Here is a 143,313-nt window from a genome sequence, read left to right as displayed (position 1 = left end):
GAAGGCAGTCGCTCAACCAACTGAGCCACCCAGGCGCCCCTCATCAGTACATTTTTAAGACCTGGGGAAATGGTACTGCTACATCTACTTGGTCAGCATTATATATCATATTTAAAATACCTGGGAGAACTTAAAATAATTGCAGTGGAGATATCTACAGTTAGGCAAAGAAAGGGCTTCTAGAAGCCTGGCACTTGTCTGTCTCCGCTCGAGCAGAATGGGGTACTCCCATCCCTCGCCCCAGCACACCCGCTGTCAGAAACACCCTTCCCTGTCTTCTCCCTCTCTTGATTAAGTTGGCCTCCTCCTACATGGAACTCATGTTTTTGAGTCATCTCCAGGGAAGAAAAAATACGTTCACTTTACAACACACCTTTCGATGAACTCAAAAATGTTGTCTTTACAGTTTGGGCGTGTACCATTTCCTCCCAATGCAAGACATCTTCCTATGTGGGTGGGAGTGAATGTTATTTTCTTTAGGGACCCTGAGAATTATGGCGGAATTCCTGTAAGCTACATGGCTGGTGGGCTGGGTGGGAGATCCTCAGCCGCCTCTCTGGGGCCTCTACTGTTGGCTCATCCATTTGGAGGCACGATGAGCATCTACTACATGCTCCCTCCCCCCCAGCAGAGGCCCTTGGAGAAGGTGCCCCCACCACAACCACCACCACCAGAGTTGTGCACCGATGGCCTGTGGGCAAGGGCCAGAGGGAGGTAAGGCTCTAGACCCTTTCATGTTTGCTGAGTGGAATTCTAGCCCCCATCCTCTGGGTGAACAGCAGGTATGTGGGAGGCATGCATGGTTTCCAGCCATAGGATTGTCCCTTTGGGGTTAATTCAGGCTGCAAATTTCCATTCATGCTCCTGACTTGCCCCCTGGGGGCCCTCTCCAACTGCAGCTGGAATTCCCAGGATTCTTTTTAAAATATTTCCCCCAGACCTCCCTTCCAACAGCCGCTGTTATCTCTGACAGCAGACTGGCCTCTGTCTCTCTCAGGCTGGACAGGCTCAGCCCCAAATCACTCTCCAGTTTCAGAAGTCTCCTGGCTGATGGGAGGGTGAGGGAGCGAGGGAGGGAACTACTCATGCCTCCCTTCCCCTCCCCCCTCCAACCCCAGATCCTACACCAAGGGTTACTTCCTTTGCAAAGTCCGTGCTCCCTCTGCCTTTGGTTTCTGATCATTACCTGGAATGCAGGCAGGCAGGTGTTTGATTAGCCTGAGTTTCTAGTAGCTTCTCCCTGGAAGTGCTCATTCAGGCACCACAACTTCCAAATTTCGCAATGCTTGTTGGTTGGTTCATAAAATTCAGTTTTCCTGGAAATGTCAAAAAATTGGAAGTAGTTTTAGTCAATGTAACAGAATTTTTTAAAATGGCATTTTGAAAAGAAAATAATGAATCCCTATAAGTAAGCTGCTTTGTGACTTTAAATGGTTTTTCACTCACACTTACCCGATCAAATCCTTACAGTAATCCGGTTCAGGAAACAGGTGCATTGATAAGGTCTAATTTTTGTACTGTTAAAAAGCAGAACACTAAGACAGAGAGGTAAAGGTATGCACTCAGGTTATGTGTCTGGGCCGGAACTCTCTCTCTCCGTTCTTGTGGCGTGTGCGTTCCACAATCAGATCATACATAGAGCCCAGAGTTAACGGGTCTCAGACAGCCCACTGAAGTCACGCGTTCCAGAGTTACTTATTATATGTGCATAGAGATTCTACGAGATGCTCAATGCCCTGTTGTTTGTAATACAGAAAGTCTGGAAACAGCCTCAGACCTACTGCCAAGAATTTGGGTAAATAAACTACTTAATACTGTGAATTATTCTATAGTTATGAAAACAATGGTCTATAAGTACATTTGCTGATATGGAAAACTGTTCATCATATGATAATAATTATTGTTACAGCTATCGTTTGGATAATTATAGGTATAAATAAAATGCATAAGAAATGGTGTGCAAGGATACATACTAAAATATGAATAGTGCTTGGATTACAGATGATTTCATCGTTTTCATTTCAGTTACCTGCATCTTCTAATTTTTCTACAGCAAAAGTACGTTTCTTGAGTACTTTGAAATGGACCGAAAGTTCTGTCGCTCCCAAAATTCATGTTGAAATCCTACCCTGCTGTGTGATGGCATCAGGAGGTGGGGCCTTCAGGAGGTGATTAGGTCATGAGAGTGGAGTGGACCCTTCATGAATGGGATCGGTGCCCTTTATAAAAGGGGCCCCAGAGAGGCCCCTTGTCTTCTCTCCATCACTTGTGGATACAGGGAAGAAACAGCTACCCCCAGTCAGGAAAAAGGGTGTCCCCAGAACCTGGCCATGCCAGAGCCTTGCTCTGAGACTTCACTTCCAGCCCGCAGAATTGGGAGAAGTAGATTTCTGGTGTTTAAGAGCCACCAGGTCTCTGGTATTTTGTTAGAGCAGCCCAAACAGACTAAAACATTTTATTTTTGTTAAGTAGACTCCACGCCCAGCGTGGGGCTTGACCTCACAACCCTGAGATCAAGACCTGAGCTGAAACCAAGAGTTGGACCCTTAACCCACTGAGCCACCCCAGGCTCCCCTAAAACACACCCTTTAAAGTTTTAAGATTATTTCATCAGGAAAGCTCATCTGGTTAAAGAACAAACATGGACGCTTACACCCGAGGTAAGTATATTTAATATTATAAAAGGATAGCCTTTTTGGTTTATTTTCTCCTATCATTAGCTTGCTATGTATGGTATAAACTCAGCTTGCTTTTCCGAGGATAATAATAAACATATTTCATAAGCTTAGTGATGCCCACTCTTAGTGAATTTCTTTAGGAAAACTGGACTAATTGTAAACCACATTGTTTTCCTATGTATTGCGTTGGGATTTTTTTTCTCCCCAGAAACATTACGTATTTCCGTTCAAACATAAATCGTATTTACTATACTCTTTACTGAGCAAAGTCACGGAACCCCTGACCGGGGCCACCCCAAATTGTGCTCCGTCAGAGACCACCTCAATGCCCTGTTTGTTCACTTCTGTTTGACTCCCAGTCCTATTTCCTCAAACTCTCCCATGTTTCTCGGCTGCTCTATTCGGCTCCCCCCGTCCCCCCGCCGGCCGGATCTCATCTCACGACCAGGACTCTTTATCGCTGGAGCCTGGTGATTGTCCATCTCCACGGGCAGAGGGGCTCTTTGTGCCAAGGACTTCTTAACCGCACAGCACACAAGGTAGGGTGACATGTGCTGGCTTGCCTCAGATGGTTTATGGCCATCATCCCAGCTTCAGTGTGAAATCTCCTCCTGTCCCTCTCTAATGCACCCTGGTTTGGACAATACATTGTACAGTCTCACTAACAATGGGGTAAACAGGGCAAGACGGGGGCTTCTCTGGTTGGGGACCATCCCTAGCCCTTTCTCTGCCTCTTGGCTCCTGCTCATCCTCCCCCCAACCCCCCCCCCCCGTGTAGTGACAAAAATTATTTCTTTTTCCTGCAAGAATTCTGACTGTTACTTCGTCGTTGGAAGGTCATCCAGGGATTCTCAGACCGGTGGTCTGTGTATATTTTTAATATGCTCTCAAAGGCCTACACCCCCCCAACAAGTCAATTCCAATTCACATCCTCATTTCCAGAACTGGAGCAAATAAATGTGAGTCAGGCTGCTTCTCCCAGAGGAAAATCAAAAACAGGACTGGAACCAGAGTCCTCGTTCACAGATTGTTTCACCCCGTGCTGGTTCTCCTCAGAGCCACGTCAGGACAGACTCTCGCAGGCTCCCGTCCAGCCTGGGGAGAGAGGCAGCAGGGGTTGCCTTGGAAACTGCGGGGTGGGCTAGCATCCCGGGGTTTTCGGCTCGGCCTGCTCTGTGGCTGACATCCAGCCCTGCCTAATTCCGGTTCTGCTTGGTTCTGGCTTTGCTAAGGGGATACAGTGATGGGCGTTGGAGGGGGCACAGGAGAAGAGGCAAAAGTAAAACGACTAGAGCAGGGCACACGTTTTTCACAGAAAGCGTGAAAATGACTAAAGGAATCACTCCTGTATCTGAAGGATTGATATTCTTGGAGCGCCTGGGTGGCTCAGTCAGTTGAGCGTCTGACTCTTGGTCTCGGCTCAGGTCTTGATCTCGGGGTCGTGAGTTCAAGCCCTGCGTTGAGCTCCATGCTGGGTGTGGAGACTGATTTAAAAAAAAAAAAATTAATCTTCTTAATGAAACGGTGGTGACCAGAGATGTTGCTGTTAAATAAAGTGTTCACGTGCCCACGTGTTCATTCTATTCAGAATTCCGTGAGCTGATTCAAGAATATCTTCAAGACGCGCCACCCGCCAACCACCTACGTCCGACTAAGCAGCGGTAGCGAATGTGGGTGGCGCTTCCACTGTGGTCTTTGTTCTTCAAAAGGGAGAGTATTGTCAATGTCTGTCTGATTCCAGATGCTTTGTATGATCTATCTGCCGTGAATCAAGTTTGCCATTTCAAGTCAATGCTTAATTAGAACAAAACTTTTAATTGCTTTTACTAATGAAAGGAAGAACCTTATCAATCATTCCGGTCCAGCCTCCTCATTATATGGATGGAGAAACCAAGGCTCGGAGACAGGAAGCCCAGGACAAGACTTGCTCTGCTAGTCTGAGTCGCGGCAGGACCCAGACGCCCAGGCCCCAGGCTTCCCAGTCTGGGCTGAGCTCACAGCACCTCTTTGCCTGGGCTACCTTCTGTGGGGTAAAATATTTTAATGCTCGAATATATACACACATACCTAAAAACTTCTGTTTCAAGTCTGACTTCAAATGGGATTGTCCGGATTTACTCTTAAGGTTTTGGAAAATGTATTAATCTGAATAAAATGCTTTTGATGCCTCATCCCATAAAAAGATAATAGCGTTCCTTCTTGTTTCCAGAGGAACAGATGGCCTTAATACAGGCTAGGATTCCTGGGAAGTCCTGCGAGTCAGACAGATCAGCCAGGTGACCAGAAATGTGCTTTTTCAGGAAGGCCGGCTCCTCTCACTTGGCAATTCCAAAGGGCTCTGGGAAACACTCCATTAAGGACTGGGAAATCCTCGGGGAAGGGGGTTTAGTGATGAACCTGAGTCATGGAAACTCCAGAAGTGACTGCAAGAGAAAACATAATTAACTTCTCAGTGTAAAACTTCAGTCTCTTGGGGAAAATGCTCGTGGGAGTGTAGGTGTAGACAATTTCAGGAATGAATACTGAGTAACTGAAGCTGTTGGCAATCTGGTGGGGGTTCACGGGAGGGGGGCGGCTCTTGAATGGGATTTTAATTAAGGAACTCGGTTACTGAGAGGGATAAACTCCAGGTCGAGATGAGGCAACCCACCTGGGGAAGGGGCCTCCTGCCGCCAGTCAGCCACCGTGGGCTGGAGCAGGCCTGACACGATGAGTATTTCTGTGGTAAAATGCGGCCCCTTGTGGTCAGATTAGGGAAAAATCCAACTCCAACGGGACAGTACTAGGAACCTGCTTCAATAGGGTGTCAAAGGGAGGCACAGCGAAAACTACTATGGGATTCAGAAAACTTAATAATCGTGACAAAACACAACTAATGAGCTGTTTTATTCACTATCCTCTAAACTAGCGCATCTCAAATCCCAACATACGTGGGGCCCCCCGGGGGTCTTGCTGAACTCAGGTTCTGGGGCAAGGCAGACTAATGAGCTCCTGGGCGGTGTGCACCTCCCCCTCCTCCCACCCCGTGAGTCTCCCGGGGCTGCAGAGAAGGCCCCTGCCCTTGCGTGGGCCAGGCCTGCACCATCGGACCCCTTCGCTGAAGGGACCATAGGTCCCTGGAGAGCATCCCCCCGGGGGTCCCAATGCCCTACCGTCCCAGACACCAACACACCTGGATAGCCACTTTCCTTTTGCCTCTGCAAGCTCAAGGGGCTGTCTACCCCAGTTCCACAGTTATCCTTAACCCCCAACCCCCAGAAAAGTGTCCTGAGGCAAAGCCCACCCCCTGACACCTTCCTATCAGAGAAAGCAACTATTTTGGGTTGCCATAGGACCGCGCCTGTTGGACGTCCACGTGATTAAAAGCCAAGGTTTTCTTTCAGGGCTTTCCTGATCACCGAACATCACTGGCGGGATGTTTCCAGGGCCACTGACTTCCAAGGCTCCCCTCGTGCACCACACGTTTGAAGGCGGCTTACAGCGTCCACCTGCGAGGCTCCCCACCCACACCGCCGGCGCCCGGAGCGGGGGCACCGTGAGTCCGTGTCTTGTTTCAAGCAGTTGGGCCGCCTTCACACACACACACCCGATTCCAAGAATTCATTGTATTGTTAGGGAGAAAATGTTTGATACAAAGTATTTTTAACTTTGATGTGGGAGGAGAAAGAGGGAGTAGATAAGACAGAATGATCACAGGTGGGTAATTACACATGTAAATGAGTTCAATTTGGTAATTTCCCCTTTAATTCCTATTTACATGGTTAACAGAGAGTTCTAACCCCACACCACCACTGCATTTTGGGATAGTTTCTTTTTATTCTTTTTTTTTTTTTGAGATTTTATTTGAGAGAGAGCGCGCGCGCACACGCAGGGGGAGGGGCAAAGGTAGAGGGAGGAGACTTCCCTCACGACCCGAGCTGAAGGCAGACGCTTAACCGACTGAGCCCCCCACGCGCCCCATTTCTTTTTATTCTTATATGTCAATTCTGAAATATCGAAAGCAATTTAGAATGCTTTGGCATAAACATTTTTCGCAGCTTAAGTTTTTTTTCAGATTTTTCCATTTACCATCATAACTGTACAAAGTAGACAGGGGATGAAAATTCTCTCTTCATTTAACAAATATTGCCTCCAGCATACGAGGCCTCACAAACATGTTGGGCCTCTGGAAAAAACAGCAACAACAACAGAAACATGTTAGTCTTGCAGGAAAGTTTCCCACATAACTATAGTATGAAATCAAAGGAGGCAAGAAAAACATCCTGAAGTAATTTAGGAATGATGAAGGGGGAGAAATTACTTCTGAGAGAAAACAACTAGGGCTTCCTGGAGGAAGTGGCATCCCAGCAGGACCTTGAAGGACAAGTAAAAACTGTACATATATTTTTAAATGGCATATGTGAGACACGGAGTGTTCTGATTGGCAAAAGCTCAGAGTCCCAGGTAAGAAAAACGGGAGATAGAGCCTGGAAGCCATCCGGGGCCAGGCCAAGAGGCTGAAGTCTCAGATTAAGAGACCTGTATTCCATGTGTTATGGAGTAATGCCGAGGATGGGAAGACACCTTGGACAATGGTGTGTTCATTGGATCGGGGAGTAGAGGATCAGAGCATGAAGACCAACTAAACAGTAGTTCAAGTGATAATGAAGCCTAAGGCAGAAATGGGCGGGGACAGATGGCCTTGGGAAAGGCCGAGCAGACAGGACAGTGGGGTGGAGGTCGGGCAAGGGATATAGGGTTCATGTGACCAGGGTTTCAGGTCCAGGGCACAAGAGGGAGGACAGTGTCACGTGCAGGGCACTTGGGGGCATCTGCAGGTCGCTGAGAATTCAGAACCAGGGCCTGAGGGAGACCGTCAAGGCTGTGGGGACATAAAGACGCAGGTTGGTCACTGAAGTCATGGCAGGGCAGGATGTGTCCAAGAAAGACTGGAGAGACAGGAGGGGAGGCAGGAGGAGGGAGGACAGCCGGGAAGGGTGGCAAGCGGGGAGGGCAGGAGGGCAGGTCAGATGCCCTTAAAGACGGAGCACGAGAGCGCACTGGTGTTGGGGTTTGACAAAAACTTGCAAACATACACAAAAGCAAAGTCATAATGATGTCTCCATTCCCCCTCAGCGATGACCAGCAGCGATCAGCGACGTTGGCCACACGACCGCCCCCCTTGCTGGGTGGCTACTTCCCTGGCGTATTGTATGGGTCCCAGGCCTCGGGGCATTTCGGCCCTGCGCATTTCATCACGCACCGCTAAGAAATACGGACAACCGAGAAGAGAATTCTAAAGGGGTGGGTGATTTTAAATTGTTGGCAGTTTCCGGGATTTCAGGCCGACAGGAACACTTTGGTGGGAGCATTCACTGGCAGCCCTCAAGGGAGTGGTGGCAGCAAAACGTCTGGAGCAGACGACCCAAAGGCTTGTCATGAGGTAGGTTAGTGGTAGGACCACAGACCGCAGGAAGGATGCTTGCCACCAAAGACACCCGAGCACGCTTGTAGGGCAAGCGTGGAGTCCACAGAGTGGACAGTGGCTGGAGATGTGAGTAAATGGGTAGGTGATGCAGCAATACTCACCCCGCTGGGTGCTCCCTGAGCACCTACCGTGCGGCCGCATCCCTTCCGGCACAGGCCACAGGACTGCGGGGATGACCGTCTGACAGAAAGACGATGAGTGAACGGACAAATGTAAAATCTGATGTCTGGAGGGGTAAGTGCGATAAAGGGGGAGAAATAACACAAAGGAGGTGGTCCGGGGGAGAGCCGAGACATGAGACAGCGAGAGAGGGAGAGCTTGTCCCAGCTGGGGAATCTGAAGGTACAGACAAAGGGAGTGGAGGGAAGCCACCACAGAGGGGCTCAATTAGCTTCGTTTTCTAGAAAAGGGAGGCGTTCATGACTTCTAAGCCCTTCTGGACACTAAGGCTGCTAACACTCCAGGAAGTGATTCACCTTCCCTTGGGTATCTGACTGCTAAGAACCAAGGAGGCATCCCAACTGCAGCTCGGGATAGAGCGAGGAGGCAGCAATGCGCTGCAGAGCCCTGGGAATTCGGGCCAGGATTTAACTTCTCTGAGCCTCAGTTTCTGCACCTATAAAATGGGAGGAAGGATTCCTGTGAAAAGGGTTTTGTGAGAAGTGCGTGAACTCCCAGCTCCCAGCATGGTGCTTGGTACGCAGGAAATGATCATTTAAAGTGCTTGCTACCAAAAAGCAGAAGTCATCCCCCAGGGAAGCAGCTAGGAGGCAAAAACAGCTGTCTGTCTGTCCCCTTCAGGGAAAACCCTTTGAAGGCTTCAGAACATTTCTCTTCAAAATGGAGACCTACTCTTATATTTGGTCTGGAAAATGTTACTCAGTCAAACTTGCACCCTACTTTTCCAGATTTTCTGTTACTCTCGGGAAGCCTCTAGAATTCTAAGCCCACAGCTCCTGGTAACAGTAGTGCGGTCAGTGGGCGGCACGTGAAGGTGACAGTGTGTGTGGGGAAGAGAACTCAAGTCTGCAAAGTTAGCTCAGGGATTCTCATTTCCCCCCTTTGAATTATTTCTCATCTCCCTTTTCAGCTCACATGAACTAGGAGGCTGAAAGGGACCTTGAGGGGAGCTTGTCCATCTCTCTGCCTTAAAGTCAGATGGAGGATATTGAAAACCATGGTGGTAATTGTTTAGGGGGGAGAAAATTAGGCTTAATTTTGTCAAGCTAGCAGAAGTCAATCAGAGCTGACTTGAATGAAATGAGGCTAGTTCTAGTTCAAATCACATGTGGGACGTCACTCCTCTGACCCCTCACTTCACGCTGCCATCTAGTTATTATCACAAGAATTTAGACAAGTGTACACATTCTGGAGACTACACTTATATAGATTGACCTTGACTGCATGCCACCGTGATCACCTGCCTAGATAAACCTCCGCCAGATAGGTGGAATTTGGCTCTTATTAAACAAAATTAATGATCAGTACCCAAAACAAGTCTGGGTTAGATCAAAGAATAAATGATCTTCCCTCAGTTCAAAGCAATTGCAAAGGAGCTTTCTCTGCTTGTTCACAGGCACGCAACTGCCCACCTATTTATCTTATTCAGGAAGAACAACAACAATATATATATATATATAAAACATTGACTATTTAGACAAAATTTTAAGTCATTAGCTTTCAGGTACCTCTGCTTTTTCTCCAGATGGTGAAGAATGTGGCTGTAATCACTAAAGTCTTAAGAATACAGTGTTTCATTTTAGATTTATTAAATAAAAAGATGTTAGGATGGAGTCTTCTGGGTGATGAAAAGAGAAACCATTTTCTTTCTCTTAAACTTTAAGTCAAACAGTATGGAGGGAGATTCAAAATACACAGTAATGTCCTGGGAAACCAGCTGGTGTGTGTGTGGGGGGTGTATTTCAGGTTCTTCAGCACGTGCTGATTTTTCAGGTATTAACACTCCCAGCCATGGCCAACTCGAAGCTACCAACAGTTTAACAACCAGCTCACAAAATTCCTGACAATTTAACAGCTGGCTCTCAGCTCCTGCATGCCCTGGAGCCAGACAGAGGTAACTGGTTTAAGATTTCTCTCACGCCTTACCTCTTACTTGACAAGTAAACTCAGCTGTTAAGCCACTAAAAAGTGTGCATTTCATACCATATGATTACACTGAAACAGGTTTTAAAACAAATGTTTCCTTAAAAATAGGTAGTCACTAAAAATCAGGTTATAAAAGATATTTAATAATGCAGAAACATAGTTATGAAGTAGTTTAAGTAAAAACAGTATGTTTGGTATGGTTCCAAATTTGCATATAAAAATGACTACAAAGATATACCCCAAAAAGTGAATAATAATTCTTTTAGTTGTGAGATTTTGTGCTTTATTTTCTTCTTTGTGCCATTCTTCTATTTTTCAAAATTTCTACAATGTTCATATGTTGTATTGGTAATTGGAGAAAGAAGTAAATTCAAAAAATGGTAATAGATGTATTTTTATTATGGTGTTTCAGATTTCTCCCTTTACATCCCTAGAATGTTATGGCTATACTAGGTAGGAGGGTGAATCAGATCAACTCTATTTTAAACAAGGCTAAATCATTGTCATTTGATTTTTGTGATGCTTTACTGTTTTCAAAGTACTCTCATAAGCATTATCTAATTTGATAATCTGTGATTCAAGTGAAGGTTATTATATCCTCATTTTACAGATGAGGAAACAGAGGCTTAAAATGATTAAATAATTCGGGCGCCTGGGTGGCTCAGTTGGTTAAGCGACTGCCTTCGGCTCAGGTCATGATCCTGGAGTCCCGGGATCGAGTCCCGCATCGGGCTCCCTGCTCAGCAGGGAGTTTGCTTCTCCCTCTGACCCTCCCCCCTCTCATGTGCTCTCTCTCAAATAAATAAATAAAATCTTTAAAAAAAAATGATTAAATAATTTGCTCAAGGTCACATGGCTAAAGAAGGCAGTTAAACTGGGATCCTGATCCAGGATTTCTGCTATCTGTGAGACCATCCCTCAAAAACAAGCTGAGGGATGTTTCACTCACAGCTTCTCTGTTCAAGAATTTCCCACTAAATGCCTAGACCCAGTTCTTCAAGGAGAAATTCTCCTGATTTTGCCCATTTAAATGTCCAGAGCTTGACTAGAATCACCCAGGTAGGGTGCATTCCATCCAAGCATTGATGCTACACAGAGCAATGACCTCAGTGGGCTCTTTAGCTTGGAAATTTATAAACATGATGCGAGCATTTGCTGAGAACAACAGAACCCACACTCTGGGATGAAACTCTATATAATGTTCTATACCTACACAGTTAGAAGAGCCTAGAAAGGCCATGTAATGGGTTCTGGCATCAGTTTCCATAGCTTCTCCCTAAAGAACTGGGGAGTGTCCTTTATGGGGATAGCTGAAGGAATAATTTCTGGGTAGATCTGCCTGAAGGCTCTTTTCTTTGCTGGGTCTCATGCAATTTGGACTGGAAGGTCCGTTTCTTGCTCCAGCACCCTCATTCCTGCTCACAAGCAGTGCTTTACCAGAACTTGATAATCAGAAACAAGAGCACACTGTTTTTCAGTTACAAGGAATAGAAACAAGAACCCACTGCCTCAAGTCTTGTAGGTTTTAGGATGTGGATATACAGGATGAGTTTTAAAAGTAGCATCTGATGAGACCTCATGCAAAGCCAGAAAAGCCAGGCTTCCCAGGCCTTGGGGAAACAGGTGGCCCCAGAACAGGCTGGCCCGGAATGCGGTAGGGGAGACCCCCTCCTCCTGCAGGTGTCACAGAGCAGCATGCAGGGGGATGACAAAGCAGTCCCACTTGGAGCCCTCAGGGTGAGCAGTTTGGGAACCTCAGGATCTCCCTCTGCGGCAGGGGCATGAACATCCCTCAGTGACATCACGGGCAGAGGCCAAAGAGGCAGACCCTACCTTGGGAAATGCAGCTGTCTCCTGGGATTTCCTTTCAGGTGCTTCAGTGAAGAGCATGTGTGTGAACTTTCCATCTGTACCCAGGAGTGGTCAGTTAACTTCATCTGAAGGACTCTGGAGGACCTAATGAAAAAGACAACTCCGGGGACGGCTAATGGAAGGCCCACCCTAGAGGGAGCCCCAAGCACCTGAGCTAGGCTTATCTCCTGATCCACAACAGAGGCTTAGTCAGCGCTGTGGATGTTAGAAATTATTTTTCACTGGTGAAAGGAGTAGTTTTCAAGATGCGTGGATTGGCTAGAAATCCTGCCCCAGTATGAGCAGGGTAAAAGGAATGAGGGAGCCAAACCACCTGTCTTTGGAATAGCCCTGAACATGACTGCTGGCGTACTATTACCCGCACAACCAGAGAGTTAGGGGAATGCTGCGGTTACCATACTCATCCATCTGTTCTGAATGAACTTCCATGCAAGGTGCCGCGGAAGCACAGAAGGGGACAGACACTGGGGACTGCATTAAGCCTACCAAGGCCAGATGACTGTCTTGTTGCTAGCAGTGACCATATTCTACCTGGTCGCAAGTCTGTGAGAGATGAGACCGAGAGGGCTCCCTAATTTCTAATTATCAGGGGCTATTGCCAATCTATTAAAAATAACTCACGGGCGCCTGGGTGGCTCAGTCAGTTAAGCCACTGCCTTCAGCTCAGGTCATGATCCTGGAGTCCCGGGATCGAGTCCCGCATCGGGCTCCCTGCTCGGCAGGGAGTCTGCTTCTCCCTCTGACCCTCCCCTCTCTCATGTTCTCTCTCTCTATCTCATTCTCTCTCTCAAATAAATAAATAAATCTTTAAAAAAAAAAAAAAAGAAAAATAACTCACTAACTGTCAATGAGTCAGTTGGTTTGACTGAGGACCTTCTTTTAGGATACCTTTAAGTATTCTCAGAAATAATTAGGGAACTTCTGAGCAGAAACTGAGTTGAGTTACTCATACATACTGAGTACTAATGTTATATAGCCTCATCCGTACCCAAAAACAGAAAGGTGCCTGGAGAAATCTGGGGTTACATTTATGCGCCTGAGCAGGCTTTCCACAGCAGGTTAAGTGTGTGGAAGTCATGGCATCAGGATTTCTGAGTTCAGTTAAATACCACAACTCAGTTTTGTAAAAATCAATCTTAAAATACTTTGTCTTAATCTTTATTCTCCCCCGATTTTAAAAAATAGCACATGCTTACTATAAGCCTCACATTATAGAAGACTGAAAATTCCCCAGAATCCCACCTGCAGAGATGACTACTAGTCTCTTTGGCAAATATTACTCCAGACTTTGGGGGGCACAGAGTAGTAAACAAACAGATCAAGTGGAATTCTACTACCACCAGAATACATGCTATTCTGCTCCTATGCAAGTTTTCAAACGGTTCTGACAAGTAATTCAACGGACCAGTTTCTTCAGAGAGCTTTATGCTTCTGTTTTCAGAGAGATTCAATCACACAGTGGGTGGAAAAACCTCTAAGATTTTCATGCCATTCAATATGAAGTATTTCCCAAAGTATTAAAGGTGAATGAATTTTTTTAAAGGAAATGGAATAATGAATTCGATACAGAGATAACAGTTCAGAAAATCATGGCAGTTTCTTATCAAAGCAAAAACTACTAAATTCCAATTTCAGCAAGTATCATAAAATGGCTTTGAAATTCAACTTCAGGAAACAACCATTTCTTTACCACTGACTATATCATAGAAGTAATTCTACAATTCTTCTCACTTGATCAATACAAGAGAATACCACATATACATACGGGCATTGAGAATTCCTTCCATTCTAGGTGAAATCAAATGATAACCAGAATTGCTACATATGAAAGAAGTGTCCATCAGCAGGGAGTCCAGAGCGGGGCACTTGGAAGAGATTTCAGCTTTTGCAACTGGGAAAGGACAATTTTGATTCAACCTCCCACAGCTTCGTTTGTAATGCTTTCAAAACATCTTCCATCTATTGAATTGAAAAAATATTTTCAGATACACATAGGATTATGATTAAAATCACATGATTAAATGATTAAAATATGTATCATTAATAAAATTTACGAATGTTATGCATTACACGTGAAATTATTTAGAGGCATAAACTAAATTTTATGTAAATAAGGCAGCATTCTTTTTTTAGACTTTATTTATTTGACAGAGAGAGAGAGAGAGAGAGAGAGACAGCTAGAGAGGGAACACAAGTAGGGGGAGTGGGAGAGGGAGAAGCAGGCTCCTTGCCGAGCAAGGAACTCGATGCGGGGCTCCGCCCCAGGACCCTGGGATCATGACCTGAGCCGAAGGCAGACGCTTAACGACTGAGCCACCCAGGCGCCCCAATAAGGCAGCATTCTATTATCAGTAGTTCTCAACCTCTAATGTGGAGCTCTTTTATACACTCATGGATATGTTGCCGATCAGGCCATGAGAAGATGTTAACATTCAAAAACATTTGCAGGTTGTTTATACCATGAGAATTGAATCAAATGAAATATAGTTTACTAGTTTTAGAATATATATGGTTTTGATGAGACATGAAATGTCTTATAATTTTTTTGATAAAGCTTTAGCTTAAGTTGTAGTTTGGCTAACCCCCAAAATCAACTTTACTAACAACTGAAATAAAATCAGCACTCTCTTACCAGGAAAGTACTAAGATCAAAACAAGTGCCATTCTGAGGATTATTTGTGGAGGAGCACTTGCTCACTAGCAGGAAATTGTTCATACAAAGATATAAAAAGTACAGAATTACCTGCTTTAGAGACTTTTCTATTTCAACTCTGCTTTCAAGATTAAAAAGTTCTTTATCTTCTGACACTATTTGCTTTTCCGAGGACCCTAAAATATAACTGCAGTATAACATGGTACAAAGTTAAAATATGAAAAGGAGGTAAATATGAAAATCATGTTAATTAATAACATTAAAACTCTATCTTATACTACATATTTGTACCAAATGAACACAAAATAACTATTTTTGTTAATAGCAACCACACAGGAAGTTGTACCACAAAAAATCGAGTTTTTCTCCATAACACCTTGGTCCAGGCATTCCTACATATTGTCCAATATTCTAAGTACTTCATTACTGGCACAACCTTACTCTTTAGTTAACCGAGTGGCAAAACATTCACACTCATAGCTCAAAATTCTATGATTAAAAAGTTTTAAAAGATCCCGAAGAAGCCACTGCTTTTTTGCTTTCTATAATTTGTTGGGAACATGTGTACTTTCAAATTTGACCTTTAGTAAATAACGTATGGAGTCAATTCTCAGTTACTTTGATTTGGCAACACCAACAGTTATCCTCCAAGTTATGTTTTGCTCTGCTCTCTGGAGTTAGGAGATGCTGTGGTGTAGAAAATATGAGATAAGATAAATATTGGCCTGGAAACAAGGAAAACAGGCCCAGTGTTGGTAACCTAGTAAATCTAAATGGGAAACAAGAAGGGGCTAGTATTTCTCCAAAAAGAAAACTTGATTAATTTGCATTTCTTCCAAAGTCCTTCATCACATGTAGCAACTTCAGCAGGTCACTTCTTTTGTCAAGTAAGGTCAAGCTTTCCTTGGAAGCCTTAGTGATTTTATTTCTGAAAAATGGCATGGAAGGCAAAATGGCAGAAGTCAATCAACATCCTGTTTAGGAAAGAAAAATGAGATGAGGTGGGAAATGAAGGGGCACTGAGTAATTTACAAAACTGTAAATGGGGGCGCCTGGCTGGCTCAGTCCTTAGAGCATGCGACTCTTGATCTTGGGGTCATGTGTTTGAGCCGACAGTGGGTATAGAGATTACTTAAAAATAAAATCTTTCAAAAAACCCCAAAACTGTAAATAAATCCTTCCAAAACCAACCAGGTTCCTTGGCATTAAAATTCTTTTCTTCTTTTTCTTAAAGATTTTATTTATTTATTTGTCAGAGAGAGAGAGAGAAAGAGCACAAGCAGGAGGAGTGGCAGGCAGAGGGAGAAGCAGGCTTCCTGCTGAGCAGGGAGCCCGATGCGGGACTTGATCCCAGGACCCTGGGATCATGACCTGAGCCAAAGGCAGACGCTTAACCAACTGAGCCACCCAGGTGTCCCAAAATTCTTTTCTTCTTAAACTGTTCTTCTTTCCTGATATATAAGGATTTTAGGCATCTTTAAAGTCTTGAGGGTTACATCTTTTGCAGGATAAGTGAAAATACACTGGGGTCAGATGAGTCACTTAATTTTGTATTTCCTATTTAAAAAGGCTCATGAATTAGAAGGCCATTAAGATATCTGAAACTCGGGCGCCTGGGTGGCTCAGTTGGTTAAGCGACTGCCTTCGGCTCAGGTCATGATCCTGGAGTCCTGGGATCGAGTCCCACATCGGGCTCCCTGCTCAGCGGGGAGTCTGCTTCTCCCTCTGACCCTCTTCCCTCTCGTGCTCTCTCTCTCTCAAATAAATAAATAAAATCTTAAAAAAAAAAAAAAGATATCTGAAACACCTGAGCACCTGGATGGCTCAGTCGGTTAAACGTCTGCCTTTGGCTAAGGTCATGATCCCAGGGTCCTGGGATGGAGTCCCGCATCGGGCACTCTGCTCAGTGGGGGGCCTGCTTCTCCCTCTTCCTCTATCCCTCCCCCTGTTCATGTGTTCTCTCTTTAAAATATATAAAATCTTTAAAAATAATAAATAAATAAATAAATAAAAGCTATCTGAAACTCTTTAACTGACATCTGTCATCAGCCTCCTATTTGCCTTGTTTCCAAACGTTTATTTTTTATAGAAATCTTGGAGAATGAAGGCACTTCCTTGCATCAGAAAAAACAGGTGATTCTTTACCAGATGCAAGAAAATAGTTGGACTTTATATTTCTGCTTTTCTAGAACACCAAAGGGACGGACTTCCTTCCTAATCAGTTTTGAAATTCCTAATTCTTCATGATATTCTAGGTGGCTAAAAACTGGGGTGGGGGGGTAATAAAATGGATGACACATATTGATCCATACAACTGCTTAAAAAATCCTATTAAATTCAATTTTTAGGGAAAATTGAACCTATTTTTACTCTGAAAAATGTTCTCACAGTGCTTTCTCCTTACAATTTAGAATGTCTAATTTTCCAATACCAAATACATCAGGTCAAAACAAATAAACAAAAAATCACACTGGCTTTATTGTCAGAAATTATTACTTGAAAATATATTTTAACCAAATAGTGTTGATTTAGTTCTGATGTTTTCATTATCAATTTTTCTGCAAACAACTTTCCAAGAAATCATTTATAAGGTATCCATTTATTTAGCACACTTACCTTTCAATGGCTTCAACACTGAGGCAAAACAAGTCTCTCTTGTAATCTAGATTCTTGGGTGTGCACCTGTATATGTAGCCAAGCCTGAGTGAGCATCCTGTGCAGGATAGAGCCTCCAGAATGCTGCAAGGAAGAAGGGCCATTGCTTTAGCAAACAAAGTAGCAACTTGTTACAACCCATAAACGCTTAACATTTAAGTTGCTAAAATATGTTATTCTAACCCTACTAAGTCATATGTATAAAGAAGGAAAAAAATGATAGTAAAATGTTGACATTAGAAATGTAGACAGTCACCTCCAGGCTACAGTGCCTTCAGCACCTAGTGACATGGGACGTACAGAAAAGTGACAAGAGAAGATACCGATGTGGTGTTTTTCTAGACTGTAAATGCCTCAATCTGGTATTAAGAAAAATTATCTAAAATTTGAAAATAAGACAGGGATTCCACATGCCCTTTTAATGTCATATTGTCCAACAAGCCCACCAAGAATCATTAACACTCTGGGGCAGGGAGGCAGATTTTTTTCTGTAATGATCCAGGGAACAAATATTTTAGGTTTGTAGGCCATGTGGTGTCTGTTGCAATGACTTGCCTCCACTATTATAGCACAGAAGCAGCCACAGACAATATGTAACTGAATACACAACGTGTCTATGTCCCAGTAAAAATATATTTACAAAAATAAGTGCTTGGCCCATGGGCCATACTTTGCTCTACTGGAAGGTAACATTGGTTGCTCACTACTTACTATTGATTAGGGCCCAGACTCTCTGAAGTTAGATGATAACTTACAGAAAGAAGATTAATAAGACTGATAATTTGTAAAATTATAAATAATTTTAGTCTGGTAGAGACACAAATGTTCTCTGCTAGTAGAAAAGGTAACCTCAAAGGCTGAGGCTCTATTGTCCTATAGGACAGTAACTAGATTTGTTCTACAGAGAGCATCCTTCTCTAAACCAGCTTTGCCATGTTCTGACTCCCTCGGTGATGAGTTAAATAAATCTCTGATGTGTGCTCTTCACGTATCTGTTAGGGTTGCCTTTCTCTTTTTAATTATACTTTGACCTAACACTCTTCTACCCACTACGGATATGTTCCACACAGGCAACTCACAAATATTTTACTTAATGATCCAAGTTCTCCACATAATTGTTCCTTCATTATAGTTATTTCTCAACTCAGGCTCTGCATATTTGAATATAATCTCCCCCACCAATGTCAATTCATGTCTTCTTTAAATCTTAGAATCCAGTCACCTAAATGCCTTGTCAAGTTGACCTATCCAAATTTGCCATTCTATAAATATCTATAATAAATTAGTCCCAACACAGAGCAAATTGATAACTGAAGATCTAAATCTAGTGATAATATACATTACAAAAGATAGCTATTATTTCAAAAGAATAATATAATTCCTATTGGTATTGAGCCACTTGTGATAACTACAGAGCTATTCCTGTTATCAAAAAAAATGGAGCCAACCAAAACTCAAACATATTATAGACTGCATTATTGTTTACCTAAAGATACTGACTTTTTTAACTACTGCAGCTACATAATGGAACAAAGAACAAAATGCCTAATAAATTATAAGTTCTTACTGGTGATATAATTAGCTAGATAATATGCCACTGATCATATATTAAGCTTCCATATGCTTTTATATTGAAAACCATATTTTATATTTTTAGTATTTTAAATTTATATATTTTTTTATATTTCTTAGTAAAGCCCAGGAGGGAACCCTATCCATACTACCAACAGTGAACAGGAAAATGTCCATGCTACATCTCGAACCTCATAATCTTTATGAAGTGGCCATACACAATTACCAAGATTGTGAACTAACATATAATGCAGGTGTAATCAACCAAAAAGGATACAAATACAACACTGATCAACAAATAATATTGTTTTATCCCAAATTACCCAAATCAAAGTAAACACCACTGACGAATACACGCAAACCCATTCACACTTCCAGAGTGATCTTGAGAAACCATGAAGAGAGTAGCGACAATTATTGCAATGTCTTTCCGTTGTCACCGCTGGCAAGGATTTGGCCAGAACTCACCCTTAACACTGAACAACAATATTGAGAAAGCAGTGCGGAAATCCTAGGATGATTTTTCGACAAGAAATGAGTTAGTGTGTAAGAACCTTAACGAATGACAGAAAGAACCCAGGAACAGCGCTGCTACCTTCACGACACATTTCTAAAACCCACGCGTGCTCTTGCTGGCCGGCTGCCGGCAGGTGGCTATTCAGTCAGGCCTATCAAAAACTTAGGAGCATCCCAAGGCAATACGGTATTTCCCCAAGTGTGGAATATGGGACCCTAGTGAATGTCTTGAATTTGAATTTACGTGGCAAAAATGATGGGTTCAGGTGACACAAGGAAACAGGACTAAATAACACTGGCTCCCAGAGTTAAGAGTCAATTCCCCTTTTCAGTTCCCCATCAATCCTGATTATAAAAAGAAGAAAGTCTCAGTCCAGTGCTAGGAAGTCTTTAACTAGAATCTCACAGCTGCAAATCTTTTAACAGTGAGAAAACAGACTTTAGGCTCAGAACCAGCCAGGTGATAGCATCTCTGCTAGAGTTTAATAACATTTGTTTTCATTGTGGTTAATTTCTAGTTCAAGCAAATAATATGGCAGTAATATATTGTATTCCTTTTTAAATAAATTTAAATAAAAATCCTGAGTCAATGTAATGAAAGGTATTAAGTAGATGACAGCAAAGCCGGTATGTGGATATGGCAAAACTGGTGAAAGTGGCATCAAAATGACTAAAACTGGAAGGAGAGAAGAAAGAACACTTTGCAAGAAGGAAGGAGAAACACAGGCACCATCCTCGCTCTAACTACTAAACAGTCCTGTGGTTTTAGCAAACTTCTAATCTCCCCAGGCCTTACTTTCTTCATCTACAGAAGGAGAAATGATCTAAGGCTGGTTTTCCAAACTGAGGTCGCCTGCGTGCCAGGAGCACCGTTTCCATCACATACACATACTACCTGTACTGTTGTTAATTCTCCTTAAAAAGAGTGATTTTTTTTAAATTGAAATACACTTTATTTGAAAAGGAAACTCCAGCATTACTTTAAAATGAAAAACACACATTTTTAAATGTATTTTTAAACACACATTAAAAAAACATACATGATTATTAATTTCTGTTTAGTCGTCTGTATACCACCTAAAGTTACTTCACAGATCAGTTAAGACACATTTTTGGCAACAATTATATAAGGCAGAGCCTCCCATTCTGTTTACTGAGGATGCCACTTGTAGCAACGGGTGGCAGGTACGCCAAGATGGTGATCCCTTCAACTGTTGGAGCGGCAGCACAGGCCTGGGACTGCCGGAGCCCCCGTGCTGGCTGCTTCTGGCCTCATGCAGCCTTGTCTGTTTACCTCAACAGGCCACATGTCCATGTGTGTGAGTGTGATACTAGCATTTTCTATGTGTAACATGACATTAAAAAAAGTAGGTAGCGTTGGCCTAAGGCACACTTTGGCTGAGATTTTATGATACAGGTATTTTCTTTTTCTATTTTTATTTTCAATTTGCTTTAGCACTAAGCCCAAAGACCCAAAAGAGAGTGTGAGAATGTGACTTCAGAAACTCTTTCATCACAATATCTAAAAACGACCACCATCACTCAAGAATTGATACATTAAAATGACTGATTCTATACTGATCACCACGAAGAAAGTTTTATCCCAATTAATCTTACTGGTAATGATCTTATTAAAGATTTTTAGTTGAAAAATAAACATTTTCTCTAATACACATATTCACACAGATAAAAGCCTTACTCACCAACCATTTTCATTTTTACGTTTGGATAGTATCTGTTCTTTATCCACAGAAACATTACAGGAAACACCTACAGCAAAGTAACAATAATGTATTAATGTGGTTTGCTATAATACACCTGCAGATATTTAGAGAACGTCTAATTCAATTTTTACTTTTTTTTTTTAAGATTTTATGTATTTATTTGAGAGAGAATGAGAGCACGAGAGGGAAGAGGGTCAGAGGGAGAAGCAGACTCCCTGCTGAGCAGGGAGCCCGATGCGGGACTCGATCCCGGGACTCCAGGATCATGACCTGAGCCGAAGGCAGTCGCTTAACCAACTGAGCCACCCAGGTGCCCCAATTTTTACTTTAGAACTCAGAGAACCAGAAAAAATAAGAGCCCAGAGTCACATATACACAAAAGTGGTTCAAAACTAAATGTACAGAGGTCTTCTGGAAAAAAGATGGCAGAATGAGTGTTATTTCTTTCTCTTCCCTGAAAACCACTGATGTTAATAAAATGAGTAAAATTAGAGGGGAAAATTCAACTGCCAGTAAAACTTGGAACAATTAGAACCTCAATCACAGACTACCAAGAATACCTGCAAGGTATAATAAAATTGGGATAAACCCAAGAATAATGCTAAAAGCCAGTGTATACATCCCCAGGCTTCAAATGCAGAGCTCTCAGGGACCTGGACAAAAATCTTCTATTTAGACCATGACTTGGATGGGGTCACAGTTGACCCCAGAAGCAGGAAACATTCCCAGAGGATCCAGGTCCAGGATACACTAAATGAAGGGATAGGGGATGGAGGGAAATGAAGAAGGGACATCACACCTAAAATGTCCATACTAGCTTCAGGGCCTTTGCACTAGCTGCTCCCTGCCTGGAAAAAGCAAAGAGCGTGATCCCAGAATTGTACATGTAGTCAAGTTGCCATTCATGTAAAAGAGAACAGAAAGACATTTTCAACCACTCAAAACTGAAGTTTTCTTGGAGATTGGGGAGGGGGCGTGGGGAGGGTCTACTGATGATAATGAAATAAACAACTCAGAAATGAGAACACTATTAATAAGCTTTCTTGTATTAATAAGAGTCCTAGAGTTGAAAAACAAATTCATACAAATGTTACATTAAGGTTCAATGACCATGCTATGGCTACAGAACAGAACTTAAATGTTATAAACCTTGACAAAGTAAAAATAATCAAACTAACTCAAACTGAGGCAGGAGGGAATAGAATTAACCCAAGAGTTCATTTCGTTATCTTTCATGGCAGCAGTGCTGAACGGGGGGAGTAAATCAAATTGTCTAAAGCTGAGAGTTTTTAAAACTTAAAAACTGATACAGAAAAAGTAAATAACAGAAGTGTTTTTATATATAAAACAAAAGGAAAAAGAAAAAGCATGTGGCAAAAGATAGAAAACAGGCTGTAAAAACAGAAAGTACAAGCAAAATGAAAGATTTAACACCAAACATACTATTTCTTGCCTACTAAAAAAAAGAGATGAGTCCCACATCAGGCTCCCTGCTCAGCGGGGAGTCTGCTTCTCCCTCTGACCCTCTTCCCTCTCGTGCTCTCTCCCATTCTCTCTCTCTCAAATAAATAAAATCTTTAAAAAAAAAAAACCTTTACTTTAAAATAAATAAATAAATAAAATTAAAAAAAGAGATTCTCCTACAGTATCAAAAATCTCAACCCATGTACATGCTGTTCTAATGGCAGCAACTCTGGAAACAATCTAGACCTCTATCAACAGACACAGATCAGGCGGCACCTGGGTGGCTCAGTCGTTAAGCATCTGCCTTCGGCTCAGGTCATGATCCCAAGGTCCTGGGATGGAGCCCTGCCTCAGGCTCCCGCTAGGCGGGAGGTCTGCTTCTCCCTCTCCCCCTGCTTGTGTTCCTGCTCTAGCTGTCTCTCTCTCGGTCAAATGGGTGAATAAAATCTTTAAAAATAAATAAAGCTGCTTATAATCATTTAAAGAAAAAAACAGACACAGATCGGAAGGATTAACGGTATCTCCCTGGTGAATTTCTGCCAAAATATTTATAGAATTGAGAGCATAAACTTGATCTTGAAAGCCACAAGTCCAAAAAGAATAGCCATTTTTACACCCATTCAGAAAAACATATGTGAACCACTCCCCTAAATAAATACTATGAAATCAACAATATGAGAGTAGAGCAGAGAAACATACAGGTAACTGGCAGAGCCAGTATTAGAAGCTAGAACTCAAGCCACCTTCTCGACTTTTTTTACTATTAACTCTTCCTCTCCAATTTTGAAGAGGTTGTTGGTGTTATTACAAGTTTCCTTTTAAAGAAAATTGATAGTAATGTGTTCTGACAACTCTATGGTTGTTAACACTTCAGAATAAAGGCATCCACTAACACAACTAATAAGAAAAATCAATCCTGACATCCCCCTGCAGGAATCAGGTAGCTGAACAGCTTAATTTCCTAAATAAACCATTAACAATATTATTTACAATTAACACTTAGTTAATTTCTGTGGGGAGTAATACAGAGTGGCAACACCCCAAATGCTTACGGTTTAGTAGGTCATTTTTTACTGAGCAATGTTAACAAAGATGCCGTTTGAAGCGCTGCTCTTCTGGGCTGGGGGAACCCCAGAAAAGGACCCATCACTCGTGAGCCCAAGGTGCAGGGGTGACCCTCCTCCTCCCCTTTTCCTGGGACAGCTCACCTTCTCAGATTTTTCTGCTTTTAAAAACACTGGACAGCCCCAAAACACCGCCCCCCCTTCTCCCGGGCCGTCCAGGTGAAGCACACCTGGAAAGAAGGCTGCCCCAAGCTCTTCCCCACCCACTCACCCCCGCCCGTACATCCCACCCAGGCGCGGCAACTGACAGCGCAGCAAGATGCAGTTGGTGTCCTCCTGGCTCGTCACCCAGCTCAGCGAGTCGCCCAGCGGCCGCCTGCAGCCGGAGCACAGAAACACCAGCGGCCTGTCCTCCTCCTCGGCGGGGTCTGCAGCCTCCTCGCGCCGCGTCCCCTCTACACAGGGCACCGACGCGTCCCCGCTCACGGAGTTCCACATGTTTGCCCACTTCCGCAGCAGTTGGTGACGGCTCGAGTCTTCCGAGAGCCGCCTGCCCAACAGAGAGGAGTCGCCCCACTTGCCCTTGTCACCGCCACACGCACAGCTAGTAGAAGAACATCCTTTGCAACAACTAGATGACCAAACGCCCGCCATTCCTGCAAATCTCCCGCGCCGCGGAGCGCCACGGGAAATGCGCGCCTGCGCCTGCGCCTGCGCCTGCGCGGCGCGGGGCGAGGAGGCGGAAGCCGGAAAGGGGCCGTGGCCTGAGGGGCGGAGCCTGCAAGAGAACAAACAGCTGGCAACCCGCTGGTGCGCATGCTTCTTGTCGAGCTGAGCCGCAACAGTTTATCTCTGCGTCTGAGTCAAGATTTTCCATTTTTAGGAAATTGAAGCTGCTAGAGGTCTGGCGGCCAGTCAACTTGGGGAGCGGTGTTGGGCCCCTTTAGTTACTAAAGTGAATACGCCGCCCCACACACCGCCCAGAGAAGAGGAGTTGGGGAACACACCTGCTTTCTTCAGCCTCATTCCCCCACCCCACCCCCATGCTACAGCCCCTCAAATTTTAGCGTGCCTAAGAGTCACCGGAAGCTGGTTAAAACAGATTTCTCGGCCCTGTCTTAACAAATCTAGTTCAGTAGGTCGGTGTGCCACAAAGTGGTAACCATGAAGCAAACTGTGGAAAGGCTATTTGCTTTCCCTGTGTCTGATTCTTGATGGATTAAATGGGTCAGGACTGCACCGGGATTGTCAACGAGGATCAAGTGAGACGATATGCTTGAAAATGCTTTAACTCTAACGTGCCGTGTCCACGTCACTTAGCCTCCAACTGGAGGAAAATTGCCTTCCCTCCTTTTTTGTGTGCAGGAAAGCCTGACCTCCCTGGACTACTGTAGTATCTCCCGTACAACATTGATACAACCCACATCTGTTCTTTAAGTAAATGGGTAATAACCTCGGAATTCAAAGGGATGATCTCCTTGCCTCAGACCTTGGGTTCTTATTGTCAACAATTAAATTCTGTGGTGAGATATCACAGTAAAGAAGGAAAGCAAAGAGGGGCTGCCTGCTCAGTTTCTTACCCATGCACTTTTGCCTTAGTAGGCCCATTTCCCTATTAATAATAATTATAATACAAATTATATTTTACAACTGTATTACTATAAAGATGAATATATAAATATTGTATGTTAAAACATTTTCTTTGGCCTTAAAGTTCCTTTTTTTCTTCTGATTTTAAAAGAAATTGGGGCACCTGGGTGGCTCAGTCGGTTAAGCATCCGCCCTTGGCTCAGGTCATGGTCCCAGGGTTCTGGGATCGAGTCCTGCATCCGCCTCCCCGCTCAGCGGGGAGTCTGCTTCTCCCTCTCCCTCCGCCTGCCGCTCCCCCTGCTTGTGCTCTCTCTCTTGCTCACTCTCTTTCTCTTTCAAATACATAAATAAAATCTTTAAAACATAAAAAATAAAAATAAAAGAAATTTAAACATTTTCATGGGCTATAAAAATACCATGGGCCCTAGGTACTGTGCCTAATGGAGAAGTCGGCCCCAGTACAAAACGAACCCCACAAGTATGTTTGTATTATGAATATAAAATATTTAGAACCCCACAAAACCATATTTTATGTGGGGACAAAATTAGATGCTTGAGTAACATGACCTTGGACTGGGTGGTGGCAGGTGCTTCCTGAACAACCATTCCAACCCTTCCTCTTAGTTACACAGCTGGGAGATCTGCATAAAGTTGAGTGCAACCCTCATGTCCATTAACATCACCCCTAATTCCCAGAATGGATCCCCAGAGGTTTAACCCAATCAGGGTAACCCATCTCTCTTCCATAATCACTGTGCAGTGATGGCTCCTACCCAAGACTTGAGCCAATCAGCACATTGTGCTCCCCTGGTGATAAGGATTGGCTCAAGTTAACAGCTTGACCTAAGTTAGCAAGTTTGTCCAGTCAGAGTAAATCTCAAGACTCTTGCTCAGTGGTTGAGGTAAGAGATGTCCTCTTTGTTCCCTGGGTATGAACAAAGAAGCACATACCCAGATTGCTTCAGGCAGCCCTCTTGAAAACATGGAGAAGGGCAGAACCGAGAGATCACAGAGAAACTGAGCACGCAACCTCTGGACTCTTTCAGTTATGTGAGCCAACAAATCCTCTTTATAGTGGAAGACGGTTTGAACTGTTTTGTTTTATCTAGCAACAAAAAGTGTATGTAATGGTCTGATACAGTATGTTAAAATTGAGATTTTGACCAAGATTCCAAGATGAGGTAAAAATGACATACCAGAACATGTGTGAGACAGATTGCCTCCCTCCCCTGGAGGGATCCTCAGAGTGGATGTTGGAGAATTAATTCCCTCCCGCCCTAAACTGCCTCCCACATTTTGACAATATTAAGGACTGGAGAAAATGGTGACCAAGATGACTTCATAAGAAGGATTTCTTTGGAGACGGGCTGGGCTGTGAGTTCCACTTCTCTCCAGTAGAGAAGGTGGAGGGTATCTGCCCACTTGCTTCAATTCAGCTGAGAGGAGACTTTGAGGAACCATTTGCAGGGCCTGTGGGTTCCCAGGTGTTTGGGGATACAGTAACCAGCAAGAGAGTCGGGCTGTTGAGCTGTTTTGGTGGCACAACAAAGATAAGCCAGATAGGTTGTCAACCAGATGTGAGTTTGCTGGTTCAAACTTCCCACCTGGAATCTTAGATTCTGCCCAAGATAACCTGGAAGGATGAAGATTCTCCAGAAGTGAGCATCCAAATGTCAAACCTTCCTGGGTTTCGGTGAGCAGCTGGGGGTGAGAGTGCAGGGAGTTTCTGAGGGGCCAGGAGAGAGTTGGTTCTAACTATTGCCAGGCCAGAGGTACATAACCAGGCCAGGTTATGATAGAACCAATTCAAGTGAAAAGTGAAAACCATTTTGTCCCTTTTGCCCCCCATTTCAGCCCAGGAATGGAAGTAGCAGGGAACAGGTAAGATGAAAAAGAAAGTAGGGCCAGCCACACACCCTTCCCCCACTAGAGGAATACACCTACATGTCCCACCTGCAGGAGGAGGGTAACAATTCTTGTCCTGGAGAGAAGACTGCAGTGTTGATTAATATCTTGGACTGGATACTATCATTCTGTCACTGAGATTCTGTCTGCAACTGACGTAGCTGCATAATTGTTTATTCCCTAAGATAGTACACTCAAATTGCAATAATACAGGGAAGGTTTTACAAAGTGTCAAATGAGAAAGGTATAGACAGCATGTAGGAGAGATCCTCAAGGGATCAGGGAACCCATGTTAACAGCCTTGACCCACAGAGATGTGAAGAAGGCATTCTCCCAAAGGAAAGAGAGCTATGAAGAACATACCATCTTGGGGGGATCACCCTTCCATCAAGGGATGCAGCCAGCTGAGTTGACCTCACAAGGAGAGAGGCAGGAGATCAAATTCCTTGACCTTGTTCTCATTTCTTCCTCCAGTTTCCTGCTGGGGCTCCCCATTGCCCAAGTTCAACCAGCATTCATAGGGCACATAGCATATTGATGTGGTCCATACAAGTCTGGTTGGTGAGTGGATCTGGAGAGGCAAATGGAGGGAACCCCACACACAGACTTCACTTGTCCTCATCCAGGGGCAAAGGAAAGGCTGTCCTTACCAAATAAGTTCTAAGGTCATAGTAGGAAGCAACATTCAAAATAAGATTCCATTTTGATTCCATCCTTCTATCCTTCTTGCTCAACATACTGGTTGCTCAGACTACCTGATTCAACCCTCATTTCTGGCTGGGTTCAAAAGCCTTGACGTCATTCACAAACAAATGCTAGTCTAATAAATATCAATGGTTAGCAGCAATAGAAAGAGACAAAGCAAGAAAATATAACTAGGCGAGAGAAGGAACAAAAAAAAAAAGGAGGAGAAGAAACAAATAAGATCTTGACAGTTTTGCGGGGAGAATTTATGCCCTTTGCAAAGTGCATTGGCAATTGAGGAAAATCAGAAATTAATGGCTGCTAATTACAATCACGAACTAGATTTTAATTGCTACACTTCCTTACCCTTACACAAGAATGACAATGAGGAGTGATTGCAGGTCCCTGGAGTCAGTCAGCTGGTTCCGTTATGTAGAGAGCTGGCTGCAGCTGCATTTGAGGACCACTTTGTCCAACTCTTACTGGTGGAGAATACTGGGAGCCAAATGGCATCCACAGCTGCCTTCCCTGACCAGCTGGTACCAACAGAATGCCACGCTGGGCACTCAGCCCCCGGAGACCTTCTGGCACAATCAGAGCCCTCCTCAGGGGGATAAAATGTGCTGTGGGAAAAGTTTGGTTAGATATTTCCATCTGTGCTTCAGGGGTGAAACGACAGGAATATGCTTCACCTTCTTAAAAATCCTCCGAGGCAGGATGTTCTTTAAATAGTTCTGTTTCCCTCTCCTATTTAATGTGTGGAATCACACTTTTCTGGTCTTTAACAGAGATATTTAATTCTCATGCAAGTTAAAAAAGAATAAGGAGAAAAACGTGATTTTCAGTAAATTCATAATATATTTGGGCTGGGAGAGAATCATAGAGATGCTTCTTCTACTTGTCTCACTCCACAAATAGAAAGGCTGAGGCCCAGCCTGGTTCAGGGTCACGGATCTAATTAGTGGCAGAGATAGTGGACATCTGGGCTGTTATATGTCCAGCACTCTTCCCATCTTCTTGGGAAAACTGCTCCACTCCCTCCCTCATTCCAACAGCGTGGCTGTGGGCGGGGCTTCCCATCCTGAAGGTCTTCCCCAATGCATACCTCATCCCAGACCAGCACCTTCCCAGCCACAGAGATTGGTTCTAGGGGACCAGGTGTCAGAACTAGAGCCAGTCTGAATCCATCCCTGGAACTTTTCATGCCAAAGTTTGGAGGGAGAGTCCCCTGCTCACTCAATTCCTGAGTTATGACCCAGCGCTGTCATCAGCCATGCCCCCAGCTCTGTGGAACATCCTGACATGACACTGAGCCTCAGAGAGAAACAAGATATGAGGTGCAGATCAAGAGTAACAGCAACATCCCCACTCCCACTGGTCTCCCTCCAGTTCTGTGGGTACCCCTCACAGCATGTTCCCATTAAGAAACCTGCTGATGTTTAAGCTAGTTAGAATCGGGTTTCTGTCACTTACTACCAAGAGGCCTGACTAATACACAGATCTCAGTCTAGAACATAGGTCCCTGGACCCCAAGAACAGTAGTCACACCACTACACCAAATTGTTGAAATATAATACCATGTATTTAATAGTGCCTTGTAGTTTTCAAAACACAGTCTTTCAAGGGGACTAATTCAGGACAATTACAATGTCATGTAGGAGAAGAACACCTTTCCAGTATAAAATTCTTAAGTCAGCCTCTCACTTTCTTTCCAAGCATTCCTTTGTTTCCCCAGGTTCTTTCCTTTTTTCTTTTCTTTTTTTTTTTTTTTAATATACAGCCAGAGGAAGGTCTCAGGGAATAAGATTCTTTAATGCCTGCACCAAACACCTATAAATCTCCCTTTTAACTAAGAGGAAGTTCTCTAAACTTAACACAGACTGATCAAAAAGTGAAGACTGTAACTCCTGAATCTGGAATAATACTAAAGAGACCATATGTATCAAAGATGCAAATTATGTATCTTTAGAGAGTTTTGAGGAATTGTTGCATCCACAGTAGAAGAACTGGAAGATAAACTTTAAGAAAATTCACAGAAAATAGAATAAAATAACTAAGAAATATAAAAGGTGGGAAAAAAGATCAAATGCATAAGCAATCAGTCCAGGAGGTCCAACATCTGACTAATAACCAGATCAAGTAGACAGGGAAGATGAAATAAAGGAGAACAAATAATCAAAGAAATAATACAATATAATTTCTCAGAGCTGGCGCACCTGGATAGCTCAGTCGGTTAAGCATCCAACTCTTGATCTCAGCTCAGGTCTTGATCTCAGGGTCATGAGTTCAAGCCCTGTGTTGGGCTCCAGGCTGGGCATGGAGCCTACTAAAGTAAAATAAAATAAAATAAAATAAAAATAGCCAACTGTCCAGCCCAAGAAATGAAATAATCTCACACCAAGACTTACCGTTGTGAAATATCAGAACCCCAATGCTTCAGAGAAGATTCCAAAATTTCAAAAAGAGAAAAATGTTGCAAGAATCAGAGTGGCATTACACATCTCAACAGCAACTCAGCTTCAGAAGCTAGAAAATTCAAAATTCAGAGGGCAAATAAGTTTCAGACAAGAATTACATACCCACTCAAATCATGATCCAGGTACGGTTGACATTTTCAGACATACCTGAAGGTAGAAAATATATCTTCACCACATCCTTTCTTATTCGAAAATGTACTGCAACAAGAAATGTGAGATGTGAGGTCTCACTAAAAGAAAAACAAATATTTAATATATGAAAAGATTCTCTGCCACATTTATTTTTAAGCCACACTGAAAACCAATAGCTCACCTATCGATTTGATAAAATTTAGAAGTTGGACAACATAATTTGTTGTCCAGGAAAACAGTTTGATACACTGCTGATAGAAATAGCCTTTGACAGAATTTTCAATTTCAGGAATTGATTCCAAGAATACGATAAAAACATGAACACAAGGAATTACAGCACATCACTAAAGGTAATAGCTATAATGGATTGGAATACAGCAAATAGATTTAATTGCATGAGCTCATGATGACTTAAAAAAATCCTCTCGGGCAACTGGGTGGCTCAGATGGTTAAGTGTCTGCCTTCGGCTCAGGTCATGATCCCAGGGTCCTGGGATCGAGTCCCACATCCGGCTCCTTGCTCAGCAGGGAGTCTGCTTCTCCCTCTCCCTCTGCCTCTCCCTCTGCTTGTTCTCTCTCTGTCTCTCTCGCAAATGAATAAATAAAATCTTTTAAAAATAAAATCCTCTCATTGTTCACTGGGAGGGGCTAGAAAACCCAATCATTATTTTGAAAACAGGCAATTAAATAGACAAGCAAATCAAACATTTATCCTACCTTGGGGCGCGTGGGTGACTCAGTTGGTCATGTGTTGAACTCTTCGTTTCGGCTCAGGTCATGATCTCAGGGGCGTGAGATGGAGCCTTGGGGTGGGGCCTCTGTGCTGGGCATGAAGCCTGCTTAAGGTTCTCTCTCTCTCTCCCTCTGCCACTCCCCACCATCCTCCTGCTTTCTCTCTCTCAACAAGCAAACATTTATCTCACCTTGATATGAATTGTTCCTCAGGTAACAGAATAGTTCATGATGGAAGGTTTTTCTTTTTTGTTTGTTTTTAAAGGACAGTAGCTAATAAATGAAGAAGGCACGATAGAGGAAGGTGATTACCATTTTCACAATGCTTAATGCATTAAAGAATTGCAGCAAGGATTATCACTGGCTGGTAATATCACAAAAAAAGAGACAACCAAACATTTTGTGTCTCTTGAAGGAAGGACACCACCCACCTATGAGGTACTTTTGCCAAAAAAATCAAACCAAAGCCTCCAGATCTAACTTCACTTTCCAGGAAATACAGGGAATGGGGAACATGACCACCTCCACCATGGCATCCAATTGGCAAGCTCTTCAGGGCAAATAACCCATTTCCTCAATAAATAAGTTGCAAGTTCAAAAAAAAAGAGAGTGGGAGGAAGGAGAGAAAAATCTATGGCTAGACTTCAGAGCCATAGCAACCAACTACAACACATGCACCTTATTTATTTGCTCCTCATTTGGGCAAATTAACTATAAAAGCAATTATGAGCCAAACTGGGAAAATCTGAACATCGACTGGAAATTTGAGGCACTTAGATAATTATTATTAAATTATAGATGGGATAATAGTATTATGGTTTTATTTTTTTAAAAGAAGAATCCTCCTTGAGAGATACATGTCAAAATATTTACAGATTAAATGATATATTTAGAATTTGCCTCACAGTAGTCCAGAATGGGGGGGGAGTGGACGGGAGTCCAGACAAAACTAAATAAGCCATAACTTGATCATTGTTGAGGTTGAATGGAGGTTGGTTACATGGGGTTTCATTATGTTATTTTTGCTGCTTTTGCAAATGTTTGAAATTGTCTATGATTAAAAAAATGTTTAAGTCATGTAAAACTTGCATTTACTGTTATATACCTATGCTGGTTTCATATTAAAATGTTACTCTTTACCAAAAAAATCACTGTTATATTCGTATGCTTAAATGTAAATCTTTACCAAAAATCTTTGGAGAAAATGGACACTTTAGTGAAAAATGCTGTGTTTAAGGATTTGTATACCCACAACATAACATTGTCTGCTCAGGTGTGGTAGGCTGAATAATAGCCCCTCAAAATACCCCTATCTTAATCCTGAAACCTGTGAATATTACTTTACATGGCAAAAGGGACTTCACAGATGTGACTAAATTAGGGAGTTTGAGATGGGGAGATTATCCTGGACTCTCTGGGTGGGCCAAATGTAACCCTAAGTATCTTTATAAGGAGGAAGAGCGCTATCTGACTACAGGAGAAGGTGACATGACAACAGAATCAAGGGGTAAAAGATGATGTGATGTGGGACCACAAGCCAAGGAATGAGGGCAGCCTCCAGAAGCTGGAAAAGGCAAGAAAACAAATTCTACCCTGGGGCCTCCAGAAGGAACTAGCCCTGGCAACACCTAGATTTTAGTACCCTAAGACTCATTTTCAACTTCTGACTTCCAGGACCATTAGATAATAAATCTGTGTTGCTTTAAGCCACCAAGTCTGTGCTAATTTGTTACAACAGCCACAACGCACTAATACACCTCGGTTTGCAGATCCTGGGGGTACTGGGCAGGGCATGGAGGCTGCCCCACCTGGCTGTGTTCCAGCTCTCTGCCTGGAAAATGGGGCTCCCAGCAGCTGAGGCGGAGTATTTAAGCATCACACTAAGCGCATGTAAGGGCGCCTGGGTGGCTCAGTTGGTTAAGCGACTGCCTTCGGCTCAGGTCATGATCCTGGAGTCCCAGGATCGAGTCCCGCATCGGGCTCCCTGCTCAGCGGGGAGTCTGTTTCTCCCTCTGACCCTCCTCCCTTTCATGCTCTCTATCTCTCATTCTCTCTCTCTCAAATAAATAAATAAAATCTTTTAAAAAAAAAAAAGCACACGTAACACAAGAGATAGCTCAGGTCATCGTTCAATAAATGTTTGTTCTCCCTTCTTAGGTTTCTTCCTTTTATCGTCTCCTCTTCACTTAATCTGTAGTCACAGTGACAGATAACAAGTGTTCACATTTCCTATAAAAGAAAACACCATCAAAAAAACAACTTCACCTTCAAGCTTCGGGTTATAAATTAGAGTGAGAAGAAAAACAGTGCCAACAGATAAGGTCTTTGAGGTATTTGCTAATAAATATGTTGTTGCTATCTCAGAAAGTTGACCTTGATGGGAGTGTTAGTTCTTACTAATGTCAAAGGGGGAACACATTATTTTAATCTGTTTTTCTACCAGGGTACTTTCATGGGCATTTTAACGTCAAGTTTAGGGGCCCCTGGGTGGCTCAGTCATTAAGCGTCTGCCTTCGGCTCAGGTCATGATCCCAGGGTCCTGGGATGGAGCCCCGCATCGGGCTCCCTGCTCTGTGGGGAGTCTGCTTCTCCTTCTCCCACTCCCCCTGCTTGTGTTCCCTCTCTCAATGTGTCTCTCTCTGTCAAATAAATAAATAAAATCTTTAAAAAAAATAAAAATAAAGTCAAGATTAATGCCAAACCAAGAAATTCATTTCAATCATCAGTATTTGTCAGGTAAAAGAAAATTTCAAACTAATGGAATTAAATTATGTTCAAAGGAAGGAAGGAAGGACAGAAGGAAGGGTTAGAGACAGTTATTTAGGTTCTAACAGGATACCTGGAGGAAACCAGCTAACAGGAAAGTCAAGGGGCACCGGGGTGGCTCAGCCGGTTGAGTGTCTGTCTTTGGCTCGGGTCCTGATCTTAGGGTCCTGAGATCAAGCCCCACATTGGGCTCCCTGCTCAGCAGGGAGTCTTCTTCTCCCTCTGCCCCTCCCCCGGGCTCATGCTCTCTCTCTCTCTTTCACATAAATAAATAAAATCTTAAAAAAAAAAAAAAAAAGGGAAGTCAGAGGCCTGTCCTGGCAGCATTCCACGAGAAGCTATCAAACCAGACAGGCCCAAGATGGCGGGTCCCATGACAGGAAACCCCTGACCACATAAGGAAGAGAAGGCAGAAAACCCAGCGTCCAAGAAATCCCCACCCCAAGTAATAATAGTCCACCTCCTCGTTCACAACTGTCCCTGAACAATAGAAACCCATACCCAGGACACGCAGCGCTCTCTCTGGAGCTCACCTGCTCTCACAACTCAAGAGTGTACTTTTGCTTTAATTAACTTTCCTCCTCGGCTCGTGTTACTCCTCTGCTGTATTGTGTCTGACCCTGAATTCTCTCTCCTTACAAGACCAAGAGCCTTTGGTGACATCTTTGGGACAGGCTTGGTCAAGGCCCCAGGGCCCAGGATCTCCCCATCTCCCCAGTCCACTGGGCAACAGGAGGAAGGAAGGAAAGAAGGAAGGAGGGAGGGAGGGAGGGAGGGAAGGAAGGAGGGAGGGAGGGAGGGAGGGAGGGAGGGAGGGAGGGAAGGAAGGAAGGAAGGAAGGAAGGAAGGAAGGAAGGAAGGAAGGAGGGAGGGAAGAAAGGAAGGAAAAGAAAGAAGGTGCAAAGGTTAATTTTATGTGTCAACTTGACTGGATCACAGGATGCCGTGATATCTGGTTAATCACTGTTTCTGGGTGTGTCTGTGTGTTTCCAGAAGAGATTAGCATTTGAATCAGGGGCTTGAGTAAAGCAGATGACCCTCCCCTATATAGATGGGTGCTTTCAATCCACTGAGGGCCTGAGTAGAACAGAAAGCTTGAATCCATTCCCTGTTCAACAGATGACCGGGGACATGGATCTCCGGCGTGGCTCTCAGACCTTCAGTTGTAGTCTGGAATCTATACCATCCGCTCACTGGCTCTCCGGCCTTTGAACGATACCGCTGGCTTTTCCAGGTCTCCAGCTTGCACACAGTGATATATATATTATTGGGATCTATCTATATGGGATCTATCCATCTATCTATCTATCTCTCCTAAGGCAATTTATTCCCTTCTTAAATATCTTGGCTCCTTCAGTATATTGGCTCTGTTTCTGTAAGGAACCCTAACAGAAGGAAATAAATAATACAGAAGGGAAGAAAGAAAAGAAAAATGTAAATTTATCCACAATTCCTTGATTTTTATTTATTTTTTTAAAGATTTTATTTATTTATTTGAGAGAGAGAGAATGAGAGAGAGAGCATGAGAGGGGGGAGGGTCAGAGGAAGAAGCAGACTCCCTGCCAAGCAGGGAGCCCGATGTGGGACTCGATCCCGGGACTCCAGGATCATGACCTGAGCCGAAGGCAGTCGCTTAACCAACTGAGCCACCCAGGCGCCCCACAATTCCTTGATTTTTAAAAAAAGTCTACATAAAGATGTAAAAATCCTCCCCTAAACCCAACCAACCTCCTAATTTCAATCCATAGATTTACTTATATAAATTTGACGACCTTTAGAAAAGTCTATAAACTTCTGAAAGCCTTGTCCCAGCCTCAGTTCAGAGGAGATGGACACGGGGAGGAGACTAGGTTTCAGACCCTGCAACAGGTGGGCTCAAGCATGTGTGGAGCAGTGTCAAGCAGAACTCTGCAATAGCTTACTGACAAATTGTACCCATGGAGAAGAATTCCTTAAAATCAAAGTGTAAATTCTGATAATTTACAGACATAATTCTTTAGAGAGAGGTAATTGACTTAAGTTGTTTGGTTTTTGTGGTATTTTTGGGGGAAATGGCTCTTTCTTAAAACAGCATTTATTTTGTTTACAGGTCAGGTAAAATTTACATACAGAGAAAAGCACAAATCTTTTCGTTTGTTTTTGCTTTTTTTTTATTTTAGAGAGGGAGAGGGAGAAATAGAGAAAGAGCAATGGGGGAGGGGCAGGAAGAGAAGGAGGGAGAGAGAATCTTAAACAGGTTCCATGCCTAGCCCAGAGTCCCATGCGGTGCTCCATCTCACGACCCTGAGATCAGGACCTGAGCCAAAACTGTGAGTCCGATGCTTAACTGACTGAGCCACCCAGGAGCCCCTGGAAAGCACAAATCTTAAGGGTACAAATCGATGAGTTTTGAAAAATGTATATACCTATGTAACTCACATCTCTGTTGAAATAGAAAACATTTCTATCACCCCCAGGAAGTTTCCTTTTGTCTCTCCTTAGTCTCTCCACAACTGCTACTCCCAGGGGCAATTAAAAATTATGTTTTTTGCTAATTTTGCCCTTTCCGGCATCACACATACGGAATAGTACTGTACGAGGCTGTATGTGCTTGGCTTCTTTCCTTCAAAGTACTTGTACCATTTTGCATTCCCTTCCTTCAAAGTAGTTGTACCATTTTGCATTCCCATGAACAGTGTTTGAGATTTCCAGTTGTTCTATATACTCATCAACATTTAGCACTGTCAGTATTTTTTTTTTAAAAGATTCATTTATTTGTTTGAGAGAGAGAGAGAGAGAGAGAGAGAGAGAGAATGGGAGGGGCAGAGGGAGAGAATCTCAAGCAGACTCCTCCCTGAGCACAGAGCCTGAGAGGGCTCGATCCCATGACCTATGAGATCATGACCTGAGTAGAAATCAGGAGTCAGTGCCCAACCAACTGAGCCACCCAGGTGCCCCAGCACTGTCAGTATTTTTAATTTTACCCATTCTTTTATGTATAGAGGTATCTCTTGGTTTTATTTGCATTTCCCTGATGACTAATGATGTTAAGCATTTTTTAATGTATTAGCTCTTTGCGTATCTTTCTTTGTGAAGTGTCTGTTCAAGTCTATTGCTATCTTTTAAATTGAGGTTGTCTTCTTATTATTGAGTTCTATATTCTGTATAAAAATGCTTTACTGGGTCTATACTTTGTGTTTTCTTACAGTACCTGGCTTGCCTATTTGTTTTCTTAATGGGCTTTTCTGATAAGCAGAATTTCAAAATTTTGGCAAAACAATTTATCACTATGCCAATTTCTATTTTTTAAAAAAGCTGCTGAGATTTTGATTGGCATTGCATTGAATCTCTAAATCAATTTGGGGTCAACAGACATCTTAATAATACTGAATTCATATGGTTTCACCCATAGATGGTTTCTCTCTCTTAAGTTTTAGTTCTTACTTAATTTCTCTCAGTAATATTTTGCAGTTTTTAGTCTTGCACATCTTTTGCTAATTTTATTCCTATGTCTTTAGGAGCCTTTTTTTTACACTAGCAGTAAACATTTTTAATAGTATCTAAAAGTATAAATTATACTTGAAAGATGTGTATTCTGCAGCTTTTGGATATTCTATGCAATTAGATCAGGATGATTAAAAGTTGTATTAGTTTGCTTGGGCTGCCATGACAAAATACCAAAGACTGGATGGTTTAAGGAAGGGAAATTTATTTTGTCACAATAGTGGAGGCTTGAAGTCTGAGATCAAGGTGTTAGCAGGTTTGGTGTCATTCTGAGTCCTCTTTCCTTGGCTTGCAGATGGCTACCTTTCACTGTGTGTTCACATAGCCTTCCCTTGGTGTGTGTCTGTGTCCTAAACTCCCCTTTTCAGTAGAGTATGCCACTCCTCATCTTGGGGTTGAGTTCAAGCCCCACAGTGGGGGCAGAGTTCACGCAAAAAAAAAAAAAAGTAAATTAAAAAACCCCACTAAGGGGCATCGGGGTGGCTCAGATGGTTAAACATCTGCCTTTGGCTCGGGTCATGATCCCGGGGTCCTGGGATCAAGCCCTGTGTCAGTCTTCTTGCTCAGCAGGGAGTCTGCTTCTCCCTCTGCCTGCCGCTCCCCCTGCTTATGCTCTCTCTCTATTTCTCTGTCTCAAATGAATAAATAAAATATTTAAAAAGAAAAACCATTAAAAGAAGGTTTGTGGCATGAGGCACCCAGTGTGGGCCTTCTGCCAAAGAAGTAGGGGCAGGGGGATGTTTAGGAGTTGAGGAAAGAAAACTAAAGAGTGTGAGGAAGTAGCCCCACACACACCAAAAAAAAAAGAAAAAAAAAAGACACCAGCATATTGGATTAGGGCCCACCCTAAGAGCCTCATTTTAATTTAACTACCTCTTTAAAGACCCTATCTGCAAATATAGTCACATTCTGAGGTTCTGGGGGTTAGGGCCTCCACGTATAAATTGGGAGGGTACACAATTCAGCCCATAATAATAGTGTTGTTTACATCTTCTATACCATTTCAGGTTTTTTGTCTAGTTATTCTATCAAGAGATTGGCATTGCGTTGTTTAAAACCCAACTTTGTAGGGGCGCCTGGGTGGCTCAGTCAGTTAAGGGTCTGCTTTCAGCTCAGGTCATGATCTCAGGGTCCTGGGATTGAGCCCTGCAGTGGACTCCCTGTGCAGTGGGGAGCCTGCTTCTCCCTCTGTGCTCTTTCTCTCTCTCAAATAAATAAATAAATAAAATCTTCAAAAAAATTTTTTTAAACCCAACTTTGTAGATTTTCCTTTCTCCTTTTAGTACCCTAAGTTTTTGTTTCACATATTTTGTACTCTGTCATTAAACAGCCACAGATTTTTTACTGTTATGCTTTCTTGGAGTTAAATTTTATCCCTGCGTAGTATGACATGCTTAGGTGTGATTTTCTTTCTATTTATTCCCTTTGGGGTTTGCCAAGTATCTTAGATCCCCAAATTAATGTTTTTCACCCAATTTAGGGAATTTTCAGCCATTATTCCTTCAATTTGTGTGTGTGTGTGTGTGTGCCCCATTCTCTCTTTCCTGCCCTTTGGAATACCATTTACACATATGCAAAGCTGCTTTATCTATCCCATATATCACAGAGTCTGTCCATTTTCTAAATCCTGTCTTGGTGTCTTGGACTGGATAAGTTCTAATTATTGCTCCTCATAGTCCCCAACCACACCCTCTGCCATCTTCATTACTGTGTTAAGCCCATCCAGTGGATTTTTCATTATAGACTCCATACTTTTCAAATCTGGATTTTCCATTTGTTTTTTGTCTTTGTTTTTAGGTTACCTTTCTCTGCTCAGATTCCCCCATTTGTTCATTATTTTAGGTCATATTTTTTATTTAGGTCTTTGATGGACATATTTATAATAGTTGCTTTAAGGTCCTTGTCTGCTAATTCCAATATCTAGATGACCTTGGAGTTCTTTCAGTTGACTTCCTTTTCTCCAGACCAGAATTCACAGTTTTCCTGTGTCTTTGTAGTTCCAGGGGTTTTTTATGGGATTCTGAACACTGTGGATGACAAATCTTTTCCAGATTTTGCAATTGTTATCTGTGATCCAGTTAGTGTGATGCATGCCTCTCCACAATTATTGAGAACCATTTGGTTGGGCTTTAATTTCATAATTTTGTATGCCAAGGACCTGGATTAGTTGACAATTACATAATTCTTTGCAGCCTTAAGATTTCTGGTTATTAGGAATAAGTTTTGTTTGTCTCATCTTTTGGTATGATTGATGCTATCAACAAATACTGATATTACAGCTACTGTGTAAAGCGTGGTCTTCGTCTTCAAAAACTTTTATTTTTTTATTTTATTTATTTATTTTTAAAGATTTTATTTATTTATTTGACAGAGAGACACAGTGAGAGCAAGAACACAAGCAGGGGGAGTGGGAGAGGGAGAAGCAGGCTTCCCGCAGAGCAGGGAGCCCGATGTGGGACTCGATCCCAGGACCCTGGGATCATGACCTGAGCCGAAGGCAGACGCTTAATGACTGAGCCACCCAGGTGCCCCATGTCTTCAAAAACTTTTAAAAGTAGCTAGGGAAGTTAGGACGTGTACAGAAGTGAATTTTAAAATGTGGTAGACCTTACTAGAATAGCTATGCGTGAAAAGGATTGACAATAACAAAGGCTGGTGAAGATGTGCAGCAACTGAAACTGATATATTATCAATTACATTTTTCTTAACAAATCACCCCAAAATTCGTGGTTTAAAGGAAAAACAATTCATGTAGCTCAAAATCTCACAATTCTGAAAACTAGCTCAGCAAAGTGGTCATTGGATTTGTGCCATGCTCACTCATGGGGCTGCAGTTAGCAGCTGGTCAGCTAGGGAGCTCTGCTCTGAGGGGATAGTTGGCTGTTGACTGGGTAACAGGTCTCAGATCATCCAGCAGCCTAGCTTGCTCTTATTCACACAGGGACTGGGCAGGGGTATGGGAGAGTGGACACATGGAAGGCTTCGGCTGGAACTTCTCTCTCTTTTTTAAGTAGGCTCCATGCCCAGTGTAGAGCCCAAAGCAGGGCTTGAACTCACGACCCTGACATCAAGATCTGAGCTGAGGGGCGCCTGGGTGGCTCAGTCGGTTAAGCGACTGCCTTCGGCTCAGGTCATGATCCCGGAGTCCCGGGATCGAGTCCCACATCGGGCTCCCTGCTCGGCAGGGAGTCTGCTTCTCCCTCTGACCCTCCTCCCTCTCGTGCTCTCTATCTCTCATTCTCTCTCCCTCTCAAATAAATAAATAAAATCTTTAAAAAAAAAAAAAAGATCTGAGCTGAGATCAAGAGTCAGACGCTTAACCAACAGAGCCACCCAGACACCCCTGGCCTGGAACTTCTTATAACAACTTCTTAATAGTTGTAGTAGTCAAAGCCAAAACAAGTCACAAGGTCAGCCCACATTTGAAGGATGGAGAAATGTGCTTTTCACTTTGATGGGAGGACATACAAGGTCACAGTGTATGTAAGGAAAAGAACTGTAGCCATTCTTGCAATATGCCATACATATCTACTACTCTGGGGGAGTGTAAATTGGTACTGATGCTTTTGAGGACTATTTAGCTGTACCTAGTAAAGCTATTTATCAATTCCACTTCTAATATATACTCAGGAGAAATTAGTGCTTATATCCACCAAATACATGAAAAAAAATGTTCATAGCCCATTTATTCATAATAGCCAAGCCCAGAAAACAATGCAAATGTTCATCAATAGAAAAATGGAGAAATACATTATGGAATATTCATATGATGACATACCATATGGAAAATAAAAGAACAAAGACCGCTACGTGCAGCAATATGGTGAATGAAAGAATCAGACACAAAAGGATACATATTGTGTTATATGATTAGATTTAGTTGCGGTTTGAAATTGGGAAAAACTGATCTGTGATGACAGAAGTCAGGACAGTGGTTTCCTTGATATGTGTGTGAGGGGGGAGTGGGGATAGTTACCAGGCAGGAAGGAGCATGAGAGAGCCTGCTGGGGCACTGGAATGTTCTATATCTTGATGTGAGTGATGGCTGCATGTGCGTATGTGTGGGGTGTGTATGTGATATTCATCAAGCTCTATCTGTAAAATTTAGGCATTTAATATATTGTAAGTTACACCTCCCTGTTAAAATAATTTTTTTAAAGATTTTATTTTTTTAAGTAATCTCTACACCCAACGTGGGGCTTGAACTCATGACCCCAAGATCAAAGGCCTCATGCTCCTCCGACTGAGCCAGCCAGATGCCCCTAAAATAATTTTTTAAAGGGTGGTGGTGATGACAAATACATGTGATTGGAGTAGAGAGGAGGGAAAGGTGCTGGGGCCTGGCAGGACCAGAAATTGTTGTCGGCCAAGGGGAAGTTAAACTTGAAGGAGCCAAGACGGAGGACAGTTTGGGGACTGGCAGAGATAGAGGCAAGCGCTCTCACCTGACTCAGCTACTCTCACACTCTGCATTCCATTCCACCTGCCAATCTTGTTTTTGTTTTAAGATTTTATTTATTTATTTGAGAGAGAGCGAGCGAGCACGAGCAGGGGGTGGGGCAGAGAGAGAGAAGCAGACTCCCTGCTGAGCAGGGAGGCCCAGTGTGGGGCTCAATCTCAGGACCCTGAGATCATGACCTGAGCCAAAGGCAGACACTTAACTGATTGAGCCACCCAGGTGTCCCTCTACCTGCCAATCTTGCAAATCCTCTTGACTTCAAACTTCCAACCATCTAAGTTTAGAATGAGAAAAAATATATATTATATTGACTTGAACAGAGATACGTTAAATAGCTTAAAAGTATAAAAACACATACAACCCAAATTAAGGATGAGCTGGTAGAAATGTTTCTGTTCAACACATCCTTCAAAGTCAGACACATCAAAACCTGTTGTCCCGGCAAAAGCTTTATTACCAGGCTGGGGATACAGTAAGGCCTCAGCAAATGCGGACGGACAGGGACGTGCACACTATCAATGCCCCCCTTTACTCTGGAGTGTAGACCAGAAACAGTACTAGTTGGTATATTGGAGGGAAATGCCCCATCATTCTGGGAATTTTGACTTCCTTACTGATTCTCACAGGCTAAATTCCAGGGCTCCTCTCACATTTAGTCCCGCTCTTCCCAAATATTCGGAATATTCCTCTCTCGATCGTGTCTGTGGCTCTTAGAAAAATGAATGGGTAACTTACAGTCACTCCCTACAGAAACCTCGAAGAATCCTCGTCACACGTGTCGTCAGCCAAGGGCTGGGTGAACCCTCAGGTCCTTATTGCCCAAGAGCTGGATCCGAGTGGGATTCTGGCCCGGGCAAACAGCCTCTTCTGTCGGAATAAATGCAGCTGACTGGTTCGTTCATGGGGGCTTTAGATAAAAGCTGGGAGGTGTTCTCAGTTGGGACAAGAGGGCTCTTTCAGTTTAATTAATTGGCGACACGTACATGAGAGAGGCTACAAGTTCAGGGCTGACATCACTCAATTTCTGCCCTCAAATATTAAATCTAAGTCAGTGATTCGCTGGTTGCTCAATAGCACCAAGAATCGCCTTAATGTAAGTCAAGGGCACCTCCAGCCTTTTATTTTGGTTTTATTAATTTTTTTAAGTAGTAAAGCAGAGAGCGAGTGTCTTTCCTAAGCCCTATTTGGCATCTTGTCTTTCAAGGGGCCCAGGTCCCCGTTTTCCCCTTCTTACATGGAGGGGCATTCTTGAGCTTCACTGGAAACCCCGGGCTCCTGCCTCGCAGCTCTGTTTGTTTTGGACTTTTATCAAGGAGGGGCGGGGTGGAAAGTTCTACGTGGGGGCAGAGATGTCAAGCACAGCCCCCTGGCCTTTCTCCCAGCCAAACAGCTCTGATAAGTGGGCAGGCCTTGAGCCCGGAGACCCATAGACACACTTGGATGAAATCAGTTGGCCAGTCCCTCCAAGGGCTCTGACCAGCTCCGGATGCGCCGCCCCCCCCCCCCGCCAGCACCACAGACATGGCCAACCAGACCAACGCCTCCACCCTGTACAACAGCTACGAATACTACCTGGACTACTTGGACCTCATTCCCGTGGATGAGAGGAAGCTGAAAGCCAACAAATGTGAGTCCTGATCTGGGAAAGCCGGCCAGGCAGAGGCTGGGGGTTGGCCCCAAAGACTGTCTCCACTCACCTCCAACTCCAACAGGTGTCAAAGATGAGTCCACAGAGATAGAAGTAAAGAGGAGTAAAATAGCATCGGTTATCTTCTGTAATAGGCTTGAAACTAACCTCCAAAGAAACTCAGACACTTTGGGAGCAGAATATGCTTTTAAGATAGATTTCCTCGATAGAGTTTGATTTGTCTGGGGTTCCAATAAGCTAGGTGAGTTTCTTCAAATTGTTGATTTCACATTCTCTCTTGCTCTATGAAGATTTGGGAGAGGTTATTATGTCCACCCCTAAGATAAATGACTTACTAATCTCTATGAAAATAACAACTGATTTTTTTTTAAAGATTTTATTTGTTTATTTGAGAAAGAGAGAATGAGAGACAGAGAGCACGAGAGGGAAGAGGGTCAGAGGGAGAAGCAGACTCCCCGCTGAGCAGGGAGCCCGACACGGGACTCGATCCCGGGACTCCAGGATCATGACCTGAGCCGAAGGCAGTCGCTTAACCGACTGAGCCACCCAGGCGCCCATAACAACCGATTTTAATCTTCATGGTCTCAGGAAGGACCACCAGAACAAACCAATATCCTTTTGCTCATCTCTCTCTCAGTCTTTCTCTCTTGGGTAAGTTGGTGCTTTGTGGACAATCTTCTCTGATTATTCCAGCTACTCAGTCAAGATAACAAGTTAGCTGAGGAAATGAGTATGAAAAACAAAACAAAACAAAACAAAAATCAAAGTCCCAGTACTGGGGACCCATTGTCTGCTAGCCCCATGTCTCAGGCTCCTTGGGTATTTCATGCCCTATAATCACAAAATCTGACAAAAGATAAGTGCAGTCACTGGAAGGAACAGGATGCTTTTTGTATGAAAAGCCAGAGAACCTGGTCACACACCAGCTCAACACTGAAATCCATTTCCCTTGGAGGAAGTCATCTAAAATGTCTTGCTAGGAGGGGTTCCTGTTTCCGGTTTCCCTCACAACTTCCAGAAGCCCAGGTACCCATCCATATTTTCATCCGTCTCAACAAGCCCCACTTCCACACCATACCACAAACACACCATACCTGTCCTCCCTTCTTGCTTTTGCTCATGATTAATGCAACAATCAAACTTTTGTAACTATCCGTGATAGGCCAGGTATTGCACTAGCAGGTAGAGGCACAAATGCCAAAAGACTCAATCCCTGTCCCTGATTTTTCTCAAGAGTGATTTTATTTTATGACCATTATCGTCTATTTTCTGATGATGCTGTATTTCCAAGTAGGTTATCACAACATCCCCTCACCAAACCTGGGAAAACAGTAACAAGTAAGAACATGACACTGTATCTAAACATTTCCATAATGATGTCTCAGTGTCATCTAACACTCAGTCTACATTTGACTTTCCCCATTTCCAGTAAGGGGGCAGATACAGATCCTTAATAAGCTGTTATGTGATTCATGGTGTTATGCTGAAGATTTGCACAAGTCGCTGGCAGAGCACAGAGAGGGAAGACGTAAGGAAGGCTTCATGGGGAAGATGGGCTAAGCTGAGTCAGAAGACCCAAAGGGACTGCCTGATCCACAGAGGGCCAGCCCAGGGGCGGGGGGACCAGTTACCCTCTGCTTAGGCAGGAGGTGCTTCTGGGAAGCATGACATGGAGGGTGTTTTTGGGAAGATTGACGTGGGGGCCAGATTCTCACAGGTCAGCCTCAGAGGATTCATGGGAGCTGCAGGGAGTCATTTAAAATCGTAAACAGAGAAGAGACAAGGTCCGATTTGCTTGCTAAGAGTATCGCTCTGGCGAATATATAAATTTGAGGTTTGGGTGTGTGGCGGGCGACACAGAGGCAGGAAACAGCCACATGCCGGTCCTGGAAACATACATTTGCAAAGATCTCTACCCTGGGGAGTTGACAATCTAGGAAGGAGGGGCCAGCAGAAATAAATGAGGGTGCTTTGGTGTTGCAGCCATGGGAATAAAAGGGGGGGGCGGGGCCCAGAGAAGCCAAGTGACTTTCCCCAGGTCACCCAGCGAAATATTTGCAGAACTGGGACTTCAATTCCAGGCTCTGATCCCTGAGGACTCTTTCCAGGACACTAGACATGTTTAGTGGGCAGATTCTCACCAGACAGGATGAACCACCAGAGCAGGAATCCTGCTCTGTCTTGCTCTCTCTCTCCCCAGCTCCTGAATAGTGCCTGGCACAGTCTCCGCGGGATGAATAAATAAACAAATGTGAAGTAGGTAGCTCTTGCACACACCGTTAATTTTCATGATGGATATCTGTATCAGTTATCAATTCTTTGCCTTCAAAATACGCTCTGTGATAAACGATGGTATTCCTTTAAAGTGAACAGGGAGTTAAGCTTTCTCTGGACAGGACTGTGGGGGGTCGGGGGGGCGGTCTGTAGGAGGGCTGGGCTGGGGTTGGGGGTCGGCAGGCGGCCTGTGAGGGCTTGTGGGCAGTCAGCCTGTCACTGTCACTGGCCCAGAACACAGTCCCTCTGAGATCTTGTGGCCTCACGTGGCAGCCATCTCAACCTGGAACCCGAGGCCCCTGGGCATTCTGTGGCCCACAGAGGGCAGGAGTCACAGGCCCCTGACAGGGGCACCCCCTACCAGCTGTTGATCATTTGCACCCCGCCGGTACTCTGGAGGGTTGTCTATGGTTTCTCCAGCAGCTCCAGACCAGCCCAGGCCTGGCTGAACCAGCCAACAGCTCTGCTACCCCATGGCCGAACCACATCTCCTTTGAGGTCTGAACCTCTCCCAGCTATGTCCTTCCCTGGTGTGATGGGCTGGACTGTGCCCCCCCAACCCAATTACTATATTGAAATCCTAACTCCGGTACTTAAGAACATGACACTATTTGGAGAAGGGGGTCTTGAAAGAGGTGATTAAATTATATTGCGGTCATAAGGGTGAGTCCTAATCCAGTATGACCAGTGTCCTTAGAGGAGGAGACCAGGACACAGACACACGCAGAGGGAAGACCATGTGAGGACACAGACCGAGGACAGCCATCTACACGCCAAGGAGTGAGGCCTTGGAAGAACCAACCCTGTGGACCCCTTGATCTTGGACTTCCAGGCTCCAGGATTGTGAGAAAATAAATTTCTGCTCTTTAAGCCACTGTCTTCGTCTGTTCAGGCTAATATAACAAAATACCATAGACTGGGTGGCTTAGAAAACAAGGATGTATTTCTCACAGTTCTGCAGGCTGAGAAGTCTAACATGAAGACACCAGCGTGGTGGCGTCTGGGTGAGGGAACTTCTCCTGCTTCAGAGCTGGTATCTTCTTGCTGGGTCCTCACGGGGGGGGGGGAGGGGGGTGGTGGTGGTGGTGAGGGCATGTCTGTGCAGCTTCTCTTCTAAAGGCACGAATCTCATTCACGGGGGGCTCCACCCTACAACTTAAGCAGCTCCCAGAGGCCCCACTGCCCAATACCATCCCACTGGGCATTAGGGTCGGACAGATGAATTTAAGGGAACACAAATGTTCTGGCCATAGTGCAGCCTGAGCAAATGAACTCGCCTGGGGCCCCTCCCTCAGCCCCGGGGCACCTTATGTCTTCACAGATGTTCTTTTATCCCCGTGAATAATTTTTCATACTAGACTTCCTGTTTGTCCTTCTGTGTGATTTCTACCTCCTGGATGGGGCCTAGGCTGCCATGATGTCCCCTCCAGTCTTTCTGCTTCTGCTTCTGCATCTGCAGAAACGCCTGGCACTGCTACTTTGAAAGAGGAAGTCCATGGACTGCAGGTGGAAAGCAGCTTTAATTTTTCTCTGGTCACTCCTGCAAACCTACTTGGTGGTGCTGGCTCTTTCCCTGCCCCTGGGTGAGATCTGGAGCAGGACTCATGTTCCCACTTACATTTTTAAAAAAGTGTCTACCAGTCAGTCTCCTTAGCAAAGCGAATGTCTAATCCTATGAGATAAATTTCAAAAATGTTTAAAAACAAACCACTTTCAGGGCGCCTGGGTGGCTCAGTCGGTTAAGCGTCTGCCTTCGGCTCAGGTCATGATCCCAGGGTCCTGGGATCGAGCCCCACATCGGGCTCCCTGCTCCACGGGGAGCCTGCTTCTCCCTCTGCCCCTCATGCTGCTCATGCTCTGTCTCTCAAATAAATAAATCAAATCTTAAAAAAATAAAAATAAAAACAAACCACCTTCCAACTTCACTCAAAGGGAGAACTTGCTCTTTCCCTGGCTCAGGACAGGAGTGCTCCTTCCTTCTTTGCTCTGCTGGCTCCTTTCTCCGGGCCACCTGCCCCATCCTGGTCTGGGACACCTCTTCGCTGGAGCAGGAGGGATGGAATGAGGAGAGGGGCAGGGAGGAGAGCGGGGTTTGTCAGTGAGGCAGCTCAGACTCTGATCTGGAGGCCGGCCGGGCTCAGCAGCAGACACCTGCCCGGGGCGGGGGGCGGGGGCACGGAGGGTGAAGACACAGCCCATGCGCCCCAGCAATGTCCGCTACCTGACTCCAGAACTCTGCTCCTGTCGATCTCGCCTCCCCTCCTCACATCAGCACCGGGCAGTGGGGCTCCTCCGTGGGCTCCCTGGGACGGGGGTCTCCCGCCCCGACGACCTGTGTGTGGGAAAGCGACTTTGCTCTGTAGCAGCCGTTACTTCTCTGCTAAACTCTTGTACTGGCCTCTTCACTGGCTGCCCTGCCCCCCAGCTTGACTGGCACTGGTCTAGGCGGGGGGGGGGGGGGGGGTGTCCTCTTCCCTGGGGGCAGCATGTCAAGCCGGCTCCTTCTCTCCTGGTGGGAGCTTTGTGAGATCCTCCACCAGAGGGGATGCTCCTTCTACTCTGCTGATGCTGATTGCCCAGTCTCTCGCTATCAAGATTTTCTCGAGCACACATCAGACTCCAGCCTGCTGTGTCCCACCAACTGCAAAGGACACATGCAGAGTGCCCTGGAGTGGCCCCTTTGCCCCTCGAGTGGAGGGCAGGGCGCCAACTACCCTCTCATACAGGGTGAGGGCATGGGGGACTATCTACCATCTCTAAACAAAATCCCTTGGAGGGAAGCCTCCCCAAACCAGACTTTAAGTAGTCAACACGTATCTTAGTCTACTCAGGCTGCTGTCACAAAATATTATAGACTGGGAGCTTAAACAACGGACATTCATTTCTCACTGTTCTGGAGGCTGGAAGTCCAAGATCAAGGTGGCAACAGATTTGCTGTCTGGTGAGGACTTGCTTCCTGCCTTGTAGACAGCCACTTTCTTACTGTGGGCTCACAGGGCCTTTCTTCCAGATCTGTGAGTGGAGAGAGCCTGGGGGGAGATGCAGCGGGAGGTGGGGGTGGGGGGAGAGGGAGAGGGAGAGAGGGTTTCTTCCTTTTCTTATAAAGACACTAATCCCATCATGGGTACCCACCCTCGTGATCGCTTCTAAACCTAATTACCTCTCAAAGTCCCCACTTCCAAATACCATTAGTCTGGAGATTAGGGCTTCTGCATTGGGAGGTGAGGGGACATACTCAATCCATAGCACTGCCTTGCTACAGAGTCCACTATGCTCATCCTGTCTCCCCTAGAGATTTCAAATAGCATCTGGGATATTTCAAATAGGATATGGCTGTATATATATATATATATATATATATATATATATATATATTTTTTTTTTTTTTTTAAGATTTTATTTATTTGAGAGAGACAGAGAAAATGAGCCCGGGGGGGGGGAGGGGCAGAGGGAGAGAGAGAGAGAGAGGGAGAAACAGACTCCCCGCTGAGCAGGAAGCCCGACCTGTAAGTGCTGTTTTGTACTTTGCTCTTATTGACTTGACAATATTTTGTTTTCTTGTGTTGTTAAATATTCTTTTCACAAAAATTTTGTAAACAACTGCATGGTGTTCTAGAAATTTCTATTTTTGAACATCTAGAATGATTCCTGGATTTTGCTGGTACAAGCAGTGGACTCGGGGAGAAAAAAACTTATGTTGTGTGTCAAGTAAAGATATCTTGCCTACTTTTGTCCCTGGTATTTGAATTCAAAGAAGTTTACTAAAAAACAAACAGGGGCACCTGGGTGGCTCAGTTGGTTAAGCGTCTGCCTTTGGCTCCTGTCAGGATCTCAGGTTCTTTGGCTCAGGTCATGATCTCAGGGTCCTGGGATCGAGCCCCGTGTCAGGCTCCCTGCTCAGCTTGGAGGCTGCTCCTCCCTCTGCCTCTGTGCTCTCTCACTCTCTGTCAAGTAAATAAATAAAATCCTTAAAAGAACAAACAACAAAGCCCCCCAAAATGCAAAAACAGAAATCTCCACCATGCACACTCTGTGCTACTGTTATCACCGTGTCACTTTTGTTTTCTGTAATGGTCAGCAAAAGGCAGTGTCAGGAGGTCTCAGGGATGCTCTGTTACTTGGCTTTGAAGGTCGGGTAAGGTAAGCATGAATCCAGGTGAGGATGGACAGAGTCACACTGTGGAAAGCAGGTGAGCTTCTCTGCTGACAAATGTACCTTTCTCTCCTCGCCAGTTCCTCTGGGTTGGATCTCTGACCCAGTCGAACAGACCAGAGAGATTCACCTCCCAGTTCCGTGCAGAGGTACACATCAAAGGCAGAAAGAGGCTGGGAATGGAGCCATGAACCAGGGATGCTTTAAGGTGAGACAAAGGCAAAGCTTCTGGAAGGTCACCCGGGGTGGCTGGTTGAAATGTGGAAGACCAGGCTGGGTTTGACTCCTGTGCCAAGTAGAGAAGGAGGGAAACAGAAGGGAAAATACCTAGGCTCATGCATTCACCCAACAAGCCCGGAGGATTTTAAGATTTTTGTGTTCATGCCCATACACTGGAATTTATTCCATCATGGGTGGGCAGATCACTGGAAACATCCAGGGACTGATATACATATTTTATGGAGCATTCAGTGCTGACTCTAAGGCTCTGGGTCGCTCTTTCCCAGGGTTGGCTTGAAACCTGGTGTGATTTTGTTACAGGGACTTCACAAGGATTTTTACCCTTGTGATTTTCAGATATGATTTCTGTTTCAGGGAAAGATTAAGAATCTCCCCAACAGTGTCAAAAAGGTGGGAAAGGCCAATCTGTTTCTTGAGGCTCTGCCTGAATGAATTATATGTTTGCTTTTCTATCTGTCCCCTTTTCAGAGGCTAAGCTTAGGGTAAGACAGTCCCATATACCAATGTTACTGCAGCAATATGGATTATGTATGTATTATGTATGTATTATGTATATGTATTATTCTAATGCGATAAATCTCCAGATACAGCTCGGATGCTCCCTTGCAGGGAGCAGCAAGATAGATTGATTTCCTGTGGGTAGTGCCTGGCTTTCACGCGCTATTAGTTACTTCTCGGGTCAATATGTCTTCTTCCTTTAATTATGGCTTAGGAAAAATCTGTCACAGCCTGTATCGACTTCCACTGATGTGCCGGCTCTGGCAGCTTCAATAATAAGGTGGTCTGTTCATCTGCTGCTCCCACAGCTGGGAGAGGAAGAACAGAAACATGCCACTAACCCAATCTCTTCTGAACACAAGGCAGAGAACTCAGTGAAAAGACCGAGCAAAAGACCTACATGTAACTCTTTTCTCACATCAGAGCAATCGATTTTATGTTACAACTTTAACCGAGACTTGTAACTCTTCAGCCAACGGTCAGCCCTATGGATAGGAGGACATAAGCAGTGAAAGTGATTTTTTTTTTTTTTTAAACAAGGTATGAGACTGTTGACCTCGGAACGAATTTCCCATCGAGGTAGCCCCACCTAGAGGTGCTACATGTGAATGATTCCATTACTGCTCAAAAACTGCTTGGGGCTCTTCTTTTGGAACTGATTTTGGTAGTGACAGCATATTCTATGCGACATCTACAGTGATAAACTATGTATCTCTTTCGAGGGTGGATTTGCTTTGGGGAAATAGTTAAGAATCACTCATAAACCAATCAGGTGAATGGAAGGGATGATTGAGCTGATTGGTACTGCCTGGGTGTTGAAAATAAAATATGATTTTACAAAGTAGCAAAACGTGTGTGTGTGTGTGTGTGTGTGTGTGTGTGTGTATGATAATTCCAAAAGAATAATTTATAAATATTTATGAATCTTTGGTAAATGTTTATAAATGTTTAATCAAGATACGTATTTTAGGAAAATTTATATGCCTCTATGATAGAGAATGATTATTGTGGAAGTCAGCATTCATTTGGATTTGTAAGTTTTGGTACGCTCATTTAAAAAGTCAGCTCTTTTTACTGATTCAAATGAAGAAGACTGGTTACAATTAACAGAGTATCAGACTCAAGAGAAGTTGATTTCTCTCACATGAAAGTCTGCAGGACCGGGTGCTGGGTCCGCTCCCTGAACTCCTCAGAAGCCAGCTTCCTTCCAGCTCCTTGCTCTGCCGTCCCCCGGACATGTCCCTCATCCTCACACTCCAAGCTGTGCTTTGGCCATCACATCTACGTTCCCACCGCAAAATGTAATTCGGAATTACGAAGGGATACAAGGTTATTAGAAATCTAGCCGTCTCTGCAGGAGGACTTCCGGTAGCTGTCCCTAACAGCCCCACTCACATCTCATTGGCCAGAACCTTGTCACATGACCATATCTAGCTGAAAGGGAGTCTGGGAAACGTAGTCTTTATCCCAGGCAGCGAAAGGCGGGGCTTCTATTGCTATGAAAGCACCTGTAAGCAAACATGAGCATGCACAGCTAGCAGTCTATACTGCAGTTACCTTTACTCATATCTCACATTTCAGTGGAGCTTGAAGGACACAGTGATATCACTTGCCTAATACCCTCTGAACAGAAAACATAATTTTCGTTCTATTTATATATCATCTCACAACCATTTCACAACAAGGAACTGTGCCATGTGCATTATAGATACATATTATTTTATTTAATCCACCTAACAGTCTATCTAACACACACCATCGTCCCCATTTAACCGATTTAGAGGTGTAAAAATCTCAGATTGCCTGAAATCCCATGGCTAGAAAATGGCTAAGTCAGAACTTGAATCCAACACCACCCACCTGCAGCGCTTAGGCCCTTAACCTGGTTGTTGTTCCCCAGGAAGGGAAAAATCTTGGAGGTAATCTCCTATCAGGACTCGGGGACCCAAACGTTAGTAGCATTTGGAGGAAGGCTAAAACAGAGGTTTAGCAGTTCACAAAACTGAACAAAACCGAGGTGCCTGCCATGAGTAGGGAGTATCTGGATCAGATTACTTTCTCAGCTCCAGGGTAGGATGAGAAATCCCCCGGTGTGAAGCCCCACCATTGCCATTGGAGCCTCTTCTTGTCAATCGATTGTGGATGCCTAACTCCCACAGTGTGGACTCCGGAAAGGAAGGAAGGAGGGAGGGAAGAGGGGAGAGGAGAAAAAGGAAGTAAATGAGGAGGGGGGAGGGGAGGGGAGGGGAAGAGGAGAGGGGAGGGGAGGGGAGGAAAGTTTTCCATGGCTGGACCAGTTTCCTTGTCAAGCCAACCTGGTGCTCCTCAGGGATGTTTAAACATTTCCAGCCCTGGTGGATGACATCTCTTGCCCTGGAATGAAATGTTCTCTCCAAGCACTTAGACTGAATCTTCAGTAGGAAGAGGAAAAAGAACCCTATTTTTTTTTAAAGATTTTATTTATTTATTTGAGAAAGAGAGAATGAGAGATAGAGAGCACGAGAGGAAAGAGGGTCAGAGGGAGTAGCAGACTCCTGCTGAGCAGGGAGCCCGATGTGGGACTCGATCCCGGGACTCTAGGATCATGACCTGAGCCGAAGGCAGTCGCTTAACCAACTGAGCCACCCAGGCACCCAGAACCCTATTTTTTTTGGCCATCTTTTTCAGCAGAACACAAGGAAAGAGAATTTAGTACAGGAAATGGCCAGTGGCTACTGATCACCTTCTTGGTCTGAAAACAATTCAAATTTCACTTCTCTGAAGACACTGTGTTCTGTGGAAAGTGTTGCTTCATTTCCTGCTCAGTATGTGGGGATAGTTGACCAAGGGCTAAGCAGATGCTTGTGAGCCCAGGAGAAGGGGGGCGGGGGTTGTGTCTCAGCTGCTGAACTTCTGAAGCTGTTTTCTTAGAGGCCCTGATGGAACTTCTCTAGGTGCTGAAGATCTCAAGCCCTGTGTGATTTTTATGAAGGAGCTAGAGCAGTGGTGTCTGCCTAAATCCAAAACATCCTTACAGAGTAAAACCAAACCTTCTGAAAGCATTTATACTGTCCCACTTCGAGGGTTATAAAATAAATTGTGACCAGCTGGTGGAACCGAAGCACATGTTCTAGAATAATGTGCGGTGAGCAGTCAGGGAATGCTGAGAACTCCAGAGCCTCCTTTCAAAAGTCCTTCAGTTTCGGACAGACAGTAACAACCTCATTCCCTGTTTCCCGGGAGCCCATACACCCCCTAAAACCGGTCAGTGTTCTGGGGCACCACCATCTGTTTCTCAGCTCAGGGACAGAGAGGAGAGAGGATGTGGGAGCCAGCCTGGGGGTCTTTGTTGTCCTTGTCTTTCTGGATCGTGGAGGCTAAGTTGCTGATGCTTCATTACAAGGTAGTGGGGGCTCTGATTCCTTCAGCAAGTGCTGCATCTCTTCCTATAACTGTTTTTGATGCTGTCAAGGTCTAAGATGAACTCTTAACAAGCTTTTTGTTTCTCTCTCTACCTGTCTTGGGTCATGGAGAGTAGAGGTGACACCCTTTACTCAAGTGTCATTACTTACCCCCAGGGCCTTCACTTCCTGGCTCTATGTGGATGACACACAAATCTCTAACACCCCATTCATTCATTCTTTCTGTTCGTTTCCTCATTTGCTTACCCATCATAAACATCTTTTTGTTTAACAGAGCACAACACAAGGCTGGGCAGGCTTATCCCCGAAGTACTCCGGGAGCTCAGAGGAGGATGTAGGAGAGGAGCGTGCAGGAGAGAGGGGGCAGCCATTTTGCCGTGCTAGTGTGGCCCCCTCTGAATCCTTCACAGCCCCTGGCAGTGCCTGACTTGAGTGGGCGCTTAATAAATTCCTGTGGGGTGATCACCCTGCAGTAGCCTCCTTTGCTCACACACGTAGGTGTTTACAGGTCCAGCTGGGGGCATCTGCGCGCGGGGGCAGCAGTGTGTCTGGGATAAGATACTCGCACACACTAATCACCAGCCTGCTGAGCGGTGCCCATAGCCATCGTTCACCACCAAGAAACACTACCGTATTGCAACAGCGCCTAGCAACTTGCAGAAGGTTCCTGATCTGGAGCCCCAGAGAACAGCACCTCCTGGCCTGCCAGGTTCTACCCAGAGCCCCAGAGAGGCTAACTATGATTCCATTTCCCTGCCCCTTCAGCCTCTGGCCACAAATCCAGGCCCAGGGCTGGCTACACAGGGGATCTTCCCTCCTGTCACTGCCCCCCAGCTGGGCGCGTGCCCCTGAAAGAAAGGGGCCAGTGAGGCCTCGGTTAAAAAAGTCCGCCTTGCCCACCACAGGAGGGTTCCAGCCCCCTAGTCGAGCTCACCTCCTCCTAAAATCTCTGAGTCTTGGGGTCTCTGAGGCTGCCCCTGATGGAACAGTCCCCACAGGCCCCTGCTGCCCTCACAGGGGAGGGGAGGTTGGCTGTCACGTGAGCTGCCCACAGCCCTTTCTTCTCCCTCTGTGGAGAAGGGGAAGGAGGGAGCACCAGGAGCCGAAAGAGCACATCCATGGGGTGCCACCCAATTTCATGGACCAGTTTTCCCTCAGCAGCCCTGCCGCCAGCTGCTCAGGGAAACAGTCACTTCCCTGCTGCCCTGGTCCTTCCCAAGTTACTGTTCGTGGAAAAGTCTTCCCACTGGTCACGGCTGAGAGGCTGGAAGAGGAGAGAAACGCCTCTCCCCAGGGCCCTGTTTGCCCTGGCTGCGGGCTCTGGCGATGTCACGCTGATGTTGAGATGCTCCCCCCCCCCCCCCCCACAGATTTGATTGTCATCACCTTCTGGGCGAGTCTGGCATTCTTCGTCATGCTTCTCTTCCTCATCCTGCTCTACATGTCCTGGTCAGGCTCCTCACAGGCGAGGTGAGTACGGAGGGTGTCAACGCAGGTAAGTCCCGGGGCTAACCAGCTGGTGACCGCAGGCCACGCCGTGGAGTATTACTTGGTCACAAAAAGGAACGGGTTCCTGATTCCTGCTCTGACACGGATGCACTTCCAAGACTCTGTGCCAAGTGAAAGAAGCTAGACACAAAAGGCCCCCATGTTGGAGGATTCCATGGATATGAAACATCTAGAATTAATAAAACTCTATAGAGACGGAAAGCAGATTAGTGCTTGCTAACGGGGCCGGGGCTGCTCGTTCGGATGCCAAAAATATTCTAAAGCAGATTGTGTGGACGGCTGCACAGTTTTGTAAATATACTGAAGATCTTTGAATTTTCCATTTTAAATGGCTGAACTTTACTGTATATAAAATATATCTCAATTAAGCTGTTAAAGAAAATAAAGCCAGAATGACCCCACATAGCAGTTAGGTCTTGCCAAATGACTCAGCAGGAAAAGGGGACCCAAACGTAGGCATCTATGACCACCATCTGTTACTGAATACCTACTGTGTGCCTTAGTAGCTAAACTGGAGGTAAAATCCAGGGGCTCCAAGCAGTAATTAGCTAGTAATTAACCTAGCTCATTATAGGTTAAGTCTCCTGTGCTAGACAATTGGCCCACCATATCCAATCTCCCCTTCTAGCTTAATCTGCCCCCCAATAGCTACTGCTGTCCTAATGAATGTTCTAGCTGAGGACCCTAGACTACCTTTCCCTCTGCTTCAGCTGATGGGACCAGGGGTGGGCAACTGACCCCAGAGGGCCTGCCCAAAGCCCCTTGAAACGCATGGCCTGACAGAAGAGCTGGGGCCAGGGAGCGCTGAGTGGTCCAGGAGGAAGACGGGCTGGAGGCCATCAGGGACCAAGCATTCTGGGGGAGTGGAAACCACGAGTCAGCATAGGAAGCTGGCAACGGAGAGTCGAGCAGAGCTGTTCTGGGAGAGGAAGGGAGGGAGGGCAGAGAAGAGAGGGCAACACCCCCCCCCCCCTGCCCCGGTGGGGTCCCAATGCTGGTTCAGGGCGGACCTGCACATCTGCACATGTCCAGATCTACCTCAAGGGGGCTCTGTCTCTCTGCCTCCACCCTGCCCTGCCCAGAGTGGCTCACAAGTCACTTCTGGTTCCCTTTGGTCATACGGGGAGGCAGGGGCCAGCTTTTGAGCAATGAAGAAATCCATTCTTTTTGTCTAGTTTTAAGAACTCACACTGAATTTAAGCAGATTTATATCCCAAGAGGCACCTGGAGAGGGGGCAGTAAATGAACACACTCTTCTGAGGGGACTTGTAGCAGCCCTGTGCTAGGGACAGTTTACAAGAATGGTTGGTCCTCCCCCCGTCCCCCCCCCCCCGCCCCTGCCACCAGTGGAAAGCTCCCCGGTCCGGTGGGCTCACAGGAGGCTGTAGCTGAGGAATCTTGCATGTTTTTCAGGGCTACAATTTTACGGGGCAAATGGATGATGCTGTTCGCCCTGACACCAAAGAAAGCACTCTCCAGACATTTTAACGGGCATGGGATGCTCAGGGGAGCCAAATGGATCTTACTGTAAGATTTGGGAAGGAGATGCTCAGTGGCTCCCTGAGGAGTTGCTCTTTCTATGCTTAAAAATATTATGCTAGCATCATCTGAAAGGAGGGCTCTGCCCTATCAGGCTCCCTTCCTGACCCTCTTCATTCATGTTAGAATTAGAACTAGTTGAAACTAGTTCTCTAGCTGAGTCTCTACCAAGGCATTGCCTCATGTTATCCTGACGACAGCTAAGAGGTGATGAGGGTCCCATTTCATTGATGAATCGGAAGGCAGGTGGGACGTGGTGGGCTGGCTCACGCCAGGTGGGGTGCCCACTGCCCCCAGCACCTCACGTTCATGAGAGGCGTCCAGAGAAGATGGGTTTCTAGCTAAGATACAAGTTTGGCTGGAGGCACAGATATATGAGCTATCTACTCAAACGGGTGGCTGAATGGAAGGTCCACTTGCCCACTCCCCATCGTAAGTGGATAATGAGGGAGAAGTGACCTCGGAGGGAAGGACCGAGGGTCAAGGTCACCATCAAGCACAGCCTATTATCTTCCCTTTCTCCACAGTGGTGACCTTTGTGAGCTGGGCTGTGGAGGTGGTCCTGCCCCGTGAAGCCTTCTCTGTGGGTTCTGGGCAGGCAGGACGGTGCAACAGGAAGGCGTCCAGTTAAGTTCTTGCGCCATCTTTGATGCCTGCCTCCCCTCTGCTCTGTCCACAGGAACAACGCCCAGCACCACCCAACATGTCCCTGGAGTAACAGCCCCCACCTCCCCCTCTGCCTCCGGAGGCACCCCACAAGGCTCCACCGAGCTTGGGCAAAGAGCCAGGCAGCAGAGCATGCGGCCCTGAGCAGCAGCTGTGGCCACGAGCCCCCCCACCTTGCCCCACCCTGCTCTCCTCCGGGAACTGGCCGTCCATGGGGCCCCCCCACAGCATCAGCTGACATCAGGAACACGCGGGGTGAGCCGCCCCCTGGAGACAGAACCTCTCAACTGTAGAACCGACCCCAGCAAATTGGTGAACTCAAACCAACCTGGACACACAGGCACCTTCAGAAAGCCTGCTCCTGTGCAGCAGGAAGTGCAAGTAGGCCAAGAGGTACTCTATGAGGGGGCGCAAGTACGCATTATCCAGGGCTCGCAGTACCCCCCAGCACAGGGAAGTAGCCCCAGATAATGCTGATTTCCAGTGCATTTTACCTGCATGCTTCCTTCTAATGTTCACGTTGGGAAGGGTAGAAAATAAAACATACGTGAATTAATTTAAAAAAAATATTTGCTTGTTGATCTTTACTGGGCCACTTTTTAGCTTCAACTATTACTGTCGTAATATAGTTTAAAAGATTTATTTATTTGAGAGAGAGTGTGCATGCATGGGGGGAGGGGTAGAGAGAGAGGGAGACAAGCAGACTCCCCACTGAGCGGGGAGCCCCATTGCGTAGCTCCATCCCAGGATGGAAACCAAGTCCGATGCTTCACCCATTCAGCCACCCAGGCACCCCATGCTGCTGTAATATTTATCAACCCTGAGTTCTATGTGGATCGGAACTTTCTTTAGGACACACCCAGGGAGGGCCTGTGAAGTTCCTACCCATCCCCCACTGTCACCCACTGTCACCAAGGCAGGGACGTGCAGGCCCTGCCAGCATCACTGACTGTGGTCAAGGGACCCAAGTCACACTCCTGACCTCCCCAAATCCTTTAAAAGACAGAGCCCAAGGGGAGAGGCTCTGCACTGGAATGCTGTCTCAGGACGTCTTTGAGCTGGTAGGATGGGTCCCATGTGGGTGATGTTACAGGCCCTCTGGTCTGAGCCCTCCGAAGTACACCGGAGATAGCACCAAAGTACAAAGCCCACAGAACCCACCCCAGCCCGGGTGGACTGACAAATCCCCCAGATGGGGGCAGGGTTGGCCTCACCTGACTCAGGGGCGGTGGGTTAGAAAGGGAGATGAGGGAGGGGAGACCGATGAACTCAAGAGACACGGAAAAGGGGCGAGAGAGAACACGTGGACTCTCCTACTTGAATCTAAATGCAGGATTCTGATTTAGGAATTGTCTCAAAAAACACAATTGCAGGTGTTTGGGGTGGGGGCTTGGGGGGAGGAGGGCAGTCACTCCCTGCTTTCTAAACAATGAGCCCGTATGTGCTAAGGGGACTGGAGGCAGACAAGCATTACTCTTATCCTGGTTAAAAATCCTAAATCATGGGGGGTGGGGGGATGGGTTCGCCTGGTGATGGGTATTAAAGAGGGCACATTCTGCGTGGAGCACTGGGTGTTATGCACAATGAATCACGGAACACTACATCAAAAACTAATGATGTAATGTATGGTGATTAACATAACAATAAAAAAATCCTAAATCATGAAAAACCACCAGAACCGAGTCTAAGGCACACTGCAGGAATAGAAAAGTGTCAACGTTTAAGCTGGGGCCGTTGGACAGGGAAGGCCGCTGTGCAGTCCTGTGACTGTGGCCAAGCGCCCCCCCCACCACTGCACCCGCCGGGGCCCACGCTGTGCAGGAGGGATGTGGGCACACACAGAGCTCTGAGCGCACTAAGGGCACACGCCAGAATTCTCCTGAGGTTTGTCGGCTGCTGCACCAATTAACATGGGAACCTTAAAAGCCAAATCTTGACCTCTAAAATACAGGTTTCTGTGAAATGAAGTGGTCTGTTAATACCAATTAAGCAAAACACAAAAGCCTAACAAAAATAAACATTTATTAACAAGTTATAAAATTCCAAATCCCCCCCCTTTGAAACAATTAAAAAAAAAAATACAGGCTTTCTTTCCAAAGCAGAGGTCAAATCAATTTTATACTGTAAGGATTTACATACTAAAATAATTAACACCAGCAGGAGCTCATTCACTCAAAAAGTTATACAAAGCTTTGTAAGACTTCTCGTGGAAAGAAAAGTTGAAACATCTCTCTTCACACTCTTTATCTGATGTATTATGTTCTTGGACATTTTAGCTTTAATATGCACAAATCCCTTAAGTGCTCAGAAGTGCTACCTCGACTTGAGGTATATTCTCTGAAGAGCAACGAAGCTGAGAGGAGGGGCTTACCTACCTGAACACCGCGCGGGCTTGCAGCCCAGAAGGCCCCATGCCCACTGCAGCTCCGACTACGCTGTGTGCACACAGTCCCTTGAGCTTAGTACCTACTGGTGAATTAAATAAGTCAACTTCGTGCATCAGGAAACGGAGTTGACACAGACAGAACCTGTCATCCTACAAGGCTTGCATGGAAACGCTTGACTCAACCAAACTTCTAGAACCTGGGGCCAGAAGGCGTCAGATGGCAGGGCGTCTCAGGCGTCGGGGACCGAGGCGGCGATGTTCTTACAGAGGATGACAATGGCCTCCTCGTCACTACTTGGCGTGTCCTCTGCACTGTCACAGATCATTCGGACATGGGTTAGGAGAGCGTCCGGCCGCTGAGCCCCTAGCCAGACGTCCTTAATGTACAGAGACACCAGGAACGCTGCGGTGGCTGAGAAAGGGGTGAATGACAAGTCTGTTAGGACACAAAGCTACTTCGCTGGAAAGCCAGTCACCCCCACCCCCCACGCATGGGGACACAGAGGCTTTGCTCAGTGCCCAATGAACTGTGGCAAAAGGAGGTGAGCATGCGTTCAAGACAAATTAATTTTGCCTTTGCTTAACTGTGGGGTTAATCTTTATTCTAAAATTTCTCTTTTTATTCAATCAACGTGTGTGGAATGGAAAGAAAGTTACTAGTTTCTTCTTGGTTCTGACCACCCATGCTGAGAGCCAGAATTGAGGTCTGAGAAGAGGTTCCAGGTTCACTTCACATCATTTCCCCAATGGCATGGGTGAGGTGACAGGGTTTCCCAGGCCCAGATTCAACTCCCTGACAGCATCCAGATGAGAGAAGACGTACCCCACCCCAGGGGAGTTCACCTGCTCAGGCTGCTGGCCTATCCCCCCTTCCTGCTCCCCTTCCATCGCTGGTGAAAGGAACAACCCTCTCAGGTGGACGCCACATGCACATGGTCACAGCCCCCCTCTGCTCTCTTATAGCCTTTTAACGCCTTTGCTGCTTGTTCATTCATTCTTTCCTGCGTTTAAGCCTTCGCGAAGCACCTGCTCAATGCTAAGCACGTAAACGGTGTGCAAGTGCGTGTGCCTGTGCGTGTATATGCGTGCACACATCCACACATCTGCGGCCACGCGTACACCCGGATGCGCTGTGAGACAGAATCCTCCACGTGAGTCACAGTGGAAATGTAGGAAAGCTGCCGCCCTGCACTGGTTCTGAGTGGGCACCTTTCTCCGCTGTACACACGGTGGACACTGGGCAAAGGCCACGCTCGGGGCCGGATGGCAAGCTATGACCCCCAGCACTTTGGCTGGCCCATGCGAACACTTCAGCCAAAGCACCCGACAGCCTCTGAGAACCAGCCTCACCTCGAGTGGCTTCGTCCTCCTCCTGCAGAGCCGAGAGGCAGAGGCTCTGGACCGCCGCGTGGCAGGGGCTCGGCGCCGGGCCCCAGGCCGCCACCAGCTGCAGCAGGACGGCGCTGAACAGGCAGGCCACACTGTGCGCGGGCCCCACCAGCTCCTGGGCACTGCAGAACCGGCTGTACAGCTGGAAGAGGTTATTCCTCACGGCGCTGTCCCGGAGCAGCTCAGTCACCACTGCTGGCTGCGGCAAAATGCGGCGCTGCAGCCAGCCAAGGAGTCCCGCGGCCTCTGCCCTGCTCAGCGGGCGCCCCGCTGCCGACCGCAGCACCCAGCTGACTGCCAGGGACGCGGTGGCGCACGCGAGGCCCGGCACATGGCTCTCAGGGCTGGTCCTGTTTGCGGGCTTCTGAGCCCGTTCGGGGCTGGGGAGCACTGGCCCCCAGTGGGTCAGTATGGACCTCAGGAAGCCCCTGCATGTCTCCAAGGTGGCCGCCTGCTGCTCGGGCTCAGCCGTCTCCTCTGCCTCCCCAGGCCTCCTCCTCCAGGCCCGCGGGCCTCTGGCTCGGGCTGGCATGACAGGCTTGTTCTTGTCCTTGAGCATCTCTGTAACACACACACACACACACACACACACACACACACACACACACAGGAAGGCAGTGAGATGGAGGCCCCCCCTTCCCCATATGGATCCGGGGAGCCGGGCACTGGAGAGGGGAGGAGGGCGAGGTCCCGAGCACCAGCCCCCTGCTCGGCTCCCATAAGACATGATCCTATGCCTGGAGCCCAGCGAGAGTGCCACACTGGACTGTGACAGCCACGGCGGCTCTCAGGATAAACCCCTTCCACCCTCACTACAGCAGAGCCACCCACCGCCCCCCCAGCGAGCAGTGACAGGGGCGCAGGGGGACTCAAAGCCAGGTCTCCCCGAGGGGGCAGGATGCGCCCTGTTTCTAAGCCTCGTGCTCAGAGAGGGCAAGTGCCGGCTGCTCTGTGGTGGGACGCGAGCACAGTTTGGGGAACACCAGACAGTTGGCTCCTGACACCCACTCTGTAGCTCCTTGACTTGGTATCTCTCAATGGCCACTCTCAGGTCCTCCTGGAGCTTAGCGTCTCTCTCGAGGAGGTTCCATTTGTGCAGGAGGATGAGGACATCGTTGGTGGACAGCACCGTCTCGTTCACGGTGAAGCGGTTCATGTCCTTGAAGGCCTGCATGACGGTGGACCGGTACTTGAGCACGGAGTCAAGGGCCTCAAAGAAGCAGGTCAGCTGGGCAGAGGCCAAGGTCGGCCTGTTGGGAGCCAACAACACAGACTGAGCAAAAGCTGCCTCCTCATCCCGCAGCCCACGACTGGGGCGGCTGGGCAATGTCACAGACCCAGAGGGGCCAGCGGTCCACCCACGACTCGAGGGTGTCCTCCCAACAGACACGGAAGCATGGAGCCCAGCACAAAGAACAGGAAAAAGCAAGCCGCTCCAGGGGAGGCACAGTGGGGACCGGAGTCTCCTCTCCATGCTGGAGGCACAGGAATCTCTTGGAAACCACGGCTAACCGGAAGAGCGAGGCAGAGAGAGCGTGAGGGTCTGGGTGCCAGCCGCCTAACCGAACGCCACAGGACGGCCGACTCCCCTGTGCCTCGTGGCCTCTCAGACGCAGCCCCATCCACGGCCAAACCTGACCGTGGGCACCCGCAGGAAATCCACTCTGCACTCGAGGGAATTTAAAATTCAATACCATCTGCTCCACACAATTTTAAAATTATTTCAAACAGTAATCAGTTCTCAAACACCAGTATGTCTTTCCACAACCCCGGAATAATAAGAAACTGGTCTGTCGGCACTGATTTCACAATTTAATTCAGAACAATGAAAGACCAAATGCTTTATCAAGAAAGTTTTCACTCTGAGATTATAAACCATCTATGATCAATTCAGAACTCTAAGTCTGACTCTCCAAGTCAGAACTCTAAGTGCACAGGCTGTATTTTCTCTAAGACAATGGAATCTGAGGAGGATTCAACTCTCTGAGGAACTGAGGAGCACTATTCCAAAGGGCCAGATGAAAATACTGAAATTTTCAAGAAGCTCCTCAGATAAGTGAATCTGTGTAGGCTAGTGAAGACAGAGGCAAGTTTGGGAACACCCTGACTTCCTTAGGTTTAAAGGTTATGGAAAAGATGTTCTTTCTACAAAAATACCACTTTAAGTGCTTGAATCAAATTAGCAAGTTGTTTGCCTGCTAAAAAGGATCTGCTATGACACATTTTAGGTTTCTAGAATGCCAAGTTCTCAGGGTCTTAAAAGGAACCTCCTAAAGCTGAAGCAGAAAAGAGGAAGCAGCTAAAATAGGTTTTCTGACGTCACCCACAACCGATAGCAGCCCTCGGGCCCAGAGCCCACTGGCGGAGCCAGGACCGAGGGGACCACCGAGAGGTGATGTCCACAGGTGACCCACGCCAGGGTCCACGCCTGGCGGGGCAGGGGCTTACCTCAGGTGCCTCGTGAGCACAACGAGAACATACAGGAACTCATTGACCAAGTGCAGGGCGAGCATCTTCGGAGGCTCCTGGGACCCTGGCTGGCAGGAAGGCTGGCCCTCCGATGCCACTCCTTTGTCCCCCAGGTTGGTCACCCACAGTGTGTGTAGCAAGGAGATGATGTTGGACAGCAGCTGGGTCTCCAGAAACCTGCAACCAAGTCCAGAACGCTCACTGCCACATCCTCTCCTTTCGGTGACCTCGGCTGGAGCAGGCTGCCCCATCTCTCAGCAATCCCATCTGCTCACCCCCACCGCGGCCCCCAAAGGCACAGCACCCAAGTCAAAACAGGGAGCCTGCCACACAAACGAGGCTTCAGTGTAGGGCGGGGCCCCGATTCTCCTTTCTAGCTGGACAACGCCCTGAAGTCCCAACTAGAGAGTATGGATTCTACTGCCCATTTCCCACCAACACTAAAGCCAGCAGTAGACGCCATGGTCTCTGCCCACTCTCTTCCCACCCGGCACACCTCTCACACCCGAGGTGCTTACTTGCTCTCAAGGATGTGCAAAATCCACGTTAAAAGGCTATAGTCCCGTAGGATCTCATAGGCAGACTGGGCATCCCGGGCAGCATTCTGTAGAATTTCCAGAATCCAATTCTGAAAACCCAAAACCAGGAGTTACTTCTCAGTACAAAAACCAAGTTTACCGGACCAAAGGAACAAGTTAAACAGTACGACGGTATGTTACGTTTCCAGGCGGTGGCTGCAGACAAAGCTTGCTTGGCTAAGTCTGTGAGCGTGGTGGCCGCGCCGGCCAGACACCCAGGCTCCAGAGCCACTGCCCGGCCCTGCGGGTGCCCACGCCTGCGAGCCCATCCTAAGGAACCAACCCACAGGCACAGAGTCGCGGCTCAGAAACCACATGGCCCACATGTGAGGCTGGGGGAGAATGTGGACCCAGTCTTCACCCAGACAAACAGCTAGTGGCCCATTTTGTCCCTTCGGTTTTATCACCTGGAAAGATTAGACATAAAAATGGGACTGCCCCTTAAACGGTGAATTGGCTGTTTTAGATTTCTCCCATGTCAAAAAATAAAAAACTACCATATCCAAATTCAGTTCATTCCCACGTGTTTCTTACTTCCAATCTGCTCCTATTTACCCACATTTTATATACTATCAGACACAAAAGCTGACGAGGCTAGAAATTATTCCAAATACCTTAGGCTTTACCTAGGTACTCCTTCCAACTACCGTCGGCATTCAGAACACTCACACACGCGCTCTTGGTCAAGGGGATTCCCTTGTTGGTTCTGAGACCGTCAGTTTTGACTCTTGTTTTGTAGCTGAGTTTTGAGATCTACACCTTCTGTGCATTTAGTGACATTCCTGTGGCTCGAAACGGTCTCCGTGAAAGCCCCGCAGTCATTCATAGGGGTCATCTGTTGCTAGACTTTTTAGCCTGCTCCAAAGGCCCACGATTACCGGTTAGCTCCTCCCTCTGCACAGGCCTTACTATCAGGCCAGGGCACAGCAAAGGGGCCACAATAAAGAGCATGTCACCCGAAGACAGGCGGCAGTGAGTGCCAGCCCATGTGCAGGCTACACGAAAGGCACTCGTGGGATCTCATTTTCCCTCCTAGAAAGTCAGCTTAGTGTCAAATTAGTAGGTCGGTCATGTCCAGGCTGGGATTAGAATTCCCACGGATTTGACTTGCAAATCAAACTTTCAGAGAAAGCGGCGGGGGTGGGGGGAGGTGGGGGGGTGGGTGGGGAGCCCTGGGTGGCTCAGCATCCGACTCTTGGTTTCGGCTCACGTCATGATCTCGAGGTCATGAGATCGAGTCCCGCATCGGGCTCCGCGCTGACTGTGGAGGCTGCTTGAGATTCTCTCTCCCTCTCTCTGCCCTTCACCCCACACAACCTCTCTCCCCCAAATAAACAAAAAAACCCCCCAAATATACAAAAAAACCCTGAGAAGCAGCCCAGACCTTCTCTTCTCAGACAGCCTGGGGGGGCCGCCTACCTGTGCCTCGCCGTCACACAGTGGGCTGCTGAAGAACGACAGGATGATGTGGAAGACGCCTCGCCGGGCACAGAGCTCGTAGCAGTGCTTGTCCCGCATCCCCTGTCGCAGGATCCCGAACACCCACTCCCGTTCTGTCTTTTGCTATAACCCAGGCAGACAGGAGGTGACTGTTAGATAAGCTAAAGCCCCTTTACCTGGCGCCTCTTCAAACCCCACTCTCTCCAGGTGCAGCCACAGCGGCACAGACATCTCTCTACTGCTGACCGTGTCATTAAAAATCCTCAGGATGTGACTTGGGGTCCTCAGGTCAAGTTTAAGCACTGCCCTGTGCCAACTCACACAGGTGTGCGACAAAAGAACATTTAATGCAGAACCCGGCCACTCACCAAGAACACAGAATGAACCAGGTCTCTGAGGGAGGGTGTCTAAGGCGTGAGGATGAAAAGCATTTCTACAAGCGAGCCTACGCGGCCTTCCGCTTTTCTGGCCTTCCTGCTCCAATGCTGTTCGTGCAACTGGGCTGCCGTGCCGCCCACAGTATCCGGGGGGAAAATGCCAGAACGCCGGCAGTGGCTAATAATCCAAAAGAGGAGTCTCTGGGGGCCCTCGGGGACTCTAGAAGCATTACCTCAGAGTCTGAGCTGTAGAAGAACTGGTAGAAGCCCGGAACTTTGTTCATATTCAAGTACTCGTGTGACAGCAGGAACTTGTTGATCTTCAAGTACATGCGCTCCTCTGGGAACAGAGGCAGACAGTCGCTCAGAGCAGCACTGGCAGGACCCCCGTGCTCCGCTGGAGTTGGGGAGCAGGATCTGGGGGTCAGACAGCAGGCTCTGCCCCCATGGCGCTTTTGTTATGCTTATCCAGAGTCTTAGTTCTCGAGACTCAGACGGCAGTAAGACACCCCGGTTCTATGCTGCATACAGGCGCCCTCTCCCGGTTTGGAAACCACGTGGATGTTGCCCCTCCCCGGCCAGCAGCCTAGCACGTAGCCCCACTCAGCTGGTACGCAGAGGGGGACCGGGTCACACGGAGAGCACGGGGCTGATGCCCACTCCCACTGGCCTCCCGCTGAAGGGCACTGTCACAGCACGGGAGCCTCATACACCCCCCGGGTCACTCTGGAATGCAACGAGGCCGAGGTGGACAGACACCTCCTCCCCCTGCTGCTTCCCTCCCTCGGATCACCGCCTCCGACCTGTCCCGACTGCCTGGATCCTCGGAGGCCATCCCACGACCACTGCTGCCTGTGCCCCTGACCCTGACACTGGTCTGAAGTGGCACAGCCCGGACCAATCACCATGGCCTCTGCTAGGATAGTTTCTCAAAAGTGTCTTTTGCTTTAGAGTCTACAAATGACTGATTACCGTCTTTCCTCCTGCAATTTCTAAGGAGAAGAAAAAACCATACAATAAAAACTGTACAGGAGAAGATAGAAACCAGATCCGAATTCTAACAGCAACTTGACTAGAGAGGAATTGTGGGGCCTTGGACAAGCTATCTGACCTGGGGGGCCTCAGATAGGGGGCTGCTTCCTCATCTGAACATGACCATGTGACACAGAACCCCGTGGCCCCTAATGTGACCAACATTTGTCCTCAGGCTACCTCAGCAGTGGTACCCCGCGGGGAGTCACACAAGGAGCCGTGTTCTCGGGCCCTAGCTGGCACCTGTGCAGTGACATCCGGGCCAAACACCTTCTGGCTAACAACCCACGAGCCGCGCAGACTCTCACTTTCGAGTATGGACCAGCGGCTGCCGACGGACAGACTTCCTGTGTCAGGTGCCCTCCACGTGTGGGATCCACGTACCCCCCTCATAGCAGCCCTGTACCGCGCTTCACACGCCTATAGCAAATGCGAATACATATTCCACGCCCCATCACACACATTGCTCTGCACTGGGCCTCCTCATTGGGTTTCTTTCTGATCTCACCCGCAGGGGCCCATAAAGAGCTTCCTCACAGCCATGCTTTATTCACTGTCTGCTCCCGTGGGCATGCACGCGGCTCACTGTTACAAGCACTGGATGAGCCAGACACGTCCCTTCTCACATGTGTGGTGGATCACATTAACGCCAACAAGTGGACATGCAGTGGTACCTGGTTTCAAAATCTGCAAGGCTGCTTTGGCAATGAAGAGAGTCAAGGTAAAGGTGAGTCTCATGTTCTGAGTTCGGATCCCATTCCGGACTACATCCAACAGGTAAAGTAGCTTAAAACCAGGAAAATAGAAGACGGGGGGGAAAAAAAAGACAAGAATTTTCAGAACTGTGACCAGCCTTGTCTCGTGCAGCTCCAACTACAGCTTTGCTGGGTGGTCTACTCTTCACATCCCAGGGGACACCAGAGATGACGCTCAGAATGGCAATGTCCCTGCTCTCTGCCATCTCAGGGGAGCTTCTGCTTTTCCTTGAGGAGCTGGCCACGTGCACAAGGGCAGAGGGACCCTGGCTCCACGGCCCGACAAGCCGGGCTGTTCTTGCCCCCTGCCACCCGGGGGCACAGGCTTCTGGGGCTCGGTGTGTTCTGGGTAACAGCTGCCTTAACCACTGAGTTCAGACCAAAGAAACTGAACTGCTTTGCCACCCGACACACAAGAAGTGTTTGGAAGGCGAGAAGTTTCTCCATCTCCCCAAGGGTTGAGAGCCAGAGGCAATCTCTAGCATCACTCCCTAAAAGGGAACGGGCCTAGGTTCTTTATCAGAAGTCTCCTGTCAACATGCTTCTGTGTCCCCCAGAAATGCTGCTACCAGACCCAGTGGAAAGCCAGCTCCCGGAGGTCCGCCAGGACCCTCAGCCCCACTCACCTGAGACTGCTCTCGGAACCGTGCCCCCTCCAACTGCGAATAGTAGGCCGCCAGCACATAGTAGGCCGCAGCTCGCATTTGGGGGTCATAGCTGCTGAGGGCCGTGACAGTTAGGCCCAGAGAATTGGAATCCAAAAATTTTCGACAATCCACCACAAATTCTATGGAAGTAAAATTCGGCATTAAATACACACACACGGAATGACCATGATGCCTGTGTAACACGGAGAATTAAATTTCCTTTTGCATTTTGCCAACATTAGCTATCAACACACACGGAATGATCACGATGCTTGTGTAACATGCGGAATTAAATTTCCTTTTGCCAACATCAGTTAGGAGTGAGAGATACAAGAAATCCAAGTCTCTCCAGCTCCCTTTAACTTCTGGTGAAGTTGGATAAAAGCCTATCTTCCCTTGCATGGCAATAATCCATACCTGCAGCTTCTAAAATGCTCGTCGATCCCAACTGGGATTATTTCATTACTTCTCAGAAGTATTCAACGAGCCAGAGAACAACGGAGGTGCCATTCAGACCTGAGACATGAGATCCCAGCATGCTGGAGGCCTGGGGAACACGACTGGGGAGTTGGCAGAGAAAGCCAACTCCCCGTTTCTACCCTGTTTGGCCCACAGCATCTGAATTCCTAGCCACAAACACCACTAAGGAAACTATGAAAGACAGGGAAGCTGGAAAATCCAGCCAGTGCAAACCTGTCTGACCTGGTCCATCAATTTTTTTTTATTTTTTAAAGATTTTCTTAATTATTTGACAGAGAGACAGAGAGAGAGCACAAGCAGGGGGAGCAGCAGGGAGAGGGAGAGGGAGAAGCAGGCTCCCCGCTGAGCAGGGAGACTGACGCAGGGCTCCATCCCAGGACGCTGGGATCATGACCTGAGCAGATGCTCAACTGATTGAGCCACCCAGGCGCCCCTGGCCCAACAATTTTATGGAGGATTAACTTATATCCATTCTTCAAACAATCTCACAGAAGAGCGGCTCACCAAGCCTGAGCAAAAGCTAGAGTCTAAAGAACTTGCTATCTGATATCCATCTGTCACCCGCGAGGTTGTAAAAACTCACAACCACTTCAGGAAATGACGTGACCAAGAGAAGGTCAGACAGATAAGGGGACCCACCTGACCACAACTTAAAAAGCCTGATCACCAATAAAAAAATTCAGGACACTTTAAATCCTCTTAAATAAAGACCTAGGCCTTTTTACAACATAAATACTGTCACAAATCGTAAGATGAAAACTGTGAAGTCAAGTCTTAGAAAAGGGACAGGTCACTGTGTTTAAAAAGGGTGAAGCAGCAAGTCTGGTCATGGTCATACCCGTGCAGACGTTCTTTAGACCGAGTGACTGGCGAGCTGGTTGAATTAGGAACCAAACACAAACCAGTGGACGGGACGACCCCAAGTGTGTCATCTTGGAATATGCTATCGATAAAAGAAATACCACCAATATTGTTTTTAAAAAGTCAAACTCTTTTTTTCCCCCTCTTGCTAAAGTTAGACTTTTAAAAGGATAATTTTGGCCATTAAAAAAAACCTGAGAATAAATAATAAGAAGAAAAATTGTAATAATCAGATACTCCTCTGTCATCCGAATAGCTCCACAGGCACATAATAGTCTCCAAATGGGTGGCTGCCCAAGAGCATAGAAATCTCTTTAAACCATAAAGTTTCCTTCTCCCTCAGAAGAAGCGGAGCTCCCTAGACCTTCCACCAGCATCTCGCCTGAAGGGCGACCAATGGTAGGGCAGATGCATCCACACAGTTTCCTTCCTCTTTCTCAACGTTGACACCCTCTCCAAGAATAACCAGGATTTCCACTTCTGGCCAAGAGTGTGGCAGAAACCTGATTTACCTGTCCACCTGATACAACTAAAAAAACTAGAAATGAAACAAGGTTTTTCAAGACATTGGGCATGAGGCAACGAATGACAGCAATCTCCAAGAGAGAAAACAAACAAGATGCACACCTTCTGATCGTCCCAGCCCGAAGCCCGGAGATTTTCTAGGCCAGGGCACAGGGAGGGCAAGCCCAGGCATAGACTGGAGAACTCAGCAGTTGTGCAGACAAAGCGCACAGCTGGGAGGCCAAGGTGGCCAGAGTTCACACAGGAGAGTCCCAGAGAAGACAGCTCCACTCCGAGAGCGCCAGGGTCTTCAGCGGAGTGCCACTCGGCAAGAGTGCATGAGGAAGCTACCTGAGGCTGACGAACAGGGCCAACCCCAGGCTCGCGCCTGCCTGGAAACAGTTCCTGTCTCCCCACCGGCCAGGGCGAAATCCTCACAGTTCACAGGGAGAGAGCAGATCGCTCAGAAGGATTTAACGTCAGCTGTGGGGCAAAGTTCGTCCCAGACTAAAACGCTGCTTTGGTGCCATCTAACAGAGATTCAAAGCAAGACTGGAAGGATCAAACCATTTCTAAGGAGCTCAGATGTGTCCTAGAGCAGTGCTCAAGAACATTCACAGGGATATAAAAATATCCAGCACCAAACAAGGTAAAATTCATGTCTGGTTTACAATAAAAAATTACCAGACATTCCAACAAGCAGGAACATAGCCCGTTAGAAGAGAAGAATCCACCCTGTGAAAATGACTCAGATATGACAAAGGTAACAGAACCAGGATTCTGTCGTAACTACTACAACTGTATTCTACATGTTCAAGAACTAGAGGAAACCCTGAGTATGTTAAATGGACATACAGAAGCTGTAAAAACTCAAACCAAGGTTCCAGAGATGAAAAATAAAATGTCTGAGATGAAAAATGCACTGGAGGGTATTATTAGCAGAGTAGACGTTTTAGACAGAGAGATCAGTGAACTCTAAGCCAGCAACAGAAATGATCCAAACTGAAACACACAGAGAAAAAAAAATTAAAACCGGAAGAGAACATTAGTGAGCTGTGGGACAATTTTCGAGCAGGCTAATGTATGTGTAATTAGAGTCCCTAAAACGTTTGAAGAAATAATGGCCAAAACTTCTCCAAATTTGACAAGCACTATAAACCTACAGAGCCAAGAAGCTCAACGAACATCCCAAATACAAGGAACATAAAGTAACTTACAATAAAGCACATTGTAATTAAACTGCTTAAACCAATGATAAAAAAAAAAATCTTCAAAGCAATCACACAACATACAGAGAAACAAAAGTAAGAATGACAGATTTCTTTCTTCTTCTTTTTAACTTAGAGTAGGCTCCATGCTGGGCATGGAGCCCAACACAGGGCTTGAACTCATGACCCTGAGATCAAGAGCTGAGCTGAGATCCAACCGTCGGATGCTCAACTGAGCCATTCTGGTGGCCTGGTGGTAGATTTCTTACTACAAACAATGCAATCCAAAATCAGGTGGCAACATCTCTCAAGTACAGTAAGAAACAAAAACAAAAACCTGTCAGCCTAGAATTTTATACCCCATGAAAACCTTTCAAAAGTTAAGCCTTTTTTTCCTGTAACAAAGTTAAAAGAACTGATCAGCAGATGTGAACTACAAGAATTCTTAAAGGAAGTATTTGAGGCAGAAGGAAAATGACAGAAGATGGAAACCTGGGTCTACACAGAGGAATTAAGAGAACCAGAAATGGTAACTATAAGATGGTGAATAGAAGATATTTAAATCTCCTTAAAAGGTAACTGACAATTTGAAGCAAAAACAACATATTGTGGGTTTTACCGTATACAGCAGTAAAATCTCTGGTAAGAACAGCATAGAAAGCCAGGAGGGGCAGAAATGGATCAATACTGTTGTAAGGTGCTTCTACTATCCATGAAGTGGTATAACCTCACTTGAAGGGGAACTGCAATAAATTGAAGGTGAGTACTATAAACCCTAAAGCAACACATACATGCACTGTAGCTAAAAACCAACAAAGAAAATAAAACAGAATCAGATCAATAATCACATTAAATGTAAATGGTGTACACATTCCAATTAAAAGGGAGAGATGGTCAGACTGGATTTAAAAAAGGCAAAACCCAAGTACATCTGTCAACAGAAAACCATTTTTAATATCCAGATGCAAATTAAAAGGATGAAAAAGGAATAATCTTGGGCTCCAACAGCGTACAGACTAAATTTCCTCATTTCTAACAAGTGACAAGTTTTGATGAAAAGGGGGGGGGAACCCCAAAAGCTTTAAAAAAGCATCCAACTGTGGGATAACACTGTTTTGGAAAAGATGAGATGTGTTAAGATACACCTACATACCTACACACTGAACACACGGAAATGGAATATATTTGGGAAAGAGAACAGTTTAAACATTTAATATTACACTCGCTTTAAAAACAGCTAGTACTCAGCTGGCTAGGGTATTTTTAGTAATCACTGACATTCTCTAAGACAAATGGATTTTCCACGTGTCCCTGAGGAAAAGTCAGTTTCATGTCTGTGGTCATCTGCTACTCTCTGAAGTCTTTGCTTTGTCACCCTGCAGGAAAAGAGCTGCCCTGGGGTGCGGAAAGTGTAAGAGGCTATCAAAACATCGTTATAAACACTACTCTGTTTCAGGAACCTCGTAAATCGCAGTTTGGCCTTCTGATAACACATCTTCAGATTGAAATGGCTGAACCAGCACAGTGGTCAAGGATTAAAATAAAAAGCACCCCATGTCTTATGGGCTTCAGTGGTAGTACAACTGTGCCCCAGAGCCCCAGGAGCTCCTCTTCATGCCTCCTCCTCTACCCCTCCCTTGGGGGCAGCCTGGCAGGGGACGACTGAGGAGTCCATGGGGCCTGTGTCTCCGTGGTCTGGGGACGAGGCTCACAGAACTGCATGCTGGCCTCTCTGTTCTGCGATGTTTGTGAGTGATGAGCTGAAGAGAGCCGCCCAGTTCTGCGGAAGACAAGAATTCGCTGTGGAAAAAGCATTTGTCACTGCCATGGCTAAGATCCTGTTTCTCAGCCAAGGACTCAGAGTAGGGAAGCAGTGAGGTTAAGAAAATAGGTTCCCATGTTCAGCGAAGGCTGAAATGGAGCAGTGAGACTAGAGTTTCTCTGAAGTCTGGCAGCCACACTTAAAAACTAATCATCTGCCCAATTTAGGATTTTTTTTTTTTTAAAGATTTTATTTATTAATTTGACAGAGAGAGCGAGCGAGAGCAGGAACACAAGCAGGGGGAGTGGGAGAGGGAGAAGCAGGCTTCCCGCCGAGCAGGGAGCCCGATGTGGGACTCGATCCCAGGACCCTGGGATCATGACCTGAGCCGAAGGCAGACGCTTAACGACTGAGCCACCCAGGCGCCCTGCCCAATTTAGGACTGCAAGATGTTAGCAACACAGGGGCCTGGGGGCCACTGCAGGGAGTAAGAACACTGTCGAGAACCTCTGCTCCACACACAGGACGAAGGAACCTCACAAACACAACGTGGGGTATATGGAGCTGAGACGAAAGGACACATACGGCACGGTACCATTCACATCAAGTTCAAATACAGGGCCCTGGCTCCTGCTGGGCAGGAAGGGGCACTGCCTAGGAAGGGGCCTGCAGAGCCGCCCATTACGTGCTGCTCCTTGATCCAGCTGGTGCTTTCACCAAAACTCCCACCACACACATATGATGTGTGGTCATTTCTATTTACCAGGCTTCAGTAAAAATTCACTTAAGACATTCTTCATGCTTACTTTCCCACCAAGGGCAGAATCAAAAGGAAAAATACATGTTAAAAATAGTATGAAAAATAAATTCATGATTTAATTCCACAACAATAAACCTAGCCTACACTGGCCCTATGCTGTTCACAGATTTCTGTTCTGTTCAACTTACCATTTTACTGCTAGAAATTTCCCTCTCCCTACAAACTGCTTTGCTTCCTTTTATCAGACAACAAAATTTGTTTAAAACATGATGCTTCCCCTTTTTGTTCTGGATGACAAGTATTCCCGAGCAAAATTTAATGACCTAGTTTTTCTTGTCTGCTTCTTTTCTTTTAATTTTCGTATTTATATCTTTATCCACCTCTCTGCTTTTTAAAATTGTCTAACTTTACCATGAAAGATTTTACTGTAATTTGTATTTTAAGCTACCACAAATCCTTTTTAGGGGTACACAGGTTTTGCAAATTTTCCTACATGTACCATGCCTATAAAACTTAAAATAGGCTGTATCTGGAGACTTCCCTACTAAAAGACCATGTACGAGTTACCTCTCTTCAGAGGAGGCCTCCCACCGTCCTCCCCATCCAAAAACGGCAGCATTCAAGATCCTGAGAACAACACTGTGTCCTAATTTTAGTATTTTTTTATTAGTGTTTTCCAAGCCTTTGCCTTCTGTCTCTTAAAAGCTCTCTTAAGAGCCTGAGCAACGGACTAAATGATTTGTTATAATCCCCTCAAGTTACCTCATATTTTCAGACTATGGAAAATCTATTTTCGTGTTTGATGAGAAACAGACCTCGCCAGGGCTGAAGGCAGGGGGAAGGAGGAGAGCGTCCGGGCCGCACACGGTCCCTGTGTCTCTGTTAGGCTACTGGGAAGTCCCTGTTAGGGGTCAGTGAAGATCTCTGCCTGCCGTTGCAGTGATCGGACGCTGGTATGAAATGCCCCTGCTCTCTGGCAAATGAAATCTAGCTCGGCCACAGAACACCAAGGTCACGGAGGCCGGGGGGCCCCAGCAACCTCAGGGGCCACCAGTGAGAAACCTCCGAGACCGGCCCTGTCATCTTGTTAAGAGAGGCAGTGGTGGAGGGTCAGCAAGTCTGTGTGCACGCAGGAGCACTGGAGCATAAAAGGACAACTCTAAGTTGAAAAGGGGACAAAACAGCACGAAAAAGGAGACACGGTCTCCCAGTGCACCTAAATCCATGCGGCCGTTAAGTCCAGTAGGAAGGAGCCTGGGCGTCCTGCAGGCAGCATGCTGGCCACACCAAAGGCCAGAGCTGCAGAACATGCGCCTCCCCCCACGCCCCACACCTGCCCCGGGTGCCTTCCATGTAGGCCTGACCAGAGCCATGACAGGCCATGAAGGAGCAAGCCGGGCCCAGGAGCACTTGTGAGGAACAGCTAACACAGGTCCCCGCCAGGAGGAAACGACAGTCAGTTTCACCGCACACTCTCTGGTACCACCTGAATTTTGAACTGTGAATATATCATCATCTAATGTTAAACACTTAAATTAGATGTTTAATTCTAGGAAGATGGAGTCGACATATTTTCTCTACGTCTACTAGTAAACACAGCTGAAAAATCCCGGACAGGTGTAAGAAGACTCTGAAAGGCAGAAAGGAAGCTGACCAGCCGGGGGGCCTCAGGGCAGTTCCCTGCGTTTTCTTTCTGCTCCTGGTGTCCTAGACTCTGAGCTGAAGAAGGCAGCGGCCCAGAAAACCAAGAGGCACAGACAAAGCCTGAACAAAAGCCTTGCTCTCTCTAGTCTCTAGATGAAAGACTAGAAAAGGAGCAGCTTAGTAAGACAGAAAATGTGGACAGTAACTGCTCCGCTCCAGCCGAACCCCTCAGAGAAAGCCACGGCCCTGCTCCGACCCACCCCAGCCAAGGCGTGGTGTGGAGCCTGCTGTGGAACCCAAGTCCCCTGCTGCGGTGGCGTCCGCCAGACAAGGCCGAGAGGGGGGTGGCGGGCAGGAACCAGAGGCCCCTCCTGCTCCTGAGATCAGAGGAGGCCTCCTCATCAGGGGAGGCCCCGTGAGGAGCAGTCATGGGCCACTCCTGCCTCTCCCAGCCAAGAGTATCAGGACGGGCGTGAGCCACAGAAGGGAGAAGTGACCGGCTGGACTTGCTCAAAATGAAAAACTCAGGCCCTGTGAAAGACTCTGTCACCAGGATGACAAGATAAGCCACAGACTGGGAGAAAATATTTGCAAACCGCATATCCAACAAAGGATGAGCATCTAGACTATATAAAGACCCCTCCAAACTCAACAGTGAAAAAAAAAAATCCCATTAGAAAATGGGCAAAAGACATGCCTGACATTTCAATGAAGAGGACACACAGATGGCAAATGAACCTCAAGACATTCGACGACATTAGCCATCAGGAAAACGCAACTGAAAACCACATGAGATATGACACGCCCACCGCTGACACAATGCCACAATCCAACAGAATTGCCGCAACAGACTCGCCGTGGGGATCGGCCATCAGTCCTCAACAGTGCGTACGTGTGCGTGCTTGTGTTCGGTCTCCGCCCTACGTTCTCACAACTCACAAACACACCCACCCTCTGGCTATTCGACACTTAAATTCAAAATTACACTTAACCCAACAAAAAGTCAACCTCGGCAGGCTCTCCCTCGTTTTCAAGGATAAAATCTGGTGGCATCTGATCACTATCTAATGGGAATTCAGAAAAGGCTCTTGCCATTGAGAATTAGGAAAACATCAAGGATGAAGGGACACTCCCAGATTTTAAAATTATATATTTTTTTTAATCACTGTATATTCAAAACATTCACTGTTACTCTTCCGAAAAATCACTGAAATAAAAAGGTGGGAAGGTGGATGAAGATTTTTAGAATGAGAAACAAGCCTTCCGTTATCATGGTGGTAATTCCCACAAGAAAGCTGACTGCATCCGGGCCCTGAGCCCCGCCCCACAGAAGGCTGCGGTTACCTGGCCTGGTCAGTTCACTGAAGAGATGCAGGAGAAAGCAGGGGTCATAAAGGCCATCGAGATCCACTGTGCGCCGGTCTTTAAAGATCAGTTCCTGTGCATCCTGAAAAAGCCCGAAACAAACAGAAATGTGTGGTCTGGCCACATAAATGTGGTAACATGTGAGTGCTTAGCCACTAATCTATAGAGTTCCAATGATTTTGAATATTCAAAAGCATAAGAAAACAGCACTTCTAACATGAAATGGAGATCTTTGGGATCTGCTTCAAACTAGTCTTTTTTGGGGGGGGTTATGAAAGAAACAAGCACGGCTGGTGTTGATAATTGCTGCAGCTGAGTGACAGGTGTGGGGGGCCCTGTCTTGCTACCTCCGTATGTAGCTGGAATTGTACTTAACAGGATGTTAACAAACCGCAAGAAAAACAGCGCTTGTGTTTTGCAGTATGCTCTAGTTGAGGCTGCCAACAGAATCCCCTGAGGGTCGAGCAGAGCACGCACTGCTGCTGGGAGTGCTCCCTAGTGGCTCCCCTGGGCCCCCGCACCTCGGGGGGCAGCAGCCTCCGGTTCTGCGGGAAGTGAAGGATGGTCTTCATCATGCGGTCCCGATCCAGCAGGCGGAGGACGTCCCCGACACTCGGCTGTTGCCACAGCGACTTGCCCAGGCTCCGGCATGTCTTGTGATGCTCCACCGCCGCCGGGCCCCACAGCAGCACTCTAGAGCCGGATGGGGGAGAGCAGACAGGTCACTGGGCCCCACCGGAACAGAGTGCATGACGGAGGACGATGACCGTCACAGGCAGCATGGCCGAGCAGCCAGCACTCGCCAGCCGCTGTCTGGAGCACGTGACAGGTGTTCTATCACTTGGTCCCCATCCTAACAAAGGGGGGGGGGGCTGGCAGAGATGCTAGCAGTGACGAGGGTGGGTGACGGTGTGGGGGGATGATGACACCTACTTGGAGCTTCCGATGTGCCACTTACTTTTAAGCCCTTCACGTCTACTAATTCACCGTTATCTGCATTTTGTATCTGTGTACCAACCCTGTCACGTAGGTACTATTATTATCCCCATTTTACAAATGGGGGACGAGGCACAGGGAGGGTTAAGAAAGTTGCTCAGCTGGTCACTTGCCCAGCCGGTAAGTGGCAGAGCTGGAATGTAAAACTGGGAGGTCTGGCTCCATAGGCCAGTCGCTGCGCCACAGCAGGAGAATCCTGGCTGCTCGGTGGTGCTTCCTTCCGGTTCACAGGCGGCCATGAGCACCGCAGGTCTGCCGCCAACAGCCTTCTGACTGTCCCTGCCTCGAGTCTACCATGTCAACGCCTCTGTTATGCGCCACCAACACCCAGTGAAGAAGCTGCCCCAAGCCTCCCCTTCCTCCTACTTTTCTCCCCACTACCTCCCACCCACCTCCCCACTAGTGGAGGGTGCTCCCTGAGAGCCGGGCTCTGATGGGGACTCCTTCTCTGCCCCAAAACGTCTGTCAGCTCCCTGTCTCCTAGATGGAAATGATTAATATTCCAGTCTGACACCTAAAATCCTTACCGACCAGTCTATCTGGCCTTCCCACCACCTTTTCCCTACACACATCTTGTGATGCACATAAGCTGACCTGCTCACCATTCTCAGAAATGGACTTTTCCAACTCCCAGCTGTGGTGACACTGTTCCTTCCACGTGGTGTGCCCAGGCTCCTCCACTGACCCTCACCTCCATCCAATCCCTCCAGTGCCAACCCGGTCACGAAGCATTCCCTGCCTCCCCTTTGGGAGAGGGTACTCTCATGTGCTCCCCTAACAGCTGGGTTCCACCACCAAAGGCCAATTAGAAAGAGTTACATTTACAATAATCTGATTCCCTTAACAGACAGCAAGACTGGGTGTTATGCCTCTAGGTATTCCCAACAGCGCTGGGCCCAGCACCTCGTCAAACAGCAAGCGCTCAGTGAACATCTATTTAATTAAATACTTCTAAACTGAACTCCAAATACACACTCATTTCTGCGCACATCAGCAGGAGTCATTCAAGTTCAAAAATAAATTACCTTCTTTAGGAGGCTGTTCCCTGGGGGGGGGGCGGTGGGGGGGGACAGGCAAGCAGCTGACATACTGGACACATCCATCAAGTGGGCGCCATTTAGTGGTGTGAGATCTGTCCACTGAATGTCCACAGAGTTCCCATGTGGACCCCAAACTCAGGCCTCCTCCTTCAGGGATGAATATGGACCATCCTTAGAGCATGAGGCCAAGCCTTCCACAGGAGCTGGTATGTGACCTAGGGGAGCTCCATTCAGCCTACCCTCTCCCCGAGAATCAAAAAGGTATGAGAGAAAACCTGGGGAGCTTGCTGTGCAGAACATATTCCCCCAATCTCTGGATAGCACCTTCAAAGACCGCTGCTCACACCTCCAGGCCCAACCTCACCTGAAGTTCACGAGGCTGAGGTCGTTCTGTTCATACGCCCGGAGGAGAAGTAAAATCTTCTGGTCTAGAAATCAAATCAAGGTCCAGTTAGAAAGCTGAACCCCTCACATGCTCCTTCCACCCTGTCACACCACCTGGTCTCAAGCTCCCTGGTCACACAGCCCGGTCCCCTCACACTCCCTGGTCACACTGCCTGCCTGGTGCCCTCACACTCCCTGGTCACACAGCCCGGTCCCCTCACACTCCCCAGTCATATCGCCTGCCCGGTCCCCTCACAGCCCCTGGCCATACCACCCAGCCCCCACACCCTTACCCAGGACGCTGAGAGTGGCACCATAGGCCCCAAGGAGCACGGCAAAGTGGCTGCTTTCACAGACAGAGGGACACATCTTCACCACCACCGACATCAGATCCACCAGTGCTTCTGGAAGGAAACAACACTGAAATGCACAGCAGTGCAGGCGGTTGTGCACACAAGAATAAAAGTAGAGGAGGAAGCATTTCAGGGAACATTTAAATGCTTGAAATAATCCTCCTCTGAACAGTATTAGTCTCTGGACTGTGCCTTGTCCCTCTTTTTCCTTTTTTAAATGAGGCATTTCTTCACCACCGTCTCTCTCCCCCTGGCTTTGGCAAGGCTGTCATTGCTCTCTTCACTCCCTCTCCCACATTTTAAGCCACCAAAAGATTTTAACACCTACGCATTCTCTTCTGTGATTATGTTAGCAAAGTCTCTATATATCTACTCCTGCCTAAATAAATGGTGGGGCCTTTGTGATTTTCCTACCACCCACACCAGGAACTCAGGGGACGGCTGTCTTCAATCCAGCAGGTGATTACAGACCGACCCCATGGGGATTTCTACTGGCTTGAGCATATTCATTCTGTCTCTAGGCAGAGCGTGGCTTCAAGAGGATAGGACCCTTCAGACTATCTCCTCTGCCGCTTGGCCCAAAGTCTGAGGAAACACTTCTTGGGCTTGGATTTGACAGAAACAAAACATCCTAATGCCATTTTGGTAATGCCTCCTTAGCTCTGAAAACGCATCGGTGCTAAACCTCAGTGCGCAGCTAGCGAGGGGCACCTTTTACTTGATTGTCCAGGTTTTCCTCTTCTTCAGACTTTAGTAGAGTTGGCAAAAACAGAGAATGCTGCGTGAGCATCATGTGGACCACTGGGAGCTGGATGAGCTTTGCGCACATGGAGTTTTCAGGAAGATACAGGCGCTGTATGGCAGCATGGAGGGCCTTTAAAAATGCATGGTCCTGATACCGAAATCTAGGAGGCAAGAATCAAAGGGGGAAAGAACTTCACATAGGGGAGTTTTATTTTGCAGGAGACAACAAAAAAACCTTTCTCTTGGCATTTTCTTAAGAAAAATTTCTAACACACCACAAAGATGAAAATTTTACAGTGCATACCCGTCTACCCATGTTGATCCCACTACTATCACTGTAGGACACTCGCTTTACCACACACCTAGCCATCCACCCATGACAGGGGGCATTTCTGAAAACAGGGAGGGGATGCATTTATTTTCCTGCGGTGCGAACACCAAACGAACTTCCTGTTCGGTGAAAGTGCCAGGAGGCAGAACAGCTGAGCCTGAATCAAGATACCACTCACTGCTCAGCCCGCCCTGCCATGTCAGCCTCCCCGCTTCCTTGCGTCCGGCTACAGAGAACTCCTATCCAGGGGTTCAGAGGCCTTCTCGGCCTTCAATCCCTCAGAACCCACTGAAGGGATGAAAGCATCCTGCTCTGGAACAAAGCAGCTTTTCAGTCATATGTGACTAACCTTAAGAATCACTTAGCATACAATGGGCATTCTAGAAATATAAATTAACCGAAGCCTGAAAGAAATGTCACTATTTCATGATGGCGATCCAAGGCAGTCATTGATCTGTGACCCACCTTCACATCTTTCTCTTCTCTTGGGCCAAGTAAAGATTTTTCTGTTTTAAGTCGGTGACTAATCAGGGAAGTGAAAATTAGAGGCACAACGACAAACAGTTTCATGACTACCTGATTGCTGAGAACTGAAGAGTCTGACCCTATCAAGTGCGAGTGAGGATGTGAGGAAAAGACGTGCTAGGTGAGCTCAGAAACTTTGGAGAGCAAGCTAAAAATCTAGTAAAAGTGAAGCTGTGGCCACACTCCCTGCCAGTGAGCGCCCCTCCCTGAGAAAACCTGGCACGAGGCACGAAGGGGCGTGCAGCCTTCACTGCAGGCATGGGAGGGAGGGAGGGAGGAAGATGTCCACCAGCGGGTGAGGTGGGGGCTGAAAACAGAATCATACGCCCCCACCCCCGCAGCAAAAACAAATGGGCTGAGATCTAAGTGTATCAGCATGGGTAACTCGAAAACACTTGAGTGCAAAAAAAAAAAAAAAAAAAAAAGACACATAAGATGATACATTTGTATAGAAAGTGAAGCCAACTAATATACTGTCATTACTATTTACAGACATGCTGGCGTGCAACCAAGGTAGGAAAACACCCATGGCCATGACGAAGCTGGACCTCAGGAGAGTGACGCTTTGGCGGGAGGGGGGTTGGGGGGGGGGAGGTCGGGACAAACACAAGAAACTGCCGGCACTTATTCGATCGGGGCACTGCCGTCGTATTTTCTGCATGCTCTGGTTTCTTAAAAATATTTCATTTTTTAAAGGCCGCTTCTGTCATCGTCATGTCAGTGGGTAAATCGTCCAGCCTCTGTGGCACCCCACACCCCGTCATCCGTGAACCGGGAGCGGCCCATGTTCCGCAGACGCCGGGCTAACGAGCGGCCATGCAAGCTTGGCGTCGCACACTCACGCCCTTACTCAATCACCCCGAGAGACCAAAACGGACTCACTTGAGTCCAGTCTTCACAAATTTCTGCCAATCACCAGGATCAACTTCATTAAGGGAATTCTGTGAATAAAAGCAAGAAATATTCAGGGGACATCTTCAATTAATTTAAAGCACAGAATACAGAACTTAAATTAGAGCCGTTCGGTAAACACGGAATACAGTGAGTGACCTAAGGAGTCCACAGAAGCACGCAGTTGTTTCTTTATTTTTTAAATTGTTTTATTATTCCTGCTAGTAGCTGTCGTTTTATTAGCATGTCTATGATCACCAAATGAGCAGAAAAACACTCCCTAATAGTCCTGTTACCTCTCCCTCTGTCCACCACTTCAGAAGGTGCTCTTGGCCTGCGTCACGCACAGGGCCAGCCACTCAGGCCTTCAACACAGGACAGCACCTCTCCCCAGCGGAAGACCTTTGCACCACCAGCAGGGCCGATGCTGGTCCACAATCACTGATGTAGAGAAAATCTCCAAATACAGCGCTAAGTTAAATCAGAGGGGTGGGTGCTCTGGAGGAAAGGGAACTTCCTGGGATGATAAAAATCTCTGATGGGAGCGTGGGCACAAGGATATAAGTGCATTTGTCAACACTAAACTCTGCACTTAAGAGCCCATATTTACACACACGCGTGCACGCGTGCACACACACACACACACACACACACACCAAGAGCCTGTATTTCACAACATGAAAATTACTCCTCAGTTCAAAGGGTTGGTGAGGTGGGCTCAGAGTGGGTGGCTGCGTGTGCGTGGGGGCAGGGGGCACAAGGGAACTCTGTACTGTCTGCTCAGCTCTGCTGTGAACCCCAAACCTAGAAACAGTGCATCTATGAAAGAGGAAAAAAGAAGAGAGAGAATGGGAGGGAGGGGAGGGGGAAGGCAAATCCCTGAGAAGAGCACAGCCTGCCCTCAGTCATCGGGCTGGCCTGCTGGATGAGGGGCTGACGACGGGGTCACACAGGAAGGGCCACTGTCACCAGTGGCGGGTGAGCCCAGCACCCTCCTCTACGCTCAGCTCTCCCTAGGTCTCGGGAATGTTCCTCGTGCCCCCTAGTTCTGCCACGTTTGGGCTCCTAGGTACTCTGAATGCACAAACCTGTAACACAATGATTTAAGGCTGAGATACAGGTTAAAAAGTCTCCTGATACAACATAAGCACACTGCTTGATCTATAACCTACGAATCTATTTATCACCCAACTGTCACCTAGGGTTATTTTCCTGAGGAGTATTTTTTAAATTTGGGGTCCAGAGTTTAAATACAAGTCACAGACCCTATGAGTTTTAACGCAATTTTACATCACGGACTGAGGAATAACTCCTATCCTTCAGGATGTTATTCCCGAGCAAAAATAATTTTATAATGACCAAAAATAGGTGAGTATTTCCAAATTTTATGACAGCTCTAGGCTCACAGTGGCAAGAAGCTCCGTGAACCCCAAGCATAAGAATCTTAAATAAAACTACTCTAAGGCACATCATGATCACGCTGCTTCAAACAACGTAAAGAAAAAAGATCCTAAGGCAGGGGAACAAAGGTAAGAATGACAAACTTCTTATCGAGAACTATGTATGCCAGAAGACAGGAAAGCAATGACGTTTGACAATGCTCACAGGAAAGAAAAACCTGGAATGAAACTTCCCAACTCATTCTGAGGGCTATGTTACCTGATCCTAAAACCAAAAAACAACAGACTGCTAGAAAATGAAATTATAAACAGATATCCCACATGCACACAGATGGAAAAATTCTTAATAAAATATTAGCACATCAAATCCAACGATACGGAAAAACTGTAATACATTGTAATCAAGCAGGTGTATCCCAGGAACGTAAAGTTAAACCATCAAAAATCAATTAATGTAAGTCATCTTATTAACAGACTAAACAAAAAAGCCAAAACCATAAACCATTTCAGGAGAAGCAAAAATGCTCTTGACAAAATCCCACATCCATTCTTGGAAGGCGGCGGCGGCGCATCGTCTCGGGGCAGACTCGGCCCTGCTCATCTCCCACTACTTCTGAGCACACATCTGTGAACTCTGGTCTGTCTATTCCACTCTTTCAGAGTGTAATCAGGCTCTCTAAGGAAAGGAAAGACACCTACCAGCAGCTCACTAAATCTCAGCAGCATCTGCCTCTCCTGATCCCGGGTATCGTCACGGTCTTGCTGGCCACCACGGAAAGACACGATCAGCCATTTCACACAGGACTCCAACAGAGTCCTCCTCCAGGCATGCAGCTCTCCGGCCGACCCTTCCAACACTGCAGACACAGAGTCGGCCACGCTCCAACTGCACAGGAGACAGAAGGCACAGAGTCAGGGGGATGGCCTAAACCCCTCCAGCTTAAGCGTAACTCCCATTACAATGGGCCACCTGGGACAGATGCTCTGAGTCCCATTCCCCCACAGCACCTAAGCACCAGAGTCCATGGCTGCCCTGGACTCCTTGCTCCAGCGTCACAGATACACCAGCAGTTTTACAATTACCAGAAACAATACTACTGCACCAGAAAAAAAGATACATTGTCCAGACTTTGCCTAAATCGGCTATCTCAGTGTCAGTACTACTGACATGTTGGGCCAGATTATTCTTTCTTGGCGGGGGGGGGGGCAGTGCTATGCATAGTAAGATATTTAGCAGCACCCCTGGCCTCTACCCTCTAGAAGCCAGAAGTGACAACCCCCCTCCACTGCTTTGTGACAATAAAAAAATGTCAGATGTGGCCAACTGTCCCCTGGAGGGGGCAAAATCACCCCCGGTTGAGAACCGCTGCTCTCAGGGCATCAGACCCAGCCATCCACTCATGGAGACGTGCTCGCTCCAGGCAGGATGGCTAGAAGCAGACTTCCTGTAGGAGGTGCCTTCTCACCGACTGGCATGAAAGCAGTGCGGCAACTTCCCACTAGTTTCTAAAAACTACAAGGAAAAGTGAAGTGGGGAGGGGAACGTAAGCCTTCACACCTCTCGCGCCTGCCCGGAGTCCGAAGCAAGCCGGGCAAATGGTCCATGAGGACCGCAAGCTCCTTGGGTCTTGCAAACGGGACCAGCTGGGCCAGGACCTCCTGATGCAGCCCGGACGCTGGGGGCCCGTCCGTGCTGAGAAGCCTGGCCTGCAGCCGTTTCCACAGGGCCTTCCTCAAGACGGGAATGACAGCAGAGGACACTAGGCAGAGACAAAAAGGAGAAATGGTCACACACCGCAGCATGCTGGGGCCCGCACACACCAGCTCACAGAGCCCACGGCTAACTTTTAGGAATTTTGTGACTGGGCGAGGTCACACTCGTAGCTTGAGGTTGGCCAGGGCAGGAGCACAGATGCCACGGAGATTGGCAAATGCAAGGGCCAGTTTGTTAAAGGCTGACCAGCATGCCACTGGTTACCTCTCGTCAGTCAACCCTCCGACACCGGGCCCTGAGTGTAAGCCTAGCTCGAAGCTGGTCGTGGGACTGTGAGGACCCAAGTTCTGGACTCGCTCGGGATTCCTGCCTCGAAGGCACGGGAGTTGGGGAGGTACACCAAGAATCACTGACTAGAGGGGGCGCCTGGGTGGCTCAGTCAGTTAAGTGTCCAACTGTTGGTTTCAGCTCAGGTCTTGATCTCATGGGTTGTGAGATCGAGCCCTATGTCAGGCTCCCTACTCAGCATGGAGTCTGCTTGAGATTCTCTCCCTCTCTCTCTCTGCCCCTCCCACGCGTTCTCTAAAATAAATAAATAAATCTTAAAAAAAAAATCACTGACTAGAAGGAGGCTCCCTATCACTGGTACAAAGTCATGACACACTGAGGGAAAGCAGGAAGTGAACAATCATTCATACACACGATAAAAAGAAATTAAAGTATATTTCAGGTGAGCAAAAAGTGCCTTGGACCTGAAACCCTACAGGTGGAGAGGGCTGGGCCCAAGCTGCCTTGACTCAGCGTCACTCACTGACACTTCTTCTGCTGGGGACAATGGGCTGGGACAAAGGGCGGTCACCCCGAATGCCTCCCTTGCCCCGGTGCTGACCCTTCCTCGACCCAGCCCTCCCCAGCTTCCTGCGGGGGGGGGGCCGGGGGTGGACGGGAACGTGGGGCAGCACCTCAACCCACGGCCAAGCCCCGAGACAGGGGAGGGGTGGGAGTGCGAATCTCTCCTCTTTCTCGATCTCCAGGGCTCGGTCAGTGGCTGGAGGACAGACAGAACTTAGCCCATACCCCAACTGTGGGAGTTCCCGGTTAGACCTCCTCAGCCCTCTGACTTGACACCCCCAGCTGCCCGAAGCCACCAGCTGCTGTACCTCCCGCCGGGCGTGCGCAGGGGCCCCGTGTCCTGGTCTGGAGGTACGTGTGGAGGAGAGGGAGCAAGTCATCCAGGTGCTCCTGGAGGCAGAGCCCTGTGCCGGGCTGCCCACACCACAGCTCGAACCACAGGAGGTGGGTGCAGCTCAGCTGCAGGAGCAGGGCGGCGATGCCGAGGGCCACCTGCGTCCGCCGGGCCAGGCAGTAGTCGAGCAGGTCCACCCTGACCACGGGGGCCAGTGCTGGCTCTCTCTGCAGAGTGTGGAGGAATACGGCATCCAGCTCGTCCACGGCCAATGTGGGGAGCAAAGTCCCCAGGCCTTTCACAAACTCGGAGGCCCAAAGGAGCTCACTGCTCTGCAGCTGGTCCTGGGGGCTGCTGGTCAACAGCTGGACCAGGGTCTTGCCAAGAGCGTTCAGGTGTCTCTCCTTCCCGGGAGACTTCGTGGGCCACTGGGCCACCAGCTGGGCCTCAGGCAGGCTCAGCAGGGCCAGGGTGACCTCTCGGAGTTGGGCGCCCTCCATGTAGGGATGCAGTCCCTGCAGGGCCTCCAGTTGCGGGAGGGTCTTTGGTGGTGACATGGCCGAGCCAGTCCTCCTGTTTCGCAACTCCTTCAACACGCTCTGAGTGATGGCCTCCAAGTACCTGGCCAGGAGGCCCCGCTGACCAATGCTCTGGAGGACCGGGGCGCTAGCCACCAGCAGCTGTAGGACCCCCGCGCTGAGGTGGGCTGCCAGGAGTTTCACGAGGACAGGGCTGAGGGTGTGCGGAGGGAGGGCCTGTTGCTCCAGGGCCAGGTACCAGCCCTCCAGTGTGGGGTGTCGGAGGATGGCCAGGAGCACCTCCTCCAGCGTCTGAAACAGGGTGACAAGGCACAGACCTCACACAGGGCCCAACGCCAGCAGGAAGTAGAACGGAGGGCAGGCAACGGCCTTCCTAAGCCATGCCATCCGCAAGGCCCACAGCACCCCAACCCAAGCCCCGTCAAAGCTATGACCCGACTGCGGTGCATTGCCCCCGCTCCCCGCCCGCTGGGCAACTGTGACAGCTGAACCATGACTGCGCCAGTGCCCCACCCACACCGGCAGGTGTCTGACAAATTCAGACTGAACGGATTGACTGTACAGCAGAACTGCTCTCCAGCAGGGGATGGGCTATGCAGAAATGCCCAAATGTGGTGAAGACCAATCATCTGGCTCCTGCTTAGCAGCCCTGCCCTCCAACATCAACCTGACCGAGGGATGCAGGGATCCCTGGAGCAGCAGGATCACAGCGCGGGAGGCCCTGCATCTGGGAACCACCGGTGGGTGGGGATCAAGCTGCTGCGCGAGCCAGTGGAGCTGGAACCGAAGGTTAACGCGCGGGCAGAGGTTGAGCCTTGAGTGACCCCCGGGGAACTAGCTCTGACCCACCACCGTGTTCAAACCGCCGGGCAGAAAGCGGCTGAGCACCCTTGTTGGATTAGAGAATAACCTATTCCAGTCGTTCTCAGCAGCCGTGCAGAACACAATTCCTAGCCCACAAAGTGACCCCGGGCCCTGGGCCCGGGAATACGTTCTCTTCCTCATTCGCTCAACAGGGAAGGAAACAGGAGTCTGTCACACCTTCCAATGGACCTCTGCCCATTAAAAACAGAGAAGCGTGGTTTCGTTTAGCGCTGCCTTGCCCCGTCTAACGACTACTAGGTGGTGGTCCTGCACCTACAGACACCTTCCAGAAAGTCAACCCGGAGATCAGAGGAAGGAGGCCGTCCATGAAGAGCGTGATTGCTTCCCGAACCCAGTAAAACAGGTAAAATGGCAGATGGTGAGAGAAAGATGCACCCTAGCCCCAAGTCAACAGTGGCTCCGAGGTCCCCAGCAGGGGAGAGGTAAGCTCACGCTGTGGAGCTACCAGGCCAGCCGCACCCACCGCCCAGCCTTCGTTCAACACAGGCTGCAACAGCTCAAAAGGAAAACGTTCCCAGTTCTCAAGATGCTCACGTCACCTGGTGTAAGAGAAACCGCTCGCAGGTAAGGCAACTAGAAAGCTACATGCCCACATTATACCATGCTTATCTGTAGATGCAGGGGTCAGGGGTTGGGGGGAGGTTCAGTGTCCCCTTTACAGTGTTCTGCATTTCCTTATTTACCTGCAACGAACACGTCCTCGTGTTGGATCAGAAGCAGAGGGAAAGCCAGGGTCCGAGACTTGACAGGAAAAGGTTAACAGGAAGGAGACCCATGGAAGAATGGCAGCGGTACCTTGTCATTGGCCAGCTCCAGCGAGGCCAAGGACTCCATGTCCAAAAAGAGGTCAGATTCGGCCTGGACGGCCTCGCGTTTCTGCTGGTTCTGCGCATCCAGCTGCACACAGTGGATGACCAGGCGCCTGAGGAGGTCCAGAAGGAGCTGCAGGAGGGCAGGCCCTGCACTTCGGCCCAGCTGCAAGGACAAGAGCCGCACGACTGCTCAGAGGCCGGGGGGGGCCCCTCACAGTCGCCACGACCGTGACTACCGCGTCTCTCCACAACCAGAAGGGGCCACGTTACCAGAAACAAGGACTGAGGAGGGCAACAGGCTAGAGTGGCAACTCCTTGTAAAACACTGAGAACCTCAAAGTCCTTTCTCAGTAAGATGTGCCCCTTAAATCTCAATGAAGTATGCAGGTTTATCTTGACCACGTTGAGGGAAACCCAAACTAAAACTCCGTAAACCACACCGGAACAGAAAGCTCACCAATGAATGACAAAATTACAACTTATGCAAGACGGTGGGTCTGGCAGAGCACTGACCCAGTCTGCCGTGTGAAGGACCCTGGCCCGACTGGCGGCTGCCCTAGCAGCAGGGTCAGCCACGTTGGCTCCTGGTCTGCAGGGGTCTGCAGCTGCTGAGGGGTACAGATTCTGCGACGGGTACAGAAGCCTGCAGAAACTGGGTGCCGAACCCACCTCTGCACATCTGCTCCAGGGAGGAGAAGGAGCCCAGCAGAGAGGGACAGGCAGTGAACGAGCAGCCCAGGCTCCCCAGCTGGGGGCGGGGGGGGGGAAGCGGGGGGGGGGGCGGGGAGGGGTAGTCCTGTGTATGTCACGTCACTAAGTCTTCTTGTGAGCAACAGGGTGACAATGAGACTCCAGGGCTCTAGCAATACCATCACTCGGTCTGGACCTGACTCCCAAGGGGGCCGCTCTGGAGAGAGATGTGGGGACACGCGGGGTCTGCGGGGAGAGGCCGGGGCGGTGCTGACCTGGGCGAAACTCTCCACGGTGCTCCTGAGGTAGAGCAGCAAGTGTTTGGCTGAGCGTAGGAGCTGGTGCATCGGGATGTGCAGGAGGGCAGCCTGCAGCTGCGCCTGAACCCGCCCGTCCAGGAGCGCGCCCTCGCTCTCGTAGGACGTCTGCAGCAGGGCTGCGAAGGAGGAGGCTGGAGGACCCTGGGGGGCAAGGCTGCCTGGCGTCTGAAGGGGCTTGGGGAGGCAGCAAAAGCCCGGAGGGGAGGAAAGACAAACAACCACAGATGAAAAAGGCGCACGGTCTGCTAAGACAGGTACAGGATGACGTTCATGACAAGCGGACACTTCACAATCACGTCCTAATACTAGAAAATACGTGGCCGCATGACGTTTTATTTAAGCAAATTAAGCCGCAGTGTTCTCAGTCACAGGTATGTTCCCAGAGGGCCTTAACACGAAGGCACTGGATCGGGAAGGCGTTCCCACCTGCTGGGGAACGAATGCTGCAGCCTGGAGCCACGTGAGACAGATATTTCACTCAGAAGAGTCACTGTGCGGTCAAGCATCTGACTTGATTTCAGCTTAGGTCACGATCTCAAGCCCCGCGACAGGCTCTGCACTCCGTGGGGAATCTGCTTCTCCCCCTGCCCCCCCATCACTCATGCTCGCTCTCTCTCGCTCTCAAATAAATAAATAAAATCTTAAAAAAAAAAAAAAGAAGAAGAAGAAGAGTCACTGTGATTAATCACTTGCAACTGGGAGGTCACAGCTGTGCAGGAGCCAGCTCGGTAAGCTCCAGGCCTTCCAAAGGCCCTCCCCCAGGAGCCCTGGTCAGAGTATCTTGTTGGGAGACTAACAAGACAGCGGACAGAATGAAGACAAATTTCTGGACTTCTACCTCAAACTGAAGTTGTTGATTTTTCCTACGACAACCACGCTGCCTTTTTTATTCACCTCCACGTGCCTCGTATTACTCTAACTCCACACATTCCACATCGTAAGGCCAACGAAACGAGGCTGCATGTGTCCAGAAACACAGCAGGTCTCCAGGCGGGGTCCCCGGACTAGCAGCAGTGCTGCTCGGAACCGCCGAGAGAGGCCAACCCCCCGGGGCCCCCTGCCGAACCAAACACACTCAGGGTGGGGCCCGGAAACCATGTCTGACGCCCCTTGGAGGGTGAGCAGCACTGCTGGGACCTACTCAACAGAGAGCGGACACCTTCCTCCGAGCACCTGTGAGATGCAGCCCTGACCTGTGACACTGGGGGCCTCCAGGGCCCGGGCTGACAGCTGAGCCTGCATGGCTAAGGGGCGTGCTAAGGCCCACCGAAGAAAGCTAGGACCCACACGTGCCAGATGACTTGGTAAGGAGAAAAGGCAACCTCCCTCCCTCCCCGAAGCCAGCACGGTGACGAGGGAGCCATGCAGCCTGCAGGAAACTCAATTCCCTGAATCACCAAGCCATCTAGGCTCCATCCTAGCAGCTGAGCAGCAGTGACGCCCCTCGAGTGCCTTCTCTTGTGCAGGGAAAGCAGAAGGTCAACAAGCTTCTCCCTGGAAGCAACAGCTGCACAGCTGGGGCACAGCCAGAGTAGCCCACGGAAGGCACCTCGGGGTTTTCTAGGCAAAGGCCTGGCTTCTGTGGGAGCAGTGATGCCCAGCTCACCGAGGCCTCTCGGGCCGGCTCTGGGATCCAGCGGCTGTAGTATCCGTGGAACCGGGACAGCTGATGGCAGCAAGGCGGGGCCGGAGGCTCCAACGTGTCATAAGCCTGAAGCAGCAGACACAGAGCCAGAGGGTCCCTCTGCGTGTGGAGCAGGTCTGTCAGTACTGCCGTCAGATACGCCAGGATGCTCTCTCCTGCAGGGGAATGAGATGTGTGACCATCCTTCTGCGACCCATCAATACCACCAACTCCCACACGGATTCGAGACCCAGCAAAATGCAAGCCAACACACTGAAAGGCAGTTGCTACCACTGCAGAGCACACCCAGACTCCATTTCATTGACTCTGTGACCCACACATACTCAGGCTTCCGGTCCCAAGGCCTGGAAGTGGAGACCCAGGCGTGGAAGAGGTTATGCAGAAGCCATGTGCGGCCAGGACTCGCTTGGTGCTCACCAATCCGTTTCTCGTTCCTTGGCACGCAGGCGTCGCCCGTGGTTAGGCTAGGACGTGACTGAGGCAGCCACTTCCAGGCCTGGCCAGATCAGCCTCTGCTTGACTGCCCGCTCTCTCTTCCTTTTCCAAGGTGACCCCTGAAGCCGCATGTTGAGACAGCACAGCTACAAGATGGGAGTGGCATGGAGCCCTGAGCTGCCTCCTACAGGACAGTCACCCAAAAGAGCAACGTGACCTGTGCTAGACTATGGCAAGGTCTAGAAAAACAGCTTTACTCGTTAAACCACTACATGTTGGGGCTTCTTTGTTATTGCAGCAAAGCCTGAGCAACCCTAAGGACACCACTGTGATCTGTGAGTACTTCCTAGGTTCTATGTTCCCGCAACTTCCAGCAAGTACGAAGGACTCCTAGCCTAGCATCGTGATAGGAAGAACAAACGTTGAAGAAAAAACATCAGTGTTCCAACATGGGCCTGTGCAGCCCCACAAATGCATTATTATGGACTTATGCTCAAATGACCATCTCCCAGAAGTCCAGCTAGACTCTAGATTCTTATCTTTACATGCTCAGCTCTAAAAGTCAGGTAGCTATCACGTTGGTGGGTCTGAATCTTGTTTCTTGTTGCCTTGGATTTTCAGCAATTACTCCCAGAGCCCCTGGAATCACACCTCCTACCCCGCAGAGACCCAGCTGGATGATGCACCCAGCATCCTGATAACACACAGATACCTGTTTCACTTTCTGTCCCAAGGAGCAACTTATTCCTGGCTTCCAGGGCGGCGGGGACCACTGCGCTGAATGGGAATGTGAGCAGGATCATGTCATCATTCAGTAAGAATCCAATTTCCTCATCCAAGCCTTCACTGCCCTCCACCAAGACGTCCACCATGTCGAGAACATCTGAGTCAGAAAGGGGACAGTCAAACCAAGGCAAGCGCCACTGAAGGAACCCACTGCAAAGAGCTCCACAGGAAGGGATAAGAGAATGTTTGATAAAAGCTAAATGTCCCCGGGGGAAAAGGCTTAATATGAAGTTTGGTTCTAAATAGATGAGGCTATCGCCTATAAAATCCTGAGATCTCTGCCAGACAAAATGCAGGATATCCAGCTCAGGTGGTAAGAGACTGAAGTTTCCTCAAGTGACACGGAGAAGCCCCCAAAACCTTAACCTGGATGTTCAGGCAAACAAATCAAAATCTGAGAAGCAAAAAAGTGTAAGGGTTGAAGCACAGACCAGAGCCAGCATCAGGTTCAAATCCTGACTTTCCTAGGTACTAGCTGTGTGACTTGAGCTAATTACCTAACCTTTTTGTGCCTCAGCTGCCTTACCCCTGTATAAAATGAGGATAAGGACACCTGCCCTGTAGGGTGGTTCATGAGGTTGCAGGAGGTAGATTTATGAAGAGCTGAGATCAGCACCTGGCACAGATGAAACACTGCACAAATAAAAATAACCCAGCAAATAGACTCTGTACATACTCCCCATTCTATGAGCAAATAAGGCAATTTTCATTTCCAGAGTAGACTGAGCTTGGACTCAAAGAAACAGATGTCTGCACTCTGCATAAGACATGAACACAATTCTCATTTTCATCACTGATTTGCCACGGTGGCTCGAACTTCAGAAGCCCAAGGAGTACAGAGGCAGCGGCGCCTACCATCGATGTGAGAGACAGGAATGCTGACATCATCGGCATCCTGCTTCGTCCCAGTGGCCTGCAGTGTGCTGGCTTCCTGGACAAAGTCAGAGGCTTTGTCTGTGTATGAATAGGGATTTGCCACCAAAGTCAGCAAAACCTGGGCATTGAAGAGTCAAGCAGAAAACATTCTGATGGTCACAAACGAAATGCAAATATGCCAAAAAATATCACCGGTAAAATGAGGGAAGAGCTGAAATGTTAGCAGTCCTCAATAAGAACAGTAATTTTTCTGCCAAATTTTTTTTAACTTTTTGTTATAAAATTAAAAAAAAAATTCCTTTAGTATAAACCATTGCTTTTAACATCGTTCTAAGCATACTACTGTTCTCTTTGTGCAAAAACAAATCCTTGAAAGGTAATTAAATAGTACACGGTAACATATGCCCATTTTACAGATTCTAAAACTAAGCAAATTCTGACATCTCGGCAGGAATTATGAAGTAAGCCAGAAATGGGGCATTTGGCACTGGTGTGCATCAAAAATGCCTTAATTGAGCTAAAGGCCACTTGGCTTATTTACTAACATGCTCCTTTAACACTGGAAATAGGTGCTTACACGTTCCAAAAACTGAATCACAATCTCTCGTTTCTCTTCTGGGGTCCCATCTAAGTGCTCCAGCCACAGCTCCAGCTCCTTCCACGTGTGCTCGAACACCCCTGTGTCCCGAAGAATCTGTCAGGAAGCAGATCGGGGGGTTGGGGTCAGGCGGAGCCTGTGCTCTGTGCAAGCCGATGCAGCATAACATGGAGACTCAAGAGCACAGAGGGGGTCAAAGTCTCATCTGCAGTTCTACTCCAAAAGCCACTCTTTCAAAACAACACTCCCATGGGTTGAGGGAAACGAGGAAAAGAGATCATGCTGCACTCTATTAAAGATCACACGATCCCTGGTCTTGCTGCTTCCTATTCCTTTCTTTCAACTCCTAAATAATAAAAAGAAAAAGAGAAAAAAAAAAACCCAGCTGCTACTTAGGAGTCTGGTTTTTATACCTGGATTGTCACAAAGACCCCAGGTAGATGTGCATGACTCAGCCCCTCACAGCAACCAACCATCAGCCTGCATGAAATTCTCCAACACACTACTCAGATCACGTCAGTCACGTCACGTCACCGCAGTGCGGCCCCTCAAGCCTCAGACCTGGGGCAAGGCGCACCAGCATTTCTAAGAGAATAGAGTGTGTTAAGGGGCAGGACCTTGAACCAGGGGGATTAAATGACGTCCCCAAATGGACAGATGCCACAGACGGAGAGTCTGAGCAGCCCCACTGCACGAGCCCTGCAGCAGAGCACACCGAAGGAAGACCCGACGGTGCCAATCCCACCTACGTGCAGTCAGTGATCACAAAATCGGCCTGGGGTCAAGTGCAGGCCTATAGGGAAATGACAACTTGTAGAGGTCAAGACCCAGATGTTCACGTTCTTCAAACAGCTCAGGTGAGGTTATAGGGCAGGAAGATTACCAGCACTTCAAAGAAAGGTAGAACCTCTGCACTCTAAAAACAATGACGTGAATTCTGTAGCACCCGTGAGACATCTGCTGCGCAGCAGAAATGAGGAATTCAATTTCCTACGGCTGCATCAAGTGAGTACCAAGTGTAAGAAAGAGAAGCTAACAGTCCAATTCCCCGTTCCCTTCCATGGACTTTGACACCCATGCTGTGGGTGACCGAGGAGGTAAGGAAGGCTGAGCCCTGGAGAAGGCTGAGTTTGGACATGTGGGAAGAGGGATGGTTTATGTAAATAGTTCCCCGAAGGGCCAGAAATCCATTTCTTGAGCCTATAACGTACTAGGCATGACCTACTACGTGATCACAAGCACTCTCCTCTCCTCTGAAATCCTACTGTTTCATCATTCCCGTTCACCATGGGAAAACAAAATTCAGAGAGGTTGAGTAATTTGCCCAATGCCACCCAGGAAGGAGTAGAAGCAGGGCTCAGATCTAGGAACAGGACCTCAAAGCCCACGTTTTCCACTCCGTGCTACCTCTTGGGAACACAGCTGGGTTTAGGGGTCATAAATTAAAACTGCCATAAACCCCCCCCCCTTTTTTTAAGATTTTATTTATTTATTTGACAGAGAAAGACACAGCGAGAGAGGGAACACAAGCAGCGGGCGTAGGAGAAGCAGGCTTCCCGCCGAGTGGGACCCCGGGATCATGACCCGAGCCGAAGGCAGATGCCCAATGACTGAGCCACCCAGGTACCCCAAAACCTCCCATTTTTAAGTTTAGAGAAGTCCTGATACACCCTTAATTCAACAACCGTTTACTAAGCACCTATCATAACAAAGAGTGAAAATGCCTCTCAGAATTAGGAACTGGTAGAAAACACTCACCTTTATGATCAGGAGTTTGGTGGATGACTTGAGCTGCAGGTGGCTACTGGTCACAAACATTTTCATCAGTAAGTAAAATACAGATCGCTCTCCTCCAATAATTTCTGCATCTGGGCCCTCCTGGAATTTGAAAAGCAGCACATTATCAACACCACAGAGGCCACAGTACGCTGAGCCAACAGGTACTGCGTGCCCAACACGCTCCCAGGCCTCTTCCCTGCTCTTGTTGTAAATACAACCAGGTGAGACCGCTGGGATTTTAGACGTGAGGAGCCTCAGAAGCTCGACGAAACCCCTGAACAGCGGTTGGATAACTGGGGCTGGCTGCACGTCAGCAAAACGCCAGTGCAGACAGAGTCGATCCCTTATACATAATTTAGCCTCTCACAAAGGCTTTTGAGCTTCGAACGCGTATCTCAGCGAAGTACATGGAGCTCCAGATCCCTGGTCCCAATGCCATCAAGGCTGTGTTTGACTGGAGTTTCCCCGCAGCCCTGGCAATGATGATGACCCTGAGCACGTGAAGTGCTGGTGTTCAGGAAACCCAGCAGATGTCACCTTGTAAGCAGAAGGTGGCACACTGAATATAAATATTTTAACACCAGTTTCTTGCAAAGTTAAGAGGCCTTCCTCTGTTCACTTTCCAAATAAATCAGCAGCATTCCCATTGGCCCTGTTCAGCTGGGGTGAAAAACGACAACTCTGGCTGGTCATCTCTCTGGGGTCCGTGGCAATGACCTCATGGTGGGGTGCAGAGGTCGCGAGCAGGGCCGTGGGCAACACTGCCTAGGGCCAATCCTGGATCCTCCAGCTATGGCTGGCACCCTGCACAGGTGTCCTGAGCCCTCTGTGCCCTGGCTGCCTCGTCTTTAAGTGGCAGTAAAGGTGCAGATGCATGGAGCACACATGTCAATCCTCAACTACGATGCAGGTGAACCTCAGGAGAGGACCTGGGGAAAAATGCACAGATCCCAGCGCCCCCTGCATGCTCACACCTTTCTGGAAATACAACAGGTAAAAATGCCCACATACAATTCCACACAACTAGTTCCATAAGATTTTTAAATAAGATCTGAGTCACTAAAAAAACAGTCATGTGAGCTACTGAGAAACACACTCTGACAATGCTTCATTTTGCCCGGTCATTTTTCCTCTGGATAGAAGTGATAGGCATCCCATGTTTAAATACGCAGGTTAAGTATCTGCTGAATCTTGAGTTCCCTTTGATTCAATGTTATATATTCTCCAGAAAGACCTGGGAGACATTATTAAAGGCAGAAAAATGTCAGCAATTTTTACAGACTTTCCTGCCAGCCTCAATCCTCTCCTGGCTTGGTATCTATTCCCATCCCTGTCTTAACTTCTTCCAGGATGAGGACAAAGGAAAAGAAATGTATTTTGTTTCCGAAAAGGTTTTAAAATGACAAGACGTAAAGTCGTCAAGATTAAAAAAAACCCCAAACTCCCAATACCCAGCAATGATACAGTTGCAGTCAGAACACAAGAAAACACCCTATTTTGCCAAAGCAAAGAGACTCTGAGGCCTCCTGGTTCACGAATCAGTCCCTGGCCTCTGCTCTGTGTGCGTCTGAGAGGGGAACCGTGAATGTCTTCCTTGTAACCATCAGGTTCTGATCCAGTTAGAAACTTCCAAGCCAAAAAACCAACATGCCCACGAGTTAGTTAACAGAAGGCGGGAGCTCTCCACTTCCTACCTGTGCCTTTAACCACAAAAACTTGCTGGCGGGCAGCTCCAGGGCCACCTTGAGAATGTGGTGCTGCAGAACGGGAGGCACCTCGTCTCGGAGGCCCTGCTCTGAGATGATGCCTGTGGGCAGGAGAGAGGAACACAGACAGGAAGTCACATGGAGGAAGGTGCGCAGCCACCGCTGTCCCTGGCGAAGGGGACCGGAGAAGTCACTCCATTCGCAGAAATAAGAAGGGTGACCTGGGGCTCTGTCCCCCCTTGTCCTGGGCCCACTCTTCTGCCTGGACGCAGCTCGCCTGCCACGTCCTCCCCCTCCTGTGGTCTAACCAAATCTTTAGCAGAAAGCCCGCAACTCCACCAGCCCAAAGCAGCCCACTGGCCCCCACCAACCTCTCCCTACAGCCTGAAGCCGGGAACCTCATGCTGCGCCCTGGGTGTGGTCTCTCACCGACATTAGCCCAGCGGGAGGCACCAGCCTCACTTCCCAGACTACAGAGGTGTCATTAGCACGCTGTGGCCACCGGAGCCCCAGCCTGGGTCCCTACCCTCTGCCCTGAATTCTGGATTTCTCTTTGCTTGGGAACGACACGATACTAAATAGTAAATGATAAATTTCATATTCTCACAGCAAGGAGAACTTTCGCCTTCCAACAATTAAAAAGTTAATTATTGCTTTTCATTAGGATTATCCCAACAGCTTGTATAAATGCCAGGAATGATATTTCTGAAAGTTTTCTTCTGTGGGCCCAATTATAAAGTTGATTTTATTAGACAAACTTTTCCATCAAGGAAACGTGACCAGACAAGCACTAAATTACTTTTACAAGATGTGGTTTGAACCTGCCTCACTGAGGAAAATATGAGTCAACGATGTCAGAAGTGCCTCTGCGTGAATGGGACATCCCTTCTCGGCGGCTCTCGTTTCTTTTTTTTTAAATTAATTGATTTACTTTTTTTATTTAAATTCAATTAACATATAATGTATTATTGGTTTCAGAGGTAGAGGTCAGTGATTCATGAGTTGCATATACCACCCTGTGCTCATTACATCATGGGCCCTCTAATTTCTGCAGCCCTGCTCCTTTGAAAAGGGGCTTTAGAGTTAATGTCACAAGATCAGATTTGTCACTCGTCCCCGGCAGACAACTCAGGCTGCCTGGCTTCTCCCTGCCCTGCCTGCTGCTAAGCGTTCATTTGATATTTACTTAAGGAACACTGGCTATTTAAAACGTATTAGTCCAAACACAAATAACCAGGCTGGGGGCTCACGCACGCCAGCCTTCAGCTCCGGGGGCTCTGCTCTGGCTTAGCTGCGCGTCCTTCATCCCTGCCGGCACACAGCAGAGGGGCGCCTGCAGTCTTGGGGGACACACCTTTCAGGAGCTTGCTGAAGTCAAAGTTGTACTGCATGACCACGTGTGGGACCACCTTCTGGTACAGGCATATGACCTGGAGCAGAACGGCTTTCAGAAGAACGGTTTCTGCATCATCTGAACCAAGATCAGACACCTCAAATTAGGAAACACACCTGTCCTTTGCCCTTCATCAGCAGGCGAACCACCCGTGACCCACTGCAGTCAACCCCACGCTGAACGCAGAGGCTGCACACAGATCCCTATGAAGTCAACATGGTTGGGACCGTCCAAACAGACTGGGTTTAAATCCCCATTTTGGTGCTGTGACCTGGGACAGGTTACAGCTGCTCTGTCTCTCTGTGCTTGAGTGTCCTCATCTGAACAACGGGGATTCAGCAGCACCTACCCTCGCAGAGTCACTGTAAAGATTAAATAGCAGAGACAAAAGATACGAGGCCCACTGCCTGGCAGGCCAATAATAAGGTTTGAGTCAATGTACCCCATTACTGGGGGGACTGTGTAGCCCAGCTCTATCTGCACAGTAAATGAGAGCCCCCAACCCCCAACATGGAAAGGCCAGAGTACATGACACCCATCATTCAAGTCTTTAGAGTCACGGTGCTCGCATAAAGCTTGAGTGCATTCCCAACAGACGCCTTGAAAGCCCCTGTAGGAAGGCGGTGTCCCTGGCTGCCCGTACTACCTCTGCACACAGCAGAGCCCCACACGATCCTCACCACACTCGGGAGTCACGCATAAGGTGAGAGTCTGGTTGTCCCTCTTTTTTCCTTTCTCATCATCCTGTTTTGTGTCCTGCTTTCGAAGGGACTGCCAGACCCACACGATGGTGTTGAGGTCCGGTAAAATCTAAAAGGGAAAAACAAGGAAACAAAAAAACCAACCACATTAAACAAGGGAGGGAAATAAATGAAATGAACCTACTAAGGAGAAGCAAAAACAAAGGGAGGATTTGAGCTCACGTACGGGGGTGTGTGTGTGTAAGGGACGGGATGGGGGGAACACAGGCCCACATCCTCTGTGAGTTTTTCTCTGTGCTGCTGATTCCCACGACTGTGCAGCAAGGACTTGGTGAAAACACAATAGCTGATGATTACAACAAACCCCCAAAGACTCATTTGCCAGAGCAAGACACTGGGAAAAAAAAAAAAAAACCCGTCCTCTGATCGGCCAGGGGCCTCGCCCAGCATGACCTTGGCTCCTTCCTGGCAGGTGCCCCGTCTGCAGACGATGACTGCCCTTCCTGACTTACCAGAATAGGTCCCAGGGAGGAGGACACAGGAGGGGCCTCCCGAGCCACCCCCTCACTCTGGCCCCAGCCCAGTGTGTGTGCAGCGGCTGGGGAGGGAAGAACAATCAGCTCCCGATGAGGCTGGAGGTCCAAGAGCACCTGAGCCCCTCCACTGCACTTCGTTTCACACCTAGCCTCTGCGCTCCTGGGACTGCCTCTTCCCCTGGTGTGCTCGTCCATGACAGCTCTAAGGAACTTTCTGGAACTTCATCTGGAATGGCCACAGCTGCTCCCATGCCTACCTTGCTCAGAGCTTCTCTGAAGAGCCGCACGAATTCTTCCATCACCTCGGCTGAGTACACGCCTGATCCTTGCCACATCTCTTTATTCAGGCAGTGGTCAACGGTTTTCAATGCTCTCTTCAAAATGACGGAAATAAGGGATAAAGCGGTGTGTTTCACCGATTTGCTGTCCAACTGGGAAGAAAAAGAGGTAAATCCACATTGGAGGCTGCACTGGTGGACACAGACCTCCCAAGCCCTGGGACTGATGGGCCCTTGCTCCTCCTGGGGTCCCCAGCAGGGAGGGCTGCAGGAGCTGGGCAGGCTGCGGACCCTGCCTCTTGACCTCCTGCAGATCTGACCTCAGCAGTGGCTGAGGAGACGGCAACTGAAAGAAACATCTGATTGTTATTTTTAGTTCCGTTTCATTGTCTATGTTTGGTAAGTCTTTTCTGACAGCCACTGAGCTCATTGGATTATCCTCATCAAGAACAGCTACAATATCACCAGAACCCCACCAGCTCCTGGAAAAGCACTTAATGTGTCCTGAAATGACACAGTCAGAGGGGGTGGCTGGCCTTCCATCCCAGACTGCCTGCCGGAGCCGCTCCCAGAAGGCAGGGACATGGTCTTCCACCCAGAAAGGGGCCACATCTGACATCCGCCTTTCAGTTCTGTTTCCTTAACAGCCCCTCAAGATTAAACAGTTTGTGTTTCCCACCAGACTGATGGGCAAGTGAGCTGGGTCCTAATTTTGCTTATTACGACTTGGCAACCAGAACAAAAGGCCTTTCTGCCCAGTCCCACACTGGCCTCCTCCCTGTTCCTCGCCCGCTGCCCACTCTCAGTACAAACCCTGGAGACAGGCATCAGAAATGCTGAACCCCACTGCACAACTAGGGGGTCCTCGCTGCTCTGCGCCGACTGCCCATCACTGCTGGGGTCGACTGCCCATCATCACTCGAGTCCGTGTAACCCACCACGGCAAACCCCAGTCCTGCCATGTCCACACGACAACCCGGCCTGCCTGACGGGTGGGAACTCCTCCTGCCCCACAGACACCCGGCCTCCCCCAGCTAAGTCTTGAGGCAACCTGGGAACAGGAGGGCCTGGCAGAGCCCAGGACCCACGTGTGCCAACAGCTCACAGCTGTTCACTTAAGGCCACGCCACGGAGCTGTGCTGAAAGATGCATGCATCCCTCAGAACGTGGCTCCTGCGGGGACTCCGGGACCTTTATAACATATAATGATATGAAATTTAATCTTTCCGTGAACGTGTCCAATTTTTTCCATGAACATATCCTCTCAAAAGGCCTGAAACAGCTAATCCCCAAAGTAAACGTTCCCCAGAAATTTTAACAGTATTCAGTTATACCTCAAAAGACAGGATTTGCCAGGCAAATTTTAGTCCTACCCAATCCACAAATCCTCATGTATAGACACTGGGCTACAGCTGAACACACTGCCCTGTGTCTGAGTCCAACAGGCTCCCACCCTCGGGCAGGTGCAGACAGCCATGCAGGAGGCTATGGTCCTGGCTCCGTGCTGGAGCAATAAAATCAGCAGCTGCATCCTCTGGCTGGAATGTTCCTCAGGCTCAGGGTCCCTTGCCCAGGTAAGTGGACATGGAAAGCCTGAGGCTCACCGACAAAACACCATCCAATAAATCCAGGTAGGCATTCTCAGAATGATCCCCAGAAAGGCTGGTGCAGTGAACAGGAGAAAGTTCTAGAAGAAAGGCGACCGCTTACATTTAATGCCTGGGTGAACATGCTCTTATTGCACACCAGGGGCACAGTGGTCACCATCACCATTGCCAGGAGCCGAGGCAAGGGGATGAACTCTCTGGTCTGAAAAGCCCGGGAAATGTCCGGCTGGGCCTCATAGATCTATGAAAAAGAGAAGAGAGAATGAGCTAGTGCAGGCTACGTTTCAAACCTGAGGCTAACTGTAGGCACCCCACAGTGAAGCTGTTCCAACGAAAGGATTATAGTGATAAAGGTCCAAGGCCTGCCAAGGAACAGGGTCCGGAAGATTAACCCCTAAATCTACTTGTTAGAGAAAAGTCAGGTCACGAGACTGTTACCAGGGCAATGCCCTTCAAAGCAGAGCCCAGCGTGGCAGCCTGGGGAGCCCCTTAAAACCTCTGATGGCAAATAAGTCACTGCTGGAGCTAACAATTGTATTACTCACCAGTTACTGCACTTGACAGACACGTGACAAATTATGTCATCTTTTAATACTTCATGACAACCCTTTGGGGTAGCGATATTTTACATTAAAATAAAAAACATTCATGGATGACAAAATTGGACCTCAATACGGTTAAGTAATTTCCCCAGGGGCACACAGCTAGAAAGCAGTGAAGCAAGGACACGCACCCAGGCCTGCAAAGGCCATGAACTTGCCCCCTGCTCTTTCCTGGGGAGAGCAGCACCAGAGCACCTCCCCAGAAGGGTGATGGCCACAGGTGCTACCTTCCCCCAAATGAGGGGCAAAATGCCTCCTTCTCATCCTAAGATACACGTGGGGACTATATATACACACACCCGAGGAAAATGAGAGAAGACTTGAAAAAAAGTTTGTTTTATAGATAACCCCATGCCCAGATAGAGGTACAAGAAAACAATCCTACTTGTTTCACCATTAAGCAGGCCAAAAACCAGACCTTAACTGAGCCAGGCAGTACTGACAAAGAATGTACGGTAGGTACTTCCGCTATGGTGGATGCAGGGAGGCTGACGTCTGTGACTAGAAGGACATTAACAGGGGAGCCTGGGTGGCTCGGCTGGTTAAGCGGCCGACTCTTGGTTTCGGCTCAGGTCATGATCTCAGGTTGTGGGATTGATCCCTGTACTGGGCTCCTCGCTCAGCTGGGAGTTGGCTTGAGATTTTTCTCTCCTTCTACCCCTCCCCCTGCTCACTCTCACTTTTTCTCTCTCAAACAAATCTTTAAAAAAAGGACATTAATACATAGCCACTTAGACAAAGAAACCATTGTTTCATAGCTTATTTCAAGTTGTTCTAAGTACTTAAAACAGTAGTCTTTAGAAACTATCCTACATTTCAGACATCTCACTAATTCCAGCCTAAATGTGCTAAAATTCATTAAGATCTCACTCTAAGCAAAATCTGGATGAAGGAGATGAATTCGGCTTAACAAATTCCAAAGACATCTACCTCTAAATTCAGCTCAGTGAAAAGCAGAATGTCCTCAGAGGATCAGGACACCAATGTGACATGATCTAAATTACCCCCTGAAGAATGGCTGAAGGAGTTCTCTCCATCCTGAAGTTCATGGGCACGTCACTCTCTCTCCCTGGCTGCCATCCCACAGCTCCTGACACTCGGCCCACCACCTAACACATTCCAGAACAGCCAGGGTGTTACCTTGTTCAGCAGTTTGATGTTATTTGACCAAGTGGACTTCACTCTTGGGAGAAAGGAAAATGTGACTTCCTTGAAGTATTTGTTCAGTAAGTCCGGGCACACTTTGAGGATGTTCACCACGAGCTCAGCCACCAGCTCATCGTCTGCGGCGGTCTTCAAACCCAACAGGAAGTGCAGGAGGGTCAGATTCCCGCCTCTGTCAGAGAAAGAGAGGAGAGAAGGGTCTGCAGGGAATTTTTCACAACGCCCTGAGAGCTCGGGGTAATAATGCAGCTCCTCGACACCGCCCTCAGTAAACACAGTTGAAACACAAGTGACCGGCAAATTGCATCTGTGGCTCTCCCTTGTGACACAAAGTGGGGTGTTTTCATGGTCTGTGGGGCTCTCGCTCTCCAACAAAGGGCTTGAATTTCACTCCTCTATTTCTAAGCAGCTCAAAAAGTTTCTACTTCGACCTGTTCTCCATCTCTCCTTCCCTCCCTTGAGTTCCATTTGACATTCAGGAGGAGGAAGAAACCCACTCTGTCTCTACCCCATCCACCTTACCAGTCTGCCCAGGAGTCAAGGCTAATGTAAAGGGCCAAACCTTCAGGGAGAAATCCACTCCCAGAATTTCCCCATGAGATTTTACTGACCTCTTTCCTCCAACTACACATGAAAAAGCAAGTATGTAAATAAATATATATATGTGAGCATTAAGTATAAAAAATACAGAAGATGCGTTTTTCTTTTAAAAAGATTTTTTTACATGAAGTGTTCCTGAACTGCCCCACAGTCCACAGTGCCACAAAATTATTATTTTTTTTAAGATTTTATTTATTTATTTGACAGAGAGAGAGAGCGAGAGCAGGAATACAGGCAGGGGGAGTGGGAGAGGGAGAAGCAGGCTTCCCGCCGAGCAGGGAGCCCGATGTGGGGCTCGATCCCAGGACCCTGGGATCATGACCTCAGCCGAAGGCAGACGTTTAACGACTGAACCACCCAGGCGCCCCGCCACAAAATTATTTCTAAAATGCAACAAAATGGCACAAAGTCTTGCCACTTATTCTATTTATTTCAAACTTCTAACTGCAAGAAGCTAATATAGGAAAAAAAAATCTACTGTATGAAAATACTAAAAACTTGTCCCAAAGTGGGCAGTTTTCAAAAGGATAAAATCATAAAAAGAAGAATCAGGAAAACTTGTGGACATTAAAACTTGCAGAAAAGAAGCAACCAGCCCAGGATCTATACAGGCAAACCCAGAGGACTCCATGTTTACCCCCAGATCCTTCTAAGGAAGGATGACTTTTCATATCTGCCTGTCCCTGATCCAGAAAATCAGAGTTTACCACAAGCATGCCATGTTGATAGCTTCTGGGATCCTCACTGTCTATACCCCCTTGTAAACTGACCAAAACTAAGATGCAACATGCAGCTTTACATATAACAAAATTTTTTCAAAAACTGAATGAGTACAATTTTGATCAGAAATCTAAAAAGCTTAAAATCTGGGGGGGCGCCTGGGTGGGTCAGTTGGTTAAGCGTCTGCCTTCAGATCAGGTCATGATCCCACGGTCCTGCTCAGCAGGGAGTCTGCTTCTCTCTCTCCCTCTGCCCAACCCCCCATGCCTGCATGTGTTCTCTCACTCTCAAATAAAATCTTAAAAAAAAAGGCTTAAAATTTCTAATATGAAAATTTCATGAGCAAAATAGTTTGCGCCGCCAAATGAACACAATGCTAAATCTACAAAGTGCACTACAAATACCACACACATCCACATTATTTCAGTCAACAATGTCATAAAATGAATGACATTTCTATATACACAGTGTGCAACGTGTGCCGGCCACTGCTCTAGGCAGTTATCACACTTGACCTCCCTCCGGGGTGGATACCGATTTTGTTTCCATTTTACAGATGAGGCAAGAGAGGCAGAGAGAAGTACTTGTCGAGGTCTCAGAGCTGACTCCAGAATCTTTTCTCTTAACCTTCACACCAGGGGTTGGCAAACTATGGCCCACCCTCTGTCTTTATAAATAAAGCTTTATTGGAACACAGTCACACCCATTCGTTTACGTCCGTGGCTGTGCCAGTACTACGATGGCACAGTTGCGCACTCACAATACAGACTCTACAGCACACCAAGCCTAAATACTACCTCTCCCTTAGAGAAGTTTACCAAGTCCCGCCTACACTAGAATGCCTCACTTTCAAACACCTGCTACGTGCCAGGCACTGTCCTCTGTTCTCATTGATTCTCGTCTATCAGATGATGAACAAGCAAATAAATAAATGTGCAAGATGACGATAAGTCACAGTCAAAAGCAAGAGCCAGGCAAAAGGACAGTGACAGTGGAAGGGCTATTTCAGCAAAGGGCTGCCAGGGAAGGCCTCTCCGATGTGGTGACACCTGCAGGGAGCCCTGAATGGACTGAAGGCACGAGCCTTACAACCACTGGGGAACCATACACTTTAATTTTCTCAAAGCTTTCCATCCACAGCCCCACAAACAAAATTCCCTTCCTCTCCCCTAAGGGCAAACATTTCCTTTGCCCCTGGCTTCAGAAAACACATAAACCACAAGCTTATCTGAACAGATCTACACCCACAAGGTGACTCAAACATGCTCATCAAATGACGATCTATTTTACAGGTCTTACTTAAGGGGAAAAAACACATGTTTTAGGCATTGTGTTATATTAGACTGTAAGAGTCTGCTGTTACTTTTAGCAGGCAAGTGAGCTGATTTTCGCTGATGAGAGAAAAACTACACTATCCCAAAACAAAGTTAAAAGGAAAAAATGATGTGGCAAGTTAATTCATAATTACCTCAGAATCAAAACAAGTCACAAGGAGAGAGAAAAATTTCCACCATATTATCCTATCCTGAAGGCATCAGTCATCTCCTACCTGGGTGAAACTAAATCAAACCATCTGTATCTTTATAATAAAATGCTACAAAAGCTAAAACATATATATATGGCTACTGACAATGACCAGAAAATATACCTAACATTTTTACTATCAATGGGGACAAAAAAGCAGGTTGATTAATCCAACAGTAGGCTATTTTGGTTATTAAAAACTAGTAACATGGATGTGTATTACAGTTACACCAAAAGAGAAAGTCTAAAAGGACATAATCTAAACCATCAGCTGTGGACTTCATTTCCTTACTGATGAAAATGTCCCCATAAACAAAATGTAAAAACATGAAACAAACTGTAAAAAACCAAATTGTGAAAACCTAGCTCATTAGCAGCTGTCTTTGAGGAGAGGAAGAACCATTTCACTGTTACGAGGATGGGTTTAGAACCAGATTTCCTGGGTTTAAATCTGAACTCTGCCACTCTGCCACTCACAGGCTGAGAGACCCGACCTCTCTGTGCCTATCACCCTCAGCCACTAAACCAGGAAAACACTGGCTCCCACCTCAGGACTGCGTGGAGGCCCGCGAAGGGGCCCACCCTCTCAGTGAAGGTGGCTGTGCGACTTATCCTCAGACCCCGCCAATGGTCACAGTCTCGAGTGAAACCACGGCACCTCGCTGGGTGAGACATCTCCTACTGGGTGTCTAAGTCCACTGTTGCCCTGAGCCCTTTGCCCCAAGGACTCGTAATGAGCAGCCACTCTCTGGGTCAACAAATGTTCATCCCTAAGATGAGGTACGTAAGGTCTAAAATAAAATTCCATTACTCCATAGATTTCCCCAGGAAGTCACGTACGTATGGGACGACCGCTGAGGAACCCGCGCGGGGTTCACGAGGGCACTGCTTACCTGCCGAGGGTGCCGAGAGATGCGTCATAAAAGTTAATCCCGTGCTTGAGCGAACAGCACAGATCCATCAGGAAGGTGTGAACAAGCTCCCTCACCATGGTTTTCCCTGCATCCTCAGCAGAAGCCTACGAGGGTTTTTAGAAATTCAATGAAAATCTCAAGTTCATAAGCCTCAGTAACAACTACAGAGTAAAAACTGGACAATACCACGCACCCAATGACAACTTAGAGAACATTTTAAACACTTGGTATCATTCAAAAAAACAAAGAATAGAAACACCGATCAAGATAAAAAAAATACTCTCTTATACATGGACTCTAAAAAGACAAAATAAATTAAATGAACAATAAATTTAAGAAAGCAACAAACAAGCTCATAGATCAGAGAACAGACTGGTGGTTGCCAGAGGTAGGAGTGGGGGGTGGTGATGAAAGAAATGGATGAACTGTTTTTGTTTTGGTTTAAATAAGCTGAATTAAAAAAGAAAGTATTCCTTTTTAACGCTGAACAGACAGGGAGTTGCTGGAACAAGAAACTACAGATAACTGGACATTTTATGTCATTTCTTATTGTTTCCAAGCACTTGGCAATGAGGGTTCTCATTCCATCTTTACAACCGCCCTGTGCATCTGGCAGGACAGAAGTGATTGCCCCACTGCACGTAAGAGCAAACTGTGGATGGCACAACTGAGGTCCGCAGGGGGTTAGCGAGCGCCGAGCAGGCCAGTATCGGCATCCCCAATATTAAAGAGACTCTCTTTACAGCCTATACTTCAGTTACAAAATCATTTTTCTAAGCTTCCCTTTGCTTTTGCGCTGTGATACTGTGAATGAATAAGAAATAAATACAGTTGACCTTTGAACAACACAGGTTTGAACTGCACAGTTCTGCTTCTGTGGATTGTTTACCACAAATACAGCACAGTCCTATAAATGTATTTTCTCTTATGATTTCCTTAATGACATTTACTCTTCTCCAGCTTACTCTAGCGTAACCAGACAGTATATAATACACCTAACATACAAAATATGGGTGAATCGACTGTTTATGTTATGGGTAAGTCTGTCAGTCAACAGTAGGCTATTAGTAGTTAAGTTTGGGGGGGGGAGTCAGAAGTTGTACATGGATTTTGGATTGCACAGGGGTTGGCACCCCTAGCCCTGCCTAATTCAGGGGTCAAATGAATTTGTCTGTACCCCCGGTTCCTGGCAGAGATCTGCTAAAACCCCTGTACTTTCCTGAATGACACAGGGCTCCCAAATCCCCTGGACTGTCCTAGGTGACAGGAGCAGTTTTTATTCTAATGAGGCAACTCTTAATGGGCTCCCGGACAGCTACTGGTTGGACACCAGAACATAACCAGTGATGAGGGCATTACCTAACTCTCTGAATTTGAATGTCCTCACCTATAAAGTAGAACCATTTAAAAAAAAAAAAAAAAAGATTTAAAAATACGCTTAAGAGGGGCAAGTTTAAACCTGTATTTTTAAACAAGCTTAAGAATGACTTAATTTCTCGTGCTCTTTTGAATAAAATTCCACTTTTGGGAGTGTTTTTATTAAGCCTCCGAGGCTTACAAAACATGTTCAAAACAAGAGGACAGAGGCAAGTCACAGAGATAAAAGGAGGTAAAACACAGGGCTCTTGAGAGGTAAATTACTGTAAAGTTCACAGGAAGTCTGAGCCTTCACTACTCTGGCCAAGTCCATGTTCAGAAACACCCTGAGGAAAATCAAAATGAGGAGGATTAAAAGGTACGCTAGCCTTGGGTCAACTCGAGCTAATTCAACACTTGAGGAACTATTACAGAATAAATTACACATGTCAGGAGGTGAGGAAATTGGGGTTTTCCTAGACACTTAGGATCCTGAAGTGAAACGAACAGGCCTTGAAATTCCAAAAGCTAGTGTGGAAAAGAACGGAAAGAAGGAAAACAGGAGGTCAATGAGAGGAGAAAAAGAGCCAAAGAGCCTAGATCAACACCATACATCTACTGGGCAAGCCTCACAGGGAGAACCAGAGTGTTACTCAGCTAAAGGGAGTGAGAGTTTTCTCTTTAGGAAAAAAAGTCTAATATAATACCTCAGAGATTAGAAAAAAACCTTGTAAAAAAATAAAATCTGAAAGATCCTATTTCATCTAAGCAGAGAATTAATAGAACCACAAGCCAAGAGAAACAGATCAAATGGGGGGAACTTTTTTTTTTTTTAAGGCGAGTAGATTCCTCAGCCTCCAGCTGTGAGGACCACACGCTAACAGTGAGGTCAACTCAAACCCAACAGGACTGTACCTTGACATCTTCCAGGCTCACGTCAACAATCCCATTCCAGCTGTAAAGAGCTGCTATGTGGTTCAGTAACTGCCCGGTAAAGAAACGCACCTTCTGGGTTTTGGTGATATTTTTATTGTGAACTACCTGAAAACAATAAAACAAATGAATTTCAAGGAATGTAATTTTTAAGTGTTTCTTGTATTTCCTCATTACAAAAATCATGTAGGCCTATGGCAAAATGTGTGACACACAAAAAAAAGGAAAAACATAAAAAAGCAAAATTCAGCAATCTTCGAGCCATCCTAGGGTGCGCACAGTTAGCATCCCGGCCATTTCCTTTCAGCCCTCCGCCCCGCAGCACACAATATGTACGTGTACGTACCATTTGGTTTGGGTTTTTCGCCTCTCTGAGATTATACTTACAGTTTTCTGCCCACTTTTACTTATATAACATCAGCTTGGAATTCCCACATCATTAAAAACTCCTTTAGAGCCTCATTTTGGACGGCTGAGTATCACTCTAGCCAGCGAGTGACCATAATTTATTTCACCATTCCCCGGGTGGGTACAAGTGGGCTGTTTCCCATCTGGTTGTCATCGGCATCCTTGTACAGAGTCTCCCCTGCATCCCTGATTATAGGCTTGGAAACGGGGCACCATTTCTCAGTTCCCCCCCAGACCCACTCCCAGAAGCTCTGGGGATGTGGCCCAGGTGTATGTGTTTCAAATTTGCTTCCTCGGTGGTTCTCAGGGAACCCCCACCACCCCCAAGTCTAGGAACATTTTTAAGACTTCTGACACATACTGCCAGACCTGCTCGAACACTTCCTCCAGAAAAGTACCCATTCAAAACATCTTTGCTAGCACTGAATATCACTGTTTTAAAAGGTCAATGCTAATTTGATAGGCAAAAAAAACCCTGTATCTCATGACTTGTATTTACTTTAATAAATCAGGGTTTCCAACCTCAGCACTACTGATACTTTGGGACAAATAACTGTTGTAGGGGACTGTCTTGTGCATTGTAGGATGCTGAGCAGCATCCCTGGCCTCTACCCACTAGATGCCAGATGTACTTCTCCAGCTATGATAACCAAAAATGTTTCCAGACACTTCTGAATGTCCCACAGTGGGGGGGGGGCACAAAATCATTCCCAGCTGAGAACCAGTTTTAAATATACTATGCCAATTAGCTATTTTTATGTGGCCTGCCAGTTCATGGTTTTCACAGCTTTTTCTGCTGGGACGGTCATAAGATCTTTTTCTAACTGATCATTTAAGCTGCTTCTGTACGGAAGACAGCGATTCTTTCAGCCGGTTCTAAAATTTCTACAAGATGCTTGCAAAAGGCAGAATGTGCAAGGTAATTCAAAATGACATTTTGCTAGGTGTTTAAATAAGAGCAGCTGTAATTTCCAGCTCACAATTAATCCAACGGCTTCCCGTGAAATAGTGAGCCACAGCTTTTCTCCTGGTGTGATGATATGGCAGCCTTAAGAAAAGGTTTTCCATTTCCACCTACACAACAACCCATGTGCCCTAAGCCATTACAGCTCTAGGGTCTTGTCAAACTCCGGAGAAGACCAACGACAGGAACACTGAGTAAAAACATGTACCTTTGTTTTCAGCGTGGATAACAAAATATTGACAGTAGAAATCCTGTCTTCCTTTATGCCCGAGCTAAAAATGCAAGGAATAAATTCTGAAAGTAAAAGGTTCAAAGCATTAAACTCAAAAATATTTTGAACATGAGAACAGATGCAAGAACATTACTTCTTAAAATGGTACAGCACACAAGGCCATTTTCTTCCCTCTTTTTTTTTTTTTTGTTTTGTCTTTTTTCAATTATACGAGTTCACAGTAGGATAACCACTTCATGACATAGCAAATTAATACCTAAAGGTAAAACAACGACAGAACCATTAAAAAAGTTCAGAAGTTTGGTTGTTTTACTTTCCTTTTCTCACATTAGCTTAAATAAAAGTAATCCTGTATCAACCATTTGAATGTAGGGTATGATCACAATTTTGCTAAATGTCTCTCTTTGCTTAGGCTTAGTTATATTTTAAACAATGGTCATCATTTTATTGACTGGTGGCAGAATTCGGGACGATCTGTTTGCTTTCTTTTCATACTTTTGAATCCCCAAGGAATCAGCCACCACAGCTTGATGCCATATACCGATATACTGGTGATACTGGGAAGAAACATCAAGGCAATTACAATTTCACTCGCTCCATTGGTGCTCAGTGGGCACACTGACTTTCTACAAAAGCAAATTCATTCTCAAAAAAAGAAAAATTGGAAAATACCAGACAAACCAAAAGAATGAAATCTGAAAGGATCCACGACTCCACTATCCAGAGGCTAACACTGTTAACATCTGGGCCACTAGTTAACTGTTAACCCTCTGATATATCCATATCGTGTTACATTTACCTTTTTATAAAATGGGATACTTGACAGTTTTACAACTGAGTTTATACCCAATCACATATCGTTTAAAAGGTTGATGTCAGGAAGTGTATTTCTACACCATTTTTAATAGCTGCACTCTGCCTTGTGATTAGTCCTCAGTTTGTGCAATCAATCCCTTGTTGGTGGACAGTCAGGAGTCATCCAATTTTCAGCTAACATGAAAAAAATAGCCCCTAAGAAAACCTCTACTCACCTCCTTAATTCTCCCCTTAGGATAAATGACTAGACATGAAATGGCTGGATCAAACCTTTTTAAAGTTCTCAGGCAAATGGCCAAAATGCGTTGCCCAAACATGAACTGAAGTGCATCCCTGCCCCGTTAGTAGTATCCATGGATAACCCCAAACCACTGTCCTTTACTAAAGGCCAGATGGCGGAGATGACCCAGGGGAATTCTGCAGGACTCCTAGTCCTGGTAGCTGGCCACAAGCAGGAAAGGCACACGACGAAGGGGTCTCCTCCACGGGGCTGCTTCCCCAGTGCAACATGGCTCCCCGCACGGATCAGGGCTGACGACATACAGGGTGACCAGCACCCACACCCTGTTCTTAAATGGTCCCTAGCAGTCATCTGGAGAGAGCTCAGGTCTCCCCCACTGGGGGAGGTGAGGGACGGGCTGGAGACCTGACTACACAGGGCCACAGGCACCACGCCATCCCTCCAACAACTCCCAGATCTCCAGCAGGGACACGGAACTGCTCCCCACCTGCAGACGGGGCTTGATTCTGGGGGATCGTACCAAACGACTGCCATGTGCTAAGTGTGGTCTGGGCTGCCATTCTCTGTCTTACTGAAGCTGTTGATAAAATACAAGTGGCCCTAACAGCCTAAACTATGCCAAGCCTGGCTCTAGGGTGACAGCCACCAGAAGGTGGTCCGGTTGCCATTCTTTGAAGCTCTAATCGTGATATTCTGGTAACATACGGCAAAGATATTGAAGGAATTAAACTTTATTTCTTCATTACTAAAGAAGGCCAGGTAGCCAGGGCTACATATCTGTGCGGGTTCTGGAGCAGGAGTCTCTGAAGTCTGTATCCATCCTTTGTTAGGACATTGCTCAGCATTCCAGATAGCAGAGCAGGAATACCTCTGTTCATGCTGACTAGCCACCTCCAAAGTGCACACATGCATCCTTCATGCTCGTGCATGCAGCGGCTGCAAAAGCTGTAGAGTTTTTTCAACCTGGGAAAAATGCTTTGCGGGACACTTTCCAAAAACCAACTGCAATCAGGCTTTGCTACGAGACAAAGAGACGCACCTACCTTTCAACTCCAGCACTTGCACTATCGTGCTGTCATCACTAGCGATCAGAAAGGAAAGGGCAAACTGGATGTAGGCCAGCCGGACATCATGCACGCCCTGGGGGGCGAAGGAGACTGCGTGTCACTTGCGTGTGCACACCCCGTCGCCCACCCCCGGAAGCAGGGACGCCGAGGCTCACACGCCCCTCTCATCCCAGTGGCACCGAGGCCTTGGGGCTTGTGCCATCAGAAGGCTCAGAGTCTAAAACCTGCAGTCATCTCTCTGTGGGAACATGGGGTTTTTTTCTTTGCTCTTTTCCCTCCATCTTCTGCTCTACTTTTCTTTCTCTTTCAAGCTGTTTCTAAACACAAAAGTATGGAGCGCCTGGGTGGCTCAGTCGGTTAAGTGTCTGACTCTTGAGCTGCACTCAGGTCATGATCTCAGGGTCATGAGATAGAGCCCACCACTGGGCTCTGCACTGGGCGTGGAGCCTGCTTAAGATTCCCTCTCACCCCCCCTACCCCTCCCCCTTCTCCCTCTCTAAAAAAAGACAAATGTCAAGAAATGGGCCAAAAGTAAAGAAAAAACCTATCAACGTGTCTCTCTGAAATACCGATTTTCATCCACTATGCTTAAAAGCGACAGCATAATGGCTCACTGCTTAATAGAGAGAAGTACAGTTGTGTCCCCTTCTGCCGTCATACACAACCATTTGTGGTTTATGGACCACTTTGGTATAGAGCAGAAGATTCTCTGCCCATCCAGATCCTATCTGCTTCACTTGCCAGTGAAATCATACACGTTTTTGAAAATCCAGAAAATCCAGAGCCAATGGAAAGACCAGTTCTGCTTCTGTTGACACCAAAGAGGTGACGTCTGGGTTTTATTAGGTATTATAAATTCACACCAGACACCAAAGCCCAGATGGTGCCATATTACAAACCCAGCATGGCCTTCCCGACTGCCATCTACAGGGTCCTGCAGGACGCAGCCATGACCCAGGATAGTGGGCATCCTCAAGGAGGGCCCACCGGCCATGACCAGTCACCAACACCTCAGGGGAAGTGGTGGGGACCAACTTTCCCTCCCAGTAATTTTCACATCCCGGTGGCCGGTCACGTGCACCGCTCATTGGCTGCACCAGCGCTAGGGTCCTCCACTGCTTCAACTGTACTCTCTTCCCTACTTTAGTTATTCCAAAGATACCTTAATTTGCTGCCAAGAACTAAGTTAATACCATGGAGAATTATTGCCCTGGATGCCTGGAAAAGATTAAGAAGTCGGCCTTCCAGATAGTTCCATTCCATTTAGTAGTGGCACTGTGGCGGTGGTGAGGAGGAGGAGGAGATCAATGTCATTTACTGAGCACTTACTATACATCAGACACCAAGTCAAAGGCTGCACATCTGTGACTTCATTTACTCCTTATAACAACTTGAAGTGGAGATGCCTTCTATACCCATTTTACAGATGAGGAAACAGAGGTTTTTTAAAAACTCATTCAAGGCCACACAGCTACTAAGTGAGTACGTCCTAGAATTACAAAGTATGAAATAACTGTACAAACATACTGCTGCACGTGCGACTTTATGTCTGACTTTAGAGAAGTGTTTTCTTCTCAGAGCTTCCAGGTCTTTTCATTTCACTTGTTCTCAAGATGCAAGGACCACACTTGGAACCGCTTAGGCCTCTACATGAGTATTTAATTAATTGCCTTGTTTTATTAGGTGTATGTTTCTCAGGGAGAAGGGAAAGGCCACCTGACCACGCTCTGCAACATCTGGATGGAGGCCTTGCACACTGACTGTATTCATGGGTCTACACCTCCATCCATGCCCCACAGCAGTTCAGCAAGACCTCATCAGACCAATGCTGGTTTATTCCAAAAGCACTAAGAGCTCAAAACTATCCTCCCCATTCTGGGGACTACTCTGCGGACTTCCTCACAATATGGAATTTGGGTACAATGGTCACTAAAGCCTTGAAAATGAGCTGCATTTCCTCAGAGTACCAGCAACGTTTCAGTGCCTTTAAAACTCACCAATTCAATCCTGTTCAAACACCAATTATATTCAAGATGCCATAATCTCAGGCCCAGAGAGGACACAAAGGTGACTAAGATGTTGTCCCTGTCCTCAGGAAGCTTAAAGTAACCACTGCTCCCATGCTATGTGGATGCATTCTCATTGGAAGAAACATGTCAACTAATACAAGCAGTTAACTTGTTATCCTGATCTACGTATGCCTCGTGTTTCAAAAGAACTCTGGTATGATGCCAAAACTTGCCTGGGAAGACTAAATTAGGTTCTGTGCTTTGCTAGCTAGTTAGAAAGGCTCTACAAGTTTTGGGGAGGGGTTTTGTCCACTTAAGTACTGGAAGTCAGGGCCCTGGAATGCAGGTCCCAGTTACGTGCCATTCTAGACCTTTCCATCCTGCTTATACACAGCAGTTGGGACTAGATCCCCTCAAGGGTCCCCCCAGCAACGAGTCTTGAACTGACATGGAATGTAGTCCTCACCTCCTGCTATCCATCTTGGATATCGCAGCCAACCCCAGGTTTCAGGTTCCCAACACTGTGAACAAACCAAGACGCCCAAGACACAGCACCCGCCCCACTCCAAGCAGCCACGGCCACGCATCCCGCTCATCCTCCTGGCCAGACAGCTCCTCGCTGTCCCCTGGGCCTCCGCCCTCCATCTCCAGCAAGCTCCATCAAAGGCAAGAGGGTCACACGCCTACTCCTCATTCCTACCCTGTGACTTCACAGTGCTATTATCCCAGGAAGAAAGCATCCTGAACTCTTTATGGCTTGTTCTGCAAAACACGGTCTAAAATAGACCAAAACATATTTGGTAGAACTGCTTTTTGGCAAATGATATGAACAGTGCTTTCTTTGGCTGGACGAAAGAGAACCATAATCCTCTCTCTTTATGAGGCTTTAATAATTCCCTCCAAAATGTTAAAACACACTTATTAAAAAAAAAACAGATCTAGATATCCAACAATAACTAAATGGCATGAAAAGAAAGGTGGGGGGGGTGGTGAGAGAAAACGCTGCCGACATGAAGAAATTTAACAGACCCACCAAACGCAATATGTAGCCTCTGTTTGGATCCTGATTTGAACCACGAAGTGTAAAGACACTTCAGAGATAGTGGGAAAAACTTGAGACCAAACTGGGCATCGGTGATATTAAGAGTTATGAACAGTATCACGTGCAGGGATGGTACTGTGGTTCTGTGTTTTACAAGGTTGCTTTCTGTTAGAGGTACACACTGAAATATGCATAAGGGAATATGGTTCAGATGTGGGATCCGCTATACTCGACTGTCCCCAAACAAACCAAAAACGTGGCAGAGGGGACCATGTCTGCAGCTGGAGGACGGGTTCTCTGTGCTGCTATTTTTTAACGTCCCTAACGTTCCTGTATGGGAAAAAAAATTTAATGCCTAAAAATCATTTCCCACGACAAAATATTTAAGGTACACCATAAAGTAAAAACACTTTCGTCTTGACAACATCTCCCATTTTACAGATCAAGGAGATGAAAATATAACTTGCCAAGAGGACCCTGAGGTGAGGCAGCGCGCGCACACAGCCTGCAGCCGGGGCTCAGGCAGGGGAGCCTGCGCTGGGCCTTCCCCCGTTGTGTCTTGGTGGGTGGTCCGGGGTACTGACATATTTTACTTACAGGACCGAGCTGGTTGAGGTCAAGAGAGACGGGGTGGAAATGGGAAGCGAATCTGATCACTGACAGGCTGATTGCCAAGGAAGACCAAAGAACCATGACATTTGCCCTAGTGTGCAAACAGCACATAAATTCTTTTTATTAGAAACACATTTAAACGTCAGCAGCCATTACCCAATGAATGGAATTTGTTGACACATTCATAGTATGTAAATAACTCACGATAATAAAGAAGAGTATCCATAAGACACTAAGACCTGGAATTTTTTTCCTCAGAGGAACACCTTATTTGTCGTGCCAGGAAAACCCTCAACACTGGGCCAACCTCACAGAGCCAGAAAAGTTACCTGGTAATACTGTGATTAACCTCCAGTCTATTACCTGCCAGTGTGGAAACTCACGCATTTCCCCAAAGAGTGAGAGGCCAGGGTGCAGGAGTAAATTACGCTCCCGTGCTTCTCCACCTCGGCAGACAGGTTGGTTAACTGTCGGTGTGCTGTTTGTGCTCGGGAAGGGGGCATGGAGAAGGCAGCCCTGGCTGTTCCCGGCACGGCAGCGCCAGCAGGGAGGCCTGAGACAACCTACAGGTGGCCCATGGCACCTCTCTCCAGCTTCCGAGTCCTCCAACTTGTGCCTTCTCCTCAAGAACCTTTCTAAACCCAAGTGAAACTTCTAGAGCCACCCGGGAACTTTTTTTTAGTAACAGCTCTCCTGAAAACCATTCACACTTCCATTCTCTTTGGTACAATCCAGCACCTACTCATGACAAGACTTACTGACGGGAGACATGGGACACATTAAAAAGCCATAAATGGGGGCGCCTGGGTGGCTCAGTCGTTAAGCGTCTGCCTTCGGCTGAGGTCGTGATCCCAGGGTCCCGGGATCGAGCCCCACATCGGGCTCCCTGCTCGGCGGGAGGCCTGCTTCTCCCTCTCCCACTCCCCCTGCTTGCGCTCCCTCTCTCGCTGTGTCTCTGTCAAATAAATAAAATCTTAAAAAAAAAAAAGCCATAAATGTCCTCTTTGATGATGTCACTGGTTTAAACTTCCGAGAGTTTTCTCCGAAGTGGACAGAATAGGAACAGGGCTGGGACGCCCCACAGGCTCCATGCCACAAGGCACACACGGGTTATTTCCTTTACTCTGTGAAGACGCTCACAGGCCAAACACCGCAATGCTGGGCCCCCAGAGAAACTGTCCTCGGATGTCCCCGTCGTTCAGGCTCTGCCACGCGTTTCCGCACACATTGGCCTTCTACTTCACCCACGTGAGCACCAAGGCCAGAGAAAGGATGACAAACAAACCACTACGGCCCTCCAAAGGGAAAGGAAATACACAGGAAGTATGAAACGCTCAGAACTCCTCACCTTGGAACCCCTCTTGGTCGCCAGGGTGTACAAGGTCTTTTTATTCAAATCAAAATGGCTGCAGACGTCCCTGGCGGCCTCAGGACCCTGGGTCACCATGGCGGCCATCAGGTTCAGACAGGCTCGGGCCATCCTGCACAGGGACGAAAAAATCAGGCATGTCAAGAACAGCTGAAGCACAAAGCCAGCTGCGCTCCTGGTTGTGTAGTCTGCTATCCCCCAGGCAGAAAAAGGAAGGAAAGAGACATGCAGACAAGCTTTAAAACAAAAACAAAAACAAAAAAACACAACTTAACAAAATCTCCAAATAAACCTTAAAAACTGAGTCTGAAAAGGCTCCAAGAATACAAAATATGATACAAAGAGGATGGCAGTTTCTCTCTCCAGTAAATCGCCCTGTACCCGGGAGACCCGCAGCTCATCCCCTGCAGAGGCAGGGTGCAGGGGATGACTTCTTCACGGTGCGCATCTCCAAGAGCAAGCTCTCAGCTGCCTTTCCTTTCCACAGCCACCTGGAATCCATGGTTTACTGTGCATCCACCACACTCCAGGCACCTTTCTAGGTGGAGGAAGACTGCACCTTCCAGAACAGTCAAGGCCCCCACCTGCGTGCACCTTGCACTCTAGCGGAGGGAAGCAGTCAGCGGACTGACATGGAATATTACATCAAATGTCAAGCTACACTAACAGATCTACAAACAGATACTTCTGTCCACAAGCTAATGGACAGAAAGTGACAGTGGATGGGGGGGTGGTGAAACAAGGCCTCTCAGGGATGACACTTCCACGCCACGGAGTCCTGAAGCGGAGAGGGAGGGAGGGACAGCCAATCACGAAGAGCCACTGGGGCAGAAGGATGGGCAATGGAAAGGATGTCTGCAGTCAAAGGTTCCCACGACAGCAAGAACGGCGGGGCAGGAGTGAGAAGGACGCACATTAGGAGTCGGCGACAGCGAGGGGCTGGTCAACAGGGGTGGCAGGGGCAGAGCCACAGCCCTGATGGCCTTGGAAACCGCTCAGCTCTGCTTTATGAGTGGAGGGAAGGTCAAGTGCACTCATGGACAGCTGAACGCAGACCAAGCCCACGGCTAGTCCTGCCACAGGGCAACTTACCTGTAGCCCGAGGCATACAGGGACTCACAGATGAGCTTCATGTGATTATTCATTAGCTTTTTCACAATGTTGGTCCCCACAACATGAAAATGGGAAAGATCGCTTGCTGTCCGCAATAGTATAGCCTCAAAAACTTGAAATATTAATAGCATCTGTAAAGACAGAATTGAAATGCTTACAAATCAGCTCATTTGTTTTTTCCCCTCTGTACATATGTTCCTTTTGTCTTAGCCACAGTCACTTTAAAACCTTCAACAGATCCTGAGCCAAAGGCAGGAAGGTGACAGCTTGGCAGGTGGCTCCGCAGACCCCAGGCTCTGAAATTAGTCTTGCTCCCATAGTCCAGCTAAATAGAGACTTGCTTGGGCGCCTTGGTGGCTCAGTCATTAAGCGTCTGCCTTCGGCTCACGTCATGATTGAGCCCCGCAGGAAGCCTGCTTCTCCCTCTCCCATTCCCCCTGCTTGTGTTCCCTCTCTCACTGTGTTTCTGTCAAATGGATAAATAAAATCTTAAATAATAAAAATAAAAATAAATAAATAAATAGAGGCTTGCTTGCTTACAATTACACAAAATGAAATGAAAAGAGAAATTTCTACTCATGACCAGGCCTCACTGCTTTGGGGATATTTGGGTCTACAGCCTTACAGCAATAACCCTGAGATCTCAACAGGTTCATAAATATCCCAAATTTTGAACCTCTTTGGAACCAGAAAACCAAAGTCAACTCAAGTTTGTGTCTGCAACCACGACACGTGGTTTCTACCTATTTCCTTTTTGTTAAAACAAACCACGTCAAGGGGGTGCCTGGCCGGCTCAGTCAGCAGAGCGTGCGACTCCTGATCTTGGGGCTGTAAGTTCGAGGCCCATGTTGGGTTCAGAGATTACTTAAAAACAACCCATGTCAAAACCAAGTGCATTCAGATTAAGAATCTATGATCCTTCCTTCTGGTATCATTCACTAATATGAGGTTAGCGCTTTCCACTAAAATGCTGTAAAAAGTCATGGCGCAAAACTGAATGTATTCCTACAGCATAGGCACAAAGCATCGTCTTCTCTAGAAAGCTGGTAATGTCCTAGAAATTTCCATCACATTTCTCTCCATCAAGCTCAACACAATAGTGGCATATAAACTTTTCCTCCTCTTCAGCAAGCCGGGTAAGGAGTAACATACTTCACTTTCAGGTCGCTTCTCCCCACTCAGGAGCTGGAAAATCTCAGCACACTCCACAGAAATCTTTATGTACCCTTCCACAACATCATACACGTCTTCTCGAGGTAGCTTCTTGGCAATAGTGACAAATGCTTCCAAGGCTGAAATAAGAGTAATGTTCAAATGTTAACAAGGACCGTCTCCTGAGCAACAATCACAAACCACCACAGTGACAGAGGTGGATTTCCGGCAGGAGCATCCACGTGACTGGAACTGCCACTTACTGAGAGGGAGAACACAGCAGCAATGGGGAGACAGGGACATCGAGGGTTCTGACACAGTCCTTTCTCTATCTACAGTGAGGGGGCGGGCAATAACTTTCAAAGCAACTGCTTGAGAACCCAACCCTTCTTGATGCAGTGATTCTCCCTGAAGCTGCCATCGATCTACTCCTAGGCACCCTCTGGGTCTAGAAAACATGGCATATCTAGATCTCTATATAGATCTATATACAATGGAATATTATGCAGCCTGAAAAGGGGGAAATCCTGCTTTTTGCAACATGTACGGACCTTTGAGGGCAATGAGCAAGATAAGTTAAAGAAAGACAAATACTGTATGTTCTAATTACATGGGGAACCTAAAAGAGCCAAACTCATAGAAAAAGAGACCAGAATGGTGGTTGCCAGCGGCTAGGGGGGTGGGGGAAATGGGGAAGTGTTGGTCAAAAGGTACAAACTTCCAGCTATAAGATGAGTAGGTTCTGGGGGGCCTGGCTGGCTCAGCAGGTACAGCATGTGACTCTTCATCTCGGGGTCGTGGGTTTGAGCCTCACATTGGGGGTAGAGTTTACTTTAAAAAATAATAAGATGAGTAAGTTCTGGGGATCTAATGCAGAGCATGGTGACTATAATTAACAGTACTGTATTATATACTTGAAAGTTATGCAGAGCATAAATCCTGAATGCTATCACACACCAAAAATGGTAATTATGTGAGGGGATGGACGCATTAACTAAGCTTATTGTGGTCATCACTTCACAGTATATGTGTGTCCTTATCCCACTGTACACCTTAAACTTCTATCAGTTATGTCAATAATATCTCAATAAAGGTGGGCAAAAACAACACAAAAATAACAATAAGCCTTTCCTCATGCCTCGATGAAAACAACACCTGCCAATTCCACCTCCCTGATTTTTCCGTCAGGAGATCTCATCACAGGATGTTATGAGAACACATCAACAGGGAAAGAGAATCCAAGACAGAGATCAGATTCAAACACAAATGCAACACCACCTCATTCAAGGGATTACCAGTCACCCTCTGACTTCAGCTTTGCCACATCTTCCAACTACTTCTTCTGTACCCATCTCCTGTCAACCTGAGTTTCCTTGGGAAACCTGTTCAAATGCAGCACCCGAATGCCAGGCAGCTCTCTGAGCAAAACCATGAATATGTACATGAACACGATCTTTTAAATAATTAAGCATGCTCTTTCTTCTGCCACAAAGGTACCTGTCCCTGTTCCTACCCCATCCTACAACTCTACTGAAAAGCCACTTCCTCTGGGGAGACTTCTTTGATCTCCCAGATTAGGTCTGAGGCTGGAAGACACCAGGTATCTCTCCTTTGGAGGACTGGTACTTAGAACTCTTCCTATGTGATTTTATTGATTGATATCTGTCTTCCCCACTTTGCTACGCATATGCCCCATAATGGCAGCGCCCATGTCTGATTTTTTACTCATCATTTTATCTCTACTTAGCAAATAATAGCCCCTGGTAAATAACGAATGAATCAATGAAATGTATAATTCTGCACTAAAACAGGTATCATCTTCATAGCACTGGCTGTCAGTTGCAGACATCAAATGTTTAAAAGCAAAATGTATGGAAGACAAATTATTACCTGGGAATATTCTGGCCATCAGCTTAATAATCTCTTTAACCTGAGAGACACTATTATTGTTTTATTTTGACAGAGCACCATTGTCTCCCCATACTAGCATATTCAATTGCGTTTTTTTCCCCTCATAACCTACATACTTTCTAATGGATTACAAGAAGCTCTGAAGAAGGGTGATCACGCTTTTCAGAAAGTGAAATTATAGAATCTGCTCCATCTTAGTCACTAGTCCAATCCTGGTCAACTGACAAGTCCTTGTGGGGCTTCATGCGGTAGCTTATTACATGTCATCAGATCAGCCTGAGTGCTGGAGGGTCAAAGCTATTGAAAATAGCGCTGACAACCACAGAAGTAGCAAACTGCCTCACTGAGCAGCTCCGAGCTGACCCACGGTTGAGACTCGCTAAATACCGTTCGTTGTGTGAAGGTATTTGTTTCCCTAACAACTGCAATAAAGAGGTTTTAAAAACCTGCTGAGGGATGCTGCCCGGCCAAGGGAGGCGTGCAGTCGCGTGGAACTGTCACAACCGAGCAAGGTGGGCCCTCCGGCCGTCGCTGACAGCCCAGGGCAAGGAAGTGCAGCGCGCGGCCCTACAGCGGCCCCGGCCGCCCGGGGCCCAGGACGCCCGAGCACCGCGGCCTCGGTTTCCCCGTCTGCAAATCGGAAGGCCCGGCTCTGTAGCTCGGGACCGAACAGCTGCAGAGGAAGGCTGAGCCTGGCACAGGGGCGCGGCCGGGACCCGCCTCGCTCGCACGTGCTCTCCGCCCCGGCCTGCCCCGCACTCACCCGGCTCGGCGCCCTGCGGGTCCCGCAGCTGAGCCTTGAAGCGCACGCCCGTGAGCTCTTCAGCGCGGGCCCGCTTGGGTGTGCCGGCGCGGGAAGCCGCGCCGTCCTGGCCGCCCGGAGCCTTCCTCTTGGGGACCCCCATGGCCGAAAGCGCAACGGCGCACCGGGATCCACACACTTGCAGACCCGGGAAACCGACGCGCGGAAACCGGTGAAGCTCCTCTGCGTGCCCCGGACCTACACGTGCGCCGGAAGGGGCGGGGCCTCACGCGGGGGGCGGGGCCCAGGACGAGGGTGCAGGGGCCGGGGCTGGCGGAAGGGGCGGGGCCTGGGGCGGAGCGAGGCCTAAAGGGAGAGCTGGAGGCCAGGAAGCGGGTTAGCTGGAGGGGAGGTGGAGGTGGCGCTGGCTCTGAGCCCCGAGTTTTCTCCTGTTTGTGGCGTCCCCGCTGGCTCGCTCGCATCTCAGGACGAGCGGACGCCCCACGGCAATCCCACCCGGCCGCAGTGAGGAGGAGCCCACCAGTCTCCGGCAGCCCTCCCGAGGGTCCTCGGCAGGTAGAGCCCCAGGGGCCTCCATTCCCCGAGGGCGCGAGCTCGGGGCGTCGCGGCTGCACACTTAGATCACTTCTTGACTTGAAGGTGCCCTGACGCTGCCAGTAGAAGAACTTGCTTGACAAGCAGTGGGATTCGATGCTTTGCCTATTTGAAGCCCTGAGGGTTGGCCGGGAGGGTAGATGCCCCTGGCTAAATTCCAGGCGGTCTGGGGCGGGAGGTCCTCCCTCGAGCACCTGGGCCGAGGGTCGTGCGGGTGCCCCTAACTCTGACCCCGCCCTGTGTCACAGCCCGAACCAGATGGCTTGTCTGGTGGGGTACAGCCCCACACTGGCCTCCATCTCGGGCTTCCCCAAAATGATGGGAGGACGTGAACCCTTCTGGCCAAGCAGGTACGAGGAGACACGTAACTTCTGGAAAACCCTTCTTGGACAGTGCAGCGGCTTCCACATCTAAGTTCCCATCCTTGAAATGGAGCCAGCGGAGCCAGCCTTTCCTAGTCTCCGGGGCTGCCCTGAACTGAGAAAGTGATGCAGTGTATGAAAAACTGCTTTGACGGGAAATAAAGTCCTGTGTTTTGTAAGATGTCAATGACTTGAGAGCCACATAAAATGCTTTGCAATAAAATAGAGATTTAGATGAATGAGTAAAAACAGACTGGTCCATTTCCTAATACGACTTCATCAATACTTGGTTATGTGTTCAAATAAATCATGAACCAGCTCATTAAATGAGTAATTTGATGATTCCTGGAATTCTCCATGAGGTTGTCTCCTAGTCTGAGGTAATACTGTCTTGTGTTCTGTAAACAGATGTGTAATGAGCATCCATGAATGTGGCCTTTTGTGGCCTTTGGGATTTAGAGTCTCTAGTAGAAAAAGCCCGGGGTGTTGACCCTGAACCTCAGACCTGGCAGGACAATGGCACCTGTGGAAATGCCTATGTTGTGGGCAGTTCAGATGGAGAGATTCCTATGGCAGATTAGAGCTGATGCAGCAGTATTAAGAGACAAGGATATGCTCAAAATTCAAGCTGTAAAGGGCAATACTCCTATTAGTAGAGACAGAGACCTAACTCTAATTATCCACATTGGTTCTCTTCTGTGGTTAATTGCGAACCACCAACTTTGTTTACAATCAGGGTGGACCAAAGAGGCAGCAGGGAAAGGTAAGAAACAATCAAAAGCCCTGTATTCAGTTTCTGCCTGTGTGACCTTGGGCAAATCATCATCTCTCTTTACAAAGACTTAAAGAGGGTGAGGGAACTTGCCAGTATTACCCAGCTAATAAGTGTTGGAACCACTCATCCAATTTATCCTAACCCCAGTTACTGTCCTCAGTTTAAAAACAAAGAAACAGGTTGTCCCTGCCCATCCCAGCCTTATCCAGAGATATGTCTAATGAGGCATGGCTCAGGAGCACGGCTGGATGCTTCAGACTCAGCCTGATGCCATGAATCATTGATGCCAGTTAGCTAACCCCACTTGTTCAGATATCAGGCTTACCAAACAACTCCCAGGTAGTGACATGGCTCTCTACTATAGTAAAGGTCTGCATGGAGAGAAAGGGTGTGATTTGCCCCAAAGAACATTCTGGTCTATTGATGTTTACCACTGTTTTCATGATGTTCTAAGTTGGTATCCACTTGGGAGTCTTTGCACTTGCTGTTTCCTCTGAAACTCTACCCGGACCTCACATGACTCATACTTTCAGGTGGGCTCTTCCTATCCATGTCTCCCCTTCTTCTTATCCTCCTCTATTTTCCTTTATTGCCTTTAATTACCTACTGGTGATATTAGATATTCATTTGCTTGTCAAACTCCTTTCTTAAAATGTGCACTCTATAATGACACAAAACAAAGTTCTGTGTGCCATTTTTACCACCTAGAACAGATTTGGTACATCACACATTTCAATATATATTTGTTGGATAGGTAAATGTCTTGGTTAATGTCAGTCTATTCTAAAAGGTTTTCTCTTGGATCAAAAAGCCTCAGGATGCAGGTTTTTGAGTCTACGAGCTTATGAACTGGCCCCTGGACCGCGGTGAATTAGCCAAGGGAAGTGTCCAACTTCTAATATCCAACCAATTCACCTCTAGTCACCACACCACTGTTAAGTGTGTGTGTGTTCATCCCTGTTTCAATCTTATAAGTTTAATTTCAAATTCTGGAAAGGGGTAAAAGGAGAAACTGAATCAGAGCCCATAACAAGTTCGTATTAAAGCATGTTTATTGCAGACACTCAAGGTGAGAGGTGTACATTGCTGTACACAAGAAAAAGTTATCAAGTTGGCTTACCCTATATTATTTCATCTGGATAACAGCTTGCTAATGCAGTCACATAGAGAGGAGAAATGGAATTTCTTCATTCTGATGCAAGTTTTTATCTCTTTGGTGGTTGATGTTTTGGTGTGGCCCGTACTGAGATCAAGACAGTTCCATCATCGGCTTGCTTAGCAGTGAGCAAAATGAAGTATTCTTTCAAAGACAGTCACTATGACTCAGGTGACAGACACAGTGCCCATAGGCTAGAAAAGGTAAGTAAACCTACAGTTCCTCAATTCAAGTCAATAAAATACCAATATCCACCAATATTTGCTATGTGCATTGCATGATACAACCAGCTGTAATAGATTCAAAAAAGTGTAACACAGTATACCTACCCCCAAGGGACTCACAACATCCCTGAGAATATGACACCCCTGGCAAGCTCAATAGCAATAAAGAATTCAGCCAAGACCCCAAGATGATATGTTCTAGGGCCTTCTGGTAATTGCAAATGAATTATTTGACAAATAGACACATCGCACTAGTATGATCCAGGTTAGATCACTGGGGGCTTCTTACTGAAGTGACAGTGAAGCAGAGAGGAAAACAAGCATAAAATTTGCCTTCTTCTCTGAAGAAGAAAAGTAGAAAATGTTGCCCTCCTGTCCAATATGGAATAAAGAGCTGTAAGTGCGAGGCCCGTCTTGATAAAAATTCTGACATGGCCCTGGATGGCTCAGTCTGTTAAGCATCTGCCTTCGGCTCAGGTCATGATCTCAGAGTCCTGGGCTCCCTGCTCAGCAAGGAGTCTGCTTCTCCCTCTCCCTCTGACCCTCCTCCCTGCTTGTGCTCTCTCTGTCTCAAATAAATAAATAAAATACTAAAAAAAAACCCTGACATAGATGAAATTTGTCTTCCTGAAACTCCCAAGTCCAGTCTCTGCTCACCTACTTCTCCACACCTGCTTGCATAGCACCTTCTTGCTGCCCCCATCTTCCCAAAGCCCCAGCTGCGGCAGCTGTCCCTGAGCTCATCTCCCCGGAGAATGTCCTTCAGGAGTATTCCTTGTTGCGGCCCCCTCCCTATGCTAGTCCTCCTTCTTCTCCATCCTTTCTCCATAACCTGTTCCCTTGCAAAAGTATTTTTAGCCAGCCACCAGGAAATAGAGAAATCTGATAAATTCACCGTTCAATTTTGGAGAATAATAGTGATTTATAGCCAACCCGTGAAAATATTTTTGTACTTTAAAAGAGGACACTCAGAGATCACAACCCCCAAGATGAATTTCTAGGAGTTGTGACATCGAATGGGAATGGGAGCGAGGGTGGTGGGAAATGAGGAGGGCATGGACCGGGATGAGAGGAGCTTCTGAACATCGTGCGTGAATCTGTGTGTGAATTCCAGCCCTTATCCCGCATGTTACATTTTACATTTGGGAGGCATGACTCAATTTTTAAAAATATACTTCTAAATCCATTCAGGAAGTACGTACTGGTCCTGCTAGGACAATACCTACAAGAGTCATGTCCTCAATAAATACGTATTATGTTGGTGATGAGGGTCTTAGACCAGACCACTCAAAATACTAGGTTATTGAATTGACAGCCCTATTCTTTGAACAGCAAAATGTTCCATACCTAGTTTAGACAGTAAAATATCAGATGATAAATTTCAAGGATATTATGGAAACCAGCCTACCATCTTATCATTGCACAGAAATGTGAGAAAATATAGAAAATTTGAGTAACAAACTATTCAAATGGATAGACAGTAATAGAACTTTATACCTACAGAGAACATATGTTCTTTTGAAATAGTATGAAAATGATAAAAATTGACCACATTCTAGGCCAAAAAGGAGGCCCCAATAAATTAAAAAAAAAAATCAACATTTACAGACCATGTTCTCTGACCACCAAGCAATAAAATTTAACCTTGATAATGAGGATAGGTTTTTTCAAATCCCATAAGTCTGGGACGGGGGTAAAACTTTTACTAAGTAATCCTTGGAAAGCATATGAAAAGTTATGAAAGATTTGGAATGCAGCAAAATGAAGACTTTATTTATTTGTTTATTTATTGTTGAAGATTTTATTTATTCGTTAGAGAGAGAGAAAGAGAATGAGCAGGGGGAGAGGCAGGGGCAGAGGGAGAAGCAGGCTCCCCACTGAGCCAGGAGCCCGCCGTGGGGCTCGATCCCAGGACCCTGGGACCATGACCTGAGCCAAAGGTGGATGTTTAGCCATCTGAGCCACACAGGCACACCAAAACGAACACTTTATATAGCAAAATCTGTGGAGGCATAGTACTAGGTGGAAAATTTATAGCTTAAAATACTTTTATCAGAAATCAAGAAAAATTGAAAACAAATGAGCTAATAAAGCATGTTCAAATCAAGAACTTGAAAAAGGTACAACAGAAACAACACAAAGAAATAAGAAGGAAAAAGACAAGGAGGGAAATCAATTACAAAGAGAATGAAAAAACAACAGTAAAAAAAGGGGCGTGGGCATCTGGGTGGCTCAGTAAGCATCAGCCTTTGGCTCAGGTCATGATCCCAGGGTGCTGGGATCGAGCCCCACCATTGGGCTCCCTGCTCCACAGGAAGCCTGCTTCTCCCTCTCCCACTCCCCCTGCTTGTGTTCCCTCTCTCACTGTGTCTCTCTGTCAAATTAATAAATAAAGTCTTTAAAAAAAAACAGTAACAACAACTAAAGAATATCCAGACACCAAAAGCTGTTTGTTCTTTTTTTTTAGGTTAAGTAAACAAACCTGTGGCAGGATTTTAAGCAATGAAAATATTAAAAACTATTCTCAAAAACTTTCAAAACAAAAAGAAACATACATTTCTGGAAAAGGGCAAAAATACCAAAATTGGCACAAAAGGCACAAGAAAATTTGAATAGAACAACAATCATTAAATAAAATGACGTGATAGTCAAATTTTTCCCAAAGTACAAATGATTTTCCGGGTAAATGCTAGCAATCTTTTAGGAAACAGATAATCTCGATCTTACTCAGTTTGCTTCATAAAACAAGAGAGAAGGAAAGCATCCTAACATCTTGTTATGAGGCAATAGAACTTAAAAACAAAACTAGCTAAGGATAACACAAAGGAAGAAAATGCTGGGCTTATTTCACTTATGGACATAAATGTGTGTAAATAAAATATTAACTAACCTGAACCAACACTGTCCTTAAAAAGCAAGAAATACAAGGATGGTTTAATATCATGTCTATGTCATTTACCACATTAATGGATTAAAGCAGAAAAACCAATTATTATCTCAATAGATGAAAAAAGACATTCGAGGGGCGCCTGGGTGGCTCAGTTGGTTAAGCGTCTCTCTTCGGCTCAGGTCATGATCCCGGGGTCCTGGGATTGCCCTGTGTCGGGCTCCCCACTCAGCGAGGAGTCTGCTTCTCCCTCTCCCTCTGTCCCTACCTTTTCCTTCCCGCTTGTGTTCTCTCTCTCTCTCTCTCTCAAATAAATAAAATCTTAAAAAAAAAAAGACATTTGAAAAAAATCTCTATGATTTTTAAAAGTCTCATAAAACTAGGAATAGAGAAAACTTCCTTAACTTGATAAAGACTGTATGTGCCAAAAGCCTGCAGCAACCATCATGCATAATGGAAAAACTCTAAGTGCACTTGAATTGTGACCGAGAACAATAGAAAAGACAGGGATGCCCATTATCTGTGCTGCTATCTATTACTAAAGGTCTTGGGTAATGAGATGAGGTAAGACAAAAAAAATACAAAAGAATTAACAGAGATAAAACTGTCATCTACTTAGAAAATTCAACAGAAACACTAACTAGAGATGCACAAGGTTGTCCAATGTGAGATCAAATTACTTAGCTGGTGTCACAGCTATACTTCAGCAATAGCTAATTTAAAAATATAGTAGATGAATCACTAAACTCTACCTCTGAAACTAATAATACACTATATGTTAATTGAATTTAAATTACAAATAAATAAAAATAAATAAAAATGCCCCCTTACCCCCCCAAAAAAAAAAAACCTAGTAGAAATCAAGACACCATTCACAAAAACCAGTGAATTATCTCAGAATTAAACTAAAAAATACGGCACAGCATGGTTCAGGAGAACACAATAAAAGAAGATCTGACTGAATAAAAAAACATACTGTGTTTGTAGAGGAACGTCTTCATGTTGTAAATCTGTTCACTTCCTAAATCAAGCTATAAAACCACTGCTGTTTCAGTCAAAATTAAGAAACTCAATAAATCATGATAACTTTGTATGGAAAAATAAAAGTCTATGAATGGTTAAGTCGAAAAGAATAAGGGGTCTTCCTTATCATGCATAAAGACATATTCAAGGTTTTAATAATCAAATACTGGTAATGATAAAAGACTAGACAAATAGCCCAGTGGAGCAGAATACAGACTCAAAAACAAAGCCATGTTATGGCGCTATGAGTTGACAACTCCCAAGCTGCTTTGCATGCATCCTGGGGTTGAACAAATAAGTAAATGGATGGGGGATGATACAGGCCAGGCTTCCCACCATTGGAGAGGAAAGTTACATATAACCAGGAAGGCTGAGGTAGAATGAACCCTGTGGGACTGGACTGGAGTTAGAGACATCAGTATGATCTCATGATTAGCTGAATATAAACAGAGATGGATAGGTACAGAAGTAAGTGAACACGTGTATTCTACCTTGGTTGGTTGGTACATATGCATACATTTTTTAGTTCTGTTCACTGATGGGGCCTAAAAGTAGGGATACTCCAGTAGTAATTAGCACACCCGGTGCCCAGATCTTGGTTTTTTTGTTTTTGCTTTAAAGATTTCATTTATTTATTTTTATGAAAGAAGGAGAGAGAGCGCGTGCACACGCATGGGGAGGGAAGGGGCAGAGGGAGAAGCAGGGAGCCCAGCATGGGACTGGATCCCAGGACCCGGGGATCATGATCTGAGCCGAAGGCAGAGGCTTAACCGACTGAGCCACCCAGGCACCCCCAATCTTGGTTTTTAATATCATTATCAAATAAAAGGAACTGGGACTCCCTGGAGAAATGAGCAATTCGAAGGCTGGGACAGAACACACATGAAACGAGCCTGGAGCTCTTGTAGCACCATAAAGTACCAAACGCTGGAGGAAAAAAATGGAGCGAGGGAGGAATAGGTCAAAGGGACACAGGAACCAACCTGAAATAATTCCCAGTAGAACAATCTGAGTGATAATGAAATGAACACAGTATTAATGAACATAGTATAAGATAATCATCTATGGTATAAAAGAAATATACCTGAGTCTATACTGATATAAAAAATGATCACATAAATAAATGAGGGAGAAAATCTTCCTTACAAAGTAAGTTTCCTTCCAAATCTTTCTTACAAAAATAATCTAAATAATATATGTAGATGCTCCCTGCTCCAAGAAATGGAGCTTAATTCACACTCCTCCACCACCAGTGGAGACTTAGTGAGTAGCTTCCAAAGATTAGATTAGGAAAGAGGGAAATTGGTGAGTCGTAGTGGAGAAACATGGTCAACACTACCTTAACTGAGTGGGCAAGGTTAACATCACCAGTGATAAGTTCCACTGCTATCATGTACCCTTCATGTGATATGATGAGAAGGACGTCACCTTTATCATATCCTTTCCCAAACCCATAACCCCAGCCCAATCACATAAAAGATGTCACACAAATCCAAATCAGAAGGACAGTCTAAAAAATAGATCACCCGTCCTCTTTAAAACTGTCAAGGTCATGAAAAACAAGGAAAGACTTGGAAACTGTCACAGATCAGATGAGACCGGGGAGAATGACAACACAATGCACTGGATCCTGGAACAGAAAAAGGACCCCAGGGGAAAAGTCGGTGAACTGCAAATCAAGTCTGGACTTTGCTTAATAGCAGTGTACCAATGAGGTTTCTTAGTTTTAACAAATGTACCATGTAAGCATGAAAAGTACAGACATTAGAGGAAACTGGGTAAGGGTGTATAGAATCCCTCTCTTTTTTGCTTTTCTGTAAATCTGGAATACTCCAAAATAAAAAGTTTATTCTAAAACAAAGACCCGTGCATGTATAGCAACTTGACACAGAATAAACGTGGCCCCACAAAATTTTGCGATGGATTTGCCGTCAGAACACAGGTGTTGTGAAAATCCCCGCTGAATCTAAGCCAAATGGGAAAGGAAAGATTCATATCAACATTGTCATCATTGGACATGTAGATTCAGGCAAGTCCACCACTACTGGTCATCTGATCTACACGTGAGGTAGGATTGACAAAAGAAGCATTGAAGAATTAAAGAGGAGGTTTCTGAGATGGGAAAGGGGCACTTCAAGGATGTCTGGGGCTTGGATACGCTGAAAGCTGAACATAAGCTAGTATCACCACTGATATCTCCCTGTGGAAATTGGAGACCAGCAAGTATTATGTGACCAGCATTGATTCACCAGGGCACAGACTTAATCAAAAACATGATCACAGCACATTTTGGCTGACTGTACTATCCTGATTGTTGCTGCTGGTGTCGGTGAATTTGAAGCAGATATCGCCAAGAACGGGCAGACCCATGAGCAGGCCCTCTGGCTTACACACTGGGCATGAAACAACTAATTACTAATATTAACAAGATGAATTTCTTCAACCAGAAGAGGTATGTGGAAATTGTTAAGGAAGTTAGCACCTACATTTAGAAAAGTTGGCTACAACCCCAACACAGTAGTATTTGTGCCAACTTCTGGTTGGAATGGTGACAACATGCTGGAGCCAAGTGCTAACACGCCTTGGTTCGAGGGATGGAAAGTCACCCATAAAGATGGCGATGCCAGTGGAACCATGCTACATGAAAATCTGCATGGCATCTGCCACAACTCATCCAACCGGCAAGGCCTTTCGTCTGCCCCTCCAGGACGTCCACAAAATGAGAGGTATTGGTAATGTCCCTGTGGGCCCGGTGGAGCCTGGCATTCTCAGACCTGGCATGGTGGTCACCTTTGCTCCAGTCAACATTATAACTGGAGTCAAGTGTGTTGAAATGCACCATGTAGCTTTGAGAGAAGCTCTAGGTCTTTCTGGGACAACGTGGACTTCAATGCCAAGAACACATGTCTGTCAAAAGTGTTCATCATGGCAACATGTCTGGTGAGAGCAAAAATGACCCACCAATGCAAGCAGCTGGTTGTATGGTTCAGGTGATTATCCTGAACCATCCAGGCCAAATCAGTGCTGGCTATGCACCTCTCTTGGATTGTGATAGAGCTCACACTGCTTGCAAATGTGCTGAGCTGAAGGAGATTGATTGCTGTTCAAGGAAAAAGCTGGAAGATTTCATTCTTGAAATCTGGTGATGCAGCCATTGTTGATATGGTTGCTGACCAGCCCACTTCTCCGACTATCCTCTTCTGCGTTATTTTGCTGTTCCTGACATGACACAGACAGTTGTTGCGGGTGTCAAAGGAACAGTGTCCAAGAAGCCTACAGGAACTGGGAAGGTCACCGAGTCTGCCCAGAACACTCAGAAGACTAAATGAATATTATCCTGAATACCTGCCCCTCCCATCTTAATCAGTGGTGGAAGAATGTTCTCAATTAGCCATTTAAATTCAATTGTAAAAGACTGCTTGGTGATAATAATGTATCATAAAACTTCCAGAAGGAAGGGAGAATATTTTGTGGACCATTTGTGTGTGTGTGTGTGTGTGTGTGTGTGTGTGTGTGTGACAGAGAGAGAGAGAGAGAGAGAGAGAGAGAGAGAGGGAGAGAGAGGGAGGAGAAGGAGTTTTAAGTAGTTTTTACAATCAGTACTTTTTAAAAACGATTTTATCTATTTATTTGACAGAGAGAGAGAGAGAGAAAGAGAGAGCAGAAGTAGGCAGAGTGGCAGGCAGAGGGAGAGAGAGAAGCAGGCTCCCCGCTGAGCAGGGAGCCTGATGCTGGGATCATGATCTGAGCCAAAGGCAGACGCTTAACCGAGTCACCCAGGTGCCCCTAGAATCAGTACTCTTTAATGGAAACAACTGGACCAAAAATATGTCACACAATTTTGAAACCCATTAAAACAAAGTTTAACGACAAAAAAAAAAAAGTGGCACCGAAAATCAATAGGAAAAAGATGGTGTGGTAGATTGCAGAATATGGCCACAAATCCCTCCAAGCCCGGTGTGCATGCCTCTTAGCGATGTGACTTTGTGTTTCCTCCCTCAGGAGGGGGAGGCATTTCTTCACATGCCCACAGCCACCTGGATTTTGAGGTCTCTGGGAGCAGCTCAGTGCCACAACACTGTCATCTTCTCCTCAGCTGACATTCCCTCTCAGAGCATTCCTGGCTTGCTGGTTTAAGTTGTGACAATGTTGTGCATTTGCATTATTTCCTTTACTGTCATTGGTCTTTATTTTTCAGTTTACTTCCTTTTGTGTTTGTTAACATTTGAATTACATCCACATTGCCATTTTGCTTTGTTACTATTGAAATAATCCTGGACCACTAACTTCTGACCTAATTGTACTTTCAGAGGGGTTTGTTTTGGGCAAATCACCTAAAGTGCAGTAAGAACGATAGAATGGCAGGCAGGTTGCCATGCGTGCTCTGAAGATGCATATAGTGGGTCATAGTGATTGGCGTGGACAGAGAAGGACAGACCCTGAAAGATTAGGGAGAAGAGCCACGGCAACTCGTGAGGAAAGAACATTCCAGGTAGATGCTACAGGAAACGCAAAGGCACTGAGGTGGGAGCGTGATCAAAGAGCTCAAGAAACAGAATAGGGACTAGCTTGTGTGCAATCGAGGTCAGTTGGAGAGTCAGGTGGGAACAATTCATGGAGCCCTTGAATTAGCAAGGTGAGGTCTTCACTGTATTTGAATTGTCTGGATTTGCAGGTCCCAAACTGGGGGCCAAAGCACTGAGAGCGCCGCAAGAAACTCGCAGGTTGGAATATTTTTATAAGTTAAAAGAAATACAGCAATTTCTGAGATCTCTTGCAAACTACTAACTCAAGGTAGTTCATAGTTTCAACATTAGATTGTGCTGCTTGTCTTCTGATGATGTCATAGCTTTGCAAAGCTGGGATTTCAGTGGTTACTTTTTTTAAAGCCAGTACCAAGAAAAATGAACATGGAAGAGGAAATAAAGATGGAAGTATCCGATCTGATTTCAAGGTTGGAGAATCAGTGATGTGCCCAACAGGTGCACACACCTCAATAGTAAATAACTGTGGTAATGATGTGGGAAACAAAGGCAGAAGAAAAATTATTATATTTCCTTACTACCTACAGCCCACTGACAAGTTCTTGAAACAGGCAGAGTGACATTCCCCTCGGGATTCAACTGCCTGGATGTTAATACTTTGCTAAGGGCAAAAGCTAATCCTAGCCACCCCCCCCCCCATTCCAGGATCCTGTAAGTCTACTTTAACGTACAAAAATTCCTTTGGAAACTTCCTTTATCTCTAAACCCCCCAAGATACATGTTGGCCATCATCCCCCAAACATACGGCCCACTGATATACATCTGAAGGGTCTCATGACTCAGGTTTTATTAGATGGTAATAAATGACCTTTTCCCAACAATAGCTAGCCCCCTTAAGGTCCTGGAAACCTTGCTTCCAAAATTCCTTAGAGACTTACGCTCTCCCTGACCCCCTCCCAACTTGGAAGTATATAATGGGCCCCTCCTCAGGACCCCGGTGCAGCTCTTTCTGCCCGCGGGTCGTGTCCCCGGGCTTTAATAAAACCACCTTTTTGCATCAAAGATGTTTCAAGAATTCTTTCTTGACCATCGGCTTCAAACCCTAATGTCTTTCCTGCATCAGTTATATAAGAATAAAAGAAAAATATTTTTCTTTCAATAAACATGCATTTTTTTTCCAAAACAGTACTTAATTGTTGGAACATAAATACTTTCATTAAGTTTGGCTCTAGCTATTTAATAAACAGAGCAGTTCAGGTTTTTGTTTTTGTTTTTGTTTTGACATAGAGGTTCTGTGAAAAGTCAGGAAGACACTAAGGGCACCATGAACCAAGTTCTATGTCCTTAATCGGAACTCACTTTTGTTGATTCTGAGTTCCTATCAATGGACTTTGATTTGTTTTCCCTTTGGTACACTTTCTCTTGGGAATGACATTTAAATTTTAAAAAAATTTTGTGTACACCCATGTTCATAGCGGCATTATTCACAATATATCCAAGAGATGGAAGCTCCCCAAATGTCCATCAACAGGTGACTGGCTAAATAAAATGTGATATATCCATACAATGGAATATTATTCAACATCGGAAAGGAGGGACGTTCTGACACCTGCTACAACAGAGCTGAATGTTGAGGACACAATCCTAAGTGAAATAAGTCAGTTATGAAAGGACAAATACTGTATGATTCCACTCATGTGACGTACCGAGAGCTGACAAAGTCATGGACATGGAAAGTGGGATGGTGGGTGCCAGGGACTGAGGGAGGAGAAACAGGGGGTTAGTGTTTAACGTGTTCAGTATTTCAGTTTTTGAGGATGACAAAGTTCTGGAGGTGGATGGAAGGGATGGTTGCATAACCAGATGAACGTGCTCACGACCACTAAACTCTACACTTAAAAATGGTTAACATGGTAAGTTTTATGTTGCGCATATTTGACCACAATAAAAAATTATTTTTGAAAATTCGTGGGCTCCTGTCACCCTTCCTAAGACATAGATTGAGATTCTCACCTACAGAGGGCGCCATTGACAGATCCTAGTGGCATTTCCTTGTCTGGTGCACAGGAGCTGGACCTTCTGAAGCTGCAGGTGTCTCCCTTCCCCATGCCTCTGCAACACTCCTAGGCATCCCAGCAGAGCCCCCACCTTCCTGAGGCTTTTGCTGAAGGGTTTTTACCGCTGCTGACCAACGGGAAACCAACTGGGCATATGCGTGACCATCCCCTTCTCTTCTTTAGGGGAGAGACAAAGTCACAGAGAGGGTAATGTAGTGCATCCATACAATGGAATGTTACTCAGCCCTTGAAAAACAAGGAGACTCTGACAGGTGCTACAACATGGATGAATCTTGAGGACGTTATGCTATGTGAAATAAGCCAGCCACAAAAGGACAAACACTGTATGATTCCACTCATATGAGCACCTAAGGTAGTCAAACTCATAAAGACAGAAAGTAGAGTAGTGTTCATCAGGTCCTGAAAGGAAGGGTGAGTGGACAGCTAGTGTTTAATGGGGACAGAATTTCAATTTTGCAAGAAGAAAAAGTTCTGGAGGTGGCGTCAGATTTGGCTGCCATTTTGGAGGAAAGCCGGGTCCCAAGAACTCAGGTATATCACAGAGCGTTGGGGGGACAGGGACACTTCTGGGCAGAGGAAGAGGGGGAGGATGTGAGCCGGGCCTGAGGAGCCAGACAGAGTAGACCAGAGGTGGGGAGAAAAAGAGGATATTAAAAAACCAGGACTGGGGGCAATGTCCTAGCCAGTTCACAAGAAAAGAAAAACAAAATCTGGTAATAAAATCCATTCCAGTGTCCCACCAGGGGACCAGGGCCACTGTCATTGAGATGGATAAGTTGGAAACTACTTTCCTTCTTACTTAAGAAGGGAAAGTATATTTGGTCACAGAGACATTCCCCATGGTTCAAACGGAGGTCAAACACTGTCTTATGCTCAATAAATAATAATACACTAAGTCTCCCACGAAATGGTTATATTTATTATCATGGCTACCATCGATGAGGCTTCCACTCTGACTAGCCTTTCAGCTATATTAGCTTTAAACGGTACCACTATCCACACATAAGTGTCCAGAGCGGCAGAGCTGGGCTTCGGACCTCTGTGCCTGAGCTCTGACCACAGAACCCATACAACTAACCATTGCCCTACACTCTGCCCTACACCTGCAGGGCAAGCTTGGTTTTCAGAGCTACATGTACTTCTTTCCAACATACTACAGAGCTTCCTTCCATCAGCACACTTTCCTTTCTGATGGCAGACAGCTGGGTAGGAAGGGTGCCCGGCCCCCAGCAGGGAAGGGAGGAGAAGACAAGAGGGTGGAGAGAGGGTTAGGGGTCTCCGTAGAAGACTAAGGTCTCTCTCAGGCAGACCTGGCTTCCTGCAGTGTCTGCTGAAGGCAGCAGAGAGCAAACTTAGAGCTTCCATGGGGGCCCAGCACCTTCTAGTCTTGAGGGGGAAGGGTCTGCTCTCTTTCAGAAACTGAGCTTACTGCTTTGGATACTTGGGAAGTTTTACACTGAAATCCCCCATGGATCAGAATTCACTCATTCGCAGTGCTCCAAGGACCCCCAGAAGTTTGCATGCATTGCATTCTTCTTTTAGAAAGAGAAAAATATGATTGACATAGAAACAAACTGGTAGCATATCCAGAAATGAATGAAAAGATGTATTTGAGAAAATGTCAAGGAATGTCAAGGAATCATATAGATTTAGCCCAATTTCCTGAAATCCTACATCTAATTTAAATAGGTTATGGGCTTTTGGAGCCAAAATGGACTTCACAGCCCAGGCTTTTCATTTTGCAGATGTGGAAAACCAGGGCAGGGAGGTCAAATGCTTCTATGCGTGGCAGAATAGACCCTATTGCACTTGATGTCTTTGACCTTGGACGGACTGCCGTATAGTCATCAGTTGGCATATTCTTAAAGGCCTCCTTCCGTAGGCTTCTGGGCCAAACATCCCCCTCACAACCTTCCTAGTGCCCCCTCCTCCCCCAGCCTTCAGTCCTCAGTGAGCAGGCTCTTTGCTATTGATGTGGCTATTTGGTGTCAGCTCTATAAACAAACCACCATTTGTTGCTTTCTAAAAATAAGCCTTTTTAGCTCTGGACAACATTTGGCCTCGCTGTCCTGGGCTGAAAGGTTGGTTTCTTTGAGGCTGACAAATGGTGGCTTATGTCTTCTGAGAATGGCAGTAGCCTGTCTTTGTTGGAAGGCCAGAGCTTTACCTCGATGGCCCAGGAGAGAAGTCTGGCGCAGCACGGGGAGGACTGGGCTCCGTGGAGAGGGAAGGAGCCAGGGTCTCAAGAAAAGGAGGAAAAGAGGCATGTCCCTTAGAAGGGATAGGATTGCTTCCAAAGAGGAAGGGGGGGGGAAGGCATGGAATTAACAATGTCCCACAAAGGCTGACTCTCACACAGAATGAAGGTGGCAGGTACAGAGGCGCTTCTCACACTTGTGTGCAAGGAGGGGCAAGAGCACGCAATGGTGCCATCGCATTTAAAAAGGAACGCTTTTACTCCATACCGGCATCCATCCCAGATTTCTGTGTCTTTGCCGGTTAAGAAGGCTTCAGATTCTGCCACAGATGGTCTGTTTGAGTTTGTGTGGTCAGTTTCCACGTCTGAGATCTAGAGACAGTGGTAACATCTCAGCCAGCTTCGCGGGCACGTGACCTGTGCAGTCGCTCAGGACCACATGCTCGAAGAGCCCATGCTCGCTTTACAAGCTCTGCTGTCGCTGTCTTGAAATTCTTAATTATTTTTGGACAAGAAACCTCAAGTTTTCATGCTGCACTAGGCCAGCGAATTATGTAGCTGGTCCTGGTTAGGTACTAACCGCGGGGCTGCTATGAGTAGCAACATTTCAGAAGCACTCTTGCTGGGCTCATCCTCACTCATCACACTGCATTTGCTTTGATTCCGGCTCCTGGAGTCGTGCCGGATAACCAAGTGGCTCCAACTGCTTGTGATTTTTAAAATTCCATCATAGGAGGAAGAGTACGGTTGGGGCGGGGGGATTGTCTTGGTGGGAAAGGTCATTTCTCTTCATGCCCCAGATGGATTTTACAAGTTTCCCTCTCTTTGAAGTATGTGTCACTCCCTCCCCCCCATTTTCCTGTCCTAAGAGTTTTTATGGTGCCCCAGAGTTGAGGTATTTGACTGTATAATATTTAGAGAGAGGGAAATCAGGAATAGGCAGTAACTGGTTTCCATTTGGTTGGGGCATAAAGGGACTTGGAAGTGTGGGGTTCAGAGAAAAAGATAAGTGGAATTCTTTAACTTTCTCATAAGATTCCAAAATCCTTAAAGAGATCAGATTAGGACTAAAGTCTGGCTTTGCAGCAAGTAGCTGAGGGGCAAAGCTGAGGGCAGCCGGGAATTGTCCTTCAGGTTCCTCTCTCCTGTGTCCCACAATAGCCTGGTCACCCAGCACTGTCCACCCCCTCCCAAGGCCTTTCCAATTTGGCTACTTGCCCCTTCTCTCTGGGCCTGCAAAGCCCCAGCCCCAAGGCATAGCCGTAGGCTCCTGGCTACACGTCCCCCCAGCCATCCCCTTGAATCCACTCTGATGTTGTTCTTGTTTGATTAAAAAAAAAAAAAACAGCTTTATGGAAATATAATTCACATACCATGCAACCCACCAATTAAAAGCATAGAGTTTGACATTTTTGGAATACTACATTATTAATTTTCTGAAGTTGTAAAAACCTATAGAATTTGCTATTTCAAGGGTACAATACAGTGGTGTTAATTACATTCACCATGTTGTGCAACCATCCCCACTATCTATTTCCAGAACTTCTTCATCACCCCAAACAACAGCTCTGGACCCATTAAGTAATAATTCTCCATTCTCCCTTCTCCCTGCTCTTAGTAACCTCCATTTTACTTTCTGTCTCCATGAATTTGCCTTTTCTAGATATTTCATGTGAGTGGAACCATACAATGTTTATCTTATTGTGTCTGGCTTATTTCACCTAGCATAATGTTTTCGAGGTTCATCCATGTTGTAGCATGTAGCATGTATCAGAAATCACTCCTTTTTACGTCCACATTTTGTTCATTCACTCATCTGATGATGGGTACTTGGGTTGCTTCTTCCTTTGGGCTATTGTGAACAATGCTGCAGAGAATATTGTCTTACAAGTATCTGTTCGAGTCCCTGCTTTCACTTCTTTTCGGTATAAAATCCCTGGACCCACTTTTGACCCCTCCAGTCCAGTGACACTCAGCAGCCAGACCAATCTTTTACCAACACACACCTGATCACCTCACTCATCTGCTAACAACATTTTGGTGGCTTAGGATAAAGATAGGAATACTCACAAGGACTTAGGGTAAAGATGGAAGTGCTCACCAAAGTCTCTGGATCTCTGAGCTCTGACTACCAACCTCTCTACATCACTATGCCCCGCCCTTTGATTTCTGCCCTGTTCGCTCTAGACTTCTCTCCATTCTTCTATGGAATACTCCTTTTGGATTTCACACATGCTGGTTTCCCTTCCTTCCTTCCTTCCTTCCTCTCTTCCTTCCTTCCTTCCTTCCCCTCCCTCCCTCCCTCCCTTCCTTTTTTATTTTAAGTAGGCTCCAAAACAGGGCTTGAACTCATGACGCTGAGATGGAGACCTGAGCTGAGATCAAGAGTCAGATGCTTAACTGACTGAGCCACCCAGCTGCCCCACTGGTCCCTTTTTCTAAAATGTTCACCCTCCCAAACACCTAGCTTTGGCTAGTTTTTGCTTGGCAAACTCCTCCCACCTTTCCTGTCCGTCTTACCTTAAAAACAAAACACACGAACAAATGAACAAACTAAAAGCCAGAAACAGACTCATAAATACAGAGAACAAACTAGTGGTTGCCAGAAGGGAGGGGCTGAGAGGATGAGAGAAATAGGTGAAGGGGATTAAAAGGTAAAGACTTGGGGCGCCTGGGTGGCTCAGTCAGTTGGGCGTCTGCTTTTGGCTCAGGTCATGATCCCACAGTCCTGGGATCGAGTCCCACAGTGGGCTACTTGCTCAGAGGGGAGCCTGCTTCTCCCTCTGCCTCCCACCCCTCCTGCTTGTGTACGTGCTCTCTCCCTGACAAATAAATAAAATCTTTTAAAAAAATAAATAAAAGGTACAGACCTCCAGTTACAAAATGAATCAGTCTTGGAGGTGAAAAGGACAGCGTGGGGAATATAGTCAATAATATTGTAACAACATATGATGACAGATGGGGACTATACTTATTGTGGCGAGCATTTTGTAACATAGAGAATTGTCTCATCACTATGTTGTGCACCTGAAACTAACAAAACATGGTATGTCAACTATACTCCAATGAAACATTTTTTTTAATGTAAGGAAGACCCTAACATCTCCCTCCCCACCTCCCACTCAGCTCCCCCTCTCTTTTGCTCCATGTCCCCTTTTAGTTTATGATTCTCCAGTCACCGTCTGTCTTCCTGTCTGTAATAATGACTAATATTGACCGAGCATTTACCAGCTCCAGGCCCTGTCCTACCCATGTCACCTGTATCAACTAATTAAAGTGTCACGAGC

The 143,313-nt window shown here is 46.8% G+C and overlaps 3 protein-coding genes and 2 long non-coding RNA genes across 6 annotated transcripts; 3 read left to right on the top strand and 2 right to left on the bottom strand.

Moving 5' to 3' along the window:
- Positions 1 to 13,531: 13,531 nt before the first annotated feature.
- Positions 13,532 to 24,445, bottom strand: MIS18A (MIS18 kinetochore protein A). Of its 2 annotated transcripts, XM_028115935.2 has the most exons (5): positions 24,080 to 24,445; positions 21,223 to 21,289; positions 17,393 to 17,515; positions 14,867 to 14,963; positions 13,532 to 14,082 (listed from the first exon to the last, which is right to left on the bottom strand). In XM_028115935.2, exons 1-5 carry the CDS (start codon positions 24,423 to 24,425, stop codon positions 14,002 to 14,004), a joined length of 714 nt encoding a protein of 237 aa, XP_027971736.1. In that variant the 5' UTR covers positions 24,426 to 24,445; the 3' UTR covers positions 13,532 to 14,001. The 2 variants fall into 2 exon arrangements, with proteins under 2 accessions (XP_027971736.1, XP_027971743.1); XM_028115942.2 differs by lacking the exons at positions 13,532 to 14,082; positions 14,867 to 14,963 and adding an exon at positions 15,078 to 15,750.
- Positions 24,446 to 43,520: 19,075 nt separating this feature from the next.
- MRAP (melanocortin 2 receptor accessory protein) lies at positions 43,521 to 58,398 on the top strand. Its single transcript, XM_028114521.2, is given in 6 exon segments — positions 43,521 to 43,626; positions 55,584 to 55,683; positions 57,941 to 58,083; positions 58,086 to 58,153; positions 58,155 to 58,187; positions 58,189 to 58,398. Coding segments are annotated over 6 exon segments (660 nt in total).
- A 1,563-nt stretch (positions 58,399 to 59,961) lies between these two features.
- URB1 (URB1 ribosome biogenesis factor) lies at positions 59,962 to 124,410 on the bottom strand. Its single transcript, XM_028115827.2, has 39 exons — positions 124,247 to 124,410; positions 121,573 to 121,712; positions 120,400 to 120,551; positions 119,287 to 119,419; positions 114,252 to 114,348; positions 112,128 to 112,213; positions 110,530 to 110,655; positions 108,238 to 108,362; positions 104,477 to 104,672; positions 102,838 to 102,975; positions 101,107 to 101,280; positions 100,293 to 100,422; positions 99,574 to 99,690; positions 98,208 to 98,320; positions 96,493 to 96,612; positions 94,714 to 94,830; positions 94,116 to 94,254; positions 93,187 to 93,357; positions 92,001 to 92,194; positions 90,350 to 90,568; positions 89,368 to 89,547; positions 87,123 to 87,978; positions 85,807 to 86,008; positions 84,948 to 85,134; positions 82,840 to 82,898; positions 81,069 to 81,262; positions 80,298 to 80,408; positions 79,985 to 80,048; positions 78,106 to 78,277; positions 77,564 to 77,666; positions 68,980 to 69,140; positions 68,273 to 68,384; positions 66,800 to 66,906; positions 66,169 to 66,312; positions 64,690 to 64,799; positions 64,151 to 64,348; positions 62,711 to 62,952; positions 61,664 to 62,263; positions 59,962 to 60,725 (listed from the first exon to the last, which is right to left on the bottom strand). Exons 1-39 carry the CDS (start codon positions 124,386 to 124,388, stop codon positions 60,544 to 60,546), a joined length of 6,813 nt encoding a protein of 2,270 aa, XP_027971628.2. The 5' UTR covers positions 124,389 to 124,410; the 3' UTR covers positions 59,962 to 60,543.
- On the top strand, positions 78,098 to 82,888 carry LOC114218657 (uncharacterized). Its single transcript, XR_003611229.2, has 3 exons — positions 78,098 to 78,413; positions 82,450 to 82,470; positions 82,654 to 82,888. It is a non-coding gene; the product is annotated as an uncharacterized LOC114218657 (long non-coding RNA).
- A 198-nt stretch (positions 124,411 to 124,608) lies between the features above and the next one.
- On the top strand, positions 124,609 to 125,385 carry LOC114219031 (uncharacterized). The gene is made up of 2 exons (XR_003611301.1): positions 124,609 to 124,801; positions 125,191 to 125,385. It is a non-coding gene; the product is annotated as an uncharacterized LOC114219031 (long non-coding RNA).
- Positions 125,386 to 143,313: the final 17,928 nt, after the last annotated feature.

Source organism: Eumetopias jubatus, unplaced genomic scaffold, assembly GCF_037043125.1.
Source record: "Eumetopias jubatus isolate StellerSeaLion01/CBP00866 unplaced genomic scaffold, mEumJub1_p1.0 scaffold_1, whole genome shotgun sequence".
Lineage (NCBI taxonomy): Eukaryota > Metazoa > Chordata > Mammalia > Carnivora > Otariidae > Eumetopias > Eumetopias jubatus.
This window is presented reverse-complemented; position numbering and strand designations above follow the sequence as displayed.

Excerpts from the sequence above, each read along its gene's own strand:
- URB1 (XM_028115827.2), bottom strand. The coding sequence starts at position 124,388 with ATGGGGGTCCCCAAGAGGAAGGCTCCGGGCGGCCAGGACGGCGCGGCT. Across the intron at positions 119,420-120,399 it reads CTGTATGCCTCGGGCTACAG|GATGGCCCGAGCCTGTCTGA; the intron begins GTAAGTTGCCCT and ends GTCCCTGTGCAG. Across the intron at positions 62,953-64,150 it reads GTGCTCACGAGGCACCTGAG|GCCGACCTTGGCCTCTGCCC; the intron begins GTAAGCCCCTGC and ends GGCTCCCAACAG.
- MIS18A (XM_028115935.2), bottom strand. The coding sequence starts at position 24,425 with ATGGCGGGCGTTTGGTCATCTAGTTGTTGCAAAGGATGTTCTTCTACT. Across the intron at positions 21,290-24,079 it reads CAACTGCATCTTGCTGCGCT|GTGTTTCCTGTAATGTTTCT; the intron begins GTCAGTTGCCGC and ends ACTTTGCTGTAG. Across the intron at positions 17,516-21,222 it reads CGTAAAAATGAAAATGGTTG|CATTCTGGAGGCTCTATCCT; the intron begins GTGAGTAAGGCT and ends TCTTCCTTGCAG.